The following is a 104,922-nucleotide window of genomic DNA, read 5'->3' as shown; positions in this document are numbered from 1 at the left end:
ATTAGATGGAGAGAAACGATCACCTACGCTGAATGACATGGCACTTGATTGACTGATTGATTGATTGATTAACTTTGAAATGACACTTGCTTCATTTAAACTATTAGATCAGCTTTACTTCTGCAGCATTGTGTAAATTTTTTCTGCTGCAACACAAACGCCATTTTTTTCAGCAGAATTACAGTGTCAAGAAATGTTTCATAATATTTTGCATTTTAGTGTGAGAAAAGCAAAGACTTAAGTTTGAGAAATTGGAAACTTCAAGATGACTTTCCCTCAAATTGAGCTGCAGCAATGCAAACTGTTCCTCTGAGAAATCGAATGATAGATCTAACTGAAACCAGCTCCATTATCAGTGCTTGTTAATGTCGTTTGGATAAACTTCATCAATTCTTTATGATGGTAAATCATTATTTCATGTGTTAATGTCTCCTATTTATCAGGCAGCTAATGTTTCCAGCTCACTGGACTTGTAGAATAAAGATGCTGCAAATGTTGAGGCTCTCATGGGCCTCAGCAGAGAAACTATTGTAGAGATGATGGAACTAATTCCTTCACAGTCCCGCCGACTGAGGTGCGTTTCATTTTCCCTCCTTTTCCTGCCTGCTTTATTCTGAATAGACTTCACCCCAGTTCAGCCTTTTTACTCAGATCTCTCGGCCTGGTCCCACCCATATGTGAACAGCTTTTGTCAGGAGTGAAAAAAAGAAGTCCTTTTCAGATTTTCCTCCCCCTCAGTCCTCCCTGCCTCCCTCCTCCTCCTCAGCATCAAGTGCAGCTGAGCGCAGCGTCCCGGCTGCGACTTTCTCTCAGCCTCTTTGAAGGAGCGATGAGGAGGCAGCCGTCGCCCCGCTGATACCGGGACCTTCTGGGGATGCAGTAAACAGCCGGTTTTGTTTTCCAGCGGGATCATATCTGTAAATATCCGGGAGAAAACAAACAATACGTTGCGGATTTGGCAGATCCATCAATCGGATGCGAGCAGGTAGGAAGTCATTCTGCACATTTATTTTCTTTCTCCAGGTGGAAATACGGGAGGAATGTCTGCTTTTATCCATTTTCTTGCTTTTTCCCAAAAAAAAGCATTTATGGATTTTTTTTCCATTTTCATTTTCAAAGTAGAGTTTTCCTCCAGTTTTGCTTTTTATGCAGATTTTTAAAAGGTGGATTTAACTAAATTTTATCGTGCACAATTATTTTAAATCATTAATATTACTGTCATTGGATGATGTTGTCTCTCCTAGGCTCCCGTAATTGCACAGTTTTAGTATTTTTGTATAGATTGCTTCGGAAATAACAGACCCTCTTCTATCCACATCCAGATGATACAGATGTGGAATTACAGATGTTTTCACATTTCCATGAATATGGGATTTAATCAGATTTTTATTACCATCATAAGGTTGATATTAATATTTGCATGAACTTCCAGCTCATATATTTACTAAGTTTCTTTAAAATGACTGAAATCAGGCCTTTTTTTTGGTCACTTCTTCTTGCAAAACGTAACAATGTCTGTCTGGTGAGTTCTTTCTTGCCCTGGAAACTGAAAACTGCCTGAAAATGTATCTGAAGTTGTGAAAATGGGTCAGCATGAATGAAATCAGCTCTTTTAATAAAGTGGTGTTGAAGTGGAGCAGTGATCAGAGACGTGGAGCAGAGCGCCATCCCTTGGTGGCTTTGCTTCCTGGGTGACTCCTTCGCTGAGGGACAGAGAAAGCAGCTTCCTGTTTAGCTGACTGCAGTGGAAAATAGTTGATCTGAAATGAGCTCTAAGAGTGAGGAGCCCTCATGGCAGCATATCAGTTTCCACTCTATGCTGAATAATTGCAGGCTTTCTCCTGGATTTGTGTTATGTCTGAGTCTGGCGGCGGGAGTGTGAAGCTGAGCAGAAACTGAGGGTCATTTTTGTATCCTCATTTATTGAAGCTGTTAAACAGCTCTTGAGGGCTTGTATTTTACTGCCGTCTGTTGCACGCTGGTTAGATGCTGGCCGCTGGGTATGTTTTATTGGATTCTGTGTGGTAGGGTTAAGCCAAAAAGTCCCCTCTGCAGTCAGACTAAGTTGGATGAAAGTGAGAAACAGACTTGGTGAAGAGCTGATCTGATCCACAGGTGAAGCCATGAGGTCATTCCTTCTCTATGCTGCGTCTCCTGGGAGCTTTCACGAACCAGGCAGCGTCTCATTTTCACACTCCGCTTTATAATTGAAAGTGTGTCTGTGGAGCCCCTGGCTGATCCATGCTGTCACCCTGAAGGTTTGTCAGCTGCAGATGTCAGTCTTTCTGTCATACTCTATTTGAACCCATTAAACAGACAGAACTACTGCAGCATCTCAATCTTAACTCCTGTTTGAATTAAACTGTTGGATTTACAGTCCTGCTGCAATGCTCCAGCTTTCAAACAGCTTTCTCTCCTTGTGTTTAAAGTGGCCTGTGTGACTTTGTTACTGCAGTCATGCTGATGAAATGAAGCCCTCCTGCTCTGTTGTAATTTTCTTTATTGGGTTATCAGGATTATTGGCAGCCTCTCACTCATACAGTAGAAGCATGAAGCAGCAGACAGTCTGCAGCCTGCACAGTCGCTCTGTCTGATGTCATTTGTGTGCATGCAAAGAGTCTAGTGGAGCAAAAGAAACCAGATATGGTCATTACTGAAGGAGAAGGTTAACCATTGTGGCAAACCTCCAAGCCAATGTCTCAGCTCATTCAAAGGATCAGGGTTCATCTTCTGCCTCTTGCTGGCCACAGCCTCCAGAGAGACTCTGAGGACATAAATCTCCTCTGAACCGCACGGCTAATGTATCAGCTTTTATGTTTTAAGAGCTTAAGAGTATTTTCAACTGGATGCCATTCCTTGAAATATGAATTATGGCACCAACCATTTCAGCAAGCTTTTACATACTTGTGCCGTCACACTGCTGAGCTGTCCCATTGATGGTCTGGAGCTCCACGTCTGCTGAATGATTCTGATCATCTGGACTATGTTGCCTCCTTGTGGCTGGAAATTGAGCTGTGTGTATTGCTTCTTGATCCCACATGATGGGAAAACCTACTGCTGATTAAAGATTACAAGTCATATTAGGCATTAGTGTCTAAACCGAATTTCATGGCAATTCTTCAAATATTTCTCAAGAGGTTTCATCTCAAACCACAAATCTCAACCTCATCATCACAGCTAGAGGATCAGTTATGATTTATCATCAGGGAAACAAACTTTGGCTAGCTTGTGGTACTAAGATAAAGTTCAATCGATCACCAGAGTCATTATGTCTCATCCTTAGGGGACCATGATGATCAAATGTTAAGGCAACTAATCCAGTGGTGGTCAACCTCTGTGACCGTCATGCTAGTGCTAACTTGTGCTAGAGGGGAAGTTGCCAGAGCCCATATGGTAAATCCAAATAAGAATTTTAGGGTAACTGATCCATTAACGTTGAGATATTTTAGTTTGAACCGTAAAGGGGGAACCAACATTACTAACCCCAGGTCTATGTGTGCTTTAAAAGTCTATTCTTGCTACCAAGTTGAAAACAAACTGCACTGTCGGTAACTCTGAGTGTTTCAAATCAGCACCGTGATTAATGATTTTGTCTTCTGTTCTTTACATTTCAGAGCCAGGCCCAACTTAACAATGGGTGCCCTACCCCTGTGTGTCCTGCTCCCGGTGACGGTGCTGGCTGTGGTGGTGGTTGTAGCTGCTGAGGACAACACGCTCAGTGACGAGTACACTTGGCCACAGTGGAAGGTGCCTCTGGTAAGGAAAAGACGCACTGTGCCCCTCAGCAGCCCCAACTTCTCGGCTAATCCTCAGCCGGAGCTGAGTGGGACCTGTGGGATCGAGTGTCAGCGTCGCCTCCCTTCTCCTTCCCTGGATGACCTGGAGCAGTTCCTGTCCTACGAGACGGTTTACGAGAACGGCACCCGCACGTATACCTCAGTTTCTGTGCAAGGCCTCAATGAAGTGAATACCTGGTCAAGAAACGCCTCAACCAGCTCCCGTCACAAGCGAGAGGTTTACGGCACAGATACACGCTTTACCATCGCTGATAAGCAGTACTCCACCAAATATCCCTTCTCCACCTCTGTGAAGATCTCCACGGGATGTTCTGGGGTTCTGGTGTCACCCAAACATGTGCTGACCGCCGCCCACTGCATCCACGATGGGAAGGACTATCTGGACGGAGTGCAGAAGCTGCGTGTTGGCATCCTGAAGGAGAAGTCCAGGCGAAGGAAAGGAGGCAAAGGGAGAGGAGGACGAGGAAAAGGCAAAAGAAAGGGAGAGAAAGGTAAAGAGGAAGCACAGGAAAAGGAAGAGAACGGTGGGAAAGGAGACCGAAAAGGGAAAAGTAGGAAGAGTCGGAGTCGACGAAGTGCGGAACCTGAGAAACCTTCTTTTAGGTGGACCAGAGTGAAACAGACCCAGGTTCCTAAGGGCTGGTTCAAAGGTGTATCTGATGGAATGGCTGTGGATTATGATTATGCTGTTTTGGAGCTGAAGAAAGCTCCAAAAGTCAAGCACATGGATCTGGGCGTCATCCCCTCGGTCAAGAAGCTCCCTGCAGGGAGGATCCACTTCTCTGGCTTTGATGATGACCGACCTGGTAATTTGGTGTACCGGTTCTGCTCCGTGTCTGAGGAGTCCAACGATTTGTTGTATCAGTACTGCGATGCCAAACCTGGCTCTAGCGGCTCTGGGGTCTACATCCGCCTCAAAGAACCCGGCAAGAAGAAGTGGAAGAGGAAGATCATCGGGGTCTTCTCCGGTCACCAGTGGGTGGATGTTAATGGGGACGGGATGCAGCAGGATTACAATGTGGCGGTGAGGATAACACCCCTCAAATATGCTCAGATCTGCTACTGGGTCCACGGGGACTCAAGTGAGTGCCAGGTAGCCTGAGACAACACATTACCCCTCTTATCCCCCACCGCTGCCTCTCGGACCCGCCTCCATACAAGACTCCCAACCTGCTACCACCTTTTATCGCCAACCAGGGGCCCGACGACTGCCTCTTCCTCCTCTTCCTGCCTTTTTGTTCCCTCCTTTGCCTCCCAGAGACTCCTGATCAACACAGACATCCACACAACCCACACTCAGCCATACAGACTCAGTGTTGACAACCGGAACTCGTCAACGCTTCAAGAGAACTGTGGCTCTTCAGCTTTTTCTAATTTATTTGCTTAAAAAAACAAGTGGAAAAAAAGATGTATTTTTCAGATCATTTAGATCTGTAGTTTCTATTTTGACTCTTTTCTGAAAAAGATTTGACCTCTTTGAATACAATGTTGTGTATGATAAGCCCTTGTACGTTTATAATCTGACTAGGTTTTATTTGGAGAGATTTGTATTTTCAGTTGTTCTCCACCACTGTAAAAAACACAATTACCTTTGACAAAAGACCCAGGAAAAAAATCTATAACTTTTGTTTTGCAAATGAACTATATAAAACTATTGAATGGACTTTTTTATAAATGTTTTAATTGAACAAGCTGGTATTTTGCATTGTGTATATCTAGAACTTTCTATTGTTTTTTTTTTACAACTATCTTTTTAAATAGACTATTTTTCTGTCTAAATAGAGAAAGGCTCCTTGTGGATCCTGGATAGAAGAATTCTCTCTCTGATTTGTGAGTCTTATCATCTTTCTCTGTTCTTGCAATGCAGTGAAATGTGGTTTCATTGTTGTGCACATAATCCTATTGGTGCTCTTCCAGAAGACGTGATGCTAATTTATGGAACTGTAAACTTTTTTTGGGTGGGAGGGGAGACTTCTCAGAACATGTTTTGATAGCCTAGTACTGTACCTATGTATTTAATGTGAGGCTACATATTTGGGTTGTGTTAAGATGGGACTGAACCATTCAACAATATACTTGAGCTGTTTATATTTCTCTAATTTTAAAAAGGATGAATAGGAATTGAATAGGATTACAAAAAGCCACAGTACTGTTAAAAAATGTCAAATTAAATTTGGAATGTAATATTGTTTGAGTTTTCATGTTGCTTGAATCCCAAAAAATTCCCAAGTATCCTTTTGAATACCAAATACCTGAAATTAAGGATGCAAATTGAAGACTACCAACCATTAAAATAAGATTACTACTTGTGTGTGTGTGAGTTTGTTTGTGTTTGTGATGATCCTGGTTTGCCCTTACTAACTGTTAGGAGACTTTACCATATTACAATAATAGTTTCTGTACTACTCTAAATAGCATTACCTTAGTGAAACAATTGCTACTTTTATCAACCAAATATTCTTGAAAAAAGTTTCGCTTAATAACGGAGATGGACTCAAATTAAAAAAAAAAAAAATCCTTCACATCACAATTGCAAATCCACAAAACTAAGATCATCCCTGCAAAAAGCAGACTGATGCAAAAAGAAAGTCTCTAAGAACCCTAAACTTTCATGCAGTAACTCTGCTAAGTTCTTTCTACTAAAGAGAGCAACGCTGTCTGAGGACAAGGGTGTAGTTATTTTTTCACAGAAGAATATTACAGTATTGATATTTTTGTTGAATGAGCAATTAAATTTTTTTTACACCAAATACACCAAAAAAGACCAAATCTTCACTTGACTGTGTACTTGGAATATTTTACTGCAAAAATCACAAAAAAAATGTCTCACTTTAATGCTGGATATGTAAATATCCAGTCTTTAGTTATACCAACTTGTTGCCCTATCTGCATGTGGTCAAATAAAGTGAAATAGCAAAAATAATAATCATAAGAATAATGCTGTTTTGGTGCAGCCAGCACATAGCAGCTTCATGCTACCCCCAGAAACCAAAGCAATGCTTCTATGCTGGGATTAACTAAAATGCTTGGTCCAAGAGAGATAAAATGTTATAAATGGGTTTTAACACAGAACGCCTTTGCAAGACAGAAGAAGTAAAGAAATTGCATTGAATGGCAGTTGTGAACACGCACGCACGCGCACGCGCACGCGCACGCGCACGCACACGCACACACACACACACACACACACACACACACACACAATTCACACTTAATTTTAGCAACTTCAGAGCCATTTTTTTCATTTTGAGTTATTAATCCAGAATATAGCATATTTTTATGTGTTGGAATTGAACTGAAATCAGGCATATCAGCCATACTGAAGGAAAAGATGGGCAGCTCAGTCCGTCATTGAATTTATTGCATCTCAAAGGGCTTACATGCACTGGGGAGGGCCATAGTAAATAAAATAAATTTACAACTAAACAAAAATACAATTTCCATAATTCACTCATGAAAAATGTTAATAATCTTCCATTATTTTCTCTGAATCACATCTGACTCTCACAGCCGATCCACTGCAACGACAACACATAAGTTTCATAACGGTCCGTCTGTAGTTTACAGGAGAGGCGACTGGTGGTAAACACTGTCCGAATGAATGTCAGCACTGGCAACATACTGATCCCATCCTAAGTCAGCAGGAACACAAGTGTTTTAGGAACAAGCTCATGGCTAAACAGTTCAACGCTGACCTCCTGTGGGCCTCTCTTCACATTGCTCCCATGTGACCACATACAGGAATACAGATCTTCCACTAACAGTTGGCCGAACGTCAGAAATGATGAGTCAAACTCCATGTTCAGACAACTACCACATGTGGATGTTAGGTAAATCTCACATCTATCTTGGCATTTATAAACAAGAATTTGTGCAGCAGCAGCAGTGCAGCCATACACACTGTAACTTGGCCAGTTTTGTCCAATAGGAACAATCTAGTAGCATGGAAGTTAAAGGTACTCTGTGGAGTTTCTGAGCACTAGTAGTGCTAACAAGCTATGTTTTGATGAGTGGGCCCCTCCATGTTGGTCTGTAAACAATGGAGGATTCAAAGTTTAAAAAAAAAATGATTTCATGATGAAGTTTGTAAATTTATCACATTTGTTAGGTGTCAAAAAGCTCTCTTTAAAAATATAGTGAATGTAAACAGATTTTTTTCAAACTCGACAGCGTACCTTTAATATCTTACTGATTCTGATTTTTGTGATGTGATTTTCAGCTCACAGTGAAAAACGAAAAAAGCCACAGAACTCTTATTTGCAGTTTCACTGTGAACTAAAGCAGTTTAATCGTTATTTCAGTCAGATCTAAAATCACTTAGTTTGACCTGTCTGAACAGAGAGTTTGGAATGGCAATCTTAATAAATACAAACTAAACATCCTGACCTGGTCAAAGGTATAATGAAACCACAGGCAGCAGACAAACCACACGAGAAGCTCCAAAAGCAGGTTGACACTTGTCTAGACAGCTGACCGGTTACATTGAAGGAAAGACTGAATTCATCTCTACCATGAATAACTAAAGCGGTTTGTCTGGAAGTAAGTTGTAAGATATGTTCTTTAATAGCAATGCCAGCAAATATCCACAGCAGTCTGGAGAATTACTCTATAAAAAACAGAACATACAACGAAAAGACAAAAAAACATAGAAAAATAAGCCACGAGTAAAAAAAAACAAAAACAAAAAAACAAAAAGGATCCCTTGCTGGTCTGGTATGACTCACAAGCCCATAGAAGTTGTTTTTAAATATACAGTATATTAATCATATAGTCATATTTGTTTCCAAATACTTTCAAATGATGACGGGAAATAGAAGGATACTCACACGACTTCTTACAATTTCATGTCTGATTCACATTTATATTTCTCTTCAACAGACACACAGAATAGAGACGGAATCCTCGCCAGAGAAATCTATGTACATCGAAGAGGATCTTTCTGTAAACAACACGCAACAGGTTTCTCCGAAAAATCTACCGGGGCTTTGTGTAACCACACTCATTCAATCAGAGTGGGACAAAGAAGAGCTCCGCCCCCTTCATAAGGAGGCGGAGACAAAGACTAAGGGGAGGTGGGCGGAGCTTAGGACACCAAAGCACATCCATCATTCAACTCAGCACTAGAAATAAATCTAAACACATACGCCTTCACTTTCTCTCACTTACTTTACTTTTTTTGTTGGGATTTTGTGTGATTTTGTTTAGACAAAAGATTAGTACATCGACATAAGCACACGCTTGTATTTTTTTTTTCTTGTATATTCATATATAATCCGCTATGGTTCACTTTCACAGTTTGTGCTACGACATCACACAGGAGAAGGACGGGGTGTGGATGGACGGGTGGAGAAAAGAGGCTCTTAAAAGGTTTAGTAGCTGAACGCTGCTGGCATCCTGAGATGTTGACAGACACCAGGGAAAAGGTGAGAGAGCTCTGATCTGGAGAGGAAAGCAGCTGGAAGAAGGAGACATTTCAACATTACAGTCACATTGTTCTTCATTCAAACCAAGTGTGGTTTAATGTTTGTCTTCTTTAAAAATACTGATGCTGTGCTTATACTACAGATTGACTGCAGGAGGTTCAAGCATGTGTGTAGAGACTCATGCTAAACGGCTCTTAAGCAGCATGCATGAGTAGCTAAATATCAGTTAAAACTGTTATAATTCTGCTATTATTCATTTTCAATAGCGTATTTAAATAAGAAGTGTGTAATAAAGTTCATTTTGTAAATTCACTGTTGTATGGTTTAAAAGGATGGCAGCTGGATGAGCTAAACCCAGCGTTTAAAAGGACATCCAGATGAGGGAAGCTCACACTTAAATTGAAGTTATTTCTGCATGGAAATTTAGTGGCAAGACCATCCAAATAGTCTGATTCCAGAAATGCCTGACAATGCGAAGCAGCATCAAACTAATATCAAAGTTGTTCCGTGCTGAATGAGCTCCCACCTGGGACGTTATAAGAAGTCCTTGAGGTCGAGTTCTGCCAGAGGGTCTTTGGGCTTCTTGGGGCTCTGGCTTGCAGGTCCTGGAGAAAGCTGGGAAGACAGGAAACGGGTCGTTCAAGAACTAACCACACATACTTTTTGGTGGCAATTATTCCTTTGGACAAACCATATTATAACACCAATAATAAAAAAAAATGTGACAAAAGGTGCTTTACAAAACATATAAAACATTCAAACGTAACAACAAAACTGTCCAAGAACACAATAAAACATTAGTGAGGACAGAAATGCATGCAAAGGTGGGCTTTTTTGTTTTATGTCTGGACTGTCTAATTTCATCACTTGATTTGGATCTGAAGGGTCTAAATGCAGAATAGGAGGTTTAGAAGGTCTGAGATATAGCACAGAGTCAGATAATGTAGAGATTTAAAAGGAGAACAACTCTCTGGCCTGTTTTCACCAGTCACAACCGACTGTTGCCTTGCAGCTAGAAGATCCCCGGTTTGTGTCCCAGGATCTTTCTGCATGGAGTCTGCATGTTCTCCTGTACATGTGTGAGTTTTCTCCAGGTTCTCCAGCTTCCTCCCACAGTCCTAAAACATGCTGAGGTTAATTGATGATTCTAAATTGTCCGTAGGTGTGAATGTGAGTGTGATTGTTTGTCTCTAATTTGTTTCCTCAAAGAACTGACAGGTGGAGTTGTATTTGCATGCACAAAGGCAAGACCTGTCATTAAAATGGATAATTCACCTCCCTAGTAAGGGCTGCCTTACTGCATGATCTAAATCCTTGACAGAAGCTGCTAGCCTGGATGTTGTTGTTGTTTCATACAGCCAAGTGGCTTTTGGAAACGTAGACTGCACAATGGAGGACAAAGCCGGCTGAAATGAGCAGCCAACGGCGTGTTTATACACACAACCTACATCTGCTGAATCTGAGACTAAGACTGGAGAAATGTGTTGGCTGTATTGAGTATTTGTAGCCAGATTTACCTATATACCTATATCACAACCACCCACGTTACTTGATACCCAAAGTTTGCTTCAGTGTGTATGTGTGGTGTTACCGGTGCTCCGGGGGCAGCAGCTCCGGGTGCAGCTCCAGCTACCCCAGTGAAGGGAGGTCTCATCATGGGCTGTCCCATCATAGGCTGCCCCATCATGGGTTGCATCATCGGGGCTCCAGGCCCTGCTGCAGGAGGCTGTGAGATAAAGAAAACACATTAGACTGGGACTAATCCTTATCTGCCTTCAAGACGATCAGAGGCAGTACTCAAAAACATCACAAGGCCAAAAATAGCTCCAAAGTCAGTTAATCTAAGCACAAGAGAGAATAAATTCAAGACAGCATTTTAGAGTTAAAGTGAGCCCAGATAACTCAGAAGTCCTCTTGGCAGTAATGCGTCATTGATGGCAGCTATTTAAGAAGGATTCAACTGGCTCACTATCATGTCCAAGCAGTTTTCCACCCCTCCTCTCATAGCTAAGAAATTCTCTTGGTTCTTTAGTAAATATTTCATTCTAAATAAAATAACGCTCACCATTCCAAAGCCCGGCTGTGCACTCATTGGTGGCACCATCCCTGCACCGGGTGGAGCTGCTCCAGGTCCTCCAGGAGCTCCAGGGGCAGCACCAGCCTGACGAGACAGACAGAGGTCACATCAACACAACCTGTACATTCTTCAAAAACACAGCTTGTCTGAGTCTCAAAAGTGTGTCTGCATCATGTATAAAGAAATTAAATTTCTCAAGACAATGTTTGCACCATCATCTTATGTATCTGTGTTGAAAAGCACAATTCTGCACTCAGCTTTCAGAAATGCTGCTTTTTGGACAGAGACTGACATCATAGTGGGAGTTGATGCTGTTCTTACCATGGGGGCTCCTGGTGTGGCCCAGCTTGTGGGGGCCACCTGTGGCATCCAGTTGGCGCCTCCTGTCAGCTTCTTCTCACTCTGTGGGTCTCTAAAGGAAACCAAACACAGGATGCACTTTAAAATAAGTTCAGTCTTGTCTAGCTGCTTTCGGGTTAACTGGCTTCGCTGAGCCGAACATCAGTGATTGTAAATAAATGTGTTTTTGTCACCAGAATGTGTGGAGTACTAAGACACACGATAAAAATGGCATGTTTGCAGAAAAATTTAGAGATATAAGATGGTATTTTATTGGCCTGAAATACGCTACCGTTAAGAAGTTTGGGGTCACTTAGAAATGTCCTTATTTTTAAAAGAGAAGCATTTTTTTCAATGAAGATAACATTAAATGAATCATATATACAATCTTTATATTGTTAATGTGGTAAATGACTATTGTAGCTGGAAACAGCTGATTTTTAATGGAATATCTCCATAGGGGTACAGAGGAACATTTCCAGCAACCATCACTCCTGTGTTCTAATGCTACATTGTGTTAGCTAATGGTGTTGAAAGGCTCATTGATGATTAGAAAACCCTTGTGCAGTTATGTTAGCACATGGATTAAAGTGGGAGTTTTCATGGAAAACATGAATTTGTCTGGGTGATACCAAACCTTTGAATGGTAGTGTATATACAATATAATAAAATAACCTAAATAAATAAGAAGCAACAATCATTTCCAAATATTGAAAAAGTTCAGCCTTTGTTAGATAGCTCTGTTGATACTATAGTATAGCGAGCATTTATTTATTTATTTTCATCTGATGATGATGATGATGAACTAACCTCATGACATTCTGAGCGGCAGATAAACACATTACCGCAGTCACAAATCCTCTGAGGAATAAAATCCAGGTAATAAAAATGCAGCTGTAATCCTCATTATGTATTTGATGCCATTAAGTAGACCTCTCTTTGTTAGAGGCTATGGTTAAGAAAACAGATGAGAAATGAAAACCAGAAAAGCTTAAACTGATTTATTCAAATATTTATTGTTGCTATTTATTATTTATAGATGTATTGAAAAGCCTTTTGTCCTTTTTGGTTTCCTGCAAGTATATTATAATTTTTAAATGATTTGACTGGTCAGGAGTCAGGCTAATGACAGACTCAGTGCAAAATGAAATCTCTGTTTCACCCTGCAGAAATCCTACATTCATTACACAGTGTTCATGTCATGCATTGATTCTACAACAAAAACAAATCCAGATGGTTAAAGAAAAGTCAGTGTACCTACCTAATGTGCTCTTTTTAATGTTCAGTGTTTTATTATTGCTTGTTGTTTTAACATTGTTCTATAAATTTTGTGTGATGTGAAGAGCACCTTCAGTCACAACCTTTGTGAGAAAGAAGTTACAACCCAACAACCGCCATCAGCCTTGAGAGTGTCGAGCCCCTTTATGTCCTTCTGCCTATTTAAAAAACTCTGCTATATGTACATACTTATATAAGAATCATGCATTCATAGACTTCACACCTTTAAACACACACTTACTTTTTCTTAACTCCAAGGTCTGAACAGAAGAAAGAAAGAAGAGGGAATTAATTTTCTATGCCAGCATTTATTTAACAGAAATGACTGATCTCTAGGTAAGGGAAGCAGTCTACCTCCGATCAGGTTGGCCAGCGACGAGTCCAGATCTCCTCCGATGGTTTTGGTAGGAGGTGGGGTGGAGGGCGGAGCGGCTGCAATGCCTCCTGCTGCGACGGGAGTTCCCATGCTCCCCGCTGTGCTCCCAGCTGTGCTGCCCCCGGTGCTCTGGGGCGTTATGGCGGGCATTAGCAAGTCGCCTAATCCACCAAGCACTTGAGGGGAGGGTGGCAATGAAAAACAACACGGATTACAAACCTGTGAATCCCTGATCTAGTTAACACAGAGGCTGGATGTGAGGGCAGGCGGTACGGTGAGAGGAATAATCCTGCTGTGACGGCATCTGCAGCCAGCTGTGCATCACATGCACAACATCGGACTGTACTCTGATTACATGGGAGCATTCAAAGGGATGTAACGACAGCAACTGCACTCGCTTGGTCAGCTGCTCAGCCAGTTTGCAGTGTCACAACTTGGGAACTAGAAAACTGGCTGAATTTGGAGCACAGGTTTTGAACCAGGTGTCATCAAGGCCAAAAATACCCTTCAGCCACAACCTTAAAACCACTGACAGTGAATAACATTGATCCTCTCATGTCATGTCATGTTTTCCTGAGAAATCTAGGGTCCTGGCATTTATGTGGATGTTGCTTTGACACACACCAACCATGTGAACTTTGTCTCAGACCAAGCACAGACCAACCTCCCCTAGCAGGACAAGGTACACCGTCACACTGTAAAAACTGCTCAGGAATACCTTCAAGATCATGACAAAGTCTGAGTTGCTGGCCGGCCTCAAAACGCCCCTGATCCCGATCCAATCAAATATTCACGGGATGTACCTGAGCAAGCCTAATCCACTGGGGCCCCAGATGTAACCCAGTGCACCACAGAACACCCCAGAGGCCAATGGGGGAAAATATACAATCTTAGGCAGGTGGCTTTAATGTTGTGGTTGATCGGTGTAGTTCACATTCCTACCAAACTAACAGCTACAGCATTGAATTGTTGAAAGCTGGCTAAGGCAGTGGCTCCCAGACATACTAATACATCATAATCATCATCATGTTCCATTTTGTGCTGTATCAACTATTTTAACACAGTCTGAGACATTTTGACTGTTCATTCAGTGCTTCAACTGTTGAATAATTTCAGCTATTTTAACCAAAAATCTCATGCATTTAGCCATTTTGACAATTTCTCTTTTAGCATTAGCTATGTTAACTGTTTTCTAATGCTTTTTCTGCAATTATCTATTTTTAGCAACTACTTAACCAGTACTTTTATCTGTTTATGAGCCTCTGCTTGCTTACTCGCTTGCTAGTTTTCACACACTCTTGATTATAACATAATTTTCAGGTGTTACAGTTGACTGGGTGTGCTTGGATATTTTCTGTCTTATTAATTATTATTATTTTATTGTTTATTTAAATTAGCTGAGCGACAATCTATCCATGTACCGGCTGGACAAGTCACAAGTGGCCTTGGCCACATGAACTGCTTGTTGGGAATCCAGATAATATAAATATGTACAACTGTAACTATTGACATTACATCAGAACTCTAAGGCACTAATCAGGGCCTACAGTTAGAGCTTATGTGTTATTACATAATGTAAACCTGTCCAGTTTCAACAATGTAATGCTGTTTATTGAACTAAAAATGCATCATTGAAAAATGTTGCTGCAGGCCTTGATGGCATGCGGTTATTCTTAAGAAAGACTGTTCTAAAAGACCAAGGGCAAATAAAGATGCATTGTACAAACATGAGCTACAGGTCTTGTCTCATGCAGGAGACACAGAGGGGTAATTTTGCAACATGCAATTTAAGAACGTCCTTGAAGAGTTGTCCAAACTGCACATGCTGCAAAGCACTGAGGAGTTAAACTCACCAGTTACAGATTAGAAGAAACAAGCAATGACCCAGTAGAGTGGAAAAGGTGTGGATGAGGGAAGGAGACAGTGGTGAAAGGGAAACAGAAGAGACAAGGTGTGGAGCAGAAAGAAAGAAGAAAAAACAAGGTTTCACTCATGGTGAGGGGGCTTAGTGAGCAGGAGGTGAAGAAAGCACAGCATTTGTGAAAGTGCAAGAAGTAAAAGATAAGAGAGAAACGTGAAAACGAACAATCATTGCAGTGGAGGCAGCAGTGCTTAGGAGTAAAGCTGTCAGCAGAAAGAAAAGTTTTATGTCAGGAGAACAGTGAGCAGCGAATGTCAGTCCTTTATTCATGCAGAAGTCAAGCTGTCAGCAGGAAAGATAAGCAGGTCCACAGCTAAAGCTGCAGTAGGCACGGTGCTGTTGGCATCACTGGGTAGAAATTCCATAATAACCTTTCAGTATATCGAAATTGAAGTTGTCTGAGAGGAAATTAGACTTCTGCTCCTCCTTTTTCAGGATTTACAAAATGTAGCCTGTTTTGCCCAATCAAGTCTTTTCAGATTAGTTGCTCTGAAACTGCAAATGCTCCTACATGTCCCTGATTCAGTTTCACACAGACTCTCACACACTGTCTAAATTGCAAAAATACATGTGTTAGTGTCACTAACGAATTACTCTATTTATTACCAACATTTTGGTGTACTATTTCAAGCAACCAATAAAAAGGAAAACAGACAGTCTGACAATTATTACAGCAAAACATGTATTAATATCAGTAAAGCTTTTCAGCAACTTTGGCTTTCATCTGCCTCAGGTTGGATTCTGTGATTGCAGTTCTTCTCCTGGACAGTTCTTCTGTCATCTCAAAGGGTTTTACAGACACAGGAGTTTGAAAATAAAATGGGTACAGTAATTCTCATTAAATGAATTACTACTTGGCCTGCTCACCTCTGGACTGAGGACTGAGGGAGGAGGGCTGCATTTTCAAATTCTGGTGTTCCATTTTGTTTTACCAATTTATTCATTTATGTTTCCCTTTTCAAGTTTTCAGCCTACCGCAGCTTTAAGATAGCTCAGTTTTAATAAAGCAGACTAGATTAATGCACATCAAGCAGAAGACCTGCGCAAATATGAACAAAACACTTCTTAATTCTTACATTTTGCAAGGCATGACAATAAAACGAATGGCTAAAATTAAGCAAAAAAAAAAAAGAAACTTCCTTCACGGCACAAGATGAACGTACTTGAAGCGTCAAAGCCACCAGAGGGTGCTGCTGTGGTGGATGCAGGTTCTGGTGCTGCTGCTGTTGTAGCCGGTACTGGTGGTGTGGGGGAAGGAAGCGAGCCGAGGGCATCAAAGCCCGACTCCAGGAGGTCGTTCTGCACCGGAGCCAAGGCTGGAGCCAGAGGAGCTGGAGCCAGAGGAGCTGGAGCAGTGGTGGGAGCGAGAGTCGGGGACATCAGGCCTGCAGGATGAAACAGACAGGACTCATATCAGAATCACCATAAGTCCATTTGAAACACACGTTAAATATGACTAATCAAATCAAACTCAAATCAAACTTTATTTATATAGCACTTTTCATACAGTTAAAAATGCAACACAAAGTGCTTTACAACATTAAAAACATTAAAAAGAAGAAAACCCGTCCCTCCCTCCCTCCATATATACATATATGCACACAACTGCAGGAGCACGCACACGTACACACGTCCACACACACACACCCATACATACACAGACACACACACGCCCACAGACACACACTCCCACCACTGACAGTAGGGAGACATGGCATGGCACTGACGATTGTGGAAAACGCCTCCAATTGGGGTCGTCCACACTGGGAGGAGTCACAGGCCATGACCACTGGGGGCGCTGGCACCCAGACCCACAGACCCCCCGACCCCGACAGACAGGGGGACCCCCACACCGAGGTGGGGAGCCCCCCCAACCAGCTGGGCCGAGGGGACTCATGGACAGCACCCCCAGTGGGAGACCGGATACAGCCCCCAGCGTGGAGGACCCCCCTGAGGAGGACTACTGATGCAACAAGTGTAACGAGACATCTGAAATGCAAAATTAGGTTTAATCTCTGGGAATAAAGCAAAAATAGATGAAAACTGAAGATACTTTATATACACTACCATTCAAAAGTTTGACAATTTCATGTTTTCCATGAAAACTCACACTTTTATCCATGTGCTAACATAACTGCACAAGGGTTTTCTAATCATCAATGAGCCTTTCAACACCATTAGCTAACACAATGTAGCATTAGAACACAGGAGTGATGGTTGCTGGAAATGTTCCTCTGTACCTCTATGGAGATATTCCATTAAAAATCAGCTGTTTCCAGCTACAATAGTCATTTACCACATTAACAATGTCTACACTGGATTTAGGATCCATTTAATGTTATCTTCATTGAAAAAAAATGTTTTTCTTTCAAAAATAAGGACATTTCTAAGTGACACCAAACTTCTGAATGGTCATGTACATTTCATGCTACTTCACTATATTTAGGTAAATATTATTGTACTTTTTGCTCTTTCACATTGCATCTAACAGAAAGAGTTGTGAGTAAAATGTGCCACTAGTTCCATTTCAGATGTCTTTGGGTTGGAACCATGTCCCTTCTCAATTTCTCAGACGATTTTGAGAGTTGTAAAGGTATTTTAGTAACATACACTAGTTGAAAGAATACAAACAAAATTGAATAGCAGAACTTTATTCTTTTGCTCCTCTCATGGCCTCTCAGATTTATCTTTGGACCCTTTAGAGGAAGCCTGATCCACAGATTAGGAACCACTGGGTGCTGGAAAAGCTGCATCATGGCAGTAAAAGATAGCTAAACTACAGCTGTAAAATGCTGCTTATGCATTGATGCATGAGCCCTGCAAGTCTGAAAATGTTTCTTTTGCATGTAATACTCCCAGTGGTTTCAGTGTAGCTAATGTACAACTAATTCTAATTCATCAGCTGTTCAACAAGCACAGAGTGAAATGGACGAGACACGGCTTTGACATCACCAGGAGGTCATGGTGGATCGACATTTCCAAATGAGTCCTAAACCAATTTGGAAATGCAGAGTAATGAATTCAGCTAATCCTGCCAAGTCTATATGGTAATTCATTTGACAAATACATCTCCGTCATTACTTACTGCATAATTTCTTAATCAGCATAAAATGTTTCCACCTGGCATTCGTTAACACAAAAAATTTTTGCAGGACATTTGAGGACATCTTATTAAGTTCTTCTGCTCCATCCAGCCTTTCTAAATTGACCACAGTTTCCCTTTAAAACACTTTGGTGCAAATCCAAGAAGTGATAAAAGTCTCACCTCCCAGCAGGTCGTCTCCGGGCCCTCCAGGAGCAGCACTCTGCATTTCCTCCACAGATCCACTGAAGGAGTCTACAGGAGCATCCAGTTATCCACAAGGCAGCATGGAGGGCAGAAAGGGGTGAGAGATCAGCCCTGAGACACGGTGGGGAGGTAGGACACAAGGTTATCTTTACAACTATAACTACAAAAAGGTGCAATGTGAGCAAAACGTCAAACGTGCAAACGGTTGCAACTAGCAACCTGAAAATGTTAGGTCAGTAGCTTAGCTAAGGACTGTCCATTTCAGAGTACTGTTATTTTGGAAGCATTACTGGGAGCTACTGTCTGTTCCATCTAGAAGTCTCTGCAGTTGTTTTGCATACCTACAATCTAAACAGCATCTAAACAAAATGTGCTGCTACAAACATTCATCTTAGAACTTACTGTAAACACTGAGGAGTGATAGTAATTTTTTTAAAAAATCCAGAAGAAAGACATGGAAAAGTTGAATTATACAACGAACAAAGAACAACAGCAGCAATAAATACAGCAGATTGTGTTGTGTAGTAAAGATGCACTAATGTGGCAATTTTAAGAAGACGTAAATGTTTCACCAATGATTAGAGAACGTTCACATTCCCCAAAACGAAGACATTAACCTCTTCCCAATAAACAGACAATAAACTATTTTCTAATTAGAGTTGAATGTTTGCTTGCTTATAGCAACTACCTCTAAGCAGAACACACTGAAAGCAGCTCCTGTAATGTTAATTAGTTTAACAGGATACAATGGTGCTCTATCAGAAAACAAAATAAGCCATATGAGAATCTGCAGAATGTCGTAAGGGAGGAAGTGTAGCAAATTTGAGCAAACACTGCGGGAGGGGTGCATAAACACTATTTCAGAGATAGAGAGGTGAGTAAACAGGATTTAAGTGGGTTTATCTTCCACTACAGTCCTGATGAATCCCTGGAATACAGAGTATGTGTTTCTTTATTCTGAGGCACAGTACCCAGCAGGTCAATGACTGGCTCCGGCTCTGCTTTCGGGGGAGATGAAGCTTCTGGAGCAGGAGCAGAAACAGGAGCTGGAGTAGTAGCAGGGGCAGGAGCTGGAGATGAAAATGAATCTGGACAGAGGAGAAAAAAACAGAAGGAAATTCCGTAAATGACAAGTTTTATCAGTGACAGCTTCATTTCCAAGTAGAGAGTCCTCTGCTCGTGTAGTGTTGATCTGTCTGCTCTAAAGGGCTAAAGCACACATGCAGAGAGGAAGCAGGAAAAGGAAGCAAGCATCCCTGCATCTTAACTGTGTACCCACATCCTTGAAGCGTGCACCATTTGGAAGTAGAGGTCTGGTCTGCATGTGCATGCAGACACCAGTACCATGCAACACTTGTCTGGCTGCACTCCTCATTATAAAAGGAATGGAAACAGTGATGCAGTAAAGGTTAAAGCAGCTTAACTCACCCGTCACGATGTCTCCAGCCGGAGCCGGTTCGGGCAAAGGAGAAGGCCCGCGTGAAACAGCAGGAAGGTCTAATTTACCAACGCAAGCAAGAGGCAGAGTACGAGAAAGAAGAAAACCGTGGAGGTTGGGGAGCAAAGAAAAGCATTAGCGTGGCAGGTTAAAAGATAAAGCATAGATAGAAAGCAGCCACAACGACAGTCCAATACTTGACGAGTGGGGGGCATGCAAAGTTCTCATACCACTATGGGGGACAAACCAAGACGTGTAGGAAAAAAAAGCTGACAGAGGAGTGGACATATGGTAACCAGAAGAGATGAAGAGGTTCCACACACACACAAATGGATATCAACTCCTGTACCTGCACCAAAAAGGTCTACGCTAGGAGTGGTAGCAGCTTTGGATTCTGTGGTAGGGCTTTGCTCAGGCATAGAATCAAACATATCTAAGAACAAGGACACACAATCATATGTACATTCAGATTTCAATCCAGTGCATACAGAATGATGAGTTAAGAAGAGATGAGGGAAAGCAGAGAGAGCAGACATTTTGATTATTAAATGGGTAAGTTGCTGTGTATCTGTTCAGTGCAATGCAAAATGAGACAGTGCAAAAGTTAAAGAGGAATATTGTTAAATTTCAGAATGAAGACAAACTTTCATATTTGCAGATTTCAGATAAATGATTAGAAGTTTCCAAATCAGCAAGAAAGTATCACTCACTTCAGTATGAGTAAAATCTGGTGTTTCCTTTTGACACTGTTTATACAGAAGGTCAGTGTGGGTGCAGAATGAAGTCAACGCTAAAACATGTAGAAATAAACTTAAATAGGCAACCATTTCTCTTACTTCTTTGGTTGGTTCGCTATAGGCAAGCAAGAGTTCCAAAAAGGTTCCATAAGAGTTTCCAGCTCTGCCAGCAGCTGTATGAGGCAGTACTTTGGTACAGTGGTGATTTTAACTAAATGTTACGGTTAGCATGCTAACATCCTCACAGGTAAACATGCTGACTTTTAACAGGTCAATTTTTGCTGCTAACGTTTGTTAATTAAGTCTGCAATTAGTTGGCCCTAGTCCATTAAATATAGGATAAATTAAATACATTTTGACTTGGTAATGTTGCTAAATTAAAGTCTGAAGAGTAAATTCGGTGAGGACCATGACTGTTTGCGTTATTGTTTATGGCAATATATGTAATCGTTCCAGACATTTTATGCTAAGTCAAAGATGTCAACCACATGAAAAACCAAGGGATCACTAAAGTTTTGTACAAAATCTGTACAAAACTAGATAAAATTCATCCTGAGGAAGAAATGAATGTCTGTAACAAATTTCATGGCAATCCATCACATGACTGTTGAGACATTTCACCAAAACCCAAATACAAAGAAGTTCTGTCTATCTAGGAGTTATCAGTTTACTTCAGTGTGGAGCAAAGTTGTTGACTGGCTAATGAATGTTGTTGTGACTAGAAGCGTACCTCTAGAACAGATAAAAATATTATAAGCTGTGCATATTTTTTTCCTAGATATAGGAATTGTGATGATGGTCTTCTTCACGGTCTATAGTCTATAGTGTTTCTTATATTCACCTATATGAGCATTTTGAACCAATTCCAACTCCTCTAACCTAAATGTGATTTGGTCTGTGGAAGGTAACAATTCTGACATTGAGCAGTATTCCCTTTTAACTTCAGTGCATAAGCTACAATAAAGCATTCTCTGCTGCCAGTGTCTAAAACACTGTTCACAAGCAGGAGAAGAAAATTATTTTCTTCCCCCCAAGTTTTGCAGACTATTTGTTAGTATTAGTTTTATAATCAAAACAAGTTGAGCCACCTCTGTTAATCAGAAGGGATACATGTCCTTTTATGTCCCCAGGGATCCAATTAGAACAAGTTTCCATCCCAAAACATGAACTAATTAGTGGATTAATTATTAAAGTGTTGCTGGCCTTTATTGTGATGTTTTTCTATTCAAATGATCAGAATTTCACAGAGGAGGTCAAAATGTTTGATTAACTCTAAATGATCTGTAACTGCAGGAAAGGTATCATGGAAAATAGAAAAACAAATCTGAAATGTAGGGGTAGAGCAAGTTATCATTGTCACTACCATAATCATCAGTAGCAGGAGCAACACAGTCAGCATCTTCATCAAAACCTTCATCATCATCATTGTCATAATGCAGGGCAATGCAGTGAAAAGGCAAAATGAGAGCGAGAGGACTTTACCACCAAAGATATCTAGAGTCGGGGCAGCTGAAGACTCTGTGGTGGTGGTGGTGTCGGTGGTGGTTGTGGTAGTAGTGGTAGTGGTGGAAGAAGGGGTGGGGGCAGCGGGGGCAGCGATGGGGGCGATGATGGTCGGCGCCTCACTAGAGGAGGGAGGGGTGATGGCGGCGGCAGTGGCCCCCGTGTCGGTGGGCCTCATAGCGAACAGGTCCAGCTCTGGAGCAATGTCCGCATTTCCCTCCGTCGTAGCGAAGGGGTCTTCAGGAAGAGCAGCAGCAGGGTGGTGTTGGAGGGTTAGGAGGGGTTATGATTAGAGAAGAAGGGAAGGGGGTGGTGGGTGGATGGGGAAGGGGATTGAGGGTTTGTTAAAAGAACAAACACTGTAAAAAGCATTTTTGTGAGGCAAAATGCCTCCGAAGCTCCAAGTCAGGGTTAGTCTCAGACAAAGTAAATCAAGCACACAGTCACTCATTAACTTCAGTGCTGCATCCACAAGCTGCAACAGATAACTGGGAACAGTTCTGCAGAAACTAATAACCGACTTTAGTTGGTGGTATGGAAAAACTGCCCAATTTGTCTTATGACAACACCCAAATTATCCATGTGTCCCTGAAGCATTGTTGATTTTATGAAGGCCGCTAACATTGTATGAAACTGCTGTTATTAAGAGCAAGGACCTTGTGCCTCATTAAAGTGAATAGACAAAATGGCTTGTATAATGAGTTCAGAGTGACTTGTTTTTCTCTGCGAGAAGGGATGAAGCAAGGCAGAGGATTAAAGCACTTTGTTTATAAAAAAAAAAGTTAAAGTTCAGTCAAATATTATACACCCAGATAACACTTAAAATCATGACAATAAATTGACCACTCAGGTAATGTAAACAATTTTAGAAATATTACTTATCACCAGGTAAACTGATCAATAGCTTCAACTAACTTTAGCTAATTAGCAAAAGCTAATGAGCCATGTAGTCAAGTATTCACTAAAAATGTACAATTAAGAGCCATTTGTAACTTCTGTCATTACTTCTCTTTTTTTCATCTTAAAGTTAGACAGTGTATAAAATGTTAACTAAACATTCACCCTCTTAGTGCGTGTTAACATTAGCTACATTTCTGCATGTAATTCTTTACACCTTAAGTGAATAACAAGATTGAGGCTATATGTTGGTATGACAAAACTTAGAGCTAAATGCTACCAAACTAATGGTTGGCATGGAATTTTAGCAAGTTCACCATCTTTGTTTACCCTGTTAGCATGCAAACAATGACTGATTATCATGAAACACAAACAGTACAGGCTGTTTGGAAGGCTTTCAGTTTTGCTGGTACATAATAAGAAGACAAAGTATTAGACAAATTCATATTTTGATATTGTATTGAAAATATTACATTAAAAGTATCATCAAAGTGAGTATGATTTAGCCTCTGGTGAACATGAATGTCTGTATAAAATTTGCATTCAATAGCGTTACAGATTCCTCTAGAAATTTCTACAAACTAAATTAACATTATGATTTAAATATAACATCAGTATAAGTTTTGTGTTCAGGTGGAGATAAAGTAAAACACTGGAGATATAATGTAGGAAACACATGGATAATTTAAAAGCTTGAAAAGGTGTCTGAAAAATTCTCACGTGTGGGCGCAGAATAAAGTTAATGCCAAAGCATCTTTAAAAACATGACATTTGTGGTTATTCTTAATGCTGTGGTTAGCACACTATGCTTCGGAGTTAAAAGTTACAATAAAAGTATTTTCCATTTATCTGAAGAAGCAAATGGCCCGGACAGTACATAGGTTGCTACAATCATTGTTCTGCATAACAAACTACTGAAGGCCAAAGAGAGCAACTGAATGGAGTTATTAAAAAGAAAAAGAAAAAGAAAAGAAGCTCAGAGATGATTAGTATAATCATCACCGTCTGGTATTATCAGGGTTAGTGGTATCAAAACAAATGGTATTCATTTCTGGAATTCAGAAATACAGGTATTAGCTGCACTGTGCTTTTTACTGTCGTATTCACGCGGTGAATATTAGGAGGAGCAGAGTAGTCGAGATGAAGGAGGAGAGGGTCCGTGACTGGGGCATTAGAGCAGGATTTGGGGCGAGACAGTAGTTTGTGTTGGATCTACTGTCTTCTATGGAAGCAGAAGCAGCATTAATAAACTAACAGCTTTCACATTCATCCATTCACTCACACACATTGGCACAAAAAGCTGTTTTGTCACCCACCAGATCCACCAAATGCATCAGCAGCAGGGCCCGCGGCCACGGCAGCAGGACCGTCTCCTGGGGAAGGTGCAAACGCATCTAGGGTATTGCAGACGAAAAAAGCGGGAACGCAAACGCAAAACGTAACACCCGGGCCAACACACCGACAGACACACGGATGTAAGGAACAGAAGATGAGTAAACAGATGAAATGGACAGGAAACAAAAATGAGAGGTCAGAATCAGGAAAAAAGCAGAGAATACAAGAAATATGCAGCCCGCTTACTGCAGTGGTTGATCTAATTGTATCATCAGTCACATGACGAGTTTTGGGGGGCTGCATAATGCTGCATTCAGTGAGTGCACCACCTGTGCAGGTTTGTGAAATGAGGCAAGTTGTCACAAGTTACTTTTACTCTGTGACAAGAGGGGAAATGTCAAGTTCAGGGATGAACAAAACAACGTCTCTCTTTGACAAAGAAACTTGAAAAGTTCTTTTCAGTGGCCGTAACATTAGGGTTGATGTTAACATCAAAAAGCCATAATATCATTCAATAAAATCCAACTACTAATCATCTTGACATATTTATGAAACTGTCAGGAAGTCATTAGTAATGAAATCATTAAGGGTGATGAACAAAAAGAATAAAAAAAACAACAAATCCCAAAAATATGCTACATAGAGCAGATTAATCACATTCCAGTGGGGTTATTGGGATGCACACATTATTACATCATTACGAAGCACTACTAAATGTTAAATCATATTGGTGGTGTGTTACAGCTCTGCAGCCTTGAATAACTCCAGTGAAAAGAAAGTACTCCACCGCATTGAGTCATATTTTTGGGATGTGCCACAAATAATAAATGTTTTACCCTGTGCTCGATGAAACACAGGCTGTGTGAAAGCTCGATATTATGTCAGCACAATAGTGCACGCAATAGTAACAGAGCAGGATGTAAAAACATTTTGAGTCACAGTATCAAACATCTGACTTTCCAAAAAACATAAACCACAACAGCTCTTACTGCTGTTATTTCCACAATCCTCCCAGACTTTTCAAAGCAAAGAATGAAGATTTAAATGTATTTTTAATAATTTTGTATTGGCGTAAAAGTTAGGCAGGATATTTTGCCTCTGTCTAGAACTGGCATAAATCATTACATTTTATGATCATTACACATACATACAATTAAAAATGTAAATTTTTTCCCTCAATCATAAGAAGAGTCACTGAGGATGAAGGAAATGCGTTAAAACAGTTGTAAGTGCTGACAAACAACTTTGTGGGTTTTTAAAGCATTTTTTGAAAATGAGATGTTTAGCTCTGTGATTCAAATGTGATGGTAATGTGTTTGAAGCACAAACTGGGGTTAGGGTGTCATCCACTTACTGACATGTCATAATGTACATTTGTATTGTTTCTAGCAGGGTTTCAGGTTTCTAATAAGTTTTCTTGTTGAATCAAAAATGCAGTAACCTCGAAATCAAACTCTTCAACTTTTAGTTATCACATGAATGTGTAATATGATCCAAAAGCCTGTATTTGTAAGGTTATGATAAACACTCCTAATGAATATAATAGTGGTAGGACGTGATAGTCAAGTCCAATCCTCTATGTACAAACTCTATCTATCAGTAAATGACTAAATGGCGATGGGGCTTGTTGCAGAGAAGCAGGCAGGCTGCCATGCTGTGTATCCTGGTCTACATCCTACCCTCCGCCCACACTGACCTCCGAAAAGGTCGATGTCTGAGGCTGAGGTGGTGGCAGGAGCAGCGACGGGCAGCGAGGTGGGCGCTGGTGCAGCCATGGTGGCAGGAGTAGCGGCAGCAGCAGCGGCTGCAGGAGCAGCAGCAGCCGCAGGGGCGGCAGCAGCTGCAGCATCAGCATCAGCATCAGCAGACTCTCCCTCTGCCAGGAGAGCTTCAGAGGCTCCATCGGTAGCGGCTGGAGCTGCTACGCAGATAAACCCCGTAATCCAAATGCCACGACCCAGTCACAACCCCCAGCAGAGAGGAAGAGAAGGAGAGAAAAAGGAAATGGTCGAGAGACAGCAGTGTCAGAGTGACTGGAAAGTGAAAAAGTTCAGGCATGGTGTGTGGTAAGAGATTAACAAGAAGAATCTGGGGGCTAAATACATTCATTTTCGATGCAACCACTGCTTGACACACAGGCAATAGAAAAGCCAAGTTGGACAGTGGAAAATCCAATGCCTGTGGCCATTTCTCATATTCAGTCAGGAGCAGAGTGCTGTCAACGGAATACTCACCCTCAGCCAAGAGGTCTGCACAACAAACAACAAAAAAAGAAAGGCCAGAAGGAATGAATGACTTAGTAAAGAGAGGAGGTTTCATTTTAAAGTATACAGATGTCCCAAAGAAATTAAGCTGCTAACATTATGCAGAACAAGCAAGAAAAGCGGATACGGATCGACAGTAAAGCCAACAGTATGAAAGGAACCTTGATGTAATTGAGATTTAAATAAGGCTACAGTTGGACTATAACCATGTTCAAGTCCCTAGTGGAGCAGCTGTACAATGAAAATGTAATAACTTTTCTCATAGCGCTAAAAGTGAAAACAGATTAGCTGATCCCAGATTTTTACTTACAATATTAGGGTTCTTGTGGGTGATACAACAAAGCTGTTTATTGTATCTCCTGTGTTTTCTACATGGAGGATCAGCTGGTGAGGATGCTGACTTTGTGCCTACAATGTGAAGCTACAGAGAATTAAATTTAAACTGAACCAACCCTCATCCATCATTAGCTCTTTACATTGTGCATGTGCTGTGTGAGAATGGAAATCTTGACAGGTGTAGACTAGCAGTGATGAGGCGTGAAGAACAGTCGGTTACTGATGCAGCAGAAAGATCTCACCTCCCCATCCGGTCGTGGAGGCAGTCGCTGCAGCGCCCCCTGCTGACGAGGAGGACATGGGGTCCAGATCCAACAGGAAACCATCATCAAGAGCACTGAGCACAGAGAAAGAAAGAGAGAGGTAGTGTCATCAGAGATCTCGACAGCTGACTTCCAACTCGTTAATGTTGTTGAGTGACTCTTACTTGCTGGTAGCGGTGGTGGTGGGGGTGCGTGCAGTGGGGGTAACGGAGGGTGGAGGGGGTTTGGCTGGCGGCCCGGGGCGAGCAGGGGGTCCGCCGGGGTGGGCAGGAGGTGCAGGCTTGGCCGGTGCAGCAGCTGCAGCCGGCGAGCTGTTGTTGGCCGTCGCATCCTGTTGCAGAGAAAGACTCACATTAGAAGGCGACCAACACGGTTTGTGAGCTGATGTGATTCAACAGCTTTTTAACACAACATGTCTGTGAAGGGTGAAGCCGTCTACATTTTCACCTTGTTTAAAGATCTTAGGATAACTGTATTTTGACTCTAGAAAGTACTATACATAAATAAAGGCTGCTATAATTACCACTAAATCATGCTTATGAGGAAACAAAGCTTACCTTAGTGGGCGACCTGCCAAAACAATGATAGCACACAGGTTAAAGAGTTTAGTGACGTAATTGATGAAACATAATGGCTGTTATTGAGATGAGAGACACCATGACAGCTTAAGTATCACTTTGGTGTTTTCAGGCAGGCAGCATTTCAGACCAATTCCATTAAGGGAACATCTGCAATTAATGGATCCATGCCGCACTGCTGAGTAACAGCATCTTGGCCTCAGCTCCACCTCAACAAAGCTTTTCTTCTCAACATTACAGACACAAAGTAAGAGCTGAATGTTGGTAAATGGCATGCGACGAAAGCTTTGTAAAAGTCGAGGCTGACTGGACAACACGATGGGAACACAAGATAATGTGTTAGTAATGACATCAGGTAAAATGTGATCCAAATTACTGTGGGGCACAAAATGAAAAAATCATTCTATAGAAGTGCATCTGAAGCAAAATGATCCCACATGAAAATACAAGTTGTTTCTTCAGATTTCTGTTTCTATAGAATCATTGAAAATAGTAACGTAAGTAGGACAACAGCTTTTAAATGAATAAAAATTATTTTAAAATATGTATATATATTTACAAGCCCTATTCTCATCAACAGAGAATACTTACTTATCCTCTCTGAGTTGTGTAAAGATAAGAGGAAATGACGTGTTAGAGATTTATGACAGAATAATACTAGAGAAGAATAATCAGAAAGGCTTAAAGAGAAAAATCTGAATTGCTGCTAAAATACTGCTGGTAAACCATTAGGAAACACAACAGGCTGCGGTACATTCAACTACTTACGGCTTCTTCCCCTCCAAAGTGTTGAGGTGGGTCTCCAGGGACTCCAGAAGACTTTCTGGGGCCTGCAGAAAAATACAGAGAGAGGGGCTCTTCTTGCTATCAACCCTTCTCAAAAACATGCAGCATGTTTTTCAGAGAGAAAGACAATAGAACAGAGTGAGTCGAATAGAAAAACTAAAGGACTGGGTTAATTGAATATATAGCATTGGGAGTTCTACATGTTAGAGATCGCAGTAAAAAAAAGCCAGAATCACCAGTGAGTTTGTATACTGACCACATGTAATCGATGTCACTACAAATAAAAGATAATGTAAGTAGCTTTATCTAATACACTGATAGGCTGCAGACGGACTAATATCCTGATCATTGCAGTGAGTTCATGTTTTCCTCCCTGATGCTCTGATAACTGTCTTCCTTGTGCAGTTTTATTGGTCCTGAATAATCTAATCAGCATTGACTCAACAGCACTGACTCTTGGAAGACCTCACTCTATTCTCAGTTTTCTTTATCTCTGAATGCTCAGTTCGATTTGCTCTGTCACATTGCATTAACTTCGATTTCAATGATAAGTTTTTATGGGGAGTTGGCTACCTTTCCTTTGACAACTGATTTCTATTTTTGTACTTGAGTCTCCACCTACTAAAGCAGTATAAGAAACACCGTTCTTTATTATTTATTCCAAGGTTACATGCTTTCTGAAAACGTGATCAGATGGAAATATTCTATGTCATGCATTATTTTACATATACAATGTCATTCAAAAGTCTGGGGTCACTTGGAAATGTTCTCAGTTTAGAAAGAAAAGCAGCTTTTTCAATGAAGATAACATTAAATGAATGATAAATCCAGTGTAGACATTATTGATGTTTTAAATGACTATTGTAGCTGGAAACAGCTGATTTTTAATGGAATATCTCCATAGGGGTACAGAGGAACATTTCCAGCAACCATCACTCCTGTGTTCTAATGCTACATTGTGTTAGCTAATGGTGTTGAAAGGCTCATTGATGATTAGAAAACCTTTGTGCAGTTATGTTAGCACATGAATAAAAGTGTGAGTTTTCATGGAAAACATGAAATTGTCTGGATGACCACAAACTTTTGAACTTTAGTATATTTCATACACATTTAATCACTAGAAATTGTGTGATCTGCACTCGACTTGAGAATTTGATTCTTGTTTTGTGGGTTTACACAGGATTTGGATGAGAATTTGTACTGATCTAAACATATAATTATAGAGAAAAAACAACTCTAAAACTATTGCTATTTCAAAATGTAAGAAAAAACAGAAATGTTTGTTGTGGGCCTGAAATCAAACTGTTCACAATCCTGCTGAGATATTTCATCCAATCATTACTGTTGTAAAATTGTAAATTGTCTAATGCTGTTGATGTATTTTCATCATCTATAAAGTTCTATTTGTCACAGAAGGAATGTGGCAACACAAAGGGAAAGAGTTAGGAGACAGAAGCAACGGAAAAGAACAAAGGTTTAAATTTCATGCTAATAGAGATCATAGTTCCAGTCAGTCATGATGCAAAGCTGCATGCTTAACTGGGCTAAATGGGGCATGATCACCTCCCAACATGCAGTACAAAGGAGAGTACAGTATCCTGCAGCTGCTTAAGAGAGGTCAGAGCTAATTCAGCAGATAAAATAAGTCAATAATACACTTTCCTTAAATCCCTGCTGCATCCTCTGGGTCTATCCATTTAAAGCTACCAATTCTATTATCCATAAAACTTAAGACAAACAAGGCAGCACGGCTGATAATAATGTGTCTTGGCTTTGTGAGAGATTAAAAGGCCATTTATCAATCTGTGACTTTACAGTGTCCGTCCTCATCACTGAGTACAAAGAGGCCTGTTCTGCCCACAAAGGACAGACATTACGGCTCATTACTGCAATGTTTGGACACATTCAGTGATACTCGTCATTCAAGGAGGAAAATATAAAAGATGCTGAACCATCTCCCTGCGGATGTTACAAAAACAGGCCTCCAGGATTATGTCTGAAAAGATTTTCTGATAATACCGACACTGTCAACATTTGCAGATTATTTTCTACTCGCTCATCTAAGAAAGAAAACAACACACACGTGCGCATGTGATGACATAAGAGCGTGGCTACAAAGTCGGTCAATGGTAAAATTACTCTGTTTGTGTTGATGTAATTCCTCTGGGAACAGAGCAGAAATTGGTAGCAGGGACTGAGATTAATGTGCTATAGTTTTAGGGGTCTGGGAGACTCTCCTTTCACAAATTCAGCAAATTTTGTCACCCATGCAGTGTCTCATATTTTAATCCAGGAGCTTCAAAAGTCTGTGGGCCGCACTGTGAAGTTTAATGATGCTATCCTGTTAAATTATGGCAAGATAGCTCTAGTATAAACACCATTGCACACTGGATAGTAAGTAAAATAGTGGCATATTTCAAGCAGTGTCACTGACCTAGTATTGATTTGCTGTTTATGGCTCATTTTGTCAGGCTGACACAAAGACATTTGTTCAGTTTTCTACAGTTTTTCCTTAAAACTTGGAAGGAATTGTTGAGTTAGTTACTGCTTGAGATTATCATCATCATTTTACAATCTGACCCCTGTCTGTGCAACACTCATACCCTCTCCAAAATGTCAGAAACTTAAAATACATCCACAAGGGAGCAAATATTACAACATTTCCTTACAGGCAACACACTGGGATGTAATGTGGCTGCAAGTGTAAAGTCCCAAACTGCCTGCAACAAGTGTAAACGCCATGCTTGTCATGTACTATTACAAGCTATATACTATAAGAGAAACATATTAAAATAATTCTTTAAAGCAATAATTTAGGGAGTTAGTTTGATAAGAAGAATGACACCACTGTTACGTCGGGATGGATATGAAATTGCAGCCAGGAAGCAGTTAGTTTAGCTTAGCTTACCATAAATACTGATCTGGTCAAGAAATAGTCCAATACATACATTCCTTATTCTTTAGCTGGGTAAGGTGACACTAAAAAACAGCTACTCTGGGGTTCTCATCGCAGATAACATATAAAGCAAGATACCGAACGCGTGTAAAAAAGGCTCTTTATCCTCATAATACTAGCATGTTTACAAGGAGAAAAAGTAAAGGAAAAAACATAAACACCAAAACATATTAAACTGCTTTCTATCACAGATGCTAAGGTTGGGTAATTAAGGAACGCAGCAGAGCTATGTGACGATTGGTGCACGTTTGTCTGTTTGTCTGTTATTCTGTCTGTGTGCAACATAACTCAAAAACAGATTTGGATGAAATTTTCAGGGAAGTTCAGAAATGACACAAGGACTAATTGATTAGATTTTGGCAGTGATGTGGCTTATAGTCTGAATCCACGGATTTGTTAAAGATTTCTGTATCATTGCCAGATAGCGGCACGGCGTCACTGTAACCATGACAACAAGTGAACACTACGTCAGCTGCCTACTGATGATCACATGATTGTGATCCTACTACAAATCCACCGCTGAGGACTTATCCGGACTTATCCATCAGAAATGATACAAGGAACAATTGATTACAATTGATTACATTGTGGGGGTGTTTACAAATCTCATCAATTAGGCCAAACGATTGTATGTATGTATGTATGATTGTAAGTATGTCCTAATACCCTAATACCCATACTGACATAATACCGGTAGTTAACTCACCTCTGTATTTCTAAATGTGACTAGCTCTGAAAGTCTCGCCTCCATCTTCAAATACTATACAACAGCACTACAGTATTTTTAATCTGCCATGTTGTGTATCTGCTTTTCGCCACTTGTTCTACAACAACCTAACAAGCATAACCAGACAGCATCACAGCATGCTTTTCATGCAAGTCATCCACACTGCCATGTGTTAAAGGGCAACGCTAGCGACAGAGTTTCCACAGCAGCAGTGTTTAAAGCCAGTGGCTGATTCTGGAAGCAACTGGAAAATTCAGGTTTCTTATCCTGGGAATTATTTAAATTAGCCAGTGACCCACAGATCATGAATCAGAAAAAGCAACAAACAATCCTGTGCCTCCATAACTGCCATGCAGTGGAGGATCAACCGCCTGGTCAGCAGCATTACACGGCATCACACATCCTTCATCCAGTCGGCTCTTCCAATCACGTCATCCCACATCATCAGACCGCCTGGTGTCTGTCTGCTGGGTGTGCACTCACTGTGCAGTGTGCTTCAATTCAGCGCACTCAAAGAGAGTTCAAATGTTGACCTTCCCTAAGCTGTTTGCTTCTCAAAGCTAGCTCTGTGCACTACTCACTACTCACACTCTCAGCCTGAATGATCAATCTGCATCTCTGGAAGTGAAAAGAGAAGGAGGGCACAGGGGCCGTCAATCACCAAAGAACCACAGCTCATTGGTTGTGTGGAGGAGCTGCCTGTGAACGTCTGATTGTTATCAAAAGGGAGCAACCACACAGCAGAAGAAAACATAGGTGGTAGCTTTAGACACTCATGCAAGAGAGTTAAAAAGAACACAACACTGACATGCTCTTTTAGTGTAGCCTAAAAGAATATCACATATCCAGTAATAATCATTAAGGAAAAACACAAAAGAATAAGGAAAAACTTAAGTCGTTCTTACCTGAGTGAGCTCAGGTATGTCGTTCTTGTCTATTCCCACTTGCTGTAAAAGAAGGCAGTGACATATAAGACAACAGCTGCACATGAGCTAGCAGTTAATCAGTGACACTGAGCTCTGCGGGTTACCTCAGCAATTTTGAAGAATTCAGACACGCGAGTCATTCGTGTCAGGAATCTCTTGTAGATCTCAAGCCCGTCTTTACATTGGCTTCTCTTCATTTGGAAAAATTTTTCTGGACAAAAGAGGTTGAAATGTGATGGTTTATCCCCGTGAAGTTAAAGAATAATGAATGAAATAATCCTATTTTTATATGTAGCCAAACCCAGTGAGCCACACCACTACAACAGGTGACAAATCCCTACAATATCATTACACATTTAGTCTTCTGACAAAAACAGAACTAAGTATTTAATTCCCAGTTTTAAATTTCTTTCAACAGTGCAGAAGAAACAAAAGGCCTCAGGTGCGGAAGTACATAAAGATGCACTAACACACTGATGGTTTGGGCTTTCTGTCATGTTGTCTGTTGACAATAAAAAAAAAAGATAGATAGGAACACAAGCTGTATCCATTAAGGATACATTCAACATTTGACTGATCCTGATATGAAGAGAGATTCTTTACCTAGCAGGTTGATGATGCCATCATTATAGCAGGCGTATAGCTTGATCAGATCTTTGAAGAGCAGAAGAAAGCAGGCATTTATCACTCCGTTGTTCAGCTCCTGTGGATGCACCTGATGACACAAATACATTGGACAAGTCAAAGTATTTTCAAGCATAAAATCGAGGGGATAAATAAGTACTTCACTTATCAGAGTAAAATCAGTAAATACGACGAATAACAGCTTCACATAATATTTTGCTTCAAATTGGCCTAGTACCCAGAGTCAAACTGTCACGTTTTACAGCATTTTAACAACTAATAGTTGAGTCTGAATATTCGGAATTAAAATGCCAGATATCAACAACATAATTTTGATGATTCACAATTACACCGTGACCAGTCAGAAGTTTCACTCAAGATATCTTTAATGTCTTCTGACAGGTCAAAATGACTGAGATTCAGTTTTGACTCATCAAAATAATAGCTGCAGATATCTCAAACATCACTATGACTAGTCTGAATTTTTCTGCACAGAGCTGTTCATGCGAGGTTTCCCATTGAATACTGACTCGGACAAACATGTGAATGGGGTTGTGCAGAAGTGATGGCAGGTATTGTGGTGGATAAGATCATTAGAAAATGCTGTGAAATAGGAACAGCTTATCAGCAAGGAGTTTGTGGAGCATCGTTCATTAGAGACTTGTGGTCTAAAAAGGAACTTTGGCCTCAGGCTGCTCTGACATGGCAGTGAAACAGCGTGTCATATGTGGTTACAGTTGCAGAACCATAAACCATAGTATGTGTGAAAAGCAAGCTGCCTCTACCTTGCTATCCCTTCTGACATAAATAAAGACGCGCAACATTATTTTGCCTTGTCAAAAATATATTTGAACTGTTATTACATTTTGACTACAGAACTCGTGTAGAGATATTTACAACATCACTCTGACAAGTGCAAAATTAATTTAAGATATCTAAAAAGGACAATGCAGATATCTTGCTTGAACCGAGGGGAATTAAAGATATCTCGAACTGTAATTATGATTAGTCAGAATTAAACAGTAGATATCTGAAACTGGAATTGCTGCTAGTCATAAATTAGCTGTGGATAGCTGCAGTTCATATTGTGGATATCTGCAGCTGAACTATATGGTTACGTCATGTGTCCTAAAAAAACGGCGATGTGGATATCTGAAATGACAGTTGTGGAGAGGAGGAATGACATTGTGGATATCTGAAATCTTATTTTTAACTACGAAGAATGGACTTACAGATATCTGCAATGCATGTCCAGAATGCTTTGGGCCTATACATATTTTTTCCTTCTATATTGAAGTACATTTTTATATGTTTAAACCAAGAATGTAGTGCAGTCTTTAGCGTTTACCGTCAGTATGTTTATGTTCTGGAAAAAAATCTTGCTACTCAGAAAGACAATGTTACACATTTGTCTGTCAGCTGACACAAATATAATTTTAAAAAATCATAAATTATCAGAAAATCTTTAATTTTGACTGCAACTGTCGTCTGTTTCAGTCATCATTAACTTTAACGCTCCCTGAATGGTCTGTCAGTATAATTTAAAAGGCTGTGACATGTCATGTCATCACAGAACATGTCTTCATAGAGGCTTTATTCTGTGTGTACATGTGTGTGTGTGTGCGTGTGTGCGTGTGTGCGTGTGTGTGTGTGTGTGTGTGTGTGTGTGTGTGTGTGTGCGTGTCTCAGCGAATTTAGTAACCTTGCAATGTGACATTGTTGACTATTAGCGGGTGTCACTCACATCAAAATCCAGCAGCGCGTCGATCTGGCTCTGCAGGGTGGGCATTCCTTTCAACAGCTTCTCTACTGTCATGGTCCTCATCGCTCCATCAGCTCTGAGACAGAAAGAAATAGAAAATGTGAGAATTAGGCAGCAAGTCTCTGAAACAGTTAGAGCTTGGTGAGAAACCTCCTTTAATAACTGGGAAAGCGTGGTCTAGTAACCACTGTAATAAATCCAGTCTCCGCACCAGTCAAACATGGAGTTTCCACCAATGTGTCTCATCTCTGTTCTGTCTTTATCCTACAGTCTGTATTTTTCAGTGCTGGTTGATGCAGGCAGAGGGACCTTGTGTCTGCCAGCTAAACAGAGCTGTCCAGTTTGTGTGCATGAGTAATATCCTTCTCTGTATTCATCTCTGCACTCAATACAAGCCAGTAAGGCCAAAGACATGGCTTAATGCCAGGCTGGAGGTAAATGAGTCCATCTCAGTCACAAACACGACCGCTGTGAGATGTGTCTGATTCTGATGGATATGGAGGGCAAGCAGGAAAAGGGTGTTCTGGTCCCGACTAACCTTACATAGCCTGTTAAATAACATGTAATATTAACACTGAAACCATGCAACAAGGTGATGTCATTAAAAAATGCAAAAACTGTACCCTTTCTTGACTCGGCCAAAGTCGAAAGACATCTGTCTGTAGGCAAAGGCCTTCTCGTTGAGATAGCGGCTGTAGCGTCTGATAAACGTGGACATGTCATAGCCTGAGGACACACACGTCACGTATGAATACACATGTACAACTCAGTATAAAACACAAGCAGACGGTTACAAACTTCACAAAAACACTATTTTAAAGTGTAGTCCTACATCAGCGACAAAACAAATTATGTTTTCTTAAGCTCAGAGTAGTGAACGTAAAGATTAAAAAATGATGGAAACATACCTCACTACTGTATCTATCAGTCTCCACCTCTTGTCTGTATGATAAATATAAAGTAAAGCTAAGAGGGATTAGCTTAGGTCAGCAGAACAACTGGCAGGAAAGTCCTGGTTTTACAAACCAAGGCTAGCTTTCCCCCATTCTTCCAGTTATGTTAAACTAAGCTAACCACCCAGCTGTAGCTTTATGGTATCAGTCTTCTTCTACCTTTACTTGTCTGCATGCTAAATATGAAGTGAAGCTAAGAGAAGTTAACATAAAGATTGGATATTGAGGGAAACAGCTAATTCATAACAAAAAAGTTTTAGCTGTATATGTTGAACTGCAACCCTCTCGTCTTTAGTCTGTATGCTAAATAGAAAGTTCGGCTAAGAGGGGTTAGCTTAGGTTAGTATAACAGCTGAAGGGGATGATCTGTCTTTGCCTATCTTTACTTGCGTGTATGCGGAATATGAATTTAAGACAGGTTAGCGAAAATACTGAATGCGGAAACAGCTAATTCTTTAAAACAAAAAGAAATGAAAGCTTAGACGCTGAGCTAGCTTTTCCCCCTTCCTCCCACTTACACTAAATTAGGCTAACTACCTTATTGTAAGTCAAGTTAATAGAATTTATGTTAGGTTAGCATAACAACAGGAAAGGAATAAACAGCTAGGCTAACTCTTTCCAAACCTAAAAACAAAACACATATTGTCAACTTAAAAGTTAATTATCGTGTTTGGAAATCTACTTTTAAAAAAGAGAAGTGGAAAAGGAAGTCCCAATTTTACAAAGTCAGGCTAGTTTTTCCCATTCTTTCAGTAATGCTAAACTAAGAACACTCTGGCTGTAGCTTAGCATGACAACTGGAAACAGCTAGCATGACTCCATAAAACATTTGATAATGAAACAAGAACAACTACTTAACATGCTATATCTAATTTCTTGAATTTCTTTTAAAAAATGTGTGTAGAAAGGACATGGTGGGAATTTACAAAGCCAGCTAGCTGTTTGCTCCTTATTCAACTTATTGCAAACTAATTCCTTAGCTGTAGACAGAAAGGAATATTTGCAAAAATCCCCATTGTAGGATGACTAATAAGGCCTTTCATTTTCTTCCTTGTAGAATCAGAGTCACAGTATTTAGTTCTATGATCCATGGCAAGATGACTACATGAGTTTCATATAATCTTGATTCTAATCTAATAAAGTGTACAAAATGTCTAAAAATGGATTTCTGAACTTTGCAGTCATCCAAGCAGACAAAATGTCCTTGACAGCAGGCTGTGAACCAAGTGTTTATCACCACAAGAGACTGTGCTAATTTCCATGGAGACTGGTTTAATTGAGGGGAGTGGGGATTAGAAGAGCTGAAACTGAAGGGTGGCCATGTTGGTTTCAACATTCAAGCTCAATCTGCCGTTGTTTTAACAGCTTTAAAACTGCATCTTAAATGTCTTATTTAATGTCTAACATATAAGTTAGAGAGAAAGAAAAGTGGTAAATGAATCATAAATGGGAGGATCAGTACATAGCGATAATTCTGAGTTGTAAATGATGGAGGGCTGGTTTGGAGAGGAAGGAAACATCACGCACCATGGGAGCCAGTTTTATCCAGGAAGTTGCTGAGATTGAACAAAGTGTTTCTAGATGCCAGGAACTGGAGGAACCTCTGCAGGAGGGGACAAACACACAGGGTTACATATTTCATACTGAGAGACTTCAGTAATGAATAGATCATCATTCTCTACTTATTATATGGTTTTATGCAGGTTTTTAAACAGATGGCTGCATCTCTCCAGGGAGCCATTTAGCAATCTCTAAGAAACCTGTGAACCTGTAGTGGAGAGAGTGGATTTAACAGGTGTGATTCTGTAATAGTGTTTCATCTATAAATTATTAGAAATCAAGTATAAAAGAAGCATTGCTGCATCCTTCCTGAGTGGGAGAGTGTGAATATAAACTGGACACAGGAGACCACTAGGAGATTTATAATAGTGTAATAAAGATGAAAAGGCTCCCTCTGTAACTCCAGTGACACCTAAAAATATGCATAATATCATGGAGTCATTGTTTCCTTTAGCTTCTGTGCCCATATCACACAGATTACAGCATGAAATCCCTTCATCACATTAACGTATTACATATGCTGAGCTCATTTGTGAAAGGCCACAGTATCCCATTGAGGCCCACTGCAACACAAGCACACTTGCCCTTTCTCCCTGACACCTGCTGTGAGGACTACAAAGGTTAATGCTGTTATCTTCCTGTCACTAAATCTCCTCTGCTTTCTGTCAGTGCATGCTGGGATAGGTAATACCCAGCTCTAATATCATATAGGAAGAGGCAGCCACAGACCGTAACGGCTCATCCCCCAATCAAACACTTTTCTGTCTTGATTTCTCTGACTGAAAATGTCTATATCAGTATTTCTCCCTCTGCTTTGCATCACATGGCAGCTTGGGTTGATTTGATTGGCGATAGAGGAGCATTTGCTTATCTCTCCCAGTTATCCCTTGTTGCCCATTCAGAGCCTGTGCCTTTCTTGAGCTGTCAGGACATCAGTTGGGTCAGGAGGTCAGGACCAGGCCAGTCCCTGAGCTCATTCCATGATTGTCACTGAGCAAAAACTTACAACCATGGAGCAAAAGTGGAATTTGAATGAGGTTTGGGTAAGTAGCTTTCAATCTCCATTTAAATAGTGTTTCTATATACACATCCAGCACGCATTTGCAGTCATGCTTCTGTCAAACTGGTGAATGTAAGTCATATATTTATTCTTCTTTCAGATCTATTCTAGTCTCTTCCAACTCCTTAGTATCCATAACTGCTTAAAAGCAAGTCTGCTGCTTGGTACGAGGCAGATACGATGCTAGTGAGCTTATCAGAGTGTTGTTTGCTAAAAACAGCTGCCTCCTCTACCTGAAAATGATGCAAATGAGAGCTGTGGGACTGAACCAAAACAGTACAGTTGTGTGCTATAAAAAGAGCTGAAAGATGCTGAAATGCTCCACAGAGATTCAGGAGAACTGCTGAGTCATGTAACATATCTTTGAGGCTTTGTGACTCAGAGTGTTTCCTGTCACATCAAACACAGTGATCTGACTTTATTGTTCATATTTTCTCCTTTATTGATGCTACATGGCGTGTGCACACTGTCTGAAATATCCCAAACTTTTGAATAGCTGCAATATTTTCATTTTATACAAATTTAGCCAACATTCTGCCTGACATGTCTGATAGTTTTGGAAACTGAAATATGAAGTAAGCGGGAATAAGTTAAATGAAACAACTTAACTGTTGTGTGCACATTTTAACTGTAATATTCAGATGCTGAAGTCATTTCCACCCATTTAGACTCAACGTGGCTGACTAAGCAGAGATCAAAACTACACCTTGTACTTACATGCATGAAAGACAATCTGTACTATTGCTTCAGGGTGTTTTGTTGTGTCTATCTTGTTGTGCATATTCAGGGAGAGTCGTCTGAACACACACACCCTTATCCTGTACAATCAGTCCTCTGTTGTATCTTTTAGGAGCTAAACCTACACTATAGTGGCAGGTGGGCCAAAGTGCTTTGTTTAACAAGGGAAAAACACTCACTCACTTCCCCTGATTACATTAAAGCTGGAAACTAACATAAGTTTGTGTGTTATGGCCTCACCTCGTTGCCGTGCACCATGAGGTGGTGTGTGGTGATCAGGGCTTTGAAAACCACCACCCAGCTGGCGTTGCCGGCCCTCTCCATCAGCGTGTCGGCCATCTGCGGGACGTTCACATTGGTTTCTTGGGTGGCCTGGATCAGGTCTGGAAAGCACAGAGGAGAGGGGGAACAGGAGGTCAGGTGATGGATATCAGCAGGGGACAGATGCAGAACAGATACAGAGTACAGATGGGATGTATGGCTCTTTGAAGGGAGCCGGATCTTGAGGAGCCGTTCCTGTCAAAGAGACGTTCAAAAGACTGGCTCGTTAGATTTATTTTTTAAGTCAACCAGGGGTAACTTTTTATATTATTATTTAGTATTTTTATATTTTTTCCTGTATTGTTAAAATGTTATTGTATGGTTTACATTGTTTTTGTTATTGTTTATATATGTGTATGTATCTATGACATATGTCAGTGTAAGTTGTTTGTGGACCCGGCCTTGAAAGAGATGTGTTTCTGACAAATATTACATTGTTCTCTACTTTGTGTGTTGTCCCCAGAAAAGTGCATCCAAATGCTGCTATGTTTCCTTTGATTCTGGCTTATTTGATGTTTTTTTCCATCGCTAATATCTCCTCCTCCCTGACAAAGCGCTAAATGTGGCTCCAGTCTCCAGTCAGTCGGACTCAGGTGACACTCACACTCCTCCTCCTCTAAGTATGCTGCTCATATAGACCTGCGTTTACGTGATTGGAGCTTGCTGTGGACAACTCAGACTCAGAGATGTCATTAGTCGTTTATGTGAAGGCAGCGTGGACAACTCAGACTCACAGGGCACACAGGTGAAGAAAGCGTGGGCAATTTGCACATACAAACAGCTTGCAACTGCAAAGCGGTTCTCATCGTTCACTTAAAAGAGTCGTTCAGACGACTGACTTGCTTGTGAAAGTCACATCTCAAATACAGAGTGCAGAAACCCATTCATTGAAGTCACGACAACACAAACAGCTGCAGGGTTAGTAGAGAAAGACAGCAAGTGAGAAATGACACATAGGAATGTGCTGCAATATAATGCGATAATACTGCATCTGGGATTTGCAACATTTCACAGTCACACTCTTGATTCCTAATTTTCACTTTAACTCACAGTATGTTTTCCCCTGAGCTGTTTCCTCAAATACAAAGACCCCTGCAAAGGCAATGAGAGATTTTTCACTTGTGTTCAGTGGTAATCAATCTATTTTAGAAATGTTACTATAGTAGCTTGAAATTGTCACTTTGTCTTATCAGCAAGCCACATTATCATCATGGAACACCACCTTCTACAGGCATTTCAGTGAACTGTTCAATGGATTTTGCAGTCTCTTGTCTGTTTAAAGAATTAACTCTCATTTTGCCAATCAAATATCCATTCTGTAAGTAGTAGACTTATCTGTGTACGCCAGAGGAGCCAGTTAGTAGAAACAGAACAGGCTCAGGAAGCTGCTGCTTTCCGTCATATTGAAACGCATTTAGACGATTGCTTCGCATTATGCCACGATCGCCTGGTGTGAGTCACGCTGGCTGCTGCTTTGTTTCGTTTTCTGCAGCCACTCAGTAATACCAGCACAGGCAGGCAGAGAGTCAGTGGAATATTCCACAGCAGAGAGACCCAGAGAGAGAGAAGAACCAAAAAGGAAGACAAGATTGCAATGAAAATCAAACATGCAAATGAGAAGCAAAAAGAACACATCAACCCTTAAAAATACTTGGTTAATAATATCAAAATAATCAATCTAGCACTGATAGATTATCGCCTGCAGTAATCCATGCTGATACTTTTCTTTGAAGATCACGGCAACATCGTTGTTGAAGGAATCTGAAGGTACGTGCTTGTATTTCAGGCCGTCATAATGGAAGTGCATCGTTTTACCATATTTCAAAAAGCTTAAGCACTCTGGTTTCCTTACAATTAGCTTCATGGAGGAAACCTTGGCAAAATGTTTGGGGCAGAGTCATTTTATGTGAATTATAAGTCAGGTCTAGGTATTTAAAACAGGGCAAATCAATATTTGTGTTTTGATGTTAAAATAAAAATATTGATTTATGTTTAAAGCAGAACAAATCAATATTTCTATTTCAGCATTAAATCAGATAAATATGTTTGTTGTCAGTGGGTTTATCCAGAATGACAAACTACAGTTCCCCTCACTCTGTAGAGCTGACTACACTAAAATCACAGTTTAAAGGAACATTATGCCATTTCTGCTGCTACTAGTGTCTCTAACAAAACTATATACATAACAGAACCTGCCCCTGCACGGGATATGTTTGAGATAACTGATCAACATGAATAAAAATACGTCAGAATGATCAATTAAATGCCTTCACCACTGCTAGAAGATCCCATGAAGCTTTGTGCCTGGAGAGAGAGAGAGGGTCACTGATGGTGCAGGAGTTTTTAGAATAGGTCTAAACCATTTTCTTTTCCTGATGAGCGTAGACAGGAGAATTATAAATTGTATCTTCAGTCTTCTTTATTTTTTTCCCGTTAACTGCAAGCAATTTCAGGGTCATTTGATTTTTAGAAGCCTTTGAATTGCAATATTATCCTAAACAGAGCTTGATTAAATCACTAAAGCCTTGTACTTGTTGACCTTCTAAGATTTGACATAAGTCTACTTACCAGTTTGAATAATGTTTTAATATTTGTTCTTTACTTGCTCCACGACTGTTTAACAGCACCAGGGTTGCAGCTGAAATAATAAGGCTAAAATTGTCCTACATGTCATAAGAAACCTAAATTGATCATGTAATGTAATGCATAATTGTATTTATAGGCAGATCTACTTGTACCTTAATGATGGTGCAGTGATACTAATAAGCCTGACAGCTTATACTGTATGTTCACATAGTTAGCAGTTTTTGCCAGCTTTTCTGATTATTTTTTTTTAAACTCATAATTGGTCTAGGATTATGTGAGAAGTATGCACTCTAGACCCATCCATGTTTGCAATCTGGTGCCAGCATACTTAATTTAATGCACTCAAAGCTGGATTCAGAAACTGTTGAACACTTAAGACGACTGAGGCTTAGTAGATAATAGTAGATAGTCCAGGTAAGTTGAACTTGTTCTGTAGTACAGGCTCCCAGTCTTTGAGCTCATTGTCTGGCTATTATGGTCAAAACTTAACTCTTATTAATTATATTTCCAAGAAAAAAGATGCTGTTTTCAATACATTTTTTTTTTTAAAAAAGCAGCATATAGTGGTTACTGGATAGAAACATGACTCCAAATCAGTGTGAATGTCTCTTCATGTCGGCTGGCTATCACTTGGGTCGTTATTCAATTTAGTGACAGTTAAATGGTTTGTTCAACTGCCCGAAAAGTGGTCACAAAGTTAATTAATGTAGCTTTAATTCTCAGGCTTTATCATGATAGCAGCTCTAATTTATTACAGCAAACACCTTTAACCCAAATTTATGTTAACCAACAGCTATAATTCCCTTTAAGATTAAGTGTTTGCTCCCAGAACACTATGTTGTTAAAGAGGGAAGTCTACTTAAAGTTTAGAACACCTTGTTTGTACCCAATAAATGAGATCTATCTATATACACTGCTGTCACTTAGAAATGTCCTTATTTTTGAAAGAAAAGCAGTTTTTTTTCAATGAAGACAACATGAAATGAATGATAAATCCAGTGTAGACACTGTTAATGTGGTAAATGACTATTCTAGCTGGAAACAGCTGATTTTTAATGGAATATCTCCATACGGCAGGGGTGGGCAATTAATTTCACACGGGGCCACATGAGAAACTTTGACGGTTGTTAAGGGCCGGACCAATACACTTACAGCTCTGCTCAATATATATCTCAATAAAAACAATAAATGAAACATTACAGTGGTGCAATGAAAATGTGGAACACAGAGCACAACTATTTAATGAAATATTTAGTTTTTTCATTCAAACTATGACTGCTGCCTGTTGAGTTGTAGATATTTTTGATGGTGTGACTTCCTTCAGTGTGGGCATATAGGTGAGAATGTTGCCCTCCAACTGGCTTGAGAGAAACTTCAGCTTTCTCATAAAAGTGGTCACCAGGCTGTACATTTCATGTGCAAAGAGGCCCTCGCCTTGCAGCTTGGTATTTAGTTCATTCATTAGTGCAGTCACATCAACAGCAAAAGCAAGGTCTGCCATCCAGTCTGCATCTGAGAGCTCAGTGATGTCCCTGCCTTTCTTCTCACAAAACTCTTGAATCTCTGCTCTCAGATCCCAAACTCGTTTAAGCACCTTGTCAAGGCTGATCCATCTGACAGCTGTTTTGTAATCAAGGTCACCATGTTCACTCTCATCTCCTCCAAAAAGACAACAAACTGTCTGTAATTCAATGCTCCTGCCCTGATGAAGTTAACTACTTTAGTTACATCAGTCACGTGGTTGATTTTTAGCACTGACTTACACAGCACCTCCTGATGTATAATACAATGCAAAAATGTCAGTTTCTGCTCTGGGTTTATTTCAGTCACTCTATCTTGCATCCGTTTCAAAAGTCCAACATTTTTCCCTGTCAAATTTGGACAGCCATCAGTTGTAACACCAACCAAACTCTCCCATTTTAGTCCCAGCTTGTTCATGCATGTCTTTACCTCAGTGAACAAATCACTCACCGTCGTGGTTCCTTTCATTGGCTGCACAGCTGCCAGCTCCTCCGTCATCTCAAAGGTTTTCGTTAGTCCACTTACAAAGATGAGTACCTGGGCTGTGTCACGGACATCACAGCTCTCGTTCAGAGCCAAGGAGAAAACGTCAAAATCGTTCACTTTGTTGCGCAGCTGAAGCTCCAGATTTTCGGCGATGCTCTCCACCCGCTTCCTTACGGTTCGCCTCCTAAGGGGCACATTAACTAACGCTCCTTTTTTTTTCTCCGGACATATAAGCGCTGCAGAGTCCACCAGACATTCTTTGACAAACGGTCCATCAGAGAATGGCTTACTGACATCCCTTTATGTGTGAGCTTTGGTAAAAAAAAAAAAAAAATCCTTGCTGCTTTAGCAGTTTAGCTAGCAAACCTTCAGATATCCTCCCCACTCTGCATCAGTCAAATGTTTGTACTTCTCCGCCATGTTTGGTCTCGTAATGTCGATTCAGATTATAATCCTTGAGCACCGCGATCTGTTCTCCACAAACTAGGCACAGATTTACCTCTGACTTCAGTGAAAAAATACTTGGAAGTCCATGCCTTGTTAAAAACTCTGCATTCGGAATCAATCTTTCTTTTTTTGCCGTTAGCTTCCCGGGCTGAAGCTGACCAACAAACCAATCAGCGCATAAAATTTATGCTAAGTATGGACAGCACGCACTAAAAAACGTAAGGTCGCGCGTGACCTTATGGCCTAAGGTCACGCGCGAAAAAACGGTAACTTAGCAGATCTTTCAAAATAAAAGCAGTGCAGGCGTATCGCTGGCATGTATTGTGATGATATATATTTGCATTGACTTTTAATATTTTCCAGTGACCTCATACGGGCCAGTCAGGGTCATGTGGCCCGCGGGCCGTACGATGCCCAGGTCTGCCATAGGGGTACAGAGGAACATTTCCAGCAACCATCACTCCTGTGTTCTAATGCTACATTGTGTTAGCTAATGGTGTTGAACGGCTCATTGATGATTAGAAAACCCTTGTGCAGTTATGTTAGCACATGGATAAAAGTGTGAGTTTTCATGGAAAACACGAGATTGCCTGGGTGACCCCAAACTTTTGAACGATAGTGTACATATGCTCTTCCTTCCTCCTGTTTATCAGCCTCTAAGTGATAGCAGTAAAGTGTGTGAATAGAATCTATTCTCTGGCAGATAGAGAGCTGTCCTCCAAGTAAACCTCAGGGCAGATCCCCAGAGACAGTGGGAGGAATAAGATAAGTAGGTGTGTACACAGAGTGACGGACGGAGAAGGAGAGAAAACATGACCAGCATCATTTCGAAAGCCTTGATTCAGCAGAGCGAGGCCTGTGATTCACGAATGGTGTCATATCCATGTCTGCACATTTACAGCCAGCAGACGGGGAGACAGCAGAGAGGTGTCTATTGAATTTTCCTCACCAGCTTAATATTGACTAAATGCCAGTACACCTTATACATAGTACAGATCAGTCATGGAGCAATCAGCCACTAGTAATTATGAACTGGAGCAATGAGCGATGGGGAGTTTGGCATTATATAATTTTACTACAAATTAAAAGTTTCTAAAAACTCTAATAAAGAACCGTTTTGAACACTTCTGTAGTGTTGGTATAAGCTATTTTTGATTCTGAAAAGCACGCTAAAGCTCAATAATGGTCATTCCTTGTTAGTTTAATACAAAACTGAAGCAAAAAAATTAAATCTATTTACAAATTGCAGTTTTGCAGATGGATACATGCCACACTGTTTCCTGGCTGACAGCTGTGACTTCCTGGAATCCTGTTAATACTCAATAAAGTAACCAAAGGTGCATTAGTATGCAACTAAATATAGTTTCCAAAAAATGCATTGTTTGATGCTGTTTGGGTAACATTTGGTAAAAATGACAGTAGATGCTGGGTGGCCCTGGGGTTAGGATCCCGTGGGTGCCAGTGCAAAGCTCACAGGAGTGGACAGTTTTAACTTTAGTCAAAAAATAAACTGTGGGTTCCAGGATTTACAGTTAATCAGAACAATAGTCAACAAATGAAGTTGGAAAGACGATTAAAGCAGGGCTTTACAAATACAAAAGACACATCTGATATTTGGACAAACATCCAAATTGTTACTTACAAACATTCAGACTTTGTTGCAACAAATGTGTAAAGTACTGATATGTATATGAGGAACAAATCTAGTACTTCTGATTGGAAGTACATACTTGTTCTGTTTTGTCCAGTGAAAGCAAGATCTCATTCAAAGTTAAAGCATTTCTTAAGCACATATTAAACAAGATACTGCAGAGATATGTATAAAATTTGGACCCACTTCCTGAAATTCCTAAATCTTATCAATGTAACTGTGATTCTGCTATGTTGCTATCCATAACACTACACAGTAAAATAATGTGCTAAAACATAACAGGATATTTCCTCATTTGATGATCAGGATTGAGAGAATTGTCTAACATCTTGGTCCAAAATCACCAATAAGTGTTCAACTGGGTTAACATCCAGTGACTGAGAAGTCTGCAGCATATGATTCAGATTATTTTCAGACTCATGAAATCACACAGTGAGTTTTATGATCCATGGATGGAGGCACTGTGCTCCTGGAACAACTTCATATTGATTTGCAGTGACCATTCCCTCTATGGAGGCCAGTGGATAGACACCATGGCTGTCAAATGCCCCATCAGACCCACCAGATCATCTCACTGTACGGTTCACGTCTTTTCTGTAATTTTTTTAGTTGATGTGAGTTGCTTTGACATTTTCTTCTTCAATGATTATTCCACTGATGGGGCAAAAAATAGAAAGTATTGCTACTTATGGTTTTCTCTCAGGTTGTGTTTATGAAAAACAGGAACGCCAGTCTTATTCTACCAACTCAATTACAAGCAATGGTAAACCTTTGAGTTTTCAAAGCTGCATTAGGTGTGAAGGAAAAATTACTTTTCCCATTTTTAAGGTCATAATGGCCTTTAGACAGGCATATGCTGCAGGAGATTAGATATTGTCTATTGTGACGTGACTAAGCAGAAGAGTTGTCTCCATATTGGAGACAACTACAATATCTACCCAAAGATCAGAGAGAATCCTCAGAACTGATGCTGGCATTGCTTGTATGTACTGCTGCTCCGTCGGTGTCACTTCTCCTGATATTAGTAAACCTTACGGATCTTATCTTAAATGTGAATGGAAACACATTGAATTCACAAAAGAAATAAGAACAATTCCGAAAACTTTCTCTCATAATTCCGACTTACACACTAAATTTTGTGAGAAAAGACCTCAAAATTACGAGAAGATTTGATTAAGTTTCAATTAAGTTTTCATTAGTTCATCAGTTAAGTCAGTCATCAATCAGGGCTATTAGGACAGGGGTGAAGGTGCTTCTTGATTTAATGTAATGAATAGGAGCTTAAATATCAAGAAAAGTAGTTTTTCTTTAAAATATGTCACACTTTGATATTTTTTTACAGTATCTTTTGGTCAATGGATATATCAAAGGTTATCAATGAATCAGTGTGCTACTGAATATATTTTAAAACATGGTAATTTATGATGTGCTCCAACTACTGACCATTAGTCTGTTGTGCATTATATCACAATTAGATCAACTTTTCTCAAGAGTATGAGATGGAAAGGCAAAATTAAATTTAATACGATGTCTAATATTTTATCTGTGTGAATGCAGTTTGCTTCCATACATACTAGAGCTCAAAACAGAGATGATCTGCACCCAACTTTAAGATTTTAAGCAGTCCTAAAAATCATGATAACTGCTGGAGACAAACATGTGCTGAAAAAGACACATATAATGTAAATACAGTACATGCAGCTTGGCACAAAAGCTAACATAACCTCATAACAGTTTTGATGCCCAAACTGCTTTGAATTTTTCTAAACTGTGAACGATTTTTGTTGTATATAGATTCAAACTCAGTCCATTCAGCTTGTTAGGATTCTATATACTAGATTTATTAAATATCCCTGACATGGCAAGAAATTTACTTTAGTATGAAGATACTAAATAACTGAGCTGTAGGCAACATTTTTTTCTTTCCACAGTTGTTACAAGTACCATCCTCAAAAAACTGGACACTCTTTATCACTCAGCCATCTGCTTTATCACTAACGCACCCTTCCACACTCACCACTGTGATCTCTATAAATTGGTGAGATGGCCTTCCCTTCATAAATCAAGTCAATTCTAGGCAAAACACCTAGCAGCTAACTCCTTACATAACGCCTGCATTTTGCAACTTTGACTCCATTCACCACCTTCAAGCTTAAACTCCAACAGATTGTTGACTGTTGTTCCTGCTGATCACTTTGGATTTTACTTACATGCATCCATATATATACAGACTCACACAATTTCCTACACTTCATGCACATTTTTTTCACTCACATGTATATGCTTCCATGCTTCTTACTTGTTGACCTGTTTATTTTAGCTCTATGCTATGTTTATATGTCTGTTTGTGTCTGTGGGTTACATGTGTATGTGTTCCTGCTGGCGCTTCTTGGCCAGGTCATGTGTGCAACATTTTTACCTGGTAAAATAAAAGTCAAATAAAAAAGTTACATCTTCAAACAACCACGTTGAATCTGCCCGTCTCTGTGCAATAAACCACAAGTGTTGTATTTTTCAGCACTTCCTCTGACTAAACAATAAATATTCTTCTAGGTTCATAATGTATGTTTCTATTTCCATGAATAAATCAACACGTGTAACCCACAGTAGGAGTAGCCGGGAAGGAAAATGAATGAAAATCCATCCAAGGTCACTTTGCCTTTGACTGTGATTCTACAAGTCAGCTGGCTCTTCTGCCTCCACTATCATGCTTTCATCATGCAGTAATGATGGCTGCTCATGTCCTCTTTAGTAGTAAGGCCACGAACACACACACACATGAACACACCCATAGCTGCACAGGCACAAAGTGTGAAGGATAATCCCTACAGGGCTGATGAGTCAGCAGCCTGCATCATCCTACGCTTTCATTTCTGTCTGTCTGTTTCTCTCTCTGCCTGTCTCTCTCTCTGTATTTGTGAGGATGGGTGTTTCTATTGGATCTACCATCTCCATAAATAAAGGCCTCAAATCTTCTGTATCCTAATGACAACATACCTATCATGAACTCACTCCTTCGGTAAATGCGTCTAACTGCGACCTCAGATTAGTTTGTTTGAACATTTGCTAAAAAAAAATGTCTTGGGGAATCTTCCAGCAGCGAAAACAGAATCCTAATCATGCAGCAGGAGAGAAGCATGCAGAGAGTCTCAGTTCTGATTGAGATGCTGAGCAACAATTCAGCAGGAACTCCTGACTCACCGGCTCCCCCACCTTCCTGCTCAATTATTCATGTGAGTGAATGTGAGTAAGAAACAGAGACTCAGAGGGCCTAGTGTGGACATGGTGCAGTGCCAGGACACAGTCACCCTGACTTATAATTATTTACTGAATTTGTTGAAATATACATCAGTTTGGATTATAAATCATTTCATTGCAGTGCTGTCTGTGTACTCCAGCCTCTCTGCACTGCATCTTTGTAACTGCACAGTCCTGGCACACCATTCCCTCTGAACCTCTTCACCAAACAGAAGCTTCAAAATCACTTTATTCTACAAGACTCATTTAAAAATCCCCCCAAAACAAACCGTTTGTTCTCACCAGATTCCATGCCTCTCCAGCAGAACTGAAAAGCCATGAATGACTCAGCTGTAACCAACAGTCACACTACAAACACTTAGAGAGTTCTGGGCTGAACTGCAGGCAGTGTTTACATCAAGTAGGAAACAGGTTTACATGTAAATACTACAACAACAATAGTATGCAGAGCCCCAATATTTTCAGTAATTGTAGCACCTGTGGGTACTTGGAAAATAGTGCACATATTAATTCAATATTTAAAAAAAAAAAAAAAATCAAAAAAATTAAACCTCCATGTTGTCTTTTTATTTGACTTATGGTATTAAAACTGCATCAGGACTTTATAATGCAGTGAAACATGAGCCAACAGTGAAGTGACATTAACAAAAAGCACTCTGAAACTTTGTAGGGTTCAAAGAGTTAAACTGTGCAAATTTTCATGAGATGCAGGTGACAGAAATCCAAACATCTCCATATTAGTCAGGTTTAGATTAACTGAAGGTGAGCGAACAACTAACCATCCACCATGAAGTAATAAATTAGAATTCATCCAGTTACTTTAGTATCAACTCAGATCTGCCATCTGGCATTCAAACCATGATGATGAAGGTTATGTGGTTTGCACTCTAAGATTAGCAGCTAAGAAACCTAAACTTTTCATTTCTTAATTTTGTGATAATGCTGAGAGTCCTTTGATACATGCAGCAGAGAGCTGTGAGGCATCAGTCCTCTGCTGTAAAACACATGGTGTTGGAGTGTTCCAGTAACTTCAGAGCTGTTATGACCACTGTGTTGGTATATCAATTCTGTTATACAGTGAGAATAAATGTGCAGAACACAAAACAACATTAAAGCAAATACAAACACCGACTTCAGAGCCGGTCTGAACAGATCTACTGCAGGTAACAGCAGAAGGAGCCACATGACATTTAGCCTTGACAGAAGCCTGATGGCAATCTGGAAGCAGCACGAGCTGGCATGTACAAGTGCTGCTATTGAACCGCCGAGAGCAGTTGCAGTGTGAGTCCTTACAGCTGTAAGAGCTGGTGATTACTGCAATAGTCATGTCTGCACTTACATCCTCAGAATCACAGGCAGCCCACTCCAGCACACCTGTGGTAGCGCACATGGACACACTGACACAGATGAAGCTCAACTGCTACCGGCCACAAAGCTGCACATTGTTGGTATTATATGAAACTCGAGAACACTGATTTCAGTTTTGCTGTTTAGCAGATATGTAGACTAACATTACAAAGTCTTTCATGGCATCCAACCATGAGGCCAACATTCTCTCCTACTGTAGTCCCTGTACAACCCATCAGTGTGCAGCTCGTGTCCTTCATTTAGAGCCTTGGGAATGTTTTGCTCTTACACAAGGTTATTTGAGACATGAGGTTGATAATAGCTTCTGCACTATTCCACACATGTATTATATTATTACAGACAAATGCCACATCCTGCTCTCAGCACCTGAGCCGTCATTGTGCAGCGTAGCGTCACAGACAGGAGATCTGACATATTTACATCCATCACAGTGATGATAAAACAGGAGGAGGGAAATACAGAAGAGGAACACTTGTTTGAAGATGAAAAGCTCATAAATATGCAGCCTGCAAACATGTATACAAAGATGTTTCAATCTGATCATGATTGCATGTTGTAAGTAGATTTTAATATATCAGCCACACTTATTCTGCAAACGCATCCGTAGTACTGATTGAAATCGTCTCCCAGTGTGGACTCACATGTGCTCTGCCATCCTGCATAGTGTCAGATAACTGCCACTGAATACATATCAAGATGCCCTGTGGCGTCTGCCACACCCAGCAACACAGCCGACAGGACTCCGATTTCAACTATCACCCTTCAATGAATCGATAACTGTAAGTGATATCAAAGCTGCTGAGAGCGAGTGCAACTGAAGGCAACCTGGCACACATGCATGCACCGCAGGACACGCTCCAGCATGTATGGAAGCCTGCTGCACGACACACACGCAACATCCTCCTCTTCTTTTTTCGTAGATTAGTTTTTACAAATGCACAAGCACCACTGGGGACATGCCAAGGTGGTTTCCTAGGCAACAGGCATTTGCAGTGGTATCAAGGATGCAGTGGAATTCCTTTAAAATCATCTTTAGAGCAGCAAACTGAACAGGGTCATCCAGCCAAAGCCAGATGCATGTGAGTCATACCAGCCTCAACACGGCTCAACACTCACATAAAACGAATACTTGTATAAGCTCTATGTTGAGCATTTATGCTACATTCTGTCTATTCTCATATTTCCTACAGGTGCCTGGTAAACATGGGGATTGGTCTGTTCTGTGTTTGAGAGTGTGATCCAAGCCATGCTGCATGAGTGATGCCTTGCTGAGCTACACATGAATGGACCAGTGTGTATTTATAGCTCCTCTCACCCTCGAGCAGCATACAGGGGGAGGGAAAAAATTACCCAGACTGCACTGCGCCCCAGCGTAGCACAGCACCAATGTGGTGTGGCAGCCAAACAAAGAGGAAGCCACTGGGATCGAGACACTGCGGAGGCTGGAAGTGACATCTAAGGAGCAAGCTGGCATCCTGTACAATGCTGCTGCTTCTGCTGGTGGACACAGATAGCAGCGCTGTGCCGTCTTCATACCAACGCATCGGCTTTTAGGGACATTTTATTTAGTTCCTGTGTAGAAAATCACACATTTAACCAGTTTCACATTATCTATTGGATGATGAACGACATCAATTATGTATTTGAGAAAACTGAAGTTGGATCTACCCGATTCAGTCAGATCTGCCAACATCTCATGAGACGTCACTCACATTCCATCCATGCATCCATCATCTATACACCACTTAATCCTCATTAGGGTCACAGGGGGCTGGAGTCTATCCCAGCTGACTGAGGATGAAGGCAGGGGACACCTGGACAGGTAACAGTCTATCACAGGACTACATATAGAGACAAACAATCACACTCACATTCACACCTACAGACAATTTAGAATCACCAATCAGCATGTTTTTGGACTGTGAGAGGAAGCCAGAGAACCCAGAGAAAACCCACACATGAACAGGAAGAACATGCAAGCTCCATGCAGAAAGATTCCGGGGATCTTCTACTGCAAGGCGACAGTGCTAACCACCAAGCCACTGTGCAGCCCCTCACTCATATTCAAGTGTTTGTAATGAAACCACAGCTTGGCACGGGTATCCTCAAGTTTTTGTTGGTATGTTTTATGCTACAAAAATGTTCACCTAAATATATATAATCCACTGCAATTAATTTTAACCTTTGGGTATCCTGTGAACAACAGCACAAACACTGGATTCAGAATACACAACAGTTTTCCTTGAAATAAGTCTTTCATTAACTGTGCTACTGATTGGTTCGTGGCAGTTAAAATAATATTTGAATGGCAGCCATAACTGTAGATTTGTGGATGAAGTTTTTGCACAATGGAAGCTACCATGTTATTTTGTAAGTTTTGCTAGTGTTGTGGGCTAAAGTGGGATTTGTAATGAGGGGGAGCCTTGTCCAGTAAGCTGGAGCTCACAGATGGTACTCATGATGGTTTCTTCATTAGAGATCAGGTCCAGGGAAACTGTGTACACTGTGTCTGGATGGAATGTCACAGCTTAAATTTCTAAATGTAAGTTTTTAAAAACTAAGTCAGATGTCTCAAATTCAAAATAGCATTAAGATTCTTTTTTGTCAGTTGGATGAAGCAACATTTTAAATTAATTTGAAGGTGTAAAAGAATCACCTCTGTAAAGACTGTGAAGCCCCAGAGGATGACAACTTAACACCTAAATATTCAGGCTGATACAGAAACACTGCAGTGGCAGAACACTGTTTCTAATTTCTTTAGTTTTTAATAAATTGACAGTTGAGGAAGCACTGGCATTCCTGCCAGACATGAAAACAGACATATTTTTGCATTGATAAAGTATCCACAACAACTTAGAGATTCAGTATAAATCCTTTTTTTTGCCTTATTTGAGATCCCTTACCTCAGTAAATACATTAGTTCATACTTGCAGTTAAATGCCACTACTGTAGTGTAATGTTTGGAGCATTTTTATTTGCTTTATAACAATATAACCCTTATGTCACAAGTTTTAATAATATGTATTGACTTATGTCTTAACCACTACAATAAATTGCTTAAAAGTGCAATAGACCTAAAAAAAATTTTAATTGCTTTTGTTTTTTTCACATATATTTCAAAATACAGAATTTGCATAGCTGTATCTGTCATATTTGTAAAAAAGTTGCACAACATCCTATGGTCTCGTTTATAAAGAATTTTGTTATATGTGTTTTATTGTGTATTTTTCAAACCCACCACTGCAACAAAAAAAGGGCTCTGAGACGTGGTGAATGTGTGAAATGTTAGTGTAACTCCCCAGATTTATATGCAAAACGAATGACTGATCTATCTTGATCTGGTTTCAAATCTACCAACAATCAAAAATGAATATACAATCGTAGCGCCTGCGCTAGCTGGGCTCTATAGGGTTAATATAGTCAAAGACAGAAGGCAACCTTCTGTGTTCAGTGTGAATCTAAAAGCTGCATTCAAGATTTGTACTTGAGTTGGGGATGTTTTGATACTGAAGGGTGCGACTTGGATATCTATATATAGGTGTAGCTCGACTGACTTTAACCCCTGGTTAGTGTAATGGAAATTTATGGAAAACATAATGATGCCTGCAACTGAATCATGCTAATTTACTTACATGTGATTTTCATATGTCAAACAGAAGCTTCATCATTCAGCTGAGCACCAAAGCACACTTTCGATAAATCTGTTCTCCCAGTGAAAAGATCTGCTTTGGCCAGCTGTGTTCACGGATCAATCCTCCCCTAATTACACTAATTGTACTTCCTCTTGCCTTGTGTGTCCTTAAACTGCTGATGCTCTCCCAGACCGAAAAGCCAACAAACAGAAAAACATACCTACATCTCCCCCATTACACCTCCTCTCCTGCTGTGCACATTCATTTTGTTCGCCTCGGTTCCACTGGTCACATTATTAGCTGTTCACTTCCCATGAGGCTTTGTGTTCTCCCTGTCTGAATACAAAATCCCTGACATCTGTGTGGGTGCAACAAAAGGTCGGCCCAGAGCTGAGGACTCACAGGAAGGGAGGGTGGGAATGAAACAATGGAGTACAGAGGGGAGATTTAGTTGAAACATTAGCATCAACCATCCCCTGCTAATGAATATGCATTTCCGAAACAGTCTGACCAGGTGTTTCTAACGATGCCAGTCTTACCTGGTACTTTGGGCAACATTGCAGCTCTGCCTCACAGAAATCTGATGTATGATCTGGTTACATGATGTGGTTACAGATCAAACTGATGGACTCTTACAGAAGAGGTTAAAAACTACTGAAAGAAATCTAAAAGAGGAGCGGCACAGTCTGATGCACAGATGAAAACAGCTTGAGCTGACATCGTCCCAGGTGTATCTGACAAGTGTTTGCATGAGTTAGCAACCAAATAATCTGACAAGTAAAAAAAAAACAGGAGGAAATAAATAAATAAAACCCAGTCAACATCTGGGGGTCCACAGAAGTCTGTCTGCATGGCAACAGGCACTATTTAAGCAAACCCAAACAGGCCGTGCTGAAAAGAAGAGGTGAGTGAAAAACACCTGATGAAGTACGCATTTTAAAGACACCTCCAGGGAAAATCAAGTTTATTAACAGGTCCATATGGTGCTAGAAGACAAATGAGAGAAATAAGCTGTCAAAGTCTTGAAACTGCAGCCTATTGACAGTCTCAAAAACATCAATTCACATTTCTGGGGTTTCATATGTAACAAAACTAAGGAACCAATCCTTACATTGACCATGTATCCAGGCATGAGACTCTCAAACACATTCTCCTGCTAACAGCCTTTTCCCTTGTGACATTTAAAGCAAGTCTAAAAATATGAACAAGTATGTAAACTATATGCTAAGCAGCGAAATAGAGCTTTGTTAGAATAAAACCACAGTCTTTGCTTTCATCCTCTTAATTGAAATACTAAGACTAGTTCCTGAGAAAAAACTTTATTTTCATGTCTTCAACATGAACCAACTCCTGGCAAAAGTTAGTCTTGGATGAACCTATACTAATCAGTCTTTTACCATGGTATCATGCAAGAAGTCATGGAGGTCATATTTATGGCTGCTTACAAAGCGTTTTCAACAAACTCACAGAATAACATCTGCTTTGTTAGCTGGCTGGCTACAGCTGTTATAAAGTGGCAACAGAAGTTCATTTCAGACTTCAAGCTGACAACTGTAAGCTAGAAAATAGGATGCTAGTTTTGTCTTGTCTGTCTGAGGTCAGAAACTCGATGTTCCTCGTGATTTTGAGCTCTAAATCTGCATCATATGACACCATTATATGGCAAAACATTTGAAAAATATAATATCAAAAGTGGCTATATCTTGTACAAAAACAGAATTCAATTTTTCCTTTTAAAAAAGAATATTTTGGATTTTCCACAATGTCATTTTTTTCTATCCACCTGTCATTTCAGTGAGCAACATGCTATTCTATAGACACATGATGTCACTTTCACCATTTGTTTGGATGGGATTTCTCATTCCAAACAGCTAAAGTTCACCTGCAGACATTAAGAATGTAAAGTGTGAATATCTGCCCATGAATTATGAGTGATGTAATCACATGTTTCAGATATTTACAGTTCAATTCTGACTCGTCACAGTTATGACTGAAGATATATATGTTTTATGACAAGATAAAATGTAATTACAGATATGCTGAATTCGAGTTGTGACATGGTAAATGTCTGTAGGTGTGTCACAATCTATGGCAAGTTGGAGGCGGAGGTTGCTCGCTTTCCAAACTTAATATGGTGCTACAACCATAACCATATTTGACAAGCTGTTTTAGCACCATGTCAGAGCAGCCTGAGGCTGAAACTCTAGCAAATGTTGACCACAAGTCTGTAATGAACAGAACCACAAACTCTCTCTATTTCATGGCATTTTCTAGCAGTCTCATCCACCACAGCTACTGCAATCACTTCTACAACACGGTTCTAATGCTTTGCTGGAAAAATCTCCAATAGAAAACCTCCCATGAGCAGCATCATCATGCACAAGAAACTAGTCATAATAACATCTGAGATATCTGCAATTATTATTTTTGAGTAGTCAAAACAGAATAACAGATGTCTGTGAATGGTGTTTTGATTAGTCAGAAAAACATTATACATATCTTAGATAAAATCTTGGATAAAAGTTCAGACTAGTCACAGTGTAATTACAACTAGTCAAAATGACGTTGATCATATCTGTAATATTTATTCCAGATCGTCAGACTCAGCTGTTTACGGTTAAAATGCAATATGACAACAAACAACGTGATAAGTGCGACAGCAGTAACCAAGAGCGGTAGTTTTATAAATTCATCAATGACTTTATCATCAAACACAGAGCAGAGATTTCTTTAGAACCTAAACTTTATGACAAGACATGAAACAAGTTAAACAGTCATCAAACAGCTGCATATACTGTATGAATGAGAAATGTTACTGTGTTACTTTTACAGTCTAAGGAGAAGATTCCAACTGTGGTACAGCTATTCAGAACTTTTCTGAAACTATCAAAATGTTCCCACGGGGTCCTTGTATCTGGTGACTCAGTATGTTGGGAAACACTTTTTTTTATAGCAAAGTCGGATCCTGAGGCAGAACTCAGCAGTCAGAGGGAGTAATAAAACAGCAGGAAACCCTAGCCTCCCTGCATTATTGATATGCAGCGCAGCTATAGACATGCCCCTTTAATGTTTGAGCTGCTGGAGAGGCTGCTGCTGTTTACCTGCATACCAGGATGAAAGCCTGTTTATCTGCATCCCATCCTGGGTACATTCTGCCCATTGAAGCAAAATACATCCCTGCACACATACAACTGGACTGTGAAATGTATTTTTATCCTTAAAGAGCATGCTCAAGGGCACTGCAACCTCTAAAGAACATAGAAAAGAGGAGGCCTAGGGTAGAAGATGGGAGGTAATAAGAAAGGAGAAGCACTGTGAATCAGCTGCTCAGATTCAGTGTAGATAATGGTCTGATGGCAGCTGTATGGGAGATCCTTGATCCAGCTCATTACTCTGGACACACACTGTTGGTAGGATAGTCCACCTCCCACACACCCTTAGACATTAGAGACACATTCTGGGGTGTTCAAATACCCCCGCTGTGAACTCAGTGCTGCAGTACAAACTGAGTCCTCTCCACAACCTCCTTTTACTTTCCTCTGTTCACTGCAAGTCACCATCAGTGAAAACACTGCACTGAATCAGAATATAAGAGAGAGGAGTGGAGTGGGAGAGTCAGGGGGAACAAAGTCCACACTATAAAGGCCTGGGAAGATGATAATTAATTAATTGGGCACTTCACTACCAAATGCTTTAGGTCAGCTGTGGCATTTCACCATTAGTTCAGAATCAGTGCAGAAAAGACGCCATATATCATGAGGATGATTAAAAAAGCAAAAGCATATCAAAGAAATATCAAAAGATTCATATTTTTGCCACTAAAAGCACATTTTACTGATTTGTACCATCTTTTGAAGGAAAACCATTCTCTGAAGGACTGCTGATGAAGGTGAATGCTCAGCTGTCATACTGCTGGACTTCAGCTGTAGCCTTTGACACTGTATTCTGATTAATAGAGTCTAGCACTAGATGGCTTCTCTGAGATAGCCTTGAAAAAATGCCTTTTTTCCATTAACAACCATGTTTCATTTCTCCTCTTGGGTCATACTGGAGTACCCCAGGGGTCAATATTAGGAGCCTTTTTATTTTCATTGTATATTCCCACTTGGTGATTGTAGGTGTGAAAACACCTTTATGCTGATGATACACAACTCTCTGTCTGTGTAAAGCATGAAAAAAACCCTTCAATCTCTCTGCATTAGATATTAAAAAACTGGATGTCCATGTTAAAAATTCATTCAACTAGCCCTGACAATCTGCATACATCAGCATAATTTAGACTTTTCCTAACAATCCTGTGCTTTTTGGCAGAACCTGGTTTATTGTTTGATTCCAACTGTAATTTCTAATTGTAGATTAAGGTCATCCAATCTTGTTTTCATCTGGGGAATACTGCCAGAATCAATTTCTGTGCTTCAGAGACATCAGATGCATCAAGTATGCTTTCATTTCACCACATTCTGATCACTGTAATGGCTTTATATACCGATATTTAATTTGGGTTAATTTGTGTCCAGGCTGGGATAGGTATATATGTATTACATGCTGTACAAATGTAGTACACAATATATATAATACATGGTATTATCTTTAAAGCAGAATCAATTTCTGACTCCTTGTGCTCTGACAGCAGCGAGGTGTCAGAAACGACCCACAGCAGCCTGTTAAAACATTACGTTCTATTCCCGTCTCACAGGATTGGAACCGTGAAGCAGCATGAAAACATAAGTAGCAGCAGCAGTTTGGGGAAGATATTCACTCAGACAGAGCTAGACCTGCAGGTGGAGGTGCTTAAAAATGTGTTACTTTGTGTCAGATTTACTGACATTTTTCAGACATGCCACGCTTCTGTTGCTACTGTGGAAATGGCAGTTTAACTTCAATATTTTGTCCATGCTTGGAATGAAGACAGACTGTTGAAGTTTTCCTCTGGATTCACAGTTCATAGGCACGACAACTTCAGTAGATTGTGTTACTGTTTGTGGGAATAATGAGATTCTCTGTGGGGTACAAATCTGGCTGTTAATGCCAGAAGCAGAAACATGATTTTTTATAATTCATATTTCAGACAGCAACAGCAGCTACTCCATAAGCTCAGTGTTTACATGCGTTGAACTACTCAGTTGTGCAAGTGTTTGTACAATTAAATGACAATTTGGCATTTAGGGAGATTTTTTTCACTGTTTAATGAAAATAAAAATCTTAAACCATTCTTTTCTGTCTATTTGACATAAAGTCACAGAAAGCAGCTAACTAACTTAGCTTAATGTAAAATGGGAAGAAATAGCTTTCCTGCCCTCTTCCTAGCAAATAAATATCTATTTACTAGCATTTGTAAAGCTCACCAATTCTTGTCTGTTTAACCTGGATAAAAAACAGGATGGTACTCAGCCAACACAGTTGTGGTTTTCCAGAACCAGGCTAGTTGTTTTCCTCTGCTTCTGGGTCATTGCAGAATTGGAGGATATTTTACGTTCCACCCATCAAATTTCAAATAATCCATGTACAAAATACTAGAACATGCAGTTGTTGTGTAAATGTACTTGTCCTGAGACCAAATCTAAAAAAAAACAAAAAAAAAAAAAAAACTAGGAGAAAAGAATGTTTGATAATATCTTTAAAAACACCAAATAAGTCTGGAGTTCCCCTAAAATGCAGTTTTTCTCTTGTCCCACCCCCCGATGACCAAATTGATTGCATCTCAAATAAAACAGTTAAAATGAAATTTAAATTTCCTTTATGGTACTATTTTTTTCATTGATGTCTCCTGTAACTGTGGGGACTTTTTTTTAAATCAATATAATATTTAAACTAATTATTATGCATGGAACGTGTCCCACAACAACCCTGTTAGCATAACCTTTTTATCTGGTAGAAGAAGAAGAAAACAGTGAATCACATGAAGCGCTGGAATAAACATCATCAAGCAGTTATCCAAAATAACAGCCAATCAAGCCTTTGGTAGTTTGCAATTCTGGAATGAGCCTTCCAGTCTTTATGCTAAGCTACGCTAATCCTAGCTGCAGCTTCAGACTGAACAAAGATGTCATGTTGTCACCTAACTCTAAAAAACGGAAAAGCTCATTTCCCAAAAAGAACTAATATGAACTGAAGCACACACACAAAAACTGTGTAAAACACCTTAGTAGTGAACCTGAAGGTTATTTTTTTTTTCAGATATGGGAGAGGTATTCTCTAATGTTGATCTCCTAAATGGTAACCTACCCCTTTAATCATCGGTTTATTTTGGAAAAAAAACATTCTATGAGATATTTAGAATAAAATGATTTTGAAATACCCATTTTTTGCTAACATGTTGTTGTTTTTCCAAATGAAACTCAACACATTAGTTGTTGAGGACTAGTTGAGGACTGTAGGAAAACTGAAAATCCTACAATCTTTTTGCTTTAACAGTTTCTGGCCCAGATAAATGGTTCGGGTTAATTTAGGTTACTTTTGACATGCCTTTCAAACCCACCAGCAGGTTTTGGGTCCAGAGGATTAAACACTATAAAATATTCTTTTAAAAAGATGGATAATATGGCGGCTATTATTCTTAGTGCAGAGCAACTTGACTGTCCAGCACATCCGACCAAAACTAGATCAACTTTACAGATTTTCTTTTGGAAGTACATGAAGTCCAAGGTGTGCAGCTGCAGGCTTTTGCCGTATGTAATGAAATACGTGTACCACAAATAAAATGACTGTATTTGGGTTCAGTAAAGATGAACATTTGGCATAAAGACTAACAGATGAGTCTCAGAGACCACCAGAACACCCCCACCCTCCCTCCATCATGGATACAGTCTGCCTCTGAAATATGGTAACACACTGATGGTGACTCATGTTGTGGTAACAGCACCATAGCAGCCAAAGGGAACGCTGCATGCTGGTTATGTTTCCCATCGCTTACCCTCCTGCTTTCTCCCCCTTCGACAACACACACACAAAAGGTAATACATCCTCTAGACGTAATCGCGTTTTTATGTATTAAAAAAACTGTTAATTGGAGTGACTAGATTTAGCAGCAGCAGGCCTGGTGATAATTATTGCAGCAAACACAAAGAGAATCTCACTTAATCAGAGACAAGGTCGCTATGATAAACATCGTCAGGATTTAAACACTGCGCGGGTCTGAAGAGGACAGAGAGGGTGACGTGATGCTGTAGATTTTCTAAAGCATAACCTTCCATCAAGCTGTAAGCCTGTTCTAACTTTCTTAACAGCGGGGGGATTAAGAGGTGAGGGTAATATGAGCAGCAGCACAGAAAGATGGAGGCTGTTCAGAGCAGCAGGAGTGGTGGAGCCTGTCTTTAGAAACAGAGCCATTTTCATTTGGCAGATGCTCAAATCCTGTTGCACTAGTTCTAGTTGTTTGGCTCTGGGCTGCTGATACCTTGCATGTCCTCTGATGCATGCTCTGGGTCCTAGGAGAAGCTCCTGACCAAACCAGAAAAAATACTGCATTTAGGGACTAATTTTAAACCCCTATTTCTGAGTCAGAGGTTAAAAAAAAAAAAAAAAAAAAAAAAGTGTTGAAAATATGGTACCATTCCACTGTTCATCTTTGACTCTATAATTCTAATATTTCTGACAGTACTGTCTGACTCTTCCCACACATCTCTGTGTAATATGATTAACAAGTGTTGCTGAACATGTCTTGCGTGTGCTGTTCCTCACTCCACTGGGTCTGGTGCCTGCCAGCATGCCAGATGGTCACACGAATGCACCAAGATAACCCAGAGGAATCACCTAAACTTAAAGACAGCCCATGAAATTATTTCAAACGCAATAAACCCTATGAAGTGATGTTAATGTCACAGCCATCCTTGCAGCAAGGTGAGTGCAATTACTGCAGGAATTAACATATATTTCCCACATAAATGTCAGTGATTTGGGTTGGAAGTGTAACATCTTCACTGCAACTAGATCCTCTCATATGAACTCTATGAAGTTTATAGATATATTTAAATACAGTAAACATACATGAATGCATTTCCTTTCCTATAAAATCAGACCTTTGATATTGTAGCTTATCTCATCTTAGTCTTGTCCTTGCCTCATGTTTGGGTTTGAAGTTGCAACACACAGTGTACATACATGTAGGACTGCGGCTGTTGATTCATTTAGTAATGGAGAAGTCTATCGATTATTCTGGCCATTAATGGAGTAATTGGATTCCACACTTGTTACAGCATCAAAAGCGGAAGTGAGTGTAACAGTGCAACAGAAATAACCGTCCTGGAGGAACACGGGCAGATATCTGTGGTGTATTGTACATATATAGTATAGTACAGGAGTATTAAATTAAAACTTAAAGCCATAGAACCCACATGTATTCAGTTGGTGATGCAGAAATCACATAAATGTTTTTCTGTTCGGTTCGTTTAAACTGCTGCTACTGCAGCTGATAGAACACAAATAAGAAAACTGATCAGTTTATTAATATTTATTACAGAGAATATTCAATCAGTTACAATAGTTTCACTTTGATTTGGCCACAAATTAAAGTGATTTCCTTCAGTATGAGAATAATGAATATCTGAAGTTTGATAGTTTTATTGTGCAGCTGTTAGAAATAATCCGCTGCATTGATCAGTAAAATAAATACATTACACACGTTTAACAGTTTTCTACCAGCATTCCTCTCTTACATAATTTCCGTCCTAAATTTTCATGCTCTTCATTGTTCTCCATTAAAACAGCCTGTTGAACGAAGCAGCTAAACACAATTGTTTAATTTTGAGCAGTAAACGAGTCACATGAAGCAGAAAGTCAGAGTTAATAGAGAAAGTTGATATGAAGTTCATACCTGTTAACTCTGACTGAGGTTCTAGTTTTTGTTGAGCCGACTTAAACAAAGAAAGTCTGACTATGTCAAACTGTCTTCATAGTCCAGCTTCTGATCTGATAAATGCAGTAAACACTAGAAAAGCTGTGCAGGTTAAAATAGAAGCATCCCATCAAAGTTAAAATCCTCTTATAGTTTCCTTATAACAGGTCCGGGTCTGTAAAGGATGAAGTTTCTAGTGGATTAAACGAAGTCTCGATTCAGAGAATTTGGCTTTGAGAAATTTTAGTAATCAAATTACTCGAATAAATCAAGGAATTGTTTCAGCCCTACGTACATGCATGTCCTTTCTCATGAAATCAGATTGTAAATATTGTAAATCAAGAAATATTTGGTAACTCAGAGTCTTCTGGGATAGAAATCTCTCCATTGAGCTACAGGTGGTCAACAACTGCTTGTGGTACCAGTAAGTTACAGCACAACAAGCTTTAACGTCACGGCGCAAAATAAAAAAAAAAACAAAAACACTATTGTTATCACACACAAGCTTTCAGAGAAGAAAAGGACACCAATCTTCTTAAAGATGCCCTTCTTTGTTTACAGTAATAATCCTAATGCCTTATAAAAGTTCCACCCGCTCAGACTCTTGACTCACAGCTGCATCTCCTCCACTGCACCTCCCTGCTGCTGCTCACAGAAATAAAGACGCTCAATTGGATCCACACTCAAGTCCTTTTACTGGGATGATGCCAAAGCCTTGTGGCGTATCAGCATCTTTGTTGTGAACGTGCCTCATGCCCACACATGCATGTAGAAAGAGAGAGTCTCCAATAGCAGGATCTTTCTGTAAGACGCTCTCAGGGCATCTGGGGTGTCGGCAATCTGTGCTGCCGCCTGAGCTCTAATCTTTTAAGAGTTTAGGAAACTTCTGATCCGTATCGCAGTCATCTGTCAAGTTCTTAAAATAAACAACAAATGTGTCTCCAAATTCTTGCTAAACCTCCAGAGACTCACAGCTACTAGTGCGCTTGATTTATCCTCTCTGGCCTTTATTTGTCTATTATGTCTACAGTTGGTGACTTAAAGACACAAACCAGTTGGTCACAGTTTAGTTTTAGGAGATGAAATAAGTTTCCCTCGCAGAGAGTTGCCAGCATGTATTCTCAGACTTTTCTATTATCTATTTAATCCTCTCTGACTTCTGATTTCCTTCGATTCTCTCTGAGGCTTTCGGGTCACAGAGTGATGAGCTTTCTGCTTTTGGTGTGACTTGATCCAGACCAACACACATTCAGCTGCCAGTGGAACAATCCATGAGAGATATTTTTAGACCATGAACACGTAGCCGAGTCCCCTTTACCATCCGATGGAACTTTCTTTTTGATACAACTTGTTGAGGGACAAAGTGAAGTCAAACAAAGATCAGCATATGACACTTGCTACTTAGAATACATGTAATTAACCGTTTCCTATCTGAAAAATGTCTATGATGGTACTCATAGACGCAACTAATACTTCAACAGCGGCACTTTTTTTTGGTTCTTCAGCAGTGGGTCTTTTTGTAGTCCCAAAACAGGAATATCAATTATAAGCTCAAACAACCGCTTAATCTTTTGTGACAAATCTAATTATCCATCTCACTATGCGTGCGCACACACACACACACACACACACACACACACACACACACACACACACACACACACACACACACACAGCTGTAACATGAGTCAGCAGAGGTACATCATCTCTTCTGGCACCGTTCACACAGGCAGGTGAAAGCGAAAGAAGAAGGAGCTCCAATCCAAGCACATTTTTTCTTAGAGTCTCTAAAACCAGAGGTGTCAAACATAAGGTCCAAGGAATGACTTGCAAAGTGTAAAATATACAGAGACGACATTAACTGTAATTATGTGGCTTTTTTTATGTATAATTGTAAGCATTTAGAAGGCTGGGGGGTAACGTAATCTTCTTCTTTAACAGTTCCCATTTAGTTTGTTGGGTGGATCAGTTCAGGTGGTCAGGATTACTACACAGAAGTGGAAATTAATGCGAATTATTTAAAATAATTTCTAGATCCTGACAAGTGGTTTTGACCATAAAGTAAAATACTGTTTGTTCAGCTGCAGATACCTGTGACTGAATGTTCTGTGCCTTTGTAGATAAACTGTGATCTTTAAGTTGTAATGCACAAATGATAAACTGAGGCTTATTATTACTGGAATTGCACTTATTTTTCTTAAGAAATTTCAGTTTGTTCATAATGTTTGCAAATGGATAGTTGATTAAATATGAACATCTTCAGAATGTACTTTTTTTGCACTAACTGAAATGGAAAAAATTGGAGTTATTTATGGGTTATTATGCTCTGATTTTACTGGTTTGGCCCACTTGAGATCAAACTGGGCTGCACGTGGCTCCTGAACTAAAGTGAGTTTGACGCCCTGCTCTAAACCAAGCATGTTTAGAGCCACTGCACTGCATGTTTTTCCAAGTTCACTTTCAAAAATACTATTTGAGTTTTAAGCAGTTATGACTAAAATGTGTTCATTTGTGTATTCTTGCTGTCAGTCAGCTTCAGTAACATTGGTAAGATGTACATCGTTTCCTCAAATTTGATCCAAAAACAAAGGTACATGTGATATGTTTTGAATGGTCAGAAAGTTTGAATATGAGCAGAAATCTTTGCAGTAAGGTCACTGACATGAAAAAGTCATTTAAAGAGGTCACTTGCAGCACAGAAGAGGAAAAGACTAAAGTGTGTGAGTCTTTAGGACAAGAAATACATCAAAGCAGGATAAAGCCTAATAGTTTTCCTGTATTACACTCCATTATATTTTGAATCATCATCTGGTGTCTGAATTTTGTGTTTTCCTTTACAAACATGGAAATTATTACCATAAATTGATGCAGAAAATGCAGAAAACAGAGTGTAAAAGATCACCGGAAAGCAGAAATGAAGTGTGTGTCAAATTTCTCCCCCCAGTATTGAAATGGAACTTATGCCTCTCATCAGTTGTGTAATAAACATCTGAACTGACAGGTGGAGCTCACTTAGAGAGTGACAGAAAATCAAGACACCAGATATCTTTCAGTCATCTTAATTGATCTGTTGAGATCACGTTTCAGGCAAACTGAGGAGCAGCTCTTTATGTTGAGATCCTCCCAAAATATGGAATAAATAAGAATTTGTCAGAATGTAAGAAGGCAGTCAGTAATATCTTTCCAGCATCTTAATATAATTAAAATATGCAAATTAGTTCAGTGATAATCAGAGTAACGAGGAGCCAAAGACACTAAATGCATGAGACTGTGTGGTTGATGCATGTGATGCTCCAGAAGAACGTTGGACATCAGGTCTGTCATTATGAAACAGGACAACAGTGATTTTGGAGGATCCTGACGATGCTTTTGGCAACAGGTTTCACAGATGATTAAGATTTATCTTCCTGCTTCCTGTAAAGCTGGACATTTTTTTAGTAGCCCTGAGCAGCACAGAGGTAAATGTCAGCTGTGGAGGAAACAGGATTTACTGTAATGTCAAACAATGGGCCTGAGGCTGCTAATGCAACGTGGAATTAATTCACTTTCCACATTTAATGATGTGGTTTGTTTTAAAAAAAACTGTGCACATGCAGAACTCATGCACATGAACTTCCTGCTATACTGCAGTGTTCTGAGCACCTGTGAATTGTAGCATATTGAACAAGAAAAGCACTGAGAGAGCACAGTACTCTGCCAATGCTGTTCATTCTCCCATATGGCATTGTCAGAGATGGAACATGTTTTTAGAAAAGCAGCAATTGTTTATTAGTTATTGATGATCAGAAATCCCGGCAACATAGAATGTGTCCATTTAATATAGATGTACCCACAAACTAAATGACCTTGCGCTGAGCACAGACGTGTGTTATGAATGTGTATGTTATGTACAGATACAGAATCACGTGACCTAAATATGTAGCGGATGACTGGAATTGATGGAATTCAGAAACACCCCCACAATGTAATCAGTTGTTCCTTGGATCATTTCCGACAGATAAGTCCTGATAAGTCCAGTGGTGGATTTATAGTAGGATCACAATCATGTGATCATCAGCAGGCAGCTGACGTAGTGTTCACTGGTTGTCATGGTTACGGTGATGCCATGCCGCTATCTGGCAATGATACAGAAATCTTTAACAAATCCGTGGATCCAGACTATAAGCTGCATCACTGCCAAAATCTAATCACTTGGTCCTTGTATCATTTCTGACCTTCACTGAAAACTTCATCCAAATCCGAGAGTCCGTTTTTGATTAATGTTGCCGACAGACAGACAGATAGACAGACAGACAGACAGACAGACAGACAGACAAACAAACCAACACCGATCGTCACATAATTCCACCGCATTCCTTGGCAGAGTAACAATTTCTGAAGCTACACAATTGCCAGCAAAGTTGCATCGAAACATTCTAAATAATAATAAAAAACAGGTTATATTTGTAGTTGAATTGTGTTGTTTCAGCTCTGCGTTAACTATAAATCAAGACAGCAACCACAACAGGAAGTTAAAGGACAACAGGTCACTAAAGTAGCTGTGATGCCCAAAGATTATCTTGAGATACTTGTTTTAAAGACATCTTCAACATGTCACCATATCTACACTGGGCCATTTTATTTGAATTCATTTCTTCTATAACTATAATAAAAAAAAAATAGTGTTCCTGGCATGTAGACTATTTTCCATTATAATCCCACAATGCATCCTTCCATTTTCTCGATCCCATGACCTGTAGATTCTCTATCTGTGAAGCTACAGTACCACAATGCAACACACCACATTATATAAATTCCATATTTAAAGACTATTCTTCTTTTTCTATCCTGTGCATGAGCTCAAACGTGCACAGGATGCCTAAACAGTGTTTTGTGAATCGGTCCAAACCACTTTCTTTGCCTTCTACTTGCAGTTAGAGCTGTATACAAACTATTTTTGCAGCACAGAATGCACAACTACAAGAGGAGATATTTACAGAATTTAACAAAAAGTGTACTGGATTAGACTGGCCTGACCATACATTTGATTATCGGAGGAAGAATGGCTTTCTTCTTTTTCAAGCTGCCTGTTCTCTCTGTATAAATATGAACACAGTGCAACAAAATCTGTAAAAGATTTTAACTAAAGCAGTTAAAATCAGCAGATCTGACTACTAAATCAACATGTAAAAGCGGACTGAATGTGAGAATGGATGATTTAAATCATAGTAGATTTTGTACGGAGCAGTTTTTCCTCTACACTCACCACTAAAACAAAATGCTGACTCAAACTTCAGCAGAGAGGCCTGCTTTCCACTTTGTTGACCTGATTTATTGCCTTTCATCATTCATTTTTATATTTCAGTGTGGACACGAGCAAATGGCTGGATTGATTTCTCCCACTGGGTTGAGTAAAGCTTTTCCTTCAGAGGACTGGACGGTACCAGTGGTCCTAACATCAGGGAGACACTTTTCAGCTGTATCTGCATCACCTGTGCTTTGACGTGTTTTCAGTGTAATTACACAAACTCCTTTAATATTTACACTTGCATATATTTATATAACAAGTATATTTGTTCTTTTTTTAATATACTGGAAAAAAGCCTGAATAATGAAGCACCGCTAGCTTGAAGATACAATAAATAAGCAATAACAACAATAGTGTTAGCTCAGTGGAGGAACTGGAGAGGGGATTTTTATTTTATTAATTGTCACCGTCAGACTTGTTTTATTGCATGGTGATTAATTCTCTGGAATAGGGGAAATAAGTAGCTTGAACAACCAAAGTGTTGCTAACATATAGTTTTGTTGTAGTGTATGCGGACTGAGGGGTTGCATTTCAGCAGCTTCATTTATTGTCAGATGTGTTTTATTATATATGAGTTTATTTTGTTTATATTTTTATTTAGTTTTATTTCATTATGAGTCTTTAGCATTATTCTGGTTTGGAAAAAAGCTAGCAGTCGGTTCTTTAAATGCACATTTTGCGTTATTTTTCTGTGATTAGAGATAAATTCTACAGTGATCTTGGGTACCAGATGTGCTCGGCCTTCCAAATATTCTCAGGGTTCTGCGTTTACAGATGACCGACCCGCTAACGGGCTTCGCTACTGGGAACCGCTGAAAATAAAGGTCATCAGAGGAACACGCATTATTTACATTAGCAGCGAAGCTAATGAACTGGTGTTGAAATCTAGCGTCACTGTTCAATGAAGACATAGACGATGTGAAATTTGAATCCTGAGACAGAAGTTTCATGTTATTGTCATGCATAGACAGACTTAACCCCACAGTATTATATCAGCGCTGAAGAATGGTCTGACTGCACCTCATTGGGTAAAAAATGCTATTTTCCATGTGTATTTCTTTAAACCAATCATCTTGAGCAATGCTAAGCTCAAGCTGAAGCAACAATATCACTGCAAAATAGCAATGGGAGAAGGGTTTTGATGGAACATTTGTATGCAGGGAGGTAAGCACAGTCATTAAAATATCTAATTCACAGGTGAAAAAAGGAGCAGTTGATCTAAATCTTTGGCAAAGTGTTTTCAGCGAGTAAGCTGCTTGCCCGGAGGTTGTTATTTCTTATAGCCAATAGGAGTTTTAAAAATGTTTATTTGCAGACAGCGGAAGGGGAGAAGAAAGCCTCATGAAATGTGTGGCGGAAATGTCAAACTTATACCCAACGTCTACAGCCAATGAGTCACACTCCATCTGTCGAAATGGGAAAATTTACTATATTTGGAACTTACACTTCTCACCAACAGATACTGAATAATTACAAAACATTTTTGTATAGATTATTTTCTTCACACTACAGTCATAATGTCTACTGTAAAAGCAGCATCTGAGCAGATCTTTCGGACCAAAGACATCTGGTAACCTAACAGCACCAAATGTAACACCTACACTGGGATCTTTGGGCCTAGTGTTCACGTATTTATTGTGAAATGTTTTTAAATATGAATCTGACTTAACTATTTTAGGTGAGTTTTATTGAATGACAAACCTGAAACACATTCAGTTACAAGTCTACAGACAAAAACACTGAGATAGTTGAGATTCTAATTCATGTGCATCTAACAGAAAACAATCTATGTCCAGGTCTAGAGATCCGTGCATTACTCTCTGAACATTTAAATCAGTGGATGTTCACTAGGGTTAGGCACTTTTTTTCTTTTTTGAAATTAAAGTGGTGGCAGCTCTCCTCTATTATTTCACCCCCTTGTTTGTACGAAGCCATACATAAAAAGACTGCACCAAGAAAACAATCTGGCAGTGCCACGCATCTACCATAGGGGACAAGGCCCCAATCCAAAAGTCCTGTGTGTTCACTGGTAGCAAACACTTTTAACATTCAATTATGCATTTCCCAGCAGCGGAGCAGCATGGGGGAGCCAGCCTCCAGTCAGCAGGAGTTAACTATGGTGGTTTAAGGCTTCATGGCTTCCCCCTGGCTCCACATCTGCTGGGTTAGAAGGTGGAGGAGGAAGAAGGGACCCTACTGTGATTAGGTAATAAGTTTGGCTGGTTCAGTGATGCCTTCCATTAAATGAGGCTGTGTGTACATCCTGTGGCTGCAAGCACGTAAATGCACACTGGAGAAATGGATGGAGGTGGAGGGGGGAGGGTGACCATGATGGCTTTGGTGCAGTTGGCCTAGATGTACATGTGGATGATGGACGGATGGATGGATGGATGGATGGATGGATGGATGGATGGATGGATGGAAAGGACACAGGCCAGATAGATAGATAGATAGATAGATAGATAGATAGATAGATGAGAGGTGTACTTACATTCCAGGTGTTTCTTCTTTGGAGCTGTCTGTTCATGTGTGGTGGCTTTACACACAGCTCGGGACACCTCGGAGCCCGTCAGGCTGTACTGCGCCGCGGCTATGCGGTCGGTCAGCGTCTGCCCCGACATCTTCTCTCCAGCCTCGACTATCAGGCGTCCAACACGGTCCTACCCCCCCTCCAGCACCGAGCCGAGCCTCAGTAATCCCAGCCGCACCTCCCAAAAGCACAGCAGTAGAAAAAGAAAAGCAGTAGTAGGACAGTTTCTAAAGAGCTGCAGCTGATCTGAGTTGCATAACAACTGGAAGTGTCTAATTCCCACTCAGCGTTTCTGGATCAATCATGAACTGCGGCCAGTTATCCTTCAGTGCACAAGCTAAATTAGCATCCAACAGAAATGTCCTGTTCCGGCTCTTGATGTGGGGATTTTCCTTCTATGTTCGCTGGATTTCTTACTGTTGTCGTCGAACCAGCCGTCCTCTCCGGATGCTGCTGCTGCTGCCTCCCCCCTCCTCCTCCCTTGTCTTCCTTCCTGCAGCCTCCTGGATAATCCTCACAACCACAACCAGCACCAGCCAGCAGACCGACCGTCCCTGTGTGTTAGCGGGGCGTGCAGGGCAGGAGCATCAGGCCCTCAGCATCCTCCTCCCCGGCGGTGTCTCCTCCTCCTCCGGCTCCCTCTCTGCGGCTGCCCCGGAGATGCGCGCTTCGAACCGGCTCGGCAGGATGGATGGATGTTGGTGGTGTTTTCGGTGGATTTTACACCCTCCTATTCAATAAATTATTTATTCCTACACATGCCCAGCGCCCCCACCTCCTCGGGGTCAGGTGACGCAGTTTTACCAACCCCGCTGCTGCCTCCATTATCGCGAGATTTCAGCGGAGTTAAAAAACAGAAAGCATCACACATCTTCGGATGTGAGGACATGAGGGTGAATGGAGGTGCTCCACAGCCAAACATGATGCCTGCCATGCTGCCTACATAGTATGAAGGTCGTATGAAGCGTGCAGTTATATATTAAAAAATAAAAAGATGAAACACAGCAGCCAATCAGAATGGAGAGACTCTGCATCGTCTCTGTCCGTGGTGCTGATCTCTTCTTCTGGTTTGGCTTTTACTCATCAAATGTAATTTATCTTGGTCAAATTATTATTTTAACATTTACATCTGATGCTACTTTATAATCTTCTGCAACACTAAATTTTAGACTGGTATTCTACACTGTTTACATCTTTCTGACCAATTCAGTTGTTTATTTAAAAAAAATTTAATTACAAAAAATCTGAATCCAAAATTAAAATTTAAAATGAAAACTTGTAATTCAATTATTAAAAAAATTACATTTTCATTGTTGTATTTCTCCTTTTACTTAAAAAGCACCCCCAAGCATATTTGAAAACATATAAAAATACTCTGTTTACAATTAAAGATTTTCACCATAGCAAAATTAATTTAAAGTGGCATCTATTCCTCCTCCCTCAGACTCATGTATTGTGTTAAATAAAAGTACATTCTGAATTCCATGCAGTATGTGGGCTTCAGGTTTTGGCTGCCAAACTAGTTGTAATGCCACAGATGAAAGGACATTTTCACTTTTAGCACTAGAATTTAAAAGTTTTCTAGTATCAAACTCTGATCCTTCTGCACAATGAAGGACCAAAACAGATTTATGAGCGGCGAGTGGCTCTACCTAAATGATCTGAATACCTCTGACATTAAACAGGACTGCTACAGGTTTATTTATTTATGCCACTCCTATCGTCAGAAAATCTCATAGTGAAGTGCATCAGTATCAGGGAGCTACCTGCTAATGTAACAGGGTCAGTCATGCAGCAGTGGTTGTGGGTTAAATATATATGTATTGTTGTATTAGTAATATATACCATATATATTTTATTGTTCTTTTTTTGCTATTATGTTTATTATTATAATTACACAAAGTTTGGTCTGCCTCTCAATTGTTGTGTAGAACCTTTGCTGGGGGTCCCTGTACCCCTACATACACTTTCAGCCGCTCTACCCCGTCCTATAAATGTGTTCTTCCCGCCTTACCCCTCCCCTTTTATTTGTGTTCTGAGAGAGGTAAGCGAGATTGTGCTGTTGTAATTTGTGTTTTAATGTCATATAATTCTACTCAAAAGTTCACTTTCTCATTGTAATATGATTACGCATTACCTAATTTCTGTAAGAGTACAAGTTTTGTATGAAGGAAGATTGATTTTTTATCGACTCTAAAGGGCTGTAATAAACGGAGATTGCCTCAAAAAAAAAAAATCTTTGTCAGCTGAATTAATACAACACAGAGAAGAGGAGCCACCGGTTACACTCATACTGCCTAGTTTTGCTTTTATATGGCAATGGGAGGACCTTCATAATGTTCTATTAGAATGTATGACAGCAACATAGACCAAGTGCTTTTTAAATGTCATTAAGAGAGTGACAGAAGCCATGTAACCCTCCCGTTAGAAATCTTTATTTATTAAGTCACATCAATATGGAATGGCACAGCATCTTCACCTTGTCCTGAAGGAATCACATGAAATGTTAAAAGTCATCAAAGCTGCTTCATATATACAAATAAGTAAAATTAAATACAGTAGCTTTTGAAAAGTAAAATAATCATTATAAATACAAAAAAAATGTACAAACTATTTTCCCCCGTTATAATCCCTGTTAATGTTCTTTGATGTACAGATTGAGGTTTTTCACTAGTGTTGATCAGTTATGTGATAATCCTGTCCCTGCCCTTGCTGTATTCTCACGTCTTGATGAGGCCCTCTAGAAAGTCTTTCTCCACCATCTCCTCGATGTTCTGTCGAGCTCGACTCCAGAAGACTTTCTGGCTCTCCAGTTTGTGGCCCTCCTTGTGGCCGGGGAAGGAGGAGTCTGTGTGGTTGTGGGTGTAGGCAGGACCTGAGCGGCTGCTGGCCTTACTGTTGAACACCTGGCTGAGCAGGTTGAAGAAGGGCAGCAGCTGCTCCATGCTGCGGATAACGTAGAGGGTCAGCATTAGGTGGCCCGGCTCCCAGGACAGAGTTCGAGTGGAGCAGTCCTCCTCTGGGTTTTTCTATGAAAGGGAGGGAACAAAAAGTTAATTACTCAAGTAGTAAATTCATTATCCATCCTGCCGGTAAATTAAATGAGGGACAACTTAAGAAAAAGTGTTCTTTCATGAGCGTTTCCCTGAACATGTTCTTTGTTAAACGCAGTCATTTGTCTCCATAATTTAATAACCTTTAGTTAGACAGAAGGAGGGTGAGATACCTTGGCTCGTTTCCTCAGTAGTTTGACCAGTCGGACCACGTAGGGCTTAAACTCTCTCTGATGAGTTCCCTGACGTCTCACTTCCAACCCTGAATCGTCTGAAGCCTCTGGTATGAAGGCCCAGCGGTACCTGTAATGAGGCAGAACTCAATTAGAAAGAACACCATCTACAATATTTAACAAGCCACCAAAGCCTTAGAAAAGTGATATCTGCACACTGCAACCGAGTGATTCTTCTTAAAACTGTTATCACTAACGATCCGTGCTGCGGTCATCCATTGCAAAAAATGTAACACACACACCCGTTTACATTTTTAATCATTATTATTAGTAGTGATTACTTTTTCTCTGACTTAACCCTCTTTCATGCAAAGCCTATTCTGACCCATGTTTGTCTGTACTGACATTTGGAACTGAGGCAGGCTCTCAGGAGGCAGGGCCAGGGCCAGATCCAGGAGCTTGCAGGCAGAGAGATAGAGGTTGAGCCAGCGCTGGCTGTTGTAGGAGGTGGAGAAGCCGTTCCCTCCAGAATAAGTGGTCTCCAAGCCAGCCACAGACGGCCCTGACGTTCTAGAGATGAACACAGAGAATAAATCTTTAAAGGAAGCCAGGAGGGAATTGTTTACTATTTGTGTTTGTTATTTCACCAGATCATGTACCTTGATATGTCCTCGTCTGCTGTTAGCTCCTGCTCCATCAGTAGGAACACCTGAACCTACAGGGAAACCAACGCACAAGCGTATGAATGAGTGTGTGAATGAAGACAGAGTAAGAAAGAGAAAGAGTGAAACTCACCAGCTCAGTGATCATGGTGGGCCACAGAGAGGTGAGGTGCTGAGGAGACATGCGCAGCAGCAGCACTCTGAAGAACAGGAACACCTGAGCATGAAGGATGGGCACCTGAGGCAGACGCAGGCTCTCCACCAGACGCTCTGAACAGACACATGGAACTATCTGATTAACATGGTAACACATGCATGGTGGAATACAGCTAAGAACTTCAGCTGTCAGTATGAATAAGTAATGTAGAGATTTCAGGTGACTAGTATTATCATCTGTTGCTGCCATACTGGAAAACTTCCTAATCTATCAGCAGTTACTGAGCAGAACCTCCACCAACCTTCCCAACACCTGAACTAAGCTTAATCTTCATGCTGATTTCTGTGGTGAACAGTCTTTAAAATTAAAGGTGTTAACTGATGCTGCGTGTCTGTGTGGAATCCTGGCACATGTGTGCGTTTACCTTGTATGTCTGGCAGGTATTTCTGGTACTGGTCGACTTCACTGCTGTAGATGGTAAAAGCCAAGCGTTTGAGCAGCATGGCCCTCTGCTCCAGCTCAGCATCTCTGTTGGTGAACAAACTCAGAGAGCTGCTCTGGGCTACAGCCACCCGGGCTACAGGGAAACACACACAGACATTTTTACTCATCCTGACACAATGCCTACAGATATCACATGGGCATTTTGCATTTGAGTAGGTGACAGACCGAATCTAAGTGGAACTAGCAGTCCACAGTGATCACAGGACTTTGCAGGATGCAGGATTAATTCTGCCTGAGATTAGATACAGAAAGGCTAAAAGACTGAGTGCCCTCTGAGTGTCAGTTCGTAAAGAATATCTGATAAATGGTCTGTGACTGCTCCCACTGCTAATACATCTACACCTAGATAGAAATGAGACTCTATTAAGGAAAGGAATCTAAAAGCTTACTCATGAGGTCTCTGAATGTGGTCTTGTCATGAGTCATCAGGTGGTCAATGATTGCTCTCCAGCTGAAAAATTCAAAAAATATTGTTGCAGCAATAGTCCAGTAACATAAAGAGACAAATTTAAAAAACACAGCCCTCGAGTATCTGGCAAAAATATGAACCAAATTTAGGTGAACTTAATAGAAAACTTTAACAAAATGTACTTATGGTTTGGCCTAAACTGTAGTACAGCACAGTGCCTTTTCAACACAGGGCAGACACCCCTACAGTATACTGTACTGTATGCCCCTTAAAACTGACAGGAAACACATAGTCCTACTTCTTTCCATGTAGATGTATAATATCACATTTTAAAAAATGCATTACTATCCAAGCTTTTCATTTGACAACACTTTATGGTTGAGTTTTTGGCTGTAAATGTGTTGTGGTTAAACAAACAGCCCAGAAAAATGAAGTGAATAAATAAAGGTAGGTACTATAACTGCTCAGAATTTCTTTCCATACAAAACACAATATGTGAATAACTCCAACAGACATGATATTTTTGGAAGTTGAAATAATATGGACCTGTTGTTGGAAAGAAAAAGATGCATCTACAATCTCCTAGTCGGAACTCTAAATCCTCAAGTTTCTTCTCCTACTCACTGGCTGACGCAGGAGGAGTCCATCTGGAAGAAGGTGTGGTCCATGAAGAGGTCGAAGGCCTCCTTCTTCCAGGCCCGCCGAGTGTACTGGTATCCACTCAGACTGCTCAGCAGTTGGATGCAGGCCCGGTAGCTGGGGGCATTATGAGCACTGCCAGGACAGACAGGAAAGAGTGTGCCTTTAACTCATTTTAATACTTGGCAGTTTCAATTAATATCCTCCTAAAATAAAAAAAAAATTCTATTTTTCTATTTACTTGCCATTTTAATATGGTTTACTTTCATAGTTATCTTTTTGGAATGAAAAACCATACATAACATAGTTGTTTGTGTAAAAAAATACCAAGAGGCTCATCCACACCTGTGGTTGCGGAGGTAGGGCACTACATAGTGCATGATATTAACCAGCAGTGGGATGACCTTCTCCTTCTCGTCACTGTAGAACACCATGTCCAACAGATGAGCCAGAACCTGACAAATAAATCAATGTTCATTATGTCTGACTTATATCATGTGGTTTCAGTGAACACGGCAACACTGAGTCCCATTATTAAAAAAGAGATTCATCTTTAAATACTGAGTTATTAAATAACAGTACAACACTACTGCACCAATCTGGAGTTTCCCAAACCGTTCTGCAGCATATATCAATATCCTGCCTTGAATTAACTAACTGATCTATTAGTTACAACATTAGTGAAGCACAGGCAACATCTGTACAGTTAGTCACACACTGAGCTACAACAGCCAAGATGGAAGGAGGTCATCAGCTATTTAAATTGTCCACTTCTTCCACAGCACAACTAAACACGACAGAGGGATTTATTGGTTCAATAATAATGCCTGAGGAGGCAGGGAGGTGGTCATAAATCAGCTCTCAGGAGCTCAGCTGCAGTGTGTTATTGTACTGTATTGTTGTGCTGGAACGCAATAGGCCTAAACATAGCTGGTAAATGTGAGTGACAGCAGCTTTAGACATAATCAAGATGAACAATAAAAATCACTGCAAAACAGCAGTTGAGCAGAAAGGGTTGAGTCACAGACAGATGACTGTTTTACCTCGGCCAGCAGCGTGAGGGCATGAACGCTGTACACTGATGGAGTGAAGCTGGAGGCCTCCATCACTGTGAGCATTAAATCTATAAACACACACCAAACAGCAGATTAGAATACTGCCATGCTGAAGCATCCAAAATGTATTCACATGCTTTTTAAGAGCTGCTAGCATGAGTGAACAGCAGGATCTAAGCGCTCTGCTTTGCATTAGCCACACTTACATTTAGCATCTAAAATTTAGACTGAAACAGGACTTTTTAGTCGAATTGTATTAATACCTGACACTGAAATCAGACAGCTCTCTATTTGTGAATACAAGGTAACAAAATTTGCCATGAATAACTGAGCATGCAGTAAACCATTCATGTTAGCTGCTGAGCCCATAATTTGTCCTAGATAAGGTGAATTTAGTTTCAAACAAGCTTATTTACAACATTATTCAGTGGCACAGCTTTCAGTCTTAGCACTTTTTCCAATGTGCTTATAAGGTTCAAGCAGTAAATGTGTGCAAGCAGCCCACCTTCAACATCAGCTTCGAGGTTGGTACCATCCACAACTATCTGAGGAGAAGCCTTCACCTCCAGGTTTCTCCTCAGCCACGTGGTTTGCTCCAAAGAGGAGCCTGCTATTGTCCCGATGGCCTCCACCACTTTATGGGTCACATCCTGAATAGACAAACACAAATTTAATAAGATGTCATACTCAATGTGATCATTTTACTCTGGTCAACTTTATGAATCTAAAGTAAATTATCATTGAAATTAGCACAATAATCTATGATACACACACAGTATAAATGTAAGACTTAATGGAAACAGTGAAGAGCTGAATAGGAGTCACAGTGGCTTGTAATGTCAGTAAGTACCTGCAGCTCTCGCTGGTCCTTCTTACTCTCCAAATTAGGGTTCTTCAAGATAAATTCATTCAGAACTCTAGAAAAGAAAAATAAAGGAAGACCTGTGTTAAGTAAGTTTAAGGAGTCAACGTGGAAGGTCTAGTAAGGCTGATTTATTCAGACCCACAAGGAATCAAACCTGTTAATATTCATAGACTGACAGCTTTAAGTGTGTATATACAAGCAATTCCCCAACATGCTGGGAGGATAAACATGTCAATGAAGAGGAGAGAAAGAAGAGAAACCAACCCCAGAATGAGAAACTGTCCAGGGGCAGGCAGGCCTAACTGTACTGAGTCCTTCAGCAGCGCCAGCAGAGACGGCCAACTATCAACTAAACTGGAAACAGGGATCCTAAGAGAGAGGTACAATCATAACAGCAAAAACGTTTTACTGGTTATAAGGCTCTGTACAAGTGGGACCTTTGCAGAAAGCAATATTGGTATCTGTGCAGTAAATATTAACAATACGCAGTCTAAATATGTGCTGATGTTGGGAAGCAGTGTACTCACCTCTGGACATAAGCGTAGAAGAATTGCAGCATGCAAACCTCCAATGAGAGGTGCTTCTGTGGAGCAGTGGAAAAATACAGACTTTAATTAAAACAGTCAAAGAACTCATGAAACACACAAAATACAACCGAAGGGACTGAATTCAAAACAATGAAAATATATTTCTGGTAATAGTCCTCATTATTATTAATTAATAAGTGTGTTCCAGTTCTGCTGCTCTAATGCAAAAATTAAAACCCAGTGCTTGTGTTGTGTGACCAGCCAAATCTGTGATGATATTATACACTGGCAGAAAATCTGTCAGCTCTTCACTGTTTTATACTGAGGGAAAAAAATAAAGATGAAATGATTTAAGTTCAGAGACGTGAGCAACAAACACTTGAACACCCACCTTGTCTCTTGCAATGGCAGGCGGCTGTTTCAGGACCTCTTTAACAGTCTGCATTACCGTCTCAGTGCGCATGGCGCTCACCGAACGAACCAGCTCAACCAGCAGCAGCTGCTCTTCACTGGCGATAGGAATCACCTGAAAGACAACTGTAATGAATATCCAATGGGAGAAACTGCACTCAGCCTGAGACATACTGAAGTTTGAAAATCACTAGAAAGCAAAGATAGCAAGGTAGCAAACAGAAATGAGAGATTTTACTTCAGTTTGCTCATATAAATGACTAAACTTTGCTGTTTACTACTACATAGAACATGTAAATAAAAAATGATTTCAGTAGTTTGTAATGCAGGCATCAAGATAATAACAGACATAAACATAGAAATCATGGATGGACTTTTTATTTTTTTAATATACCTTATTTCTGACTGGAGTCTTGACCTGTTTCCTCTCATTCCAAACGTAGGCTATTGCTGCCATGAAATGAGCACCGTGGTTCATGGAGATCGGACCCAGCAGCTCCAGGATCTGCTGACGGAGGTTCTGTAAAACCAATGTCAGCAAGGAAGTGAGATTAGACAGAAAAACGCTATAGCTAACCAGACGAACACTTCATGCAAAAAGTAAATCACAGTTTCACGTCCAACTGTTCTGAGAAGACATTTCATTTTCAGAAATACATTACATCCAAACACCTGCATTTATCAAATTAAGTGACACAAATAAACCGTCAAACAACATTTTATCAACACTGTGCTGCTCTAATGTACAATATAACTGCTTGTCTGAAAGGCGCACGGAACGGACGTTTGCTGCAAAAATAAGTCAGGTAAGTTATTAAGCCTTTAATTATTCCTCCTCCAGGGACACGGACCCCGTAATGATTACAAATTATGCTCAATGCAGAATGAAAATCACCGTATTATCTCAGTAAAAATTCCATTTCCACATTTCCACCCACCTTCAGAAAAAATACACAGAGCTATAATTTGAGGAGAAAAAGTCCTTCACCACCAGTAATGAAACTCTACTGTTTTGATGTGGTCAGTATTTAAATGATTTTTCATGGAGTTATTGAGTCAAACTGGCCACATTCTCAGGTGAGTTCTGGGACTGTTTTCCAATTTCTCTTGTACGCTGCGCACACCAAGTTCATGGGGATTGTAACAGAAAGCGGGATTAGACTGTTATCCAGCTTTCTAACTCAAGAGTTTATCAGCATCAAGCTGGCTCACTTTTAACAATAGTCACTAGTGCTACAAGGCTAACCTGTTCCACATGTTAACAGCCAAACTACTGACCTGTCAGATCACTGAAAACACAGAGCTATGATTCCTGTAGTACCTTCACAGGATACAGGAGTTTACAATAAAGTCATATTTAATAGAGAGCAAGAGATCCTTTAATAGATCAGTTAAATCTGTTTGCCGTTTCAGGCTGTTTATGTGTAACAGAGCTTCAAACAAAACAAGGGAAAATTTATCACACTAAATACCAACATACTGATATATTTTATGTGCGCAAAGATTCTCTCCTTCATAATTCTGACAGTGTCAATGCTTTGATATTCATCTCAAAATAATGAAAGGAGTCTTAACAACAACTGGAAATAAAAGCTAAAACCTCTGTTGCCTTTAATTAAAGGGATGAGGCACCAACAGTTAAATTTTTTGAATTAGAATAAATATTACATATATACTCACTCTACATGTCCCTTATAATCATCCCAGCATCTATTTGAATTCTTAGCCTTATTTCAAATCTAATTTTATTTTCTGGTGTATCTTCACTTTCTAATTACAGCTACACCCTCTGAAATATCACTTAGCCTTTAGTCAAACCACATTTACACATAAGTATCACAACATCATCTCAGCTCATACTAAGTACTTCAGTTATGGTTCTATCGATGTCGCTTTTAATTCACAAAACTGCCTCTTTATAATGATTGTGATTGGAGCTGGGCAGGTAAACCCAGAGTCAACACAGCCATGTGTTAATCAGCCAAATAAAAATAGAATAGGAATAAGCTGAGCTTGCTTCATGGTACAGCTCCCCCTCATTGGGGTATGTCCTAAAAAACAATCGGAACTTATCCCATGTTCTTTTCTGGAGGTGAAAATGGGCACAGCCAGTGTTAGTATCAAAGACACTTTTCTTATTGTTTTTATTAAGTTGTTAGGACATAAGTTCACGTGTTTGAGCAGTTTAACCATGTCGGCTAAATTTGAATTATAATATACTATAGAGTCTTTGATGGAACAGCCATGAACATATGTATTGCCTGATGTACCTTTGTGGAGCCAAGGTTGATGTTGGAAGTGGAGGCAGCAGAGGCAGCAGCTGGCTTCTCGGAACTGTCAGCCTGGTGGAGGACGCTCCACAGCAGGGTGACAGAAGACATGATGGTGTGGAGGATGGACAAGATGCCTGAACGAGCCTCAGCCAGGTGCTTCTGGTCAACACTCACTTGTAACTGAACAGCAGAAGATGCAACAAGATATTCAGTAGTGGTATACTGGTAAGCATAAAGAAATAAAAAAATTAATAATAATAATAATAATAATAATAATAATAATAATAATAATAGTAGTAGAAATCATCCTTAGTAATGTATCAAATAGGGATATGTATGTCTAGAATATAACAAAAGATAAATTCATTTAGAACTGTTTCATATAAGTATGAAAAGGGAGCAAATGTTGACTAAGATTTGAAAAGGTTGTAATAATCTTGGTGCATGCCGCCCTCACCTGGTGGTACTGGGAAGTGGGATCCAGAAGGCAGTAATGGATGATGGCTGTCACCCCCTCCAGCACAGTCAGGATCAGGTCAGGAGGGATGCAGAGAGCCAACCACTGGGGTCTACAAGATACACGGAGAGTATTTCATTTACAGAACACATATTCTTAATTAACATTGTTCAACATTTCAACACAAAAATAGCTAACACATTTAGCATACTTAGAATATCAGGATGAAGAATTGTGTACAAATGAGCAATTTCATCAGTGTCAAGGGTGCCATCTGGTGACCAAGCCTCTACTTGCATTATGTTGCTGGTATAAGATCTATGCAGACATTAATACCTTGTGTCAGATATCCCAGTTTCATAGCGGTACTGCTGGAGAAGATGATCCAGGTTCCTGCACAGCTGCAGAGTGACTGAGGCCACCACCCTCCTCAGCACTCTCCCCATGTAAGGCAGGGTGGCTGTGATGAGTCCGATCCACTGGGGATGCATCTTACATGCATGGTGCTGATGCAGGGCCCTGATCACTGCACACAGGAACATACCCTGTGCTGTGATAGGCTGTCCGTGGAGGTACTGCAGTGATGTCATTGGCTGCTGAGGGTTGACATGTTCCACTTCCCCACCAAGGATCTCAAAACCTGTCCCAGCACTGCCTCCTGTCCCTCCGCCTCCTGCCCCTGATCCGACAGGTCCTCCTTCCCCTCCTTCATCAGCTGGTACCAGGACCCTGTGCTCAAGAACAACTAGACTCTGCAACAGTCTGAGCAGCTGGGATTGAACGGCGCTACAGCTGTCTATCTGGTCCTCTGAGAGGTTGATAACACTGTCCTCTGAGAGACCTTCCTCCACTGTGTTCACGTTGACCCCTGCCACCCGCTGCTCGTGCCATTTCTGGGCGCTGAATATGGAAGAGAGGAGGCAATGAAGAACCACCTTCTGAACTTTGCACTTAGAGAGGACATCGCTGATGAAACTAGCAAAGCCCTTCGCTGAGCCCCCTGTGACTTTGGCTAGCTCACTGAAAAGGAGAGTTAAGACCTCCACACTGGTCAGCTGCATGGCCCGGTTCCCTGCCAAGTCCTGAGAGCCTGCTGACAGATGGGCAGAGTAATAGCTACGTAGGAAGTAGAGACAAAGCGAAATGATGATCTCCAGGTACATGGCACTGCGAAATGAATGGGAATGGGAGTCCTGGGGGATCGGGCAGTAAAAGTCTTTGCCCATGACAGAGACCCTGTGACGGGCTAGGAGGTTTTGGAGCAAAGAGAGCTGTGGAGTGTAGGTGTTGTTGATGCTGGTGGTGGAGATAGCACTTACAAATCCTGAGGGAGCAGCTCTTAGCATGGCTGCGATGGCTGACAGGGCGTGGAGGGTCCGAGAGGAGTCGTACAGCTGAAGGTAGAGCAGGACATGCTGGTAGAGAGGATGGATATTAAAACGAGGAGGTGCAGACGATGATCTGCGTCCTGTGACGGTGACACCTCCGACAGTCCCTCCAGAGCCCCCACTGGGTGAACCAGTGTCACTTTCAATCTCTGATACCTCCCCCTCCCCACAGCTGTACCAGTTCTCTAGATCCAGACTGTCTCCGAAGAAGATACTGGGCGGGCGCAGTTTGTCAGCTTGATTAGCTGCCTTTCTCAGTCTCTCCTCTTCTTTCCTCTTAGTCTTCTTGATCTTAGGCTTTGTCCCTGGAGATTTGTCTGCCAGCCTCTCCATGATCTTCCCTTTAAGGCTGAGCTGGGTGCTGCTATGGCTACGTTTGCGGGCCTGAGGATCGTCCACCTGCAGGTTGTGGTCTGGAGTGGCTGGATCGGAGCTGTCTGGCAATGTGACGATGGAAGGTGATGAACTATGGCGGGTGATGCCCTCTTTGTGCTGCTCCTCTGCTAAAAAATCAGCTGGTGTGACAGAGAGAAACTCCAACGTGCCTCCAGCTAACATCTCTGGCAGAGTCGGGCGATTGGTGCCATGAGGAGGACCACAGTCGAGACGGGGACCAGTGGAGGTATCTGAGGAAGTGCTGTCAGAGTCTGTTTGGGGCCAGTTTTCAGGTGGAGGTGAGATTTCAAGAGAGCCCTCATCTACTAAATTCAGAACTCTGTCGATGAGCTCTTTTATAACACAGGACACAACTTCCTCTAGAGAGTCCTCTGACAAGTCATCTGAGGAACCAGGTTGTCGGTCTGAGCTGTTTCCTGTGCTGTTGACCCCCTCTGGGTCCTCAAAGCTGCCATTTTCCACTGTAGATGAATGAGAACCGCTGGACTCTGAGCTTTGGGCCTCCCCCTGCTGGTCAGCAGGCTGATATTCACCAGCCAGTTGCAGGTTTTCACTGCTCAGGCTAAGTATGGACAGGCTGTCACTCAGGGGGTTGACAGTCAAGCAGAATGGCTCCATGTCACCTATTACCAAGCCTCGGAGCTCCTCCTGTCCAACCCTTTCACCCTGGATCTGACTGAAGTCTAATGAAAAGAAAGAGGTAAAAGGAAAATGTTAACTTAGTGTGTCAACACCGATGCATAAGATGTTATCAACACAAAGAGTCCCCATCATTATCAACAAAATTGAAAAAAACTGAGTGAACAGTCATTTCTCACTGTCTGAGAAGCCAGAGTCTCTGGTGTAGATGGGGTCTGATGGCTCCTGTTCAGGTGGTTCAGGGAAGACCTGGGCCCAGTGCCGCTGTGCCTGTACCCTCTGAATAGAGACTCGGTGGGTCTTGGGGTGGAGCAGCAGGAGGAGGAGAGGTTCGAGCACCCGGGCAATGTCATGTCTCTGAAGGACTTGATTTAACCAAGCGCGACCAACAGCACTGGTACATGGATCCCAATAACTCAGACTGTCTAGCATGATGAAAAGAGATCTGAGGGGCAAGATGACAAGAAGTGAGGAGAGGAGAATAATGAGGATTTAAAAAATGAAGGAAAATTTTGAAGAAATCAAGTAAACGGTCAATAGTGGCACACAACTTCAGTACTGAGGGAGATTTTGAATCAACCAGCTCCATTTTAATGTGCTCATAAGATTTAAACCTACCTGTCAAAGGTGCGACTGAAAGGAGAAGACTTTGTGATGTTCAAATCTCGTGTTAAATGCCAAAGCACAGAGAACTTTATATGGGCCTCCAGTCTTATTCTCTGAAATTTAAAAAAAAAAAAGGTATTTAGTATACACGAAGAGTACTAAAAAAAGTGAGTGGGTGTGCTCTCATGTAATTTTGTCCACTATGCTGACCTTGTCCCTGTGCATGAGTTGCTGGCTGATGACATCCTCACAGATGCTTGAAGAAGGAACCAGGTTGTGGAGCTGGTAGAAGAGTTCCACGCTGCGCTGATGGTGCTGAGGTGTTCCTTCACTCAGTTGGTCCCACAAGATCAGAGCCACATTCTGAGCAAAAGATTGGAGATTAATCAGGGTCACCAGTGTCAAAAAACAAAGACCAACAATAGCTCCGTTGTATCCTGAAATCAGACGTCTACCTTAAAGAAGTCTGTCCTGTCAGCAATGTGCTTCAGGATTCCCTGAGTGAGTGGTGGCCTGATGACCACAGCCACTCGACCCTGGCTGGGGCTCATGGGCTGAGTGGACTCAGAGCCGCCACCAGATGCCACACTCTCAGCGGTCACCATGGCAACTGACTGAGTAAGTCCCACCAGGTCCATGAGCAGGGAGATGGCGACGCCCTGCAAGCTGAAGTCATTGGCAAGGCAGCAGGCATCCATCAGTGTCTGCAGCCACACTGGCAGCCGGACCTGCTCATTATCTAGAGGAAAGCAGGAGGGACAAAAAACAGTAGATATTTATTCTATATATTTATTTTGCACTCAAAAGGTTTATTGTCTTGCATGTATGTATGCCCACGAAGTCTCCTTGTCTCCAGACACTTAAAAGCTCTGCTGATTAAGAACAGCAATAGTCTGCATCCTCTACAGACTTAATGGAAGAGAGATTTCCCTCATTTATTAGTATTTTAATGCTTACCAAACTGCTCCTCCTGTGTGGGTGAGGACTTGAGGTTGCCTTCTGCGATGTAGACAGGGAAGCTGGAGCATTCTAGGAAGAGCTGGCAGGCAGCAGTGAAGGCAGCGACACACTCTCTCTGCACCATCACAGATCCTGGGCAGGACTCCACATGATCACGGTGCTGGGAGCCCTCTAAAACTGGGGGCCCTAACTGCATGATCTCGCCTCTTTGACTTTCAGCTTTGTCCACTTTCCCAGGGATAATGTACAAGGTGATGAGGCGAGAGAGAAACTGCTGGAAGTGCTCCAGGCAGCACTGCATGACTGGTTTGTCCAGAGGCTTGGCCTGACATTGGCCTGAAGAACGACGGCCTGTTTTCAGTGCAGGGTGAGGATGAGTGGTTCGCTCTGTCTCCTCACCGCCGTCTCCTTGGTACTGGACAAAATCTGTGAAGCCGCTTTCAGAGGAGCGACTGCTGGGTGGATTTTCCCCATCCTCAAACACCTCCCCACTGCCAGGAAGCTCCAGAGTGGAAGACAGAATCTATCAAGCAAAGTGCAGACAGCAAAGGAGGAAAAAAAAACAGATGTTGCTCAGTAACTAAAAATACAGGAAGGATTTTATGCATTTCACATTATAATGACACATTATACATCTATTCTTTGCTAGTGTACAAGGCACTGATCACATTTACACTAAATGAGGGAATGTCACAAAACTCTACATACTAACAACAAAAACAAAGGTCCAACAGATAAACCTGAATGGAATGCAATCTTAAAGTTATTAATTACAACGTGTTTTCCCTATCTTTGTTTATAAGTATATAAGGACTGATGCACGACACAATATTTATGGTAGTACTGAATATACAAAACTCCTGCACAATGCTTTAAATGCAACTTGCACAATAAAGTACCTTGATTTGCAGCCCCCCAAAAAAATCCATCTTAAATTGAATCTACCGGCTCTTTCTGTTTTAAACTTTCAGAAAATGCAGCACAGAATAACATACTTTATTCCTATTCCCTACACCAGAACACGGCTGTCATATATTCAGTTAAAACATCTACTTTATTTAACAGCCACTTATTGTGTGCTGAACTATTAGACTGCAACAGTGGAGGTCTCTCATTAGGCAAATGAATGTTGTCACTATGCTGTGTTCTGTACACTGGTCTGTATACAGGGAGGCTGTGTACACAGCTGCTGGCTCTGCCCTGAGGGACGTGTACAGACTCAACTGTACACCAAGGCAGCATCCTGCTGCAGACAGACTGACAGATTTAAGTTCTTACAATTCTTTGTCACAGTCATCCTTAGGGGGCCTGAGGGTTTCCTGGGATACATTTTGATGGAGGCAGCGTGTGCATTCTGGAGCCTGGACTCAGATGGCACGTTAGCTAGAACATTCCCTATATGCCCTGAGGGTGGGGGTGGGGGCGTTATAGTTTTCAGGGGATGTATGCACGATGTTTTCCACTCTGATGGATACGACACACCCTGGAGGCATCTCAGGCTAGTTTACTCCGCTACTTCCTGAGAGAAAAAAGGGCTCAGCTGTTGGGTAACCATCTTCTGTCTTTCTACTTATCCTCTCTACTGCCCCTCACGGGTCTTCCTCAATCCATCCTGCCCCTATCCACCTCCAGGCATGGGACTGACAGACTGAACTTTAAATCATGCCTCACTGGCCTCTTTCACTTAAACAACCAGGTTGTTGGACAGGGACCAGGAGGACCAGGACAGCCAAACGAAGCATTTGTTCTGAACAAGTCTTCAAATGCCTTGTGTCGAGGGAGTGTGGGATGGCAGAGCCACCCAGCCAACGGCAGTAAAGGCCAGGAGGCTGGCAGGCGGCAACAAGAGGCCCTGTTCAGGGACCAGGACACACCATCAGAGCCTAAACTGATGGGTTTTTGGGCAACAACGTGGAGGGGAAGTGGGTCAGATGGGTTAAAAGAGGATTTGATCTGTCTATGGCAGCAACAGGGCCCACGTGTTTTTCAAAAGATTCTGAGGGATCAGAGACAGAACAGAATTATCAGCTGGAAATGCTTTTCAAAGTCAGAGGTTGGCATAGTAGTAGCTTTTGCTTTGGTGCTTGTGAATAGTTGTCATCTCTATCTGATAACTAAGGTGCATAGATACTCTGATCGTGAAATTAGTAGCAGGAAAACGAGACATTAACACTGGCACTTCTTGACTAGTTTCTAGTTCAGATCAAAAATAACATTGGCTTTCACTTTCATGTAACATTTATAACCATTTTCCTCACCCGTTTGTCTTCTGTGTCTCTACTTTTGTCCTTTATTGAGTTGGAGGGGTTGCCAGTGGAGGTGGAGAGGCCCTGGGGCTGGGGGCCTGAGGGCAGGGCAAGTGGGGACACTAGTGGAGGCTGCACTTTACTGAGGATCTTGGAACAGAGTCGAAGGCAGTGGGTGAGCTCCCCGAGGCCGAGAGCCTGCAGGTGACAGGTCAAAGCCGCCACCATCCGCAACAGCAGCTGAGGAAGATGCTCTGTCTGGATTTCTATGTATGTCTCCTAGAAAGGTTGAAAAAGTTTTTGAAAAAGTTGTAAAATGCTGAGTAGAGGAATTAAAAGTGCAATTACTGGGCATGTGGAAGGAGGTCAACATGATACGATGTTATTAAAATTGTTAGCTACACCTGACGCTGATTCTTTAAAATAACTGTAACAGCTTTCTTGATAAAACATTACTAAATATCCTTCCACAGGTAGAACTATCTTATCTTTTCTACATCTGGTTGTCAAAAAGAAAATCTTAACCCCTTAACCACTGCATGTAATCATAACACATATGAACCAATTTTATGTTTTTTTTTTGATACAAATAAGAATTTTCACGTCCCAATTGTAGAGCACTTGGTAAAAGTACACATTTTGGATTTATATTTAGAACTAAGGTGGTTTAAGCACACACTTGCAGCTATTAAACACTATGTGAGACTACTTGTCCAAAGACGTCTCTCATTCTTTATTTTCAGGTAGAAATTAAGTAAAAATGTAATCAAATTTTGTCTTTCACTAACAAAAAATAGTCTTTGTGTACTCAGACCAAATTCAAGTATTTCTAAATAACTTCACCATAAAATATATTGGACTTATGGATCTATATGGAAGTACATTTTACTCAACAAGCAAAGCACATTTTTATGAAACAAAAACAAAACTCAAATGACAAAATAAGCAATAAATCATGGAGTACAAATATGTGAGTACTGCAGTAGTGTGTAACTGCATGCAAGCTAAACAAAAAGACACATACACACTGGGCAGAGATTTCATTTTCACAAGATCCACACCAAACAGCCGGGGTGAGTTTTGACCACATGTAATGACTGTTGTTATCCCTCGGGATCACGTTCTTATTTGACATTACAATATGATAACACGTCACTTGCTCTGAAATGATCACTCAAAGCAGGGAAGGGACAAAGATGGCCTGAGGGATGTTGGCAGGACGTTGCAGAAATGTTATCGTAGCCTCAGTGAAGCAGGGTGAGGTGAAAAAGCAGGAAAGAGCAGTACTTTACCTGGCAGATTACCCTCATGCTTCTAGTAGGCTTCAAGGAGAAAGAGCAGATAGTTGAACAGACAGGAGCAAGCAGAGCACAGGCCACACAACACTTTGCACACACACACACACACACACACACACACACACACACACACACACACACACACACACACACACACACACACACACACACACACACACACACACACACACACACACACACACACACACACACACACACACAACCACCCATACACCCACACACAGACACACACTCACGTACACACAAGCTTTTAGACAGGGTAATAAAAGTGTGGCATTTCCAAACCATTCAGATTGGAAATACAGTTCAGACAAGCATACGGTATCTCTAAGAAGGTGCAAACAATATCTTAGGCAGGGAAATAAACACACAGGCTTTTCAAACCTGTGTAGGGACTGCACACATAGAACACACAAACACAGAAGAGACAGGAGGAACACACACACCCTAACGGTGTCTGTAACATCCCAAGACTGGAACCAGAAATTGAACTGAATGACAAATCTGACAACATGGATGTCAAATTGTAAATGTCTGTGGAAGGTACTTGAAGGAAACATAGATTAAAGAAGGAGGTGTGTGAGTCAAGAGGGAGTGAGAGAATGAGATTGAAAGTCCAAGCTGGGGTGACAAAAGACTGCAGGAGAGGTGAGAAAGGAAGCGGTAGAGAAACCCAAGAGAAAACTGTTGAGAAAACAGAATTCTCTGAAGGAATGGAAATTAAAACCTCCAACAGGAAGAAAGGGTCACCAATGCTGATTAGGGATGTCACAAGAGCCCATGCTTCTGTACCGAGTCTGTACCAAAATTCAGAAAACATGAAGTGGCTGCTGGAGATATCAGGTAACAATAACAACACGTGGAATTGCAGATGCAGCAACACACCTGCTTCTACTGGTAGAAACAGAGCATTTCACAGAAAACACCTGAAACTTATTTTTGCACCTCAAAGACAGCCATTTGATTGTACAGAGACCACAGTGAACAAATGTGACAAGTCATCAAAATATTTGTATCCTTCTACATTATTGCTATTGTTTGTGGGTTTAGACAGTTAACAATTGTTGTTGCAACATTCCAAACACAACATTCACAAAGTGCTATCACTCACAATGTGACCTCAGTGTTGCTGGAGATATTTTTAATAGGAAGGTTGATGTTGAAATGCATTCTTTGATATGTAATTGTTTATGTCATTGAATTTGATGCCTTCAGTAGTATTGGTAGAGACTACCAGATTTCTGGTATTGTGACATTCCCAGTATAGAGACAGAAAATGACAGCAAAGGAAAAATCTGAGCAAGAATACCACTTACAAGAGATAAAGAAACAGAGAGAAAATATTAACAGCGAAAAGAACAGCATGAAAGTGTGACAGGAAATGAACACATAAAAAAGTGTTTCATACAGTTTAATAGTAAAAGATTGTCATAGTGGACCAAAAACAAAGAGAGAAGAAAAAGTCAGAAACAAAGACAGAAAGAAAGACAGAAAGTCAGAAAGAAAGAAAGAGTCTCACCAAGGAAACTATATCCAGTAGAAAATCAACCAGTTGACAGAACTCCACCAATGAGAGCTCAGGAGGATCTAAGCTTCCAGCATGGCGTGATGGACGTGTGCTGCTGGTTACCGTCCTCCTGCAACAGATGAATATTTTACATTGTTGTTAGATTATAATGCAGAGATGGAAAAGTATCCCAGAACACATTAAGCTCCAGCTACCAGAGAGCAGAGCAGTGTTTCAACACAACCATGTACCAAAACAAAAGGAGCAGATTTTTCATCATGTAGAAGAAAAATCCGACATCATTTTTGCATAATTATCATCTTAACGTTTCTGTTAACAGCTTATTGGTAACTTTTATTTACAGACCTGCAGCACTCCTCAAACCAGCGAGCGATGTAGTCCCACATATAGTATGGCTCAAATGAGTTGAACAGGAGATTGGCTGTTTTAATCAGCTCTGCCGTCTTCTTGTTCTCTCGTAGTTTACTAGGAAAGAAAAGAAAATTAGCATCGTGCTATTTATGTTTTTCCATCTCCTCCTGTATAGAACTGGACATGAGGAATGAATTGTGTAAGCAGATACAATTTTTCTCACACCTATCTTTTTGTTTGATTTTTAATCAATTTCTTTTTTTCACTGAACATTATAAAAATGATATTGGACATGTTTGACAGTATTTGTCTCATGTACTATGTTACACAGTGCTCAGCTAATCTGTTCTGACTATTTGTGAACCTAAGAATGACTTGGCATCTGTTTACAAGAGGACTAACATGATGGGATTGTATTATCCCACTGACAAAATTGCTTTTAGTCAAACTGAGGCAGCTGTCACTGTGAAAATAAACCGTAGTTTTGAGTTTATAGATTATTATTTAATTCTATGTAAATTATCAATCATGATTATTGTCTTATATATTTATGCATCTGGTATTTGCCTGCATGTCTTCAGGTTAAAACTAACTACTGCTTGCTGTAATGTGACACGTGTGTGTGTGTGTGTGTGCGTGTGTGCGTGCGTGTGTGCGTGCGTGTGTGTGTGTTAATGAGCAGGGCTAAAAACAGAGAGGCACTTATGGGAAATGGGGCTGCAGACAGTATAAGCTTTTCTGTCAACATAAGGAATGTAGAGTTTGAGTTTCTAATATGGTGAAAAGATTTCTACAAAATGGCAGAATATCATGAATTAAATTAGTTAAAAATGACCCATAGGAAAAAGAGCTGTGGGCTCACTGCTTTACTAAAAAAGTTTCGTTCACTTTTTTCAGAATCTGGACAAACTCTGATATTCTCCATTTTGTACAATATTAAAATTTACCACCAACCAGCCAAGTGTTTTTCGTGTTTTTAAGGTCTTCAGACTTACAGCGGTTTTTCCACAACATCACCAGTCACTGTCCGGCTCTTGCCTGTCTGACCTCCTGCAGCTACTTGCATGGCTTTTAGGGTGGCTTTGCTTCTCTTATGCCAGAGTGACAACCAAATTGTCTTCATGTGGTCCATTTATGCATTATATATCACAAGTCAACACAGAAGGGTGAGCAGTAGACTGGACTGACCTGCTGAGGTGTGTGTGATCTTTGCTGAATGGATTCTGGTTTTGGAGGTCCAACTCTGTTCGGCACTGTGTGTGAAGAGTCCGAAACACCTCGATCAGAACATCTTCCAGGATGGCTGGCCCTGGAGAGACACAGTGTGGGTTAGAGTATGTGGGAAGCACAGAGAACAAATTCAGTTTTTGGAACAGGCTGCTTGTATAACACATTCTGTATTTACAACACTAACTAGACTGTTGGTGTCAACACAGTGACACACTGATTACCAAGTTCTGGTTTGTCCAGCAGACTGATCAGGATGCGAAATGGCTTAAGGTCATGCATGAGAATGCTCTCCTCTTCTCCACCTCGGGCTTTGCCCTGCAAGATCCCCACCATCGCCTGAAAACACAACAAGACAAGACACACATACACACACTTCTGTTACAGTAAGATCAGAAAATATCTGTTAACTCCAGAGTCACTTGTAACACGGTGGAGTGCACACTCCTTTGAATTTCATTTAGTTTTTTTTTTATTTGGCAGAGGTAATTTCATATTTGCATTGATGCCCTTTCATTTATTCCTTTTTTGTGTGTGTTTCACGCTTCGTCTGCCACATAATTGGCTGAACCATAGAACAGACGGTCCCCGTAGTACCAACCTTCTCCCTATGGAGGGAGCTCCAATAACTGTCTCTGAGCAAATGACAGAGGAGCCAAAAAACAAACCACAAAAAATATTTCAAAAACAAAACTTCTCCTCCTGGCAATTCACTGCACCCACTGTTCCAACCCCTGGAGTACCACAATGTTTCATGTGTCAGGAAGGCCGGAGACACATTACACAAGAACTGAGAATTGTATTCAAAGCAAAGGCTGATGGGAATAAGAGCAGGACATACAGTATATGCAAACCCCGGAGAGGAGGTGTGATAGGACAAGGATTAAAGAGGATGAATGAACTGTGGAGCAGGAAAAGACAGAAAAGATCTGCCAAATTTAGAATGACCTCCAACCAACACACACACACACTTCCCCACACCAAACGTACGTGTCCAGCCTCAACAGACATCAGTTGGGAATTATTTTTGAAGCCAATTTTACACATAAGAAACTATTTTTCATGGGTGACCTGAATATGCAATTAGCTTGAAACCTCACCTGGACCAGCATGTCCTTAGAGAAAGTGTTGAAGTAGTGGCTAGCGTGCTCCTCTGGGTTGCTCTGTCGAGTGCTGCGGGGGCCTATTATCACCCCATTGTTGTCAAAGCCTTTAAAGAACAGAAAGACACAGTTAGAATCACTTAAACACTCAAAGGTACATGTAGCATTCTGAAGCACAAAGAATGAAGGGAAAGCAAATGGAGGTTGAATCTCTGCTGAGATGAACAATCTGTGTGATTTGGCAATGCTGTATAGACGACACATTTTACAGTTCATCCTGTTTTTCCTTCTTTTAAAACTCAAAATGGCTTTTGCCAGCAATCCCAATATATCAATCATGGCACAGTTAAATGAGTAAAAAATGTCAGTAAAATGTTTTGGACTGCTTCATGCTACAGAAGCCTGACCAAATTAAACTGAGCCTCCGATATCATTGAATAGTTAAATAAAATATCAACTAAATTATAGGTAGTACTGAGACCATTCACACCACAACGCATCATTGATTGGGGAAGGAAAACTCTACCTGGCTTAATATTGACTTTTAGATGAATTTATAAAAACACTGAACTGAGTACCTCAACTGAAGACCCTGACCTGATTAGTTCCTTATCCATTTTGATGATCTAGAAATGTGAGCCTGATTCATTCAGTGTCCATCTCTTAGCCATGCTGATACTTACCAGTGTTTTCGCCCGCAGTTAGTTGCAAACAAGAGAAAATAAAGTAAGACAATGACCAAAGCAGACACAAGTCTCTGGCATCTTGATCAAAAGAACTGAAAAAAATTGACAACAGGAATGACGTATACATATCTAGTGTGCATGCAGTCACAAAACAGAGCAATGTGTTTGTAAAGCTTTGCATATCAGGGTTCCTGTGACGGTACATTTAAAATGTCTATAAGTCTTGATATATTTAGTCAAAGTGACTTTGAGATCTTTAAATAATTTTGCTAAAGTAGTGACAAACAACAATTAAATGAATAAGTAAAGTAAGCAATTCCTGAGACACTTGTAATTTCCCAAATGCAAATTCTGTTAATTCCTTTGAAGGAAAACTTGGAAAGTACCCCTCTGTTTCTACAATATTCCACAAATTATATGATGAGGAAGAACTCTGATACATCAGTGTCAGTAGTGTGTCTGTGTGTGTGTTTCGCACCCAGCAGCCAGGCGTAGAGTCTGCGGTTGAGCGACATGTCTCTTCTTAAAACCACATGCAAAGCTGCTGACAGGATCCGGATCATGTCAGGACGGGTCGCCTGAACACAAGAGACCAGAACATTTGTGACTGTGATTGTGTCTGTGTCCCTTTCACACATATGCATACAAACACACAAGCACACACTAGCAGACAGATTGTGGGGGGAGGCCTACAGATATCAAATAGGAGCTGTGTCGCAGACCTGACAGGTCCAGAAATATTTTGAGGGGAAGGATTTAACAAACAGACAGCGTGAGTCACCAAGCTGGCAGCTAAAGAGGCCTCATAATGATCACACACATGCATATATATATATATATATATATATATATATATATATATATATATATATATATATATATATATATATATCAGAGGTTCCTAAATATTTTGGTCTAAAGACTAGTACACACATGAACCGTTGTCATAAACTATACACCACTTATACACAGATTCAGCCAAACTTCACACACACCTGGCTCATATGGAAGGGGAAGCAGAAGAGGATCAGGTCCAGGGTGCTTCTCTGCACCAAAACACTGGAGTCCTGGACTGAAGTACTGACTGCCTCCACCTGGTGACAACAGAAACACATTATTAATTAGAGCAGTAAATCTACATAAAACATGACACTGACAACCCACTCAGACCAATGCAATGACTAACTAAACCTGTGCTGGCAGTAGATCTGATTGGTTCAACACACATCACGCTACCTTGGTTAAAGACGTGTCAAACACTACTTCAGTAAACATGACTTTAATTTAGGTTTATTGACATTTAAACATTTCATCTGAGGAGGTGCTGAGCTGAATGCATTCTTAAGATTTATCTTAGCAAAAGACAATTTCATATACTTTAAGGGAGGAAGATGTTGTTTATTTAGCTTTTCTGTATAAAACAAGGCTTTAGTTTTGATTTCTTAAACAGTTTTTAATTGCGTGCTGAGACTAATGTCAATTACAGAAACTCAAAAATTTGCACTGCTGCTGTGTAGCAATACATCAGCAATAATTTTGCAAGAATGTAGTGCAGTATACTTTTAAAATGAGCACTCTCACTGAAAATGTCAGGAGTTTAATTTTATTATTAGCTGAAGGGCACGCAATGCTCATACCAAGTAATGTCATGCAGACATTTAGAGGGATTTTCTGTTATGTACCATGAGCTCGATGTCACTGCCCATGACGTAGAGTTGGTCTTCCATGGAGAGCTTGCGGTTGAGGTGCAGCAAAACAAAGGACACCCCAGGAAGACGCACAGCGGGGCTGGTCAGGATGCTGCCCCACAAGGCACTGTAGAAGGCCGACTGCTCCACGGCTGCAGCTACCTTCTCCAACAAGGTGTTGGTTCTGTGTGAAACACAGAAAGGACACATTTACCAACTTTAGGAGTTACACACCAGCATTCACCGGCAACCACACTGGCACTGCAAATGATGCAGTACACAAAACAAAGGTTTACTCTCAGTCAGAACTATAATTTAAATGATAAATTGCTGTGGTTTATGATTCATCATTTAATCCGTGACTATTTGACACAATCGATCAAAAGTCAAGAGCAGTAAAATTAGGACCATGTAGTTTGGCTGCTGAATGCACAACAGCCAAACTATTAAAAATGTTATTGGAAGTATTGGTCCAAGAAGGTAAAATCAACTTCTCAGAATAGCTTTTAGGACATGATGAAACCTAAATGTCCTCCAAGTGAAATTTAATTGTTGAAACTGTAAAAAGTAACAGGAAATGGGCATTAGGGGGTAGTAAAAATGATACAACTTCCTGGTAATGCCATCTGACAGAAGCAAAATCAGGTCAGTATTACATATACAAGTATCAAACCCTTAAGAAGTGAAAATAATATAAACATAAATGAGATACAAGACAATAACATACATACTGACACACAGAAAATGTTTTTCAAATCAGCTATTTTCACGTAAAAGCATAAAAAACAAAGGTCTATTTAATAATATTAACTACATGTGGTTTCAATAACTGAGACACATCAATTAAATGAAGACATATTTGATGTCTTTAATCAGCTGTGCTTTTCCTATTAAAACAAGTTCAACAGTCCACTACGTAGAAGTCCTATGATGGAATTCTCCTGTCAGCCAGTTGTGAAAGCATAATATAACTGAAACTACAGCGCCATCTAGGGTCATCTTCAGGTGGGAGGAATAATTTTCCAAATGTCCGAGATGTCATTCATAATTAGATGTACAAACAACTGCATGAGTGAATCAGCTAAATAAATGAATAATGTGCTTCCAGTCTCCAGTCTGGTTAGCTGCCCTCTAGCACTTGTGGATGTTTTTCAGTGGATTGTTCTCATGATCATCTCAAGAACAGAAAGTTTGAAAAGTCCACGCAGAGACAGAAGTCTGAGGTTATTTTCATTCTAAAATATTAATCTCGCAGTGACTCATATATCTCATGTATCATTCATACTGCAATCAATTCCTTTCCATATTAGACAATAAAATGCTTTTCCTAATGGCCTATCCCAGTAGTTATCTGTGCAGTGTTTTCATTTCCATTCCTGCTCTTCTTACCTGTCGTAGTATTCAGAACCCTCCTCCAGACCGGGCAGGACTCCAGTCAGCAGCCCCTGTAGACCTGGTTTCAGAGTCTTTCCCAGGGGCAAATAGTAGGTCTCATAGAGCCCCAGCAGCACAGGCTTCACAGACATGGCGGCATTGGAGAGTAAAGGGAAGAGCCCAGAGCTGCAATGATGAGAAAGACATGGTTGATGTTGAATTCTAACATTTAAGACACCTTTGACGAGCTTAAGTTGCAGGCTCTTGAACCTGGTGGTGCAGTGTTACCTGTAAAGAAAGAGGTCTTTGGCCAGCCTCTTGGGTCCAATGATCTTAAAGATGATCTCATAGGTCTCCAAGGCCTTGCGGTGGACGCCACTGGGCAGGGCAGGGTGGAGGCATTGGGCCAGCCGTTTGCCTATCGTCAGCTTCTTGGGAACCACTTGGTATTTTGCATTGTTCTGCAAAACCTGAGACAGGATGCAAACGTTGGGATGCAGACAGATGCTATAACAACTAGAATGTTGTTCTGTATAATTCATACAAGCAATATGATTAAAATAGATGCTTTTGCATATATAGTGATGAAAAAGTTGCATCGCTGTTATTTTAAACTTATGTAATTTGACCACATACCTGCAAAGTATTAAATGCCATTATAATATGTACAAGTCAATTAAGGCAAGGCAAGTTTATCTGTATAGCACCCTTCATCTCCAAGACAATTCAAAGTGCTTTACATAAAACATTAAGAGCATTACAGTGAGGTGCAGGTAGTTAAACCATATCGTGCAGATTTCATGCATAGTCGCATGAGAAAAGAAATGTTTTTAACCTGGATTTTAAAGTGTCTACATTTGGTGAAAGTTTAATCTCAAAGTGAATCACTGTCTCAAATTATAAACCAATTACATTTGTATGTTCTAGTTGTATGCATTCAGTCTATATATAAATTAACAATAAAACTGTAACTGTAAGTGAAGCTGTGGGCTGTGTGATTCTTACCTTGTTGAGTTTGCCCAGTGCAGAGATAAGGTCTGCCCACTCACTGGAGTACTCAAAGTTCTTGAGGGCTTTGTCCACAGCTGCCACATAGTTCCTGTACTTGGAGTCACTGAGCAGCTCCACTTCCTCTGCATTCATTCTCCTGGGTGGTTATTGAGCTAATGTACGACACCAGCCACGCATAAGTACATCACACCTGCAGCACAGAAAACAGAGGAGAAAAGAGATCAAAAATTAACAGAGATCCCGAGCACACTTTAGCTCATGACATCTGTTTATTATCTTCACGTAGAACCTTGAACCAAAGAGCCTGAGCCTATGATTCAAAACCAGCCTGGATCTGAGCCATTTTAGTAGAGCCAGTCATAAATCGGCAGGAGCAAAGTCTGACGTGAGTATCCATTACCATATATATTTCATGTGTTTGGGAATGAAACAAGACATCCAATGCAATGAATCATAGAAAGTCTTCCTCCTCCCTCAGCAATCTGCAAAGTTTGGAGAAGAAGAAGAGTCACTCCTACAATGCAATCTTTCAAGATAACATTTTAAAGGAATGATGTTCCAGCCAGCATATGTCTACAGTCAGGGAGCAGAAGAGGAACGAGTCTGTCTGGGATTTATAGATGATAGCCTCAGCATGAAATGGGTTCTTGTTGGCACGCGGTGTTGTTGAGTCTACATGGGTGACAAGAGGCTTTGTTAGATCTGCTCCCTGGACGACACAGTGGCATCCAGGCTGACATACTACAGCTGAATCAATGAATACTATTAGACGGGCTACATTTCTTTCCTTCGTATATGTTATTTCATATGTAGTTTAGCTTACTGGTATGTGCAACATAACTTTTACAGAGTTAGTGTGAAAACCTAATACCCTAAAAACATTTACCCTTTATTACTACACTGTCATAGTACCCACATTGTGAGACTTTTTCACATTACTGATCACAGAATACATTCATTAAACTACAAAAATTATTTCAATTACCTCAGTGATTTCTGAAATATTTTGAGATCCCATTTTTAGTGCGACTTAACATTGTTCACTACGAAGACTATCAAACAGAAAACTCAGCGCTTGATTTTCAACCCATCAGAACTAGATTGTGGCAAACATTTTGTATAAAGCTTCATTTTTATTTTGATAATTGTGATCCAGATGGGCACTCAGCCTGACATTTTGCAGATTCAAAAATAACTTGCCATCTCCTTGTGGTGGACAAACCATGTAACAGCAACACTGGTTCTAAATTACTTCAAATATCCTGCTATTATTATTGGCTTTTATATACACTGACGGGGATAACACTGTAATAAGCTCATATTGTCACACACAAACAGGTTGGACCAAGTTATTAGTGTAGCTCTGACACAAATATTAAAATCTCCTGCTTGGTACCACGTTCATTTTTTATCACACAGGCTTTTCTTTTTGTGGTTTAATGTCAAATTAATACTTCATCAACCCTGGGTAACACGTCTGGACACAAATAATAGCAGAGTGACTGATTTCAGAGAAAAAAGTGGATACTAAGCCAGTTTAGCATCACATTAGGAGCTACCTGTATTATCTGGGGATCAAATGTAAGCTGTGCTCTATCAGATTCAACCACAGACTTTTCCTGCTCATACATTCTGACTTGTCAGAGCATGAAGGGTGATACTAATAACGCCAATGGTGACAATTTAAGTGTTTTGGAAAACCATATGAGCCATTACTAACTGATGTCATTAGTCACACCTGCGCTTGTTCTGCTGTCATGTCAAAATGACAGCCGTGAAAACAGTCTGTGGCAGATCAATAGACGTCTCCAGGCGTGTTTTCCAAACGGTTTGAGAAGCAGAAACTTTCACTTAGACTGAGGCGGTTCTGTGGTAGAGAATTCAGAAGAAGCTAGCTTGTGTCAGCAGATACTCTGCTCCCTGAGACACAAACTTTATGTCAAAAACAACAACAACAACAGTACTATCTCAACTGCCTCATGTACTTCCTGTACTACAACTGTACCTAAACGTTCGCTGGAGGAAAATATATAGTCCTAACATCATTATTTACACACCATTAAATACGAAACACCCCCGAAAATACTGCGTTCCCACTGCTGTGGTGTTCGGGGCAGACAGGTGACAGTTCCAGTAGCTAACTGCCCCCCTGTCCCTAGCTAGGTGAGGTTATTACAGCGAACGCAGGCTCACGAACGTCAGAATCCGAGCACACATTAAAAAACCTTACCGTTCGGATATAGGCGAGCTACTGTCATTCAATCATGTATCCGATTCGATGAGTGAAAACGACCGACACCGTCAACAGCAGGACTCTACGGCTAGCTGGTTATTAGCAGGCTGTTTAAACGACGGGCCCGGCTCCGGTGTCTGCCGCTCGGGAACGGAAGGTCCTCTGGCAGGAAGGTTCTGGAAGCAGACACCTGATAACCATACTCTACATGTTCAGTTTCATCCCAGTATTGTTCCGCTGTGGATAAATTAACAGCGGTGAGCGCATCAGTTGCTCCCAGCGCCAGAGACACAGAAATAAACGGCTGACAGCTCCCAGACTGACTGCAGATGAGTCGGACGTCTTCCGGTTACCGCTGGTACACACAGGAAGAGGCGAGCTTCGACTTCAAAATAACAGCAGAGTAAAGCTAAACAAAAAGTACAAAGATGTCATTGCCTTCACTACACTTATTGCTCGAAGGCTTATGCTGCTTAAATGGAAAGAGAAATACACTCCATCTTTCAAACTATGGCTCATTGACCTTTTGCATCATTTAACTCTGGAAAAAAACATGATATTCCTTAAGAGGCTGTGCTAACACATTTTATTGTATCTGGCAACCTATTTTAGATCAAATTAAAGAGGTGGATCCATCACTTATTGTTAATGAGTAATGTTGCAATTATTGTAATTTATATGTTTCCTTTTTTTTGTTATGGTGCAACAGGGTGGGATTGTTCGGGGGTGGGTGGTGTTTATAAACAAAAAAGGTAACTGTATTGCAACATTGATCTAATACCTGAGTGAATTTTCAATAAAAAACACTTTGAACAAAATAACAGCAGAGCATTGAAGGCCAGTGAAAAGTGTATACATCCGGGGCGTCAAACTCACTTTAGTTGAGAGGCCATACTCAGCCCAGTTTGTTCTGAAGTGGGTCGGACCAGTAAAATCACAACATTATAACTTAGAAATAACCACAACTCCAAATGTTTCCTTTGTTTTAGTGCAAAAAAGCAGATTCAGAAATATTCACATTTCAGGAATTATCTTTTTACAAAACAATATGAACAAATTGAAACTTGTTAAGAAAAATAAATTCAATTCCAACAACATTAAGCCTCAGTTTATCGTTTACATATTTCAACTTACAGATCATAGAGTGTCTAAAAAGGAACAAAACATTCAGTCGCAGGTATCTAGAACTGAATGATATAGTTTTTTAGTTTAAAAAAGACAAAAAAACAACAAAATCAAGACAAAATATTGCAAAAATCAGACACAAAACGACCAAAGCGAGAAACAAAATGACAAAAAATGAGACAAATGACACAACACAAAACAAAAAACAGGCAAAAAATTAGACAAAAAAGTTACAAAGCAACAAAAAAATGGACAAACAACACAAATGAGACAAAAAATGACAAAAGCATGAAACAAAATGACAAAAATGATACACAAAATGATGAAAAACGCAAAACAAAATGACAAAAATAAGACACAAACCACAAGCAAAACAAAAAGGAAGCGCATCATAACAAAAGTGAGAAACAAAACAACAAAATCATGAGACAAATGATAAAAAAGACAAAAAAGGCACAAAAATAGAAACAAGGCAAAATATTACAAAAATGAGGCACAAAACGACAAAATAACAATGAACAATCTAGTATTGTACTTTATGATCAAAACAACTTCTTAAGGTCTAGAAATTATTTTTAAATTTATAGTTTTACTAATTTACAATCTGCAGTTAAGGTCTTCTCTGTTATTTTTATACTTTATAAAGTCGTCACGCGGGCCGGATTGGACCCCCTGGCAGGCCGGTTTTGGCTTGCGGGCCGCATGTTTAACACCTCTGGTATACACCAATCAGCCACAACATCATGTCCACTGACAGGTGAAGTGAAAAACATTGATGATATTGGTGCTATGTAGTGTTCTCCTGGAAAAACTTGGCATCCCTGTTGATGAGACTTAGACACCCAAATAAACATCGTCCCAGAACAAACACACCACTTCATACAAATGGCAATCCTAAATGTCACTGGCCTCCCGCCGCAGGTAAATACACCCCACCACTACGTAAAAACATCAAACAATCAGGAACATCTTGGGGAACAGGACAATCACCCAAGGTGTTATTCTGACCTCCTGCACCCTATTCTGATCAACAGGATGCAGTGGAGCAAGCTTGATTCCCAGAGGCCCCACTGCACATCCCAGAGCACCCAAAGGATCCACCTGGAGTACCAAAGGTTGGGGTCTGGACTAGCCATAGTCCTGGTCCAGACCCCATAGGACACCCTGAGAGGTCTTTTGGTCCATGCCCATTGGTTCAGAGCATTTTTGATCACATCAAGGGGACCAACACAATATTAGGCAGGTGGTCATGATGTTATGCCTGATCAGTGTGTATGGCTTCAGTACTTACAGGGTATGAATGGTTTTTGTAGGCCATTGTTTTGTGTGTGTGGTAACAACAAATGCTCCTCTCTCCAGTGTCTGAAAACATAGTCACCAAGCACCTTCTTATCAGTGTAATATGTACACAAGAAATCTGTGGAAGTGAACACATTCAGAGGTCAAATAAACCATAACAAGCTACAACTTGGTTATTATGTACTATTATAACATTTTTAGAACTTCATTATCACTGACGTTTAAAGGCTGAGATAAATAATAATGTCACATCACCAAGATTACGCTCACTGAGATAAAGAAATTATTTTATTTTATTTTTACAATAACATTTTGGGAAGACAGACAGCAGCACAGACGAAAAGGTTAAGGACATACAGACACGTAAGCTTAGCTTAGCACCAAAATGTCTGTAGAATTTTCTAGTTTGGCTCCAGAATTGCTGTTTGAGGCCTTGTTGATAAATCTGACATAAGCTTTTTAGTTTGGAGTAAAAAAAAAAAAAAATTAAAAATGTGGGGGTTTCCTCTATTAATTCACAACTAATAGTCTTTTAGTTTCAGCTACAGAATAGAATAGAATAGAATAGAATAGAATAGAATAGAATAGAATAGAATAGAATAGAATAGAATAGAATAGAATAGAATAGAATAGAATAGAATAGAATAGAATAGCCACTTTATTGTCAACCAGAACATATACTAATTGGTACAGAT

General features: G+C 40.5%; 3 protein-coding genes across 15 annotated transcripts; 1 reads left to right on the top strand and 2 right to left on the bottom strand.

Annotated features, from left to right (window-relative positions):
* Positions 1–743: 743 nt before the first annotated feature.
* Positions 744–6,108, top strand: prss35 (serine protease 35). The gene is made up of 2 exons (XM_023281135.3): positions 744–985; positions 3,615–6,108. The coding sequence occupies exon 2, from the start codon at positions 3,634–3,636 to the stop codon at positions 4,897–4,899; it is 1,266 nt and encodes a 421-aa protein (XP_023136903.2). The 5' UTR covers positions 744–985; positions 3,615–3,633; the 3' UTR covers positions 4,900–6,108.
* Positions 6,109–7,137: 1,029 nt separating this feature from the next.
* snap91a (synaptosome associated protein 91a) lies at positions 7,138–72,642 on the bottom strand. 9 transcript variants are annotated; one of them, XM_023281137.3, is made up of 28 exons: positions 71,825–72,642; positions 40,184–40,326; positions 38,113–38,188; positions 36,256–36,358; positions 35,615–35,708; positions 33,850–33,961; positions 33,351–33,457; positions 33,226–33,267; positions 28,620–28,681; positions 27,831–27,843; positions 27,438–27,604; positions 27,253–27,347; positions 26,645–26,659; positions 26,107–26,331; positions 24,392–24,469; positions 22,158–22,415; positions 20,288–20,371; positions 19,929–19,997; positions 19,472–19,588; positions 18,477–18,548; positions 16,375–16,596; positions 13,269–13,466; positions 13,156–13,174; positions 11,619–11,709; positions 11,286–11,381; positions 10,812–10,946; positions 9,747–9,835; positions 7,138–9,252 (listed from the first exon to the last, which is right to left on the bottom strand). In XM_023281137.3, the coding sequence occupies exons 1-27, from the start codon at positions 71,952–71,954 to the stop codon at positions 9,755–9,757; spliced, it is 2,904 nt and encodes a 967-aa protein (XP_023136905.2). In that variant the 5' UTR covers positions 71,955–72,642; the 3' UTR covers positions 7,138–9,252; positions 9,747–9,754. The 9 variants fall into 9 exon arrangements, with proteins under 9 accessions (XP_023136905.2, XP_054869420.1, XP_054869421.1 ...); XM_055013445.1 differs by having other exon boundaries at positions 13,269–13,451; XM_055013446.1 differs by having other exon boundaries at positions 24,392–24,448.
* Positions 72,643–74,276: 1,634 nt separating this feature from the next.
* On the bottom strand, positions 74,277–102,153 carry dop1a (DOP1 leucine zipper like protein A). Of its 5 annotated transcripts, XM_035953256.2 has the most exons (39): positions 101,801–102,153; positions 99,971–100,052; positions 99,565–99,760; positions 98,848–99,029; positions 98,575–98,745; positions 97,180–97,369; positions 96,493–96,591; positions 95,976–96,075; positions 94,809–94,918; positions 93,933–94,047; positions 93,670–93,790; positions 92,476–92,595; positions 92,122–92,239; positions 90,576–90,605; positions 89,296–89,562; positions 87,035–87,560; positions 86,533–86,816; positions 86,288–86,440; positions 86,090–86,190; positions 85,651–85,916; positions 83,385–85,515; positions 83,049–83,160; positions 82,589–82,771; positions 80,713–80,838; positions 80,299–80,433; positions 79,908–79,963; positions 79,645–79,749; positions 79,366–79,432; positions 79,021–79,165; positions 78,504–78,583; positions 77,806–77,915; positions 77,446–77,595; positions 76,802–76,863; positions 76,333–76,485; positions 75,885–76,021; positions 75,749–75,804; positions 75,495–75,659; positions 75,090–75,219; positions 74,277–74,892 (listed from the first exon to the last, which is right to left on the bottom strand). In XM_035953256.2, the coding sequence occupies exons 3-39, from the start codon at positions 99,700–99,702 to the stop codon at positions 74,584–74,586; spliced, it is 7,503 nt and encodes a 2,500-aa protein (XP_035809149.2). In that variant the 5' UTR covers positions 99,703–99,760; positions 99,971–100,052; positions 101,801–102,153; the 3' UTR covers positions 74,277–74,583. The 5 variants fall into 5 exon arrangements, 4 of the variants coding, with proteins under 4 accessions (XP_035809149.2, XP_023136891.2, XP_023136892.2 ...); XM_023281123.3 differs by lacking the exon at positions 99,971–100,052; XM_023281124.3 differs by lacking the exon at positions 99,971–100,052 and having other exon boundaries at positions 94,809–94,891.
* Between the last annotated feature and the right edge of the window lie 2,769 nt (positions 102,154–104,922).

This window comes from Amphiprion ocellaris, chromosome 9 (genome assembly GCF_022539595.1).
Source record: "Amphiprion ocellaris isolate individual 3 ecotype Okinawa chromosome 9, ASM2253959v1, whole genome shotgun sequence".
NCBI classification, from domain to species: domain Eukaryota; kingdom Metazoa; phylum Chordata; class Actinopteri; family Pomacentridae; genus Amphiprion; species Amphiprion ocellaris.
This window is presented reverse-complemented; position numbering and strand designations above follow the sequence as displayed.

Coding starts and splice junctions, on each gene's coding strand:
- prss35 (XM_023281135.3), top strand. CDS start 3,634: ATGGGTGCCCTACCCCTGTGTGTCCTGCTCCCGGTGACGGTGCTGGCT.
- dop1a (XM_035953256.2), bottom strand. CDS start 99,702: ATGAATGCAGAGGAAGTGGAGCTGCTCAGTGACTCCAAGTACAGGAAC. Junction 86,191..86,287: donor AACTCATGCACAGGGACAAG/GTCAGCATAGTG, acceptor TTTAAATTTCAG/AGAATAAGACTGGAGGCCCA. Junction 77,916..78,503: donor CCCTCACGCTGCTGGCCGAG/GTAAAACAGTCA, acceptor TTTATTTGTCAG/GTTCTGGCTCATCTGTTGGA.
- snap91a (XM_023281137.3), bottom strand. CDS start 71,954: ATGTCGGGGCAGACGCTGACCGACCGCATAGCCGCGGCGCAGTACAGC. Junction 38,189..40,183: donor TCATGGTGCACGGCAACGAG/GTGAGGCCATAA, acceptor CCCCTCCTGCAG/AGGTTCCTCCAGTTCCTGGC. Junction 20,372..22,157: donor GACTCTAGATATCTTTGGTG/GTAAAGTCCTCT, acceptor CCTTGTTCTTAG/ATATGTTTGATTCTATGCCT.